The sequence below is a fragment of the Armigeres subalbatus genome, chromosome 1 (genome assembly GCF_024139115.2).
Source record: "Armigeres subalbatus isolate Guangzhou_Male chromosome 1, GZ_Asu_2, whole genome shotgun sequence".
Lineage (NCBI taxonomy): Eukaryota > Metazoa > Arthropoda > Insecta > Diptera > Culicidae > Armigeres > Armigeres subalbatus.
This window is the reverse complement of record NC_085139.1, coordinates 212355332-212499510: the sequence shown is the minus strand read 5'-3', so window position 1 is coordinate 212499510 and position 144179 is coordinate 212355332. Positions and strand designations below refer to the sequence as shown.

Here is a 144179-nt window from a genome sequence, read left to right as displayed (position 1 = left end):
TCATGCGATGTTTGTCAAAATTCGGACTGAAGTAGCTTCATGAAGATGAATATTTTAGGCTCTGTTTAGGATATTTCTTATCTCGCTTTCCTGCTTTTGCTTTAGTATAAAGATAACTTTTATTTGTCTCCATGATGCTGGAATATAGTTGAATTTTAGACTTTCCTTAAAAATCTCAATTGACGGCGGAATCAGCACTGCTTCGCCGTTTTGAAGCATTGCTGGTATTATTCCGTCCGGACCTGCAGATTTATAAAGCTGGAACGATCTCAATGCATTCTCTACTCTGGCTTTCGTAAAGATATCGTTAGCCAAGGCCTATGCCACATTTTTTGATTTTTCAGACATTTTAGTTGTTCTTTCTGACTGGCTTTCAAACGAATCACTTGTTGTTGGGTCTACACACATAACCGATCCAGGAAAATGGATTTCCATAATCAACTTTAATATTTCACCAGAAGTTTTTGTGGAAAGTCCATCCTTATTTTTCAGTTTCCCTAGCTCATTAATATGATCTTTTGCACGTTTGCATTTTCACACGTTTAAACCCAGGATTTTTTTTGGATTTTCTAATTTCGTTATTATACTAAATAAGAGCACTTCCATACTTACTTGATACTTGATGGGCTACTGCTCTTCGATGAACCTACGCCGAGTACCCTTCTCCACTGGACTCGATCCTGGGCCTATCGCTTCCAGTTGCCCTGAACAATGAGCGCCCTCATGTCCTCTCCTCTACAACTGCAAAAAGCCATCGTGTAGCGACTATGTACTTCGTTTTGCTGGTATTGATTGTGAGTCCACACGGAGATTTGAGATTACACGTTTTATGTATGAAAATCACCCACCTTCTGAAGCTATATGGCGCTGTCAAAAAGATGAGTAATTTCAAAATATTCAACATGAGTTAAAAGTACCCACCTTGAAACAGCTTCACGTAGCTTCATTGGTGAGTATTTTTAACTCTTTTATGAATGAAAATTTACTTTGGCAAAATTTGATTTCATTCAACGTTCGGCAGACGTACAAGACTTGTTTCACCGTTTCCGCCTCGCTTTGGTGTTTTATTTCCGGCTTCAAATTCGATTCAAATTTACAAGCATGGACATTCTGAAGGAAAAACTGGACCCTGAATGTTTCCGGAAGCTAGAAGGTAAGCGATTTTACAAATCTGAAAAACATTTTTTTTAAATTGAATATAAAAGGTCTGCAGTGCCCTGTTGATGGATGCCAGGAATTCGTATCTGGTTACTTGATCGAAATGAAAAGGCATGTGAAAGAAGGGCACAAATTGAATACTTCCGCTAAGAACATTCTTCCTATGAGATGTTCCTGCGGTTCTATTCAAAGTACTTTCAAGCATTTTCAACAACATGTAAGTGCAAATCACCCAAGACTTGCTAGCTATTCCGCAGACGGCCAGGAAGAACCTGTGGATCAAGCCATGGATATTGACGAAAGTTTTCCGCAAGCAATCCAAGATGAAACAAGCTCTTTTACAATGAAAAAGCAAGAATTGATAAACAAAGCTGCTTCTTTTGTGACTAAAATCAGGTGTGACATAGGTCTCCCGGAGAACAAAATTCAGGCATTTATCGGAATATGTACCGACCTTCTTCGTGATTATCGCCAGTACGCTTTGGGCATCTTCAATGAGTTTTTGAATTCAGAAGACATTGAATCAGATAAACCGAATGTTGGCAAATTCATTGAGGACTTATCCATTGATAATTTGTTTATTGATGTTGCGACATCAAACGATAATATAAGTTACTTGGCCGCCAAAGTCTCCGTTCAAGTCCCTGAGCCTGTTATGTATGTCCTCGGTTCAAGGCCTGTTAAATCAGTTCAAAAATATCAAGCTGTCCCAGGAAAAAGATGTCGTTTGGTACAGAGGTCTCGAAAAGTCAATGACGTTATGCATTACATTCCGATTCCACAAATACTATCCTTAATTGTACAAGATCCTGCAGCTAGAGAGATGATGTCAAACGAAGTTGAATCAAGAATGGGAATCTTCCAAGGGTACAAAGATGGTACTAATTTCAAAGCAAATGAGTTCCTTCAACGACATCCTTTCGCTATTCGTTTAGCACTTCATGTGGATGATGTCGAATACTGTAATCCGTTATCATCAAGGAAGGGTAAACAAAAACTAACAAATTTTACAATCCGGATTGAAAATTTCGATGAAAAAATTAACTCAACGCTCGATGCAGTTTATGTCGTTTTGATGGTTCATACCAAAAATGTAAAAAAGTACGGGTATTCTAAAATTCTGCAACCTTTGATAGATGATTTGATCAAACTTCAATCAGATTCCGGTGTTGAATTACATTTGAAAAACAACCAAGTTTATAGTTTGCGTGCCATTCTCACACAGGTGTTAGGAGATTCTTTGGCAATACATGACATATTCAATCTGATGCCCCCTCAATCTAATGTTTTTTGTCGAGTGTGTTATATAACAAGAAAAGATTTATTAAATGGTCAATTTGGAGCGACATTTTGTCCACGAACAAAACAAAGTATTGATAACGATCTAATCGCTTTAAAAAATGGAACTACCACCTCCGCTATTTGTGGTATTATTGCTGAACCAGTTCTACACAAGCTGCCAAATTTTCATTTCACTATTAATAATTCACTAGATCCTATGCATGATATCTTGGAGGGAATTGTGAGCTTGACTTTGAAGAAGATTCTCGACTTCGCAATAAATGATTGTAAAAGCATCACTGATATAGAGTTCAATCGAAGGGTCCAGGAATTTGATTATGGGATGGCAGAAAACCGAGATAAGCCCTCAGCTAACTTTAACGCAAGAGCATTAAGACGAAAAGGAAGTGGTCTTAGTCAGTCTGCTTCCCAGATTTGGCTTCTTTTACGATGTACTCCTTTTCTAATTGCAGACGTTCTGAATCAGAATAGAAGTTTTGCAGCTATAATCACTGATTTGTTACATATTACATTCTTTTCATTTTCTAATATCCTTGACGAAGATAAGATTGCTAGATTAAACATTGCTATAGAAAGCTTTCACAACAACTACAAAGTTTGTTTCCCCAAAGCGAGACCAATCAACAAAGTTCATCATGTTGCTCATTACCCCGGCCTAATTAGAAAAAATGGTCCAATTTCTAGAATGAGTTGTTTTCAGTTTGAAGGTAAATTCAAACAAACGAAAGCTGTTACCAAAACATGCGGAAATTTCATAAACCTAACACACACTCTAACAAAACGTCTTAATTTGAAGCAAGTTGATTGTATTATCAAAAGAACTTACACAACAGATGTTATTGTAGTATTAAGTTGCTCCAAGATACTTAAAGTAAATATACAATTCGCATTGCTACTTTACGATCTACCGGATGAACTAACAAATGTAAATCATTTATCAATTAATGGCACTAGTTTCAAACCAGGTCTAGTATCTAAATATCAGTCGTGTGGAGTACAAAGTTATGGAATTATAAAATGTATCGTAGAAACAGGGACCATTTATTACTGCATCATTGAAGTGTTAGAAATCATTGAATTCTGCCATCGCCTAAACTGCATAAAAACCCGAATAACTAGCAACTTGATACGCGTTACTTTAGATAAAGTGTACACAAGAAAAACGTACAGCCTTTGGCGGTTTACGCCGAGTGATGATTTTTTTTATATCAGCCTAAAATATGTGGATTAATTTTTTCGAAATAAGATGAAATATATTATTCAACTGAAAACATATACTGAATTTATTGTATATAGATACTTACTACTCCCTGTAATAAAAAGTCGATCATTGGTGAAGGTATGTAACTTCATTAAAATATCATATTCAGTATCACATAATAGGTTTAATACCAGCCCTGCTCGAAGATGCACACTGTCTATTGCCTTAGCAAAAATGACTAGATTTTTGATACCCGAACCCGAGCACGAACCCATACTTTATAATCATTGTTACAGGTTAATCAGAATAAGTACGTATAAACAATTACAAAACTAAACCAACCACTGTTGCTATTTTCAGCTCACAAAATCGACGACGACACATTAACCTTACTGAAGGAAAAGGATCTTTCGGACATCGGAATAGTTGAATTGGGTCCACGTTTGCTGATTCAATCCGTCATCGGTAAAATCAAACTGGCTGAACTCTATTCCAACCAGCCTGCTGTGGCTCCATCAACTTCGAAGACTGTCAAGGGTGTGGAGGACAACATTGAAGTTAAGAAACCGGTAGATTCAATATATAACTGACTTATCTATCGAAGACTAATACCATTCTTATTTTAAGCTGTACAAATTGCTTGAACAGGATAAAAAATTCCGGAAAGTTTTGTATAGCAAACTGGATAAAGGAATCGTTCCGGAACACAAGGAACTATTGCAGATGGTGCGAATTTTGTGTCGAGAAATGACTGGGGAAATGATGATTTCTCACAAGTAATTTCGTTTATGCTTTAGAATACCTACCTTCATTAAAACTTATTCGTTTAATCCAAATTTGTAGACAACCTAGTTTTGAAGCCAAGCAAGCTCTAGCGATTGAGCTCCTCGATACGTTCGACTTTCTAGAATGTACAAAAGTCTGCGATGAAGCACCATCCTATGTAAGTAGACACTTTTTCTCAATTCAAGCTTGAAGAAAAGAAACACTATTTAAATTTAATTTAGACATTAGCATTTTTAAAGCTACTAAATCTGTGAAGTTACTAATCAAATAATGGAAGTAAGCTGATTAGGCGATTGTCCGAATCAGCTGATTTTAATTTGTCAAACGAAAAGGCTTAATGCACGCTCAGTAGAAAAACTGAATATTTTTACACTTTTTACAAAATGTTACACTTAAGAAAAAAAGGATACACAAAAGGATAAAATAATTATAATTTAATTCATGCATGTATCTATTTATATTTACGTATTTATTTAATTGAATATTAACACTAAATGCACTTTTATTTACAGTCTTTATTCTTTTGGAAAAATGGAGGCAAGAAAAAGTCAGAGCACACTGGTTTAATCCAAAGTCATATTCGCAACTCTGCCAAAAATATTCATCCAGACGACCGGAAGTATAATCGTAACAAACCGACAAATATTGTTGTCAATGTTCCGTCTGAAACAATACGAATGGCGGAAACGATAGCGCAAATAGAGGCCACTGCAGCCAATTTTATGTCTATTGCGAAATGCATGGCAGACGTTAATTGTCTACACCAGATGCTGCTTAATGAAAAGAAGTCTGCTCCAGAAATCGTGGCTGTTCTGCCGCACATTAAATCTTACAATGGGAGGATGGTAATTTATTATATTGACATTGATCTGCGTAGTTATATTATACCTTATCATAATTTTCAGATCCAGCAAGCATATGAGCGATTTAATCAAAAGTACGACAAAGATTGCGACTTGAAAAAAGTTTTTGGGGCAGGTCTTTTAACCGAAAAGAACCTTTTCACACTAGTAGCTGACGGTAAGAGTACATATGATTGTGTGATAAAAGTTCGATTATAAAACCCTTTATATTCTATAGATCATCTTCGTGGATGCCTTCGAATAATGGCGGCTCTGACCAGGAGAGGCTTGAAATTAAATCCATCTACCCAATCAACTGCAATCGAAGAGGAAATGGCTGCTCCTCTCATCAGATGGACTATCTCTCTAGGAGAGCAGGTAGCCCGTTATTCGGCAGAATCTGCTGAGAATGGGACAATCATTCTCCCGCATATCATCTGCTCCGGTGGTCAATATTATTTGTATTTTGGTGGGCATCTCATTGGTTGTGGGGAAATATCGTCACATGCGCTGGATTGTTTTTTTTAAAGCTTTTTCTGTATTAAATACGCCAGTTCCAGGTGCTTTGCAGAAATTAATGGACTTCGTAGAAGTCGTATCTTATAAAACGTTAACACATAGTCGAAGAGCAACTGTTAACAAAGTGGCGAAATTGTTTATTGAGTCATTGGCGGCGTCTGTGTAATGAGAATAAGTTCCGCCAGGGAATGCCTTTTTTCCAATATAATGGATTATAACCGTTAATTTTTACTCGATGTAATAAATCTACCATGAATAATAAAATAACAATAAATACGATATACCAATTACTTCCTTTATTTCTTAGATTTAGATCCCGAATAAATTTGCAAATTATATCAAATTAACTTTGTTTTGATGGGTGATTTTCACCCATTCAATGAAATTTTGGTTTCGAGAAGATGGGTGAAAAGTAAACATCCGTTTTGACGTACAGCCCTTATTCTCATTTATGGGTAAATGCCTTTTACCCATCTTATGGGTTAGTCCACTTATCTCCAAGGTGGGTGAAAAAACACCCACTTTTGAGTACTCCTGTTTCTCCGTGCAATCCTCGCGGTCTCCCTCTTAAAAGGCACAAAAGCCTCTTCCACGGCACGGCGATCAATTCGACAAATCCCAGGAGCATATGCGATCTTGTGAAGTGCAGTCCTATACAGAGTCCAATTTGAGGATCTTTTGCTTTATTAAAAGTTTACGTGAAGTTTTCCTCAGTTTTTCCAGCGTAGAGTTCCACTACGAAACGTGTCCATGTTAGAGGACGACTGTTTGATAAACAACTGTGATGGACAACTGTTATTGAAAGCATTTACAATATTATCATTTTCCCTTTGGGAAAAACATTCCACTTGTTGAACTGAATCAATCTCTCCCCTTTCGATAAATGGGTCAGAATTTAAGTAAATATTGTTCAAATTGGTCCCAGTTTGTTTTTCTAGCATTTCTAAATGAAATTGTGAAGTTGATGATCGTTTTCCCCAACTCCTTTCGAACACTATATGTATATCTATGATCTAACAATGATGTTTCCTTAGAGACATGCCAATTTGCAATTCTTTCATAGATCGCACCGCTGAAAAATGTCAGATCTGAGATCCCTTGTCTAATCACATTAGAAAATGTTGGTTCATTTCCCCTATTGCAAATATCAATATTATTGGATGAGAGATATTCTAGTAAGCATTCATCTCTACCTCTCTACTGTTGATATCCGTACTATCGCACACCATGGGCGTAGCCAGGATTTCGAGAAGGGGGACAACTTTTGGTCTTCTAAATCGTAGTTTTATAGTAGATTTCTAGACCAACATTTGAAAAGGGCGTAACAGCCAAAATTTATTCCTTCTGATTCTTCGTCTACATATATAGCTATATATGTGGACAAATAATCAGAAGGAATAAATTTTGGCTGTTACCCTTTTCAAATGTTGATCTAGATTTAAAAAATACATGATACCAAATCCAAACCAAATCGAAACAATAATGGATTTAAAAATGTGTGATTTATTGCTCATCAGATATTTTTAAATAAAGTGAGAAAAATATTAACGAACTTAGTATTCAGAAAGAATATAAAATCGGCTATAACAATTATTATAGAAATCCTGCATTCTTCCATAAGTTTAAGAAAACTAGAACCATACATCTGAATTTCTAAACAAATCCTCTCTGAAATAATATTTATTTTAAAATAGGCAGACAGAAAAATCAATATGCAAGCTTTCTCCTCCAGGAATGCCTCCAGCAACTTCTTCGGCAGTGTCTTCAGGAATTCCACCGTAAATTTTGCCGGGAAATGATCCGAAAATTCCACCATTATTTACTCCAAGAAAATCTTCACGAACTTCTTTATAAGTTCTGCAGAATTCCCTGCAATAATTTCGTGCTGTTTTCCATAATTTTTAGGAATAAGAATATTCCGTGGAAATTCCGCAGAATTGCCAGTAAACATTCCTGAGAATTTCACGAAAAAATCTTCGAATTTCTTGTGTAAATTCCATAAAATTTTCCGTGAATTGTTTCGAATAAAATCTTGTGAAAATTATAAAGCAAATGTCCAGGAATTCAACAGGAAATTTATACAGAATGTATACCGAAAATGAAATCAACAATGGAATTTCGGAGGAATTCCTAGATTAATTCGCAATGAAATCCTGAAAGAATTCCGGTGGAAACTTAAAGATTTCCACTGAGAGATCCTCCAGTAGTTTCCCCGAACATTCCTCCTGGAATTCTTGCAGGAGTTCCACCGGCATTTCCACCAAGAATTTCTCTAGAATTTCAGTAGAGAATTATTCGGGTAGTTCTATAAGCAGTTCCTCTGAAAATTCTTCCGGGAATTTCGGCAGAATTGGAATTTATTTAGGCTTCTTCAGGAATTTATATAGATTTTCCACCGAGAATTTCTCTGCGAGCTCCTCAGGGAATTCTCCGGGAGTTCCTCTGATTAATATGATGGACAACCCCCAACAAAGGTTTCAGCTAGACGAGATTTGTCTATAAGATGAATTCTCTTGTTTCCGAGAATGCTTCTGGTAGTTTCCCCGGGGTTCCTTTGAAAATTCTTCCGGGAGTTTCTTCAGAAATTCTTCCAGAAAATTCCTTCGAGAGTTCCTCTGGGAATTCCACCAGCAATTCATCCGGGAGTTTCTCCGGAAATTCCTCCGGGAGTTCCACCAGAAGCTATTCCAGGAAATTATTCAGGCTTTTTCAGGAAATCATTTAGGCTTTCTTCAGAAATCAAGCTGGAAATTCCTCCCGAAGTTCTTCCGATAGTTTCTTTGGGAGCTCATCCGGGAGGTCTTCTTCTTCTTCTTTTCTTCTTCTTATTGGCATTACATCCCCACACTGGGACAGAGCCGCCTCGCAGCTTAGTGTTCATTGAGCACTTCCACAGTTATTAACTGCGAGGTTTCTAAGCCAGGTTACCATTTCTGCATTCGTATATCATGAGGCTATAACGATGATACTTTTATGCCCAGGGAAGTCGAGACAACTTCCAAAAATTGTAAATTGTAAAATTGCCTAGACCGGCACCGGGAATCGAACGCAGCCACCCTCAGCATGATCTTGCTTTGTAGCCGCGCGTTTTACCGCACGGCTAAGGAGGGTCCCTAATCCGGGAGGTCCTCTAGGAATTCTTCTAGGAGTTCCTCCTGAAATTTCTTTCGGGAGTTCTTGCGGGAGCTACTCCGGCAATTCCTTGATGAATTCCTCCGGAAGATCCACCAGCAGTCTCTACGAGAATTCCTCCGAGACTTTCACCGGATGTTTCTCCGGGTGTTTCTCTGAAAAGGAACTCCCGGAGGAACTCCCAGAGTAATTTCCGGAGGAACTTCCAGGGATTTTCTATAGGAATTTCCGGAGAAATTATCAGAGGAATTCTTGAAGGATCTGCCGGTGGAACTTCTGGAGGAATTTATTGAAAACTACAGGAAGAATTTCCGGAGGAAATCCTGGATGAACTCCCAAAGGAACTTCCGTAAGAATTCCAGGAGGAACTCCTGGAAGAATTCTTAAAAGGGCCTCCCGGAGGAATTCCCGTAAGAACTCCCAGAGAAATTATCCGAGGAACTTCTGGAGGAATTTGTAAATAAATGCCTAAAGAAATGCTAAATGAATTCCTGGAAGAAAGCCTGATTGAATTCCCTGAAGGAACTACTGGTGGAGCTTCTGAGGAACATCCGGTGGAATACCCTCGGAGGAACTCGGAGGAACTCTCGGAGGAACTCCCACAATCACTTCCGGAAGAATTCCCACAGGGAAGTCCTGAAATAATTCTACTGGTGGAACTTCAGAGGAACATCCGGTGGAATACCCTCGGAGGAACTCGGAAGAACTCCCGGAGGAATTCCCACAAGCACTTCCGGAGGAATTCCCACATGGAAGTCCTGAAATAATTCTTAGAGAAGTTTCTAAAGGAATTTCCGAAAAAATATCTGAAGGAATTCCCAGAAAAATACCAGGAGGAATTAATGCAGAAATTTCCAGATGAAATCCTGAAAGTATTCCCAGATGAATTGCTGAAAAAAATTCCCTGCAGATTGTTCCGAAGAAATTTTGGACGAACTCTTGGCAGATATCCGAGTAAATTCCGAGTGAAATCCGGAAGGAATTCTAGTACACTTCCGCGGAAAATCTCCCGGAGAAATTCCTGAAGAAATTCCTGGAGAAGTACCTGAAGAAACTCCCGAAAAAAAATCTGGGGAAATACTTGGACGTGGAGAAATTCATGAAGATATTTCTAGAGGATTTCTTGAAGGATGTTCTGAAGTAATTGCGAAAAGAATTCCAGATTGGAATGCTAGATGATTTCTCTATTGAATGTTTGGAGGTGTTCCCGGAAAATTTCCTGGAAGTAATCCCGGAGGAATTAATGAAAGAGTTCCGAGAGGAATGCCCGGAGAAGTTCCTAGAAGAATTTCCGAAGGAATTTCTTATAGATTTACAAGTGAAATTATGGAGCTAAATCGTGTGAGACGTCTCACTTCTCACTCCTTATTTCTTACTTCTTACTGTTAAAAGTGTGTAGTGCGTAGTGGGTAGTGAGATGACTCACTACTCACTTCCGCTTCTCACTTTTTACAGTAAGAAGAAAGAAATGAGGAATGAGAAGTGCGACGTCTCTTTCTCACTCTTGATTTCTCACTTTTCAAATGGCCTGTTTGGTCAAATGTCCTATTCGGCCAAATGTCTTATTCGGCCAAATGTCCTATTCGCCCAAATGACCGTTTCAGCCAAATGACCCTTTCGGCCAAACGACCCTTTCGGCCAAATGACCCTTTCGTCCAAATGACTTTCGGCCTAATGGTCTGTTCGGCCAAACAACTTTCGGCCTAGTGGCATTTGTCCAAACGGCATTTGGCCAAACGGCCCTTCCCTCTTTTCGCTTGAAAACCCCGAAAGCTGTCCGGTCCACCTCTTTGTAGTCTGCTTTTCAACTTAGTATTCTATTTGCATTTCCTCAGTTATTAATTAATTAATTTATTTATTTATCCTAGGCCGGATCGAGAATCGAACTCGCCATCTCCTGGCAATCCTACGCCTTTGCTCGCAAGACTACTGGAGACCCCGAATCAGAGTCTTATACAGAGCAAATTTCGATTCCGTCTGCATGTTACGGGACCTAAGCTGGACACGTTATCCGCAGAAGGCCCTGTTCGCAGCAGAAATACTCCTTTTCACTTTACGGGAAACGGCAGACAGCATACTGGGGCCCATGTTGCATAACATTTTTACTTCTGACTTACTTGATTTACCCAAAAATCTTTGTTTGCAGATAAGGCGAAGCTTTCGTGTCATTTGTAGTAGATTGCAAAAAAGTTTGGATATTTTTTCTACTTACTTGCAAAAATGTCAACCTTCTAGCAGACATATTGTCACTATGAATGGGGTTCCAATTAATTGGACTAGCGAAGCTAAATATTTAGTACTTCTGCTATATCAAAAATTAACTTTAAAAAATCACATTGAAGGCATTAAAACCAAATGTAACAAATATATTAGTGTCTATATCCACTTATAAACAGAAAATCAAAACTTTGTACCAGAAAGAAAGCACTTCAGAGGATTCAAAATTAAATTTTGAAATGATTCTGAAGTTGCCTTCGTGGTATAGTACCAATGAACTTCATACAACTTCTATTATTGGGACATTGCATTGCACCTTGTTCTCCCTTGGTAGACAACACAAAGCACCCAGGATACGGCTCACCAGAACCAGACAGGATGATTCAATCCTTTTCGTAGAATTAGTTCTCTTCACCACACTACAAATTTTTATCCGGGTTGTCCATCAGCAACCAGCAAAAAAAATCGTCGCGTGAATAAATCCTTCGAATTATCGACGCGTTCGCGTGAAATTCCTAAAACTGTAATTAAAGAACATCTTCTGATCTCCTGTCCGTATTCGTTATGAATGTTAACACGAGAAAGTGAATTTTCGAACGTTTTTGAAGATTTATTTTTCCTTAGCACGTTGAGGAAAAAAATATGTGTTAGTGTGTGTGTGTAAGTCTGAAGCGTCAACGACGACGGCGTGTATCGCAACCATCGCGACGTCTTGTAGTGTCACTATCACCATCATGAGTGACGACATCTGTTGTTCCTGTCACAACAGCGCACAGTGGTGCGTTTGGCTAAAATCGTGAACTTTTTATTTTACCACTTCAGGGTGTTATTTTTCGACATTGGTGTCTTTGGGAATAAATTTTAGAAAAATATTGCGCATCGAATGACGAAAAGTTGTAGTTCCAATTTTTGCCACAGGTGGCGCTGCAAAATGTAACTTCTTTAATAAACGATTTTTAAATATGGTGTCTTTGGCAAAGTTGTAGTGTAATTTATTATGAATTTTATTGCTGAAGACACCGAGTGTCCATCTATCATCGTTTTTGAAATACGGGCGTTTTTTATGGACAGACCCTAAAAAACAGTATTTAAAGATATTTTCGAAACTAACAGTTTCAGGTCAATACAATGTTCTACCATAGACCACTTTCTGGAAGAAACCGGGGATGTTTTTGCAAACATGACTTGTTATCGGCGATTTAGGGTCGAAAATAGTGATATTTGAAGACTTCATATGCAACAGAGGGGCAAATTGGGGCAAGGAAATCTCCACAGGATTTAAAATATCTGGTCTGTAGTTTCATATGCATATAATTATGTCTGTCTCCACGTGTATCCAAACAAGTATTTCTAAATTTCATAAATCGACATTTTCAACTGATATTTATATAATAATTGAGATTTCACCACACTGCATACCACGCTGTTGAATGTTAATGTAAAAAGAAGTGCAGCGTGAAGCTGGTTTTCTGTTCTCTTAATCCAATCATTTCACAAAATGCAAATCTGACGTCATACGCTCCTAGAGATGTCGTAAAATCCCGAATAATCGATTAGTAACTAATCGATTACTCTTTATTCTTGTCGATTATTGAATCGATCCATCGTTGGGTAGTGATCGATTTAAAATTAATCGATTATCACAACGATGAATCGATTAATCGATTAATTTGCGACTTCTTAGAGATGTCGTTAATTCCCGATAAAGCTATTAGTAACTCATCAATTATTCTCGATTCTTGTCGATAATTGAATCGATTAACCGTTGGGAAGTAGTCGAGTCAAAATAATTCGATTATCTCAACGATTAATCGATTAATTGAAATATATGTATATGATAGCACCTGAATGCTGGCAGTTGGTGGGTAGACAACCAGCTACTGCATGGGATTCAGTGTTAAGTGTATAATGTTAAGGTGTCAACTCATTCATTCTCTCGCTTAGCGTTATAGAGATATCGTAAATTATTCGATTACTTCGATTAATCGATTCATCGTTGTGATAATCGATTAATTTTAAATCGATTATTACCCAGCGATGCATCTAATCGAGTTACTAATCGATTATTCGGGATTTTACGACATCCCTAGTAGCGTATGACGTCAGAATTGCATTGTGTGAAATGATTGGATGAAGAGAACAAAAAAATAGCTTCACGCTGCACTTCTTTTGACATTAACATTCAACAGCGTGGTATGCAGTGTGGTGAAATCTCAATTATTATATAAATATCAGTTGAAAATGTCGATTTATGGAATTTAGAAATACTTGTTTGGATACACGTGGAGAGAGACATAATTATATGCATATGAAACTACAGATCAGATATTTTAAATCCTGTGGGGATTTCCTTGCCCCAATTGCCCTCTGTTGCATATGAAGTCTTCAAATATCACTATTTTCGACCCTAAATCGCCGATAACAAGTCATGTTTGCAAAAACATCCCTGGTTTCTTCCAGAAAGTGGTCTATTTTGATTATATATACATTTTTGTAGAACATTGTATTGGTCTGAAACTGTTAGATTCGAAAATACCTTTAAATACTGTTTTTTTAGGGTCTGTCCATAAAAACGCACGTATTTCAAAAACGATGATAGATGGACACTCGGTGTCTTCGGCAATTAAATTCATAATAAATTACACTACAACTTTGCCAAAGACACCATATTTAAAATCGTTCGTTAAAGAAGTTACATTTTGCAGCTGTGGCAAAATTGGAACTATAACTTTTCGTCACTCGAAACGCCATAATTTTTTAAAATTTATTCCCGAAGACACCGATGCCAAAAATAACACCCTGAAGTAGTAAAATAAAAAGTTCACGATTTTAGCCAAACGCACCACTGTGCAAAGCACCCCCATCCAGGAAACAGAAGGGCAAGAAAAAGAAATCGAATACAATTCTCTGGATTTGTTGTGATATCTGTTTACGGTGGTTTCATTCAGTTTGCATGAGGATTAGTGAAGTGCAAATGAAAGCTGCTGCAGATTATCAGTACCACTGTGATATTTGCTCAATGCGAGGGTGCTTTGTCCTCAAACCACCGTCTAAACAATCCACTCCTTGTGACGATAATGAAGAGCTGAATAAAAATATCAACGAGCTCTCATCGAAATTATCAAGTCTTCAAGCTGAGGTGGAAGCACTCCGTACAACAAGCAAAAAACAACACGATCGTATCCAGAACATGCTTCGCAATGTCGACAGCTCGAGTACGGTCCAAAATCGACTAGCGACCAACCTCAGTGAGAAGCTTGTGAAGATTGAGAAAGGTGCCCATCTTGCTGACACATGTTCCCGAACAGTAAACTCATGTAGGCTTGTAGTGAACAAGATCCCCTCCAGCGAAGGCGAGAACGTCAGCTCATTAATTGAAAACGTGCTACTTCTCCTAGACTGTCAATGCGAGATGTCGAACGTAATTAACTGTTTCCGTCTTCCTGTAAAATTTTCCAAATGGGCTGACCGTACCCTTACGCCAACGATAGTGATAGTATTCAACAGTACAGAATCGAAGCAGAGAGTTCTACGGAGGTATTTTGAGCGACACAAGGACGCAAAGCTTTGTAACCTGAAGAATGGACCTGCTCTCGACTACCGATTCACGATCAACGAAGTGCTGTCGATCTCCACCTTTCGGATTCGAAACTATGCCATACGTCTCAAACAACGTAAAATAGTCAAGTCTGTTTTTGTTAAAAACGACAACATATCCGTGTTACTTCCAGGAAGAGAGCGGTATGTTCCTATCAAAACAGTTGATGAACTTCAAGATCTTGTTGGTAGTAAGCTCGTTGCCGATGATTCTTCGTCCATCTTCTTCGATGCCACGTCAGCGGATTTTTCAGCCTCCTCGCGCTGTTAGGCACGCTGCGTCGCTGGCGCTTCTCCATGACAATATGCCAAGTAACATATCCCATCTACGAATAGGACACCTGAATGTCAGGGGTCTTGAACACCACATCGACGGTGTTAAACTATTGCTTGATTCGACCCAATACCACTTCTTTGCTATAACCGAAACCAAGTTAAAGATCTCCGCCCCAGCAGGACCAGTGCGTATACCTGCCTACAACTTTATTAAGCATTCCCTGCCTTCAGGTCGCGGGCGAGGATCAAAAACATGCGGCGGTGTTGGTATGTATGTTAGAAAAGACTTCAAAGCTACTCCTATCTTCAAATCCAATCACGACAACACTCTCCCAATCGCATCGAGAGTGGAATATTTAGCAATCCAAGTCAAAGTCGGTGAGCTGAATATTGGAGTGGTCGTGCTGTACAATCCTTCGTGTTCAAACCAATTGTTCAGCCAGAACTACGAAAAGGTTCTACTGGAACTTCTTGACTACAACTTCGACAGGATTTATATACTTGGAGACTTCAACATCAATGTCGCTACTAATGTGCCTTCCGCAAACTTGACCTCGTTGAACCAAATCCACTCAACCTTCAATCTAACCGTCCTACCAACAGGCCCCACCCGAATCACAGACACTTCATCGTCTACAATCGATCTTCTGATAACTGATTGTCCACAATACATCAAGAAAACCAAAACCTCATCAGCAAACTCGATCTCAGATCACGAGGTAATCTACCTTCTTGTGGACAATAGGGCAAGAAAGCAAAACAGGAAATCCACACGTGTCAGAAACTTCCGGAACATAGATGCAATGTAACTTCAAGCTAATTTTCAAGCAATTGATTACCAAGTTTTATGATTCTGACGCCATTGAGTAAAAAACTATTTTGATGACCCCCGAGTTGCGAAACTTGCTTGATCTTCACGCCCCTGAAAGAATTATTCCTATTCGCGATGAAAGAACTACGTGGATAACCCGACAAATCAAACAGGCAATCGCTACAAGAGATCTGGCTTTCAAGCTCTACATACGCAATCCAAACAGAAATAGAGATGACAACCAATGGACAGAATATTCGCGTCTTCGCGACCGCGTGAATTCCCTGATCTTCGAAGCAAAAAAACGTTATGCTGATCGCCACTTTGGCACAGATCTGCCAGCCAAAAAGCTATGGTGTAACCTCCGACGAGAAGGAATTCATAATACAGCAAAGCAAGATTCTGGAGCTTGTAACATTGACATCGAGGAACTTAATCGTTTTTTCTCGGATGGCCACCTTCAACTAAGGGTTGAGAACAACAGCAGTCCACCACCACCAGATGAACCAAACCACAGAACAGCGGTGGATCATGGTGAGAATGAATTCAATTTTCGGCACACAAGCGTTGAAGAAATATGTCGGAAAATATTTGATATTCATTCCAACGCAACAGGTTCGGACGAAATTCCAATTTCGTTCATTAAATTACTATGCCCATTCATCCTGCCGCTTCTGTGTCACCTCTTCAATGCCATTATCTCTGCTCAAACTTTCCCTACTATGTGGAAAACAGCCATCATCACACCCATTCCCAAGGTAGCCAGTCCATCTCAACCTAAGGATTTTCGCCCTATAAGTGTTCTCCCCGCGGTTTCCAAAGTCCTAGAAAAAATTTTACTAGATCAGATCTCAGAACATCTAAATAACCCCATAACAGATGTGATGGCCAATCACCAATCAGGCTACAGGAAGGGCTTCGGAACAACCACAGCTCTAGTTAAGGTAACTCATGACATATACAGCAATCTTGATAACAACCGCTGTACTGTCATGGTACTAGTCGACTTCTCGTTAGCATTCAACTGTGTCGATCATGCTAAGCTTAGCACCAAGCTTACCGATGAGTTCAGATTCTCCAGGACCGCAAGTGGGCTAATAGCTTCATTTCTCGAACATCGAAACCAGTCGGTGCGGCAAGGCGACGTGCTTTCCAGCGTACGCAGAATCACAGATGGTACTCCCCAAGGGTCCTGCTTAAGTGCACTTCTGTTCAGCTTATATATTAACAGCCTTCCAACAGCTCTCAAGTGCAATTACCATCTCTACGCGGACGACCTGCAGGTATATATTTCAGGGTCGATTGCCGACGTGGATAGGATGATTAGAAACATCAACAGTGACCTTAGAGCAATCACTCGCTGGGCTAAAGTAAACAACCTGCACCCGAACCCGAAAAAAACCCAAGCCATTATCTTCAATCGATCGGGAACAGTCGTACCGGAAACGAATATTGTTTTCTGTGATGAAGTTGTTCCATTATCTGACCATGTAACTAACCTCGGTCTCCAAATGGACAAAAACATGACCTGGTCATACCAAGTAAACAGCATTGTGCAAAAGGCATACAATACACTAAGGACCTTCCGACGCTTCAAACCGGTACTTTCTGTAACTACTCGTTGTAAACTGGTACAAACCGTCATCATACCTATATTCACATATTGTGATATAGTGTACTATCACGGACTTTCGGCAGCACAAAAAAGTCAACTTCACCGGTGCTTCAAGTCAACGATCCGGTTTGTACATGGTCTTCGTGGTCGTGAGACAACAGCTGAAGTACGTAACACCATTCTGGGACACGACCTGCCAGCACACTACCATCTTCGGACCTGTTGCTTCATGAGACGAGGATACGACGGCAATCTACCGAAGTATATTCAAGAACATATTGTCCATGCACAGCAACAAAGAACGCGGTCACTCATTGTCCCAAGGCACACGACTTCGAGCGGCAAAAGTGTTCTAATCGCAGGAGTTTCATGTTGGAACAACTTGCCACTGGAAGTGAAGCAGAAACCATCAATCTCATCTTTCAAAAGTGCAGCTCAAAGATCAATAGCACTAAATTAGCATTTTAATTTGACATGTTTGTTATTAATTTAGTTAGTGTTCGTGTGTTTTAATTGTTTTCTATTTGTTTAGTTTTATCCTGGATCCATTGTATTATTCAAAATTTCTGCAAACTTATCCTTGACCTGATACAAAGTGTCACACTAACAGGTTTCCGTGTCCAATAAAAATAAACAAATTACAAAATTACAAATTACATTGCAACAAATGTCCAGTAAAGTAATTTCTAATTTTTGGACAAAAATCTATTGCAACGATTAGCTCCTTGTACCCTTAGTATAAATTAGGTTAAGTTTAGTTCAAGGTTATAAAATTGTAATTTCTATATGGTTCACTAACTATTCAGTAGAAGGGGTGACCAGACATTTTTGTCAAAAACATAAGTCCAAAATTGCTGGAATATTTTGATTTCGTTAAAACTCAAAGCACACCTAAAACTAGATAGGTTATGGAAATCTCCCTTTACTTGATTTATGCTCGCTCATTTACATAAGCTTTAGATACATGTTTATGTAGCGCATAAAGCATAAAGACATCTAGCGGAACAAGAAAGCAAACAAACATTCAGCTGCATTCACATTTCGAAAGCTTCTTTCTTCCATATTTTGGACGCTTTTCTGCATTTTCTTGTACTGCGCATTTATCTGTGTTAGGACCAATACTACGGCCTACCACTACTAGTGTTCGTTTTTTGATAATAAATGGAAGTTTCTTTTCAAATTGGAGTAAAACATTGTTTTTAAAATCTTTTGAAACATAACATTTGCTCATAAAATCCTTGAAGTATCTGTTAGCAAATGTTTTGTAGTTTTAGTTTTTGTATTATTTCTATGTTATTTTTTAAAACTCGGATTACAGTCACTGCTGAAACCTGTTGTATACATACAGAGTTTCGTCCATTCGATAAAAACCAATACCGTGGATTAACCTTCGACCACGTGCAAATCCGTCAGTCGCAATCAGTCATCGTCGTCAGCTTGTCTGGTCGCTGCGTCGTCCGTCATTGTTTCCGTGATTGGATTGAACCGGAGGAGAACCATGGCCTGGGACGGTCTGCCGCTGGAGCTCTACGAGCGTATCTTCCGGAGCCTGAACTTTTCCGAGCGGAAACCACTATCGCTGGTCTGCCGCCGGTGGAATCAGGCCGTATTTTCCCGCTCGCTGTGTCGCAGTTTGTGTATCGAACTTAGCCGGGGAGAGTGGGACCCGAGCGAAGGGAAGGAGCGAGTGGTTCTGGTGGATGACGCAGTGATTGAAGCTAGCGAGCGGGACTATCGTGTGGTTTATGTTAAATGGTGTCGGGATTCGAGTGCGGAGGTGTTGACTTCAATTAATCGGTTGCTAGCAGAGCTGGACGCGAAATGTTTGCTGGAAGGACTGATCATTGATGCACCCCTCGGTCCAACATTGTGCGATTTTATTCAAACGCATGGAGAATTGTTTGCGCGTATTCAGAAGCTACAAGTTTCCACCGAAAAGAAAGATAGAGAATCTATTGCTGGTCAACTTACATTGAAGATGGACCAATTAGAGACGCTATACTGGAGAGAAATCGCACCAAACGGACATCAACGCCACAAGGAACCAATTTTCGTGTTAAATGCTCCCAAATTGCACTCTGCGGTGGTAAAATTTGGCGATTCCGATTCCGAACGAAGAATTGCATGGCATAATAGTTTTATGGAACTTGATCAATGTTCAAGCTTGAAAACATTAAAAGTTCATCTTCATCCGCGAATGTGGACTCGTTTCTTCAAGCAGAGATTGGATGCATTGGAAGACATAACACTTTTCATAAGATGGAGGAAGAACTGCCTCGACTGGGATGGAATGTTTGCCAATATGCCAAATCTTAAGTCGATTCAGATGAGAAGAGTCAATGACTTAATTCTTCGTGCGATCAATCGCCATTGTCCTCAGCTACGTATACTCTTATTGGATAATGTAGATCTAACTGGAAGGTTTTTATCCGCGGATAGAACTTTCCCTCAGTTGGAACATTTCCGATTGGAAACCGCTGAAATCCAATCGGACAAGACTCTGTACCTTCCCAACCTGAAGCATCTCGAATGGTTTAATGTCAAAAACCAGAGTGATCAATCGTTAACCCTGGCCGCTCCCATGCTACGCACTCTTCGTCAGTCCAGGGATGAGGCATCCGATTTCATTCTAACCAGTAAATCGCCACTGGAGAAACTTCAGCTCGACCTTCACGAATCGGACATACCAGAGCACTTCTTCCAGCCATTCCCCAATATGCGAGAACTGAGCATACGCGTTAGCTCCGGTCGCCCAGAGTTGAACCGGATGATTCCATATTTTCGGAACATCACCGAGTTTGTGTTGATTGCGTACAATGCTCCACTACAGTGTGATCAGATGCTGACTGGAATGTTCAAAAACTGCAACAATATTTCTGCGATGACCTTGTGTGGATTCAATCCGAACCTAGAGCTGTCTTTCCCGGTCTTTGCTCAAATATTCAGCAGCCGAAATTTGAAGGTACTACGGTCATAGATTCAATCAGGAAGCACGATTGTAGTTTAACAACAAACATCTTTTCGTGTATTTTAGTCTCTAAAATGTACGGGTTGAATGTAACCGGGAACTCGTTTCCGCTGCTGATCCTGCCGGGATTGAAAAACTTTGAGCTACGCCAAGTCAAAGTAATGGATGTTGCATTTGGAGCGTATGTTTTTCCACCCGATGAATCGCATCGAGTAGTTTGTCGTCAAAGTGACGACTGTTGCAGTTACTCCTCCAAGGATTGTGATTGATGAACACGAACGCTTCACCACATGCCGATTTTAAGTCATAAATTCCATATTCGTTTTAAAAGTGAAGAATTTCAATTCTTCTCATTAAGCTTGAGTCATTGTAGAAAGACATTTTTCACAAAAATGCAAGCTTCTTTTTAATTGTTTGCCCCAATTGTGATAACTACCAAAAGTAACATACACAAAGTCATTAAAAATGAGAATAGAAGAAGGATATTTTAAGAACTAATTAGGCATTCATATCATTGTAAAACATTGATTTTTCAAACTTGCAACTTAGACACGTTTTAAAAACAATCTTTTAAAGAAGCGAAGCAGTGTTTTACCAACATACCTAGTTGAATCATTGGTCGTAAAAACATACTCCCCAATAAAAAATTGAACGAGATGCTATCTATAAATATTAAAAGTTTTGACATAAATAGTACAGTGGTATATTGTTTCAGAAATGTGCTACCTCATGTAAATACCACGATCACTGCCTGATCACAGATATTCACAAAACAATAAAATGTGCATTAGCTAGTCTCAGCCTCGAACCAGATCCAATACCTACAATTAAGTGAGAATTGATAGAAGTTTGGTAGTGTTGTCTTTAAGGACAAGTAAATATTTAGAAATATGTAAATTAGTTTAAGCAAGGCTGTGGTCTTCACAATCGATTGAATGTGCATTCAAATCAAGGGAAATAAAAGTCAAACCATAGTAATGTAAATAAAAAGAAGTTTAGTATTTCAACGGTTTAACTCTTATGCGGATCGACACCGTGAGATGAATGTGGGTTCATACAGTACTCAATGTTCCATTTGCAGTGAATCTATGACAAAATTTTATTATTATGGGTCATAGTGGCATCGTTTCGGAGAATTGTTTAATTTGATCCAATTTAGTTGCATATCGTGTGCTTATTTGTATTTTGGAAACAAGTGTTCAACGGGATGGGTACTATGAGAAGTGACTTTCAACACATGATTTTAGGTATTATCCCAGCATGGAAAGATGTGACGCATGAACCGCACCACCTTACATTCAGATAAAGACCATAGTTCAGATGGCTGTAAGATACCCTTATCAAAAAACTTGATTCTTCTGTTGATGAGTGCAGCACAACTGCATAATAAATGCTCAGAGGTCTTATTGAAGAAAGCAAACTGATTGGGTGATAACTAGAAGCCTCAGCTGGATTTTTGTCCGGCTTCAAAATTGGAACAACTTTGGTGTTTTTACATTTATCTGGAAAGTATGCCAATTGAAAATATATTAACCAAAATAAATTAACCAAAAAGGATAAAGTGCTCTCAGGAAGCTTTTTGATAGGTATGTAGAAAATCCTATCATCACCCGGGGCTTTCATATTTTTAAACTTTCAAGTTATAGATCTTACTTCATCCAAATAAGCTCCCAACGAAGGGTCAAAACCATTCTCTTGATTGAGAATGTCTTCGAAGCTCCGTGTAACCTGATCCTCAATTGGACTAATGAGAACTAGACTAAAAATTTGGGCACTCTCGAACTGCTGAGCAAGTTTTTGACCCTTTTCGCCATTTGTTAATAAAATTTTAATTCCCTCGTGTTTGAAAAATTAGAATTAGACGAACTGCTCGTTACCCGGTGAGAGGTAGGAGCAAAATTTGATCGTTGATTGTTTATTTATTTATTATCAGACTAAGGCCGGAGTGGCCTGTGCTGAACATAAAAGTCTTCTCCATTCAGCTCGGTCCATGACTGCACTCCGCCAACCACGCAGTCTGCGGAGGGTCCGCAAATCGTCCTCCACCTGATCGATCCACCTTGCCCGCTGTGCACCTCGCCTTCTTGTTCCCGTCGGATCGTTTTCGAGAACCATTTTCACCGGATTACTGTCCGACATTCTGGCTACGTGCCCGGCCCACCGCAGTCGTCCGATTTTCGCGGTGTGAACGATGGATGGTCCGTAGAGGACTACCGGTCTAATGAGTGTTTTGTAGATTGTCAGTTTGGTACGGCGGCGAATTCTATTCGATCGGAGCGTCTTGCGGAGTCCAAAGTATGTACGATTTCCAGCCACTATGCGTCTCCGAATTTCTCTGCTGGTATCATTTTCGGCAGTCACCAGTGAGCCCAAGTACACAAATTCTTCTACCACCTCGATTTTGTCACCACTGATGCAAAATCGAGGTGGGTGACTTACATTGTCTTCTCTTGAACCTCTTCCTATCATGTACTTCGTCTTCAACGTGTTGATGACTAGTCCAATCCGTTTAGCTTCGCTTTCCAGTCTGATGTAGGCTTCCTCCATCCTCTCAAAGTTACGTGCCATGATATCAATGTCGTCGGCGAAACCAAATAACTGGACGGACTTCATGAAAATCGTACCACTTGTGTCAATCCCTGCCCTTCGTATGACTCCCTCCAAAGCGATGTTGAATAGCAGACACGAAGGACCATCACCTTGCCGTAACCCTCTACGCGTTTCGAAGGGACTCGAAAATGCCCCTGAAACTCGAACTACGCACATCACCCGATCCATCGTCGCCTTGATCAACCGTATCAGTTTATCCGGAAATCCGTTTTCGTTCATTAGCTGCCATAGCTGGTCCCGATCGATTGTATCATATGCGGCTTTGAAGTCGATAAATAGATGATGTGTGGGCACGTTGTATTCGTGGCATTTCTGAAATACCTGACGTATGGCGAACACCTGATCCGTGGTGGAGCTTTCGCCCATAAAACCCGCCTGGTACTGCCCCACGAACTCCCTTGCAGTTGGTGCTAGTCGACGGCATAAAATTTGGGAGAGTACCTTGTAGGCGGCGTTCAGCAATGTGATTGCGCGGTAGTTGCTACAATCCAGCTTATCGCCCTTTTGTAGATAGGACACACGACACCTTCCATCCACTCCTGCGGCAAAACTTCCTCCTCCCAAATCTTGGCAATGACCCAGTGCAGCGCTCTGGCCAGTGCCTCACCACCGTGTTTAAATAGCTCTCCTGGTAGTTGGTCAACCCCAGGGGCTTTGTTGTTCTTTAGCCGGCCAATCTCCTCCTGGATTTCCTGGAGATCCGGAGCCGGTAAAATTATGTCCTGCGCGCGTTCACCCAGGTCCATCACCATACCGCCATCTTCGTCTGCCACATCGCCATTCAGGTGTTCTTCGTAGTGCTGCCGCCACCTTTGGATCACCTCACGCTCGTTCGTAAGAAGGTTCCCGTTTATGTCCTTACACATATCAGGCTGTGGCACGTGGCCCTTACGTGAACGGTTTAACTTCTCATAGAACTTTCGTGTGTTATTAGCGCGGTACAGTTGCTCCGTTTCTTCACAGTCTCGATCTTCCTGCTGGCGCTTTTTCCTCCGGAAAATCGAGTTTTGTCTGTTCCGCGCCTGTTTATATCGTGCCTCGTTCGCCCTCGTGCGGTGTTGCAGCAATCTCGCCCATGCTGCATTCTTCTCTTCCACTAACTGCTCACATTCGCCATCATACCAGTCGTTTCTCTGATCCGATGGCACCGTGCCTAGTGCAGCGGTTGCGGTGCTACCAATGGCGGATCGAATATCTCTCCAGCCATCTTCAAGAGACGCTGCGCCTAGCTGCTCTTCCATTGGAAGTGCCACTTCCAGCTGCTGCGCGTATTCTTGGGCTAGTCTACCGTCTTGTAGCCGCCCAATGTTAAGCCGCGGCGTCCGACTTCGACGCGTGTTGTACACCGTCGAGAGTTTTGAGCGCAGGCATACTGCAACGAGGTAGTGGTCGGATTCAATATTCGCACTGCGGTAAGTGCGGACATTCGTGATGTCGGAGAAGAATTTACCGTCGATTAGAACGTGGTAGATTTGGTTTTCCGTTTCTTGGTTAGGTGATCTCCATGTGGCCTTGTGGATATTTTTGCGGGGAAAGAAGGTGCTTCGGACTACCATTCCGCGGGAGGCTGCGAAGTTTATGCATCGTTGGCCGTTGTCATTCGATACGGTGTGCAGACTATCCGGTCCGATGACCGGTCTATACATTTCCTCCTTTCCTACCTGTGCGTTCATGTCACCGATGACGATTTTAACGTCCCGCAGTGGGCATCCATCGTATGTCTGCTCCAGCTGTGCGTAGAACGCTTCTTTCTCGTCGTCGGGTCTCCCTTCGTGTGGGCAGTGCACGTTGATAATGCTATAGTTGAAGAAACGGCCTTTAATCCTCAGCTTGCACATCCTTGCGTTGATTGGCTGCCACCCAATCACGCGTTGGCGCATCTTACCCAGCACTATGAAGCCGGTTCCCAGCTCGTTGGTGGTGCCACAGCTTTGGTAGAAGGTAGCCGCTCGATGCCCGCTTTTCCACACTTTCTGTCCTGTCCAGCAAATCTCCTGCAGCGCCACGACGTCGAAGTTGCGGGATGTAATTCATCGTAGATCATCCTGTCGCAACCTGCGAAACCTAGCGACTTGCAATTCCATGTTCCAAGCTTCCAATCGTGATCCTGTATTCGTCGCCTTATATGAACATATTTCCAACCAAACATCCAAGGTGGGGTTTGCTAAGAAGTAGTACTTGGGTAGTAACAGCTTGCAATACTTTTTGAGAAATCTAACTACCGTGTTGAAGTACTAAAACAAATGTTCACACTTCCGAATGGATGGAAACTAGCTAAAACATTGGATTGTGCTTTACGTCGCTCTTGAACCATCGTTCTTGCAGTTAAGACGTCACCCATATACGGAGGAACTGGTGGAATATATTTTGGCTGGACAATATTTTTGAACGGGAGTTTAGGACGGCGCTAAGTTTGCAATACCTCCCCCGGAATATTATATAAATGACATGACTTGATGTGGTCATCTAGTTCACGTTATTTTTTTTAGATTGAGAGATTGTGAAGTATTTAATTGATGACAGATAAAAACCATAAAATAATACGCTTGGAAGATTTCGAAGCAAACTAGCAAAATCGCTAGATCAGTTGCCAATTGGGTCGGAATAATCAAATCTATGAAGTGTGGTTACGATCACTTGGTTTCGTAACATTATTTATATTTGGAGATCTATTTTACCCCTCTCTCTCCATCCTAATATTTTGCCAAAAAGTTTCATCTACATATAGAAATAAACCTTGTAAGTGTCAGCCAAATGCTGATACACCGATATAAATGGAGTTGCGTTCTCACAAACTGGCTTGCAAAAAAACAGTGCAGTGTGCAGATTTTTTTTATTTGATTAATTGTTCTTAATTCGGCGCACTGAAATAAGTTTCAATAAGTTTCCAAGTTAGAAAGGAAATAGGGAAGAGGCCCCAAAACGCCCCCCCCCCCGGGGCCAAACGCCCTTTGTGGGTTCCTTCATATTTACCGCCATAAAGATGTCCGTAACAAAACTAGATCTAAAATTATGTAGGATAGGCGAAGAAAGTTTCAAATAGTGCATGGGAAGGTCGGAAAAACCGAAAATTTCCACATTTTGAAGAAACATCTAAAATTTTGGCGAGGCAAAACGCCCTAGTGGCAATAACCTACAAAGTACTTGCGTCTCCACGGACTATCCATACTAGAATGCTGATTCGCCGACGCGTGGTACTTTGTTCCCTAGAGCCGCCAGCTGAAAGGCGTTTTGCCTCAAAAGTTTTCCGGCAACAAAATATCACCACTTTTTGAAATGTGAATATTATCAATATGATTGAGATTTTGACAATTTTGAATGGCATCAACTAGCTATCTTGTTTAACTAATGCATAATGTAAAATACCCATGAATAGCGTTACAAATAAGACAATAGAGCAGTGTTTGCTTAGGTAGGGCATATTGCCCCCCCTTCCCTAACATGCGGATGAGACAATGAATGGTTCAATAGAATAGAAGTGTGAAAGAGAGAGTAATATCAACGATCTGTAGTCCGAGCGGGGGTCGAGTAAAGGAAAATGAGCATTAGAGACTCAGTCTATTGACGATGTTAGATTCCAACAGGTGCTTCTGAACATGGTGCTATCTGAACATGGTTGTTTTAAAAAGTTCCTGCATAGGTTCGGGTTTGCAGATTCTGCGGAGTTCCCGGAATGTGTAGGTAAAGCAGAAACGGCAGAGCATGCGATGTTTGCGTGCCCGCGATTAGATGTTGAACACAATGCCATGCTGCTTGTCATGGATACAACCCCGGACAACGTCATTGAGAAGATGTGTCGGACTCGGGAAGAGGTTATAACTGGAATGCGGTCAACACAGCGTCTCAAAAGATTATGTCGAAGCTACAGCGCTGGTGGCGTATTGAATAAAGTTAAAGGTGTCTGTTTGCAAAAAAACATGAGTTTGGGCTTTGCTGTTGCATTGTTATTATTTGGTCCTTACCTTATAAATTTTCTATTTCTCATAGTGTAATTTATAATTTCGGAGGCCCTAAAACCTGGCCAATCACACATACGGTGCTGGATCCAATTCATTTTCACCGAAACACCTCTCTGGGCTGTGAACCAAACCGAAAGTTGGTGGTGTTTGCATACATTTCCGATGGGGAGATTTTTTATTCATCCGACAACTACCACAGCACACTTTCCCCATAGATATGATAGTTCCTGATATTGAAATAAACAACAACACGTGTATTCCTCATTTTGAAAGTTTAATTGAATGGTATTTTGTACATAGATTTTGCACGTTTCTGTTGATAGAGCTCAATTCCCAAGCATGCGAAGAAGGAAATTACAACTCATTGACTAGAACTGTTTTTACTGTTGTACTGAGCGCGCCCAGCTAACACTATTTACATGATTAGAAGTTTAATATACATTATGATTAAAGTAATTTAAATATTGAAATTAACAAAAAACTAAATGAAAACAATCACACGGACTAGAAATCGGTTGCACTGCACACAAACTCTCTTCTTTGAATTTTTTTTCAAACATTATTTTCCGCTCTGTCCAAACAGTTTTCGGCAACCGTATTGGCAAATCCTGTAGAATCTAAGCTCACAACTTCCGGTGAAACCGCTTCTTCACAGCTCTGTTGCAGAGGCATCGCCAGGTGGACGTTGCTGCTGGTAGAACCGGTGGCACGTCGTCAAGTCATAATGTTGTTGCCGAAGTAGTTGAGATTGAAATCGTCCTCGAACAGGATCTGATCCTCGTCCTGACTGGTGCTCATGTTGATACCCAGCTCGATCGGATCGATCGTGGTGATGTAGTAGTCGGTTGGCGGGGCGGCGTCCGACCGATGAACAGCAGCCGATCGCAGTCCACATTCCTGGACGATCTCCTCCTTCGAAACCGGATTCAGGTAGTCCGCTAGATAGTAGTCTGAAAAATGTTGTGGACAGGGGTTTGATGAGAAGGAAACAACGGTTCGGGTGGAGGATCAAGTACCGGAGTCGAGCAATGCATACGCCTGGAAGTTGTTTGAATTGATCGGATGGACAATCTGAACTTCGACATTTCGTCGAATGCCATTCAGAATTTCACCGGCTGATCGTTTCAGTTCCTCACCTTGAACGACCTCGTATTGGTTAGTCTGGATGTTGGCATACATTGGTTGTTGCTGCTGGGGTTGACCAAGAGCGGACTGCATGTGTTGCCCCGATGAGCCGGGCTGAGCGTGTCGGTAGTCTAAGGCCTGTATTGTATTCAAATTAAATAACGATTTTATGGATGACTCAGCTCATGAATTTACCTCACTGACATGCCCGTGAGCTGGAGAATGTGGCTCATACTGTGCTAAGCTGGCTGTGGCTGCCGCAATTTCTTCCGAAGTGGGTGATCCCGGTGGTGGATCTCTCTGGTTCTTAGCATTGGCTGCTTCCATTTTAAAGAACAATTCTAATCGTTGCCGTTTCTGAAAAACGAGTTTTAATTCATTAGCCACTTATTAATCGTTAACAATTCTTTTAACTCACGTGTTCCCATGCAAGGAAATTTGCCTCTGAATCCCTGCTGGAGATGGTCCATAGATGACCAGCACCTTGTGGAGCCTTGTTTCCTTTCCGAAAGTGTGGGTTGATCGACAGGTTATGACGGACTGAGTTCTTCCACCGGTCATCGTTTGATTTATAGAACGGAAAATGATCTCTGAAAATAAGAAACATATTTGTTACAATATTGGTCTAAGCTTCTTCCAAGCATTTCAAACAGTCGAGATAAATCCAATTCTAGTAGCTTTTTTGCCTATACACGCAACAACTTGGCACAAATGTGCACCCTCGGTAGAGTAATCGATCGACGAGATAATTTACGACTTCAACCTGTCCTGTCTCGCATGCCACATCAGGAGCTCCGGTGCTCCCTAACTGTCCCTTTCCGTGTTCCAGTCGATGACGAAAGTTTCCCGGTATATCGGCAGTGCTATCTATTTCATATGTACGGCAATAAAAATTAAGGAATGATAGCGACTTCACCAGTAGCGGAAATCATAGAGCGAACACGGAAGCCTGGGCCTACTGGTTCCACATGAATAAACATTTACATTTATGGACTGCGGATATTGGTTTCCTCATTCCCCTTCTGTGCCCGGGTGAGCTACGCGCAGGATCTTCGTCCTGTTCCAACTATAGATAAATGCATAAATGGAATCGTGTGGATTTTTTGGTGCATGATTAATGGTTTCAGCGTTAACATTTCGTGGGGTTCTGAACTGTCCCCCGTGGGCGCACAAAGAATGGGCTGAAACACGTGCTGAAGGGTATAAAAAGCACAGAAACATTCAACAAGGCACAGTGCATACCGGCTCGAATAGATACAGGTGTGTAATGGCTACTCGGGGTGCAGTTAAGTGTAGCATTTTCATGGTTCACTGAGCATCGTCCATCGGTCACGAATGGAATAGAAGGAAAGGACATTCAAGGCTCTTTGGAAGGGTAGGGAACGATGACGCTTGATCCGAGGCAAGGTACGTCCTGACGGACAAATTACCGTTGAATTGACGTTGTAGGTTCGAGCGTTATGTTTTCTTTACCAGGGGAGACAGATTCGTTTAAAGGGCATGAGACGACGGCTGACGCTTCGGTTAAGCTCGGTCAGTGAGGCGTGAGAACTTCTGCAATGCGACAGTTTGAAAAAGATCATTCATATGCATATAAAAATATTCTTAGTTTTCATTACAGGGCGATGAAACTTAGTTTTAATACAAATAGTAATGCTTTATATGAAATAATTAAGCTAGTAGAAGCACAGAATATGTTCGGGAAGTAATGTGAAAATCTCGAGATGAGAACTTAGCTGCATCATTCTATAGCTTTGTGGTGTTGATAGGATCTTAAATAATCATTGCTTGAAATGCCTTATTCAATTGAGGTAATTTACTTTACAAAAAAATTAATGGTTTCTAATGAAAAAAAAAAAAAAAGTATTATGGGTAGGATAAAAATTTTCAGATGTAAGTTTTTCATAAAAGAATATTAACATATTATTTTTATAGGTAGACATAAAATCCACTATTTATACTGAAATGGTTTTCAATAATTCCACAAATAAAGAAGCAGATTAATACACACATAGCGTTGATATCACATTTCTTGTGCACTATTGAAAAAATGGGAAAAATACATATTATATTAAATATAGGTCAAGGTGTGTGTGTGTATGTGTGTGCGCAAACTAATCTCACTCATTTTTCGAGCATTTATCCTTAACGGATTTGCTCGCAAGTTGCATTCGACGCGGAATCTTGTCCCATTGTTTCGTATTGAAAATTGGCTCAATCGGACTATTTACAAGAAAAATTCGCATTCACTTCTCAGCTGATTTGCTCGCAACAAGTTGCATTCGGCGCAGAATCGTGTCCCATTGTTTCCTATAGAAAATTGACAGGATCGGACTATGAGCTCAGAAGTTATGGCCAAAAACCTTTTTTTTCATAACCAAAAGTGCGTAGAAATTACTCATTCAAAAGAAACGAGAAAGGCACTATCACCGCTAGGTGGATTAATCTGTTTTTTTTTTAGGGTGAACTCTTGGCAAAAAATCAATCTTTGGCAAAAACTATGGAATGGAATGGCCGATCGGGTCAATATTTAATAGCGAAAAATTAGACCGCTCTTTGCGTCGAATGCAATCTGTTGCGTGCAACGAAGCCCAGAAGAATTTTGTTTCGGTAACCCAGAAGAGTTCCAATCGGAAGCCCAAAATTATTTCATCTATAAGTTCAAAGAATTTTTTTTATCCAATAATCCAAAAGAATTCAAAAGTTCATAGAAACTTCGTAAAGAATTCCGTTCTGCATCCCAAATATTTCCTTTCCTAAACATCAAAGACAGTAGAATTCTGGTCAGAAGAATTTCATACGGATACCCATAAGGATTCAGTTAGGAAGCACAAATAATTCCGTTCAGCGGCCTAAAATAATTCAGTTTAGAGGCCTAAAAGGATTCAGTTAGGTTAGCTGCACAATGGGGTCTTGTTCGACCCTATCCAGGTCGTAGCTGCTGTGGGGCAAGGATGTATTCTATCACCGTAACTTTTCCTCATCGAAATCGACGAAATTCTGCAAGCTGCGATTGACCGTGAACCAAACCGCGGACTGCTATGGCAGTTTATAGCCATAGATCACCTAAACGACTTCGAATTGGCTGGTGACGTTGCACTCCTCGCTCAACGACGCTCTGATATGCAGAGTAAGCTCAACGACCTTGCCGAGCGCTCCTCTGCAGCAGGTTTAGTCATCAACGTCAACAAAACCAAATCGTTGAATGTAAACACTGTGACCCCTTCCAGTTTCACAGTAGCCGGACAATCAGTGGAGATTGTTGAAAGCTTTCAATATCTTGGTAGCCAAATGGCGTTAGACGGCGGTACCAAAATTGACCTAGGCACACGGATCAAGAAAGCAAGGGCCACCTTTGCGATTTTGAAGAATATCTGGAAAAACAGGCAGATAAGTAAACGCACCAAAATACGAATTTTCAACTCTAACGTGAAATATGTGCTGTTATACGCTAGCGAAACATGGTGTGTATCAGTGGAGAATACTCAACGTCTGCCGGTGTTCATCAATAGATGCCTGCGGTATATAATTCGGGACAATTGGATCTCAAACAACGAGCTTCATCGTCATTGTCACCATAGGCCGATAGCGACAGAAATTCGTGATCGGAAGTGTGGCTGGGTAGGCCAAACTCTACGTTGGGGCGGAAATGAAATCTGTAAAAAAGCATTAGACAGAACCCAGCGGAACATCGCAACAGAGGCAGACCTAGAGGCTCATGGCAGCGAAGCCTCAATAAAGAAATAAAACAAGTCGACTGAAATCTAACCTGGCAACAGGTTAAGGCGATAGCTGGAAATCGCTCAGGATGGAGATCTTTCAAGTCGGCCCTTCACACCACCGGAGGTGTACAGGACCCATCAGTGAGTAAGTTAGCTTATCTTACGTTGACGGTGGCACGGCAAATGCTGGGTAAAGCGTACCATTGGTACTTCGCGTATCTGAAGGAATAAAATATACCCCATCTCGTAGTCCTTAGCCTCTTACCCAGCAACTCCATTCCCTACGTCCCCCTGGTGCTGGCCGGGATACGAGCAACCTTAGGGAAGATCGGGTAACCAACCCCGGTGGAAACTATGGTCGTATGCTAACAGGGAAGAAGGTTTTGCTTCTCTCCGGAGGTACAAATCTTACTGAGCGGCTGTTCTCCATGTCAGGATCGGCGCACAACAGCATCTGTTCTTCATGTTAGGGGCGGCTGATCATCGTCCGTGTGCCAGCGAGGGACTCTAAGTGAAACTGTGCACTATGGTCCACTATGGTCCAGGAGGAATGGCCCTCCGGAAATTTAGGAGGTTTGGTTTCAGGCCCTGCAAGCCAGCCTTTAAAAAAACATACACAACGAACAATCAACAAGAGAGTACGGACTAGGGTGGTCGGTATTGGCCATATTTGTCAAATACCGGTATTCGGTATTTGGTGAAGTCAATACCGGTAATACCGGTAAAATACCGGTATTGGTGAAGATTTCAGAAATTAAAAAAAAACTTTTGATTTGAACTTTTGGGCGATAAATAATACTTACTGACAAACTTCAAACGTAAAAAAAACATTGCTTGTTGAGCTGAACAAAATAAAACTTAAAGAGACTTAACATACTGAACAATTGCAAGAATCCTGGCTTCTACATAATTGCCACCGGGAGCGCCAGTGTTTTGCTCGGCTGCAGTTTCTTCACGAATTGTTTTTTTTTACCGATGAACCAGAAAAATCATCCATAGCGGCATCTTTTCCATACCGATCGTCAGGTGTGGTCATTGTATCTACTTCAACGATCGCATCATGAATAATTAGACGCTTTAAGATCTCGTCCGCTTGCTTAATCAAAGTAGCTCTGGATGCCTTGAAGAAAATGCTAAAATCGTGTCTGATCAGTTGCTTTACGGCAGGATAATTCAAAAAGCAAAAAGATCGGCGTATTCTGATCGTCCCTCTTTGATTCGTTTTTGAGAGCATCGAATAAGTTGGCGGCAATTTCTGTAGCCTAATTTGATAATTGCCACGTCGGATTCTTACAGAGTACAGAACTCACGGCAGAGTAGTTCCACAGCAGCTTCAACAGGTTTAAGTGCTTAAATTATTTCACCAACCCAAAAAAAATCAACATCATTGGTGTTGAATTTGAATTCAATCTTTAAATCGTTCAAAGCTTTTTGAACGGCTGTTGAACTTAATCTAGAATTAAAAAAAAAATTTAATAATGTTTAAAAAATCAATCATTTCCTTTTTCGAATTCAGAACAAACATATTCCTGCATACATCATATTTGTGGCTGTTCTGGTAATATTATTATTTATTTAATCAGACTAAGGCCGAAGTGGCCTGTGCGGTATATAAGAGTCTTCTCCATTCGGCTCGGTCCATGGTCGCCAACCACGCAGTCTACGGAGGGTCCGCAAGTCATCTTCCACCTGATCGATCCACCTTGCCCGCTGCGCACCTCGCCTTCTTGTGCCCGTCGGATCGTTGTCGAGAACCATTTTCACCGGGTTACTGTCCGATATTCTGGCTACGTGCCCGGCCCATCGCAGTCGTCCGATTTTCGCGGTGTGAACGATGGATGGTTCTCCCAGCAGCTGATGCAACTCGTGGTTCATTCGCCTGCTCCACGTACCGTCCGCCATCTACACCCCACCATAGATGGTACGCAACACTTTCCTTTCAAAAACTCCCAGTGCGCGTTGGTCCTCCACGAGCATCGTCCAGGTCTCGTGTCCGTAGAGAACTACCGGTCTAATGAGCGTTTTGTAGATAGTCAGTTTACTATGGCGGAGAACTCTATTCGATCGGAGTCTTGCGGAGTCCAAAATACGTACGATTTTCAGCCACTTTGCGTCTCCGAATTTCTCAGCTGCTATCATTTTCGGCAGTCACCAGTGAGCCCAAGTACACAAATTGTTCTACAACCTCGATTTAGTCACCACCGATGCAAACTCGCGGTGGGTGGCTCACATTGTCTTCTCTTGAACCTCTTCCTTTTATGTACTTCGTCTTCGACATGTTGATGACTAGTCCGATCCGCCTCACTTCCCTCCTTAGTCTGATGTAGGCTTCCTCCATCTTCGCAAAGTTACGTGCCATAATATCCATGTCGTCGGCGAAGCCAAATAGCTGGACGGACTTATTGAAAATTGTACCACTCGTGTTAATCCTTGCTCTTCGTATTACCCCTTCCAAAGCGATGTTGAATAGCAGGCACGAAAGACCATTACCTTGCCGTAACCCTCTGCGCGTTTCGAAGGGACTCGAGAATGCCCCTGAAACTCGAACTACGCACATCACCCGATCCATCGTCGCTTTGATCAACCGTGTCAGTTTATCCGGAAATCCGTGTTCGTGCATTAGCTGCCGTAGCTGGTCTCGATCGATTGTATCATATGCGGCTTTGAAGTCGATGAATAGATGATGTGTGGGCACGTTGTATTCGCGACATTTCTGCAGTACTTGGCGAATGGCGAACACCTGGTCTGTAGTGGAGCGTTCGCCCATAAAACCCGCCTGGTACTGCCCCACGAACTCCCTTGCAATTGGTGCTAGTCAACGGCATAAAATTTGGGAGAGTACCTTGTAGGCGGCATTCACCAATGTGATTGCGCGGTAGTTGCTACAATCCAGCTTATCGCCCTTTTTGTAGATGGGATACACGACACCTTCCATCCACTCCTGCAGCAAAACTTCATCCTCTCAAATCTTGGTTATAACCCAGTGCAGCGCTCTAGCCAGTGCCGTGTTTAAATAGCTCTCTTGGTAGTTGATCAACCCCAGGGCTTTGTTGTTCTTCAGCCGGCCAATCTCCTCCTGGATTTCCTGGAGATCCGGAGCCAGTAAAAATATGTCCTGCGCGCAGTGCAGCGGTTCCGGTGCTACCAGACACCAGGACTTGGGCTTGTTCGCTTTGAGCGGCACTCGGTCAACCAGTGGGTAACTCATTAATTTTGATTTATATTTCCACTGCTACGTTGAGGCTAATTACACCACTTTAGCCATTTATCCCATATTCACACTGTCAATAGAACCGTTCAATCCACTCATTACTAATATGTTATCCGGAGGTCTCATTTATATAGATTCCAAAAAGGGAGGTTGGGAATATTTATTTTAATTCATCACGATTTGACAGTAGTAGGGAGACTTGAATAAATTTTAAGTTTTTCCCATACAAATTTCCATATAAACATAAATTGACTTCGCGCCACCCCTAAATGGCCACCGAATTGCCTGAAATTTTGCCAGGACTCCTATATTATCAAAATGATGCTAATAGACATATGGGAGTTGGAATTTTCGAAAAATTTTGAAATTTGAACTGCCCTAGTGTACACGCAGTTTCACCGGCAGACCAGATTGTTTGCCCTGTTTGTTGATGTAATTCCAAACAGATTTCGCCCGCTGCTAGAACTTACGCTCAATTCTGTGCTGGTAACGCAAAAGATCTGGCGACTGACACGCTGGTATTCATGGTTGAGCCTCACGTATTGAGCGCGCAGTGGTATTGTCCGAGACTTGGTAAATTGCCTCAGAGCAGCTCACTTAACTGTCTCCAATTTTGGTAATCCACTTGTCTGTTATTTTTAATGTTATTCAGGGAAATGTTATTCAGAACTCTCTTTGGAACGTGCCTATTGATGACGTACATCTTGACATGTGAGAAGTCTAGAGCAGCTTCATCCACATCATGCGTATTGAGCACATTTCCCCAATCGATACTCGATAATACCTCTGTAATAAGTGGTCGGCTTTCTAAAAATCATAAGACACGGGCGCAGTTCGATGAAGTCGTGCACGTGACTTTATTCGATGCTGACAAGGGTGATGAGCAGCATTTTTCACCAGTGCACAAGGTGCTGGCAAGATGAGCGGTGCATTGTCCTGTCTGCTTACAAAGCATAGGTCCAAAGTGCGACCGTTTTCATTCACAATGCTGTTAATTTGACTAAGAGTGGCTGAGCTGTATAGCTATCCAAAAGGCTGACAGCACCAGCATGCAGGATCGAATGTTCTGGATCAGGGTAAAGGAAACCGCTGTGGAACTGCTTCCAAGAGACACCAGTTAGATTGAAATCTCCCAGGACAAACACTTCGTCAGTCGGAGTGGCCGTTTCTAAGACGGCGAAGACTGACTGGCAATGAGTATCGATAAGTTGTATGTCACGGACCAGATCAGAAGGGATATACAACGAGCACATGAACAGTCTTCGGTCATCCATTTCGATTGACACCCAGACTTATTCGAGACTCCTCCAAGAATGTGTTACGTTTAAGATTGTTTGTAACCTACGAGAATATTAGCAAGTAATCGTGAATCATGAATACATAAAATCGGAAGTTAAAACGGAACGCAAGCACTGCACCTGCACCTGCTTAACCCATCAACCGTCAGTTTGAATGCGAATCAACAGTCCACCCCTGCAAAGACTAAACGACGCTAAGCGGCGCGGCAGTTTGGCATGAGCCAAACGCACACACACCACGAACGACATCAACGCAAATCAAGAAGAACGAAAAACACTGTTATTCGGTATCTCCGTGCGAGAGCATCGCCGTCGCCATCGTTTGGCGAAAAAATTGTGAAAAACCCGTCGAGGGAATTATTGTGCGCGGTTTAGAAGTGATTTTCGGCTTGATTAGCTTCGCGAATGTGTCGGACATAGAATGCAGATTTCACTGCACTAAACGCCACCGTGTTTAAGGATAATTTAGTCCCCACGCGAATCCGACCTTGAGTCGCATGTGCCTACAACGAACGAACAAAAGGTAGGACTCTCTTAGTCGCACGCCACGATGCAGGATTAACCTCAATTCAATCGCAGGCAAAATCTCCGAAACTTCGCAGAAAGGTAGACGGTACGAGGAAGCACGGAACCGATCATCGGTGAATTTTATTCAACAGGCTGACAACCGAATAGTAGAAGGTAATCCTCTTTTTGCATCAAGCAGTACACACGTCTAACCGCACATGATTTACAGCTCACTCAAAAGCCGGAGAAGCGAGCCACAACTTCGTCTGGTGGAAATCGTTCCTGTTTTTTTTGACACCAATTGGGATCCAGACTGAACCAAAGCACCCCATCCATTGGGTAAGTCAAACCACGGAAAAGAGTGAGCAGTCGTTTGATAATTGTCGTTCGTAGGGTGTTTGTGTGGTACCGAAACAGTTGGACGGTTTCAGACGGAAACCTCGTCATCGACAACGAGTACGTCAAGGGCCTCGGAGGGACCCCATCCAGCATCCCGGTCGCGCTGGACGGCCAGAGGGGTCTCCAGCGGAGGAATCAGCCTTGCGGGTCGTGTGGAGAGCGACGACGCGGCGAACAGATGGTGGAAGGCGTGCATATTGCGGCGGTAGACGGCCGGCCGCGACAGGAATCGGCACAATAGGGGGACGCCCCAAGTAGCCGGTACCGTGAGTACGGAGAAGAAACCGTGAGTAAGAAAACTGAGGTGTTTTGTAAAGTAGGAAAATAGAGAAAGAGGAGTGAAAGGGAAAGAAGATAAGATGACTAGGAGGTAGGAAGTAACAGAGGAAAATGGGTGCATTACCCTAAATACATGTATTAAATTGAGATTTGTGGTTATTTGATTTGTGTTGGTGCTTTGGCCCTCCAGTCTAATTGCTTCTTTTGTCCGCTTTGGTAGTTCTGCTCTACCCGCTACCGGAAGCTCGCAATACTGGCGCCCAACTGAAAATCCACAATAATTACTACCGTTTAGCGAAAAATTTTGGTTTGTTTAGTTATATTTTGGTTTTGTGTTTTGATTATCCGGCCTACGATAGTCAAATTTTACTTTAACTCTTACGCATTATTATCGATATGGATTACACGCATTTGACCGACGAAGAGGTGACCTACGAGTTAGCTTTACGCCACGTAGTCAACCTAGGTCCAACCACCCATCGAGGTAAAATCCTCCGTCTCAAGGCGCTCGGGCAAGAGGAGACCTTGAGAGATAGTAAGCCCACTAGCTCAGACCACATAATGAGCTCACAATCAAACATCGAGCATTGTGAAGCTCAAATTCACCAATTGCACATTAGTACAGAATCGGCCATCCGCTCAGCCGATAGTACAGCATTAAATCAAATTCGAACGCGTCTTACACACTATCGCGACCGTTTAAGTTTGATCCGTCCTCCGGTCGAATTGCATGAAACGCACTCTATGCTCATCATGCAAGTCAATTTGTTATTGAGCAAAGTGAACGGAACAAGTGCAGTGAATGGTGTAACAAGAAGTGACAGTGCAGTGAACCAACCACAGTCGACTGGCGCTGTGCGCAGGAGCAACGCAGAAGAAGACGGAGCCTTTGGAGGAGCAGCGTATGCAACCATCCCAGTTGCTGACAACTTTATTCTGGAAGTTCCGCCACCGATGTCGGACCAACCCCCAGAAATGAATTCGTTTTCGTGCGGAAATGAACGAGGACAACTATTTTCAAGTTCGTTCCAAGCACACGACCATGAGAACGGAAGACAAGTGAATACAGGCCGGCGAAGCAGCACACCACCACCTCCCTACCGTTCGAGAGATCGTGCAGCCTGGAACTACCCGGATAGTGAAGCACAAGGACTAGAAGGCAGAATGAGAGAGATGCAGGACAGGGAGAACCGTATTCGAGAGCAGTTCTGCAGAATACGGGATGAACTGGATCGGCTCATCCGTCGAGAACAACCGCGACCGGTGCGAGAAGAAGAAAGAAGGATACAAAAGGCTGTGCACAACTGGCCGGTCAAGTTCCGTGGAGACAAAGACACGACATCGCTCAACGTTTTCCTGGATCGAGTCGAGACGTTTGCAAGGTCGGAAGGCATGAGTGATGCAACGCTGCTGAGTTCTATCAAGCATCTGCTGCAGGAGGACGCAATCGACTGGTATGCACGAGCAACTTCACAACGCTTGCTTCATTCATGGAACGACTTCAAGCGGGAAATCCGAAGAGAATTCTTGCCCAGTGGATATTCGCAGATTCTTCGCCTGGAAGCCAGCTTCAGATTCCAAGGAAGGGAAGAGTCGTTCGCGAAATATTTTCGCGACATTTCGGCGCTTTTTCGCTTTGTGGAACCGCCGATTCCAGAGGAAGAAAAGTTTTTCCTGGTGAAGAAGAACATGAACGAGAACTATGCAGCTATCGTTACGGCAGCAAGACCGCGTTCACTGGAAGAAATGGTAGAAGTTTGCACCGGGTACGACGAAACACGAATGCTCTTGAACAGACAGCGCAGAATTCCAATTCCGCACAGTGCGCTTCTGGAGCCGAACTTTGCGACGCCGGTAACCGTCAACAGGGTGACAACGCTTCCTCAGCAACAACAACCACACCGCTACAACAGAGTTCACGCGGTAGAAGTAGAGGAAAACATTCCGCAATACGAAGCAGAGGAAGAAGAATCACGTGATATTTGGCAGCACAGCATCGATGATCTCATAGAGCAAGTCAACGCGCTGAAGCTGAACCTGGAGAGCAAAACCTGGCGTCCGAGCAACACAACGCGGAACGATCAGCCACCCAGATTTGTGGACAAAGTTCGTCGACACGAAGAAGCACGTCAGCAGTTCGGAAGGGAACAACAATCTAGATTCCAGCCACAACGGCAGCAGTACATGCAGTTTCAGCAACGTCAGCCACAGCAACTGCTAGATAGCATGCCAAGGACGCAGAGCTGGCAATCACGCCGAGAAATTCGAAACTCCGAAGAAGCATTAGCTGACACTTCTCAGAAAAGCCATCGACGGCAGCCGGAGCCAGCCAGATGGGGGGATAATCACCACCAGGATCAGTTGGAATCTCCGCGCAATCAACGACCAGTTTTGGTTTGCTGGAATTGCGACGAGCAAGGCCACAGGTTCATGGATTGCACAAAACCACAAGCAATTCTGTTCTGTTACCGATGCGGACGAAAAGGCTACTCACTCCGTAGCTGCTTCACGTGTCGAGCAGATGCGGGAAACGGTCAAGCGGGGAACCGACAATAGAGGGGAACAGTTCTCCGCAACCCTTCGGACACCCCTCCGAAATTCCAAAATTCCAGAACCTAGACTCAATTATCGTCAATCCCGGAAATGACAATCGTCCACATGCAGTTGTAACAGTGCTAGGTGACGAACTAACGGCGCTGCTAGACAGCGGAGCAAACTGCTCTTTGCTTGGAGGAAAGATGGTCGACCTGGCGAAGAAATACGGTCTGCAGAAAGGAACAGTTATAGGCGGAATAAAAACAGCGGATGGTACGAGGCACGCTATCTCCAATTTCGTACACCTTCCGATCGTGTACAATAACCGCAACGAAGTTTTACCAGTACTGTTAGTACCCTCTATCCCGGACTGTATCATCCTTGGAATGGACTTCTGGGACAGGTATGGCGTTAAAGCGGTATGCTGCAAGGTAGAGACGGATAAAGAGGAACCAAGCGTGGGAGTGCTAAATGAGATGAGGCAACTGTCATCACAACAAAGAATGCGACTGGAGCATGCGATCCAAAAATTCCCCAAAGCGGAAGCAGGCAGGTTGGGACGTACAAGACTGTATGAACACCGCATCGACGTCGGAAATGCGCCACCGCGGAAGCAAAGGCATTACCCTATGTCACCGTACGTTCTGCAGGAGGTGAACAAGGAGATCGACCGAATGATAGCGCTCGATGTTATTGAGGAGGCACAGTTTTCCCCGTGGAACAACCCGTTGGTAGCGGTCAAGAAGAAGACGGGACAGTATCGTGTTTGCCTGGATGCCCGGCATCTCAACTCCATCATGGTAAACGAAGGTTACCCTATTCCGCAGATCGCAGCAATCACCAACAATCTCCGAAGCAGCAAATACATCTCGTCGGTGGACCTGAAGGATGCGTTCTGGCAGTTACCGCTACACCCTGGCTCGAGACAATTGACGGCGTTCACGGTTCCATCCCGCGGACACTTCCAGTTCAAGGTCGTCCCGTTTGGACTGTGTACAGCTAGTCAAGCCTTAGCGCGGCTGATGACGCACCTATTCGCCGATCTGGAACCTCTGGTGTTCCATTATCTAGACGACATCATCATCTGCTCTGAAACCTTTGAGGAACATATCGCGCTGCTGGAAGAGGTAGCCCGCCGATTGCGTCAAGCAAACCTGACAATATCGTCGGAAAAATCAATGTTCTGCAGGAAAAGCATGAAGTACCTCGGTTACGTGATCGACGAGCAAGGCTGGCGAGTAGATGACGAGAAGATCCAAGCTATAGTTCAGTTTCCAACCCCGACGTCAAGGAAGGAAGTGCAGCGGTTCTTAGGAGTATGTAACTGGTACCGACGCTTCATCTTCTCCTTTTCGGAGCTAGCGGCACCACTCACGAACCTGACATCAGCCAAGGTAAAGTTCCGGTGGACTCCCGTAGCAGAAGAAGCGTTTCTCAAACTGAAAGCAGCTCTGGTCTCAGCGCCGGTGCTGGCCATGCCAAACTATTCCAAACCGTTCGCGATAGCGTGCGATGCCAGTGACACTGCCATCGGGGCGGTCCTGACGCAAGATATCAACGGTGAAGAACATCCGATCAGTTATTTTTCGCAGAAGCTGTCAGCGTCGGAGCGGAGATATTCCGTCACGGAGCGAGAGTGTTTAGCGGTGATCCGAGCAATCGAAAAGTTTCGAGCATACGTGGAAGGGATCAAGTTCATCGTGTACTGCGATCATGCAGCCCTCAGCTACCTCAAGTCAATGAAAAATCCTACAGCTTTGATGAGCAGATGGTTACTGCGGCTAAACGCGTTTGACTTCGAAATCCGTTATCGGAAAGGTTCCATCAACGTAGTACCGGATGCACTCTCGAGAATAGTATCCGAAGCCGTTTTCACAGTGGATCAAGTGGTGGATCCGTGGTACAAGAAGCTGGTGGATAGAGTAAATAGTGAAGGAGACAAATTTCCGGATTTTCGTATCGCAAATGACACCCTGTTCAAGAACTGTCGTTGCAAGGATGAAGTCGGAGCAGTATACCACAAATGGAAGCAAGTCGTTCCCAAAGAAGAAAGAATGCTTCTGATCCGGAGATTCCACGACGAGCCAGCGGCTGCGCACCTAGGATTCTACAAAACTTGGCACAAACTGCAAGCCCACTACTACTGGCCGCAGATGCAGCAGGAGATCAGAGACTACGTGCGGAACTGCACAACTTGCAAAGCCTGTAAGGCACCCGGCGTGACGATGATGCCACAAATGGGGAAGCCCAAGCCGGCGAAGATTCCTTGGGAGATGATATCGATCGATTTCGTGGGTCCACTCACGCGCTCTAAGCGAGGGAATACAGTGTTGCTAGTGATAGTGGATTGGGTGAGCAAGTTTGTGATCGTCAAGCCAATGCGCCAAATGGTTTTGCTTTGATTCCGGAACGCACGGCAATAAAGACACCGCCACCAGCAGACTTACTGCTGTTGTATTGATTAGATCGCAACGAAATACTTCGTAATCGTGACCAAACATTTGGCTGGAAAGTGTTCTGGAGTCGAGCCATGTCTCTGTTATTACTATAACGTTAAAGCAGGAACTGGAAAAAGCGAGGCGGTGGGCGTCTGTGCTGGTATTCAGACCACCTACGTTTTTATAGTAGATGGTAATGTATGTTGCTTTCTCATCGCGATGCAGTTGTACACTGGAATTTGAGACACTCGTTGGCGAAGGATTAGTAAGTCGCTGATCACACTTGCCAAACGTTGAAGGTCGGAAGAACGCAGGGCCGGGACGACTGGCAGGAATAGCTCGACTGCGATGAGTGGAATAGGGACTTCCTCACGGCTGGTGTTAAGTATGCGTCCCGGTGGAGAACTGAATGAATAATCACCCGGAGCGGAACGTTGCGTTGCGGTGACAAACTATCAGAGCTTGAGAGTGGATCGTTGATGTTAGGGACGAGAAACGGATCAGAGAGCGGATTGTTCCGTGGTGTTGTGTACTTGCCTGTAGATGGAGTTCGGAAGACATCATCTCCCAATTCAGACGCAGGACCGGGACGGCTGTTGGTTGCTGGCAGGAGGGGCTCGACTGTGTTAAGAGATTGAGGCTTCCTCAGAGCTAGCGGCAAGATTGTGTCCCGATGTTCGACTTGTAATTTCCAAGCCCTGTAGGCTAGACAAACTGCTGAAAGGGGGAGACGGATGAGGGAACGGATCGCCTTGTGATGCCGTATACTAACCTGTGCAAGCAAGGTGGAAGCCCCCTTTTCCACCACCAATCTCAAAACCCAGATGGCTTTGATGATCGGAGGCAGCAGATAGCGGGACTGGATTGGGGCAATCGGGGGCTTCCAACAAGCTATCTACGGCGCGTCGGGGTGTTGCGGAGTCTTTAGGTGATTTAGGTGATTTGGCATCGTACGAAAGGATGTGAAGCGGTTTTGCAGTGGCGATCAACATACCGGGTCTTGTCCAGAAGTGGGAGTCAGAAACTGGTAGGCATCCAGGACGGGAGAGATGACGACAGAAGGCTTTTTCGTGAAGGCATCCATAGGTTTTTTGACTAAGTGCAACTTCCTTTAATTTTACAGCCATTCTGACATTGAACGACATGCAGCTCATTCTGCTAACATCGGCTCCTTTCTTAACTAGCGGAATAACCATAACAGAATCTTCACATTGGACACACTTTTTTATCAGTTTTTCGATGGACTCGCATTGCACACTGGAATTTATTCTTGAAAGGTACAAACAGAACTACTGGATGGGTTCAGGGACAGACATAGCAGACACTCGCACTAGTTCCGCTAACGATAGATTTACTGGTGTATAAGCTTTCATCACAACGTCGTTTTTAAAGGTGGTTGGCGTGTGAAAATTCCCGAACTGGAGCGACTCGGAGTTGAAAAAGCAATACCTTTCGACAATTAAGCGATCTGTTTTTTGCTTAGCTATTTCCGCTTTAAGCTCATCATGGGCGATCTCATGTTTCTCGGTGATCGCCTCGATCGTGTAACCGAACGAAGAAACAGTGCACTTGAATCGTGCACATTTCATTAGTTTCGCACAGCGACATCCTCCAGAACAAATTAGAATATGAGTTGAGAACATTCACGAAGGTCTTCGTTAATTCAATGCTAGAGCATCTCAAACGAATCATTCTGTCGTAGAATGCTATACTCATCGTCGTCTTTGACATGCTTGGCGCAATGATCACAGGCAGATTCCATAATAAGTTAGGTGTTATTCACTTTCATAAACCGGCGGTGGAGATGCTTTAAGTACGGTCGCCGAAAAAGTGAAACAAGCGTACAATGAAACGACAGAAGCAAAAAAGGTGAACGCCACTCCGTGATCGTTTGATCGTTTTCTCAATAGTTTATCATCATCTTCTTCTTCTTCTTATTGGCATTACATCCCCACGCCACCTCGCAGCTTAGTGTTCATTAAGCACTTCCACAGTTATTAACTGCGAGGTTTCTAAGCCAAGTTACCTTTTTTGCATTGGTATATCATAAGGCTAACACGATGATACTTTAATGCCCAGGGAAGTCGAGACAATTTCCAATCCAAAAATTGCCTAGACCGGCACCGGGAATCGAACCCAGCCACCCTCAGCCTGGTCTTGCTTTGTAGCCGCGCATCTTACTGCACGGCTAAGGAGGGCCCGTTGTTTGAAAAGTTGTGATACGGAACGTAAACAAACCCAAATATTTCCTGTCTTAAATTTTTTTTTTAATGATTTATCATCGTGATTTTTCATGTTTACAATAAGTTCATCACGTACCTGTCATAAACATAAAAGAAAGCTCAGTAGAATTCTGTTCAGAAGCCTGACAGAATTTTATACGGAGACCCAAAAGAATTAAGTTAGGAAGCACAAATAATTCTGTTCAGTGGCCTAAAGGAATTTCGTTTAAAAGCCCAAAATAATTCAGTTCACAGGCCCAAAAGGATTCTATTCAGCTTAGCTTAGCTCAGACTGACTGTACATATTAATTGCCACTCCTTGATTTTCAGAGGCCCAAAAGGATTCACTTCGGTTACTCAGGAGAATTTCATGCGGAGATCAAGCACAATGTCATTCGAAAGCCTCAAAGAACTCTTTTTGGATTTTTTGAAGCTCAAGATGATTCCGTCCGATAGTATTCCGAATGAATTCACTCGGAAACTCAAATAAAATATTCGTTTAAAAGTTTAAAGGAGTTTTGTCCCAAAACCCAAAAAAATCGTTCGGAAGTGCAACAATTTTCGTTCTTAAATAAGAAAGGCAGCCCAGAAGGATTCCCTAGTAGCATTAACGGATTCATTAGGGTTTTATAGCACCCTTGAGGAGTAAATCGATGTCTTCAAGTGCCAAGTTATAAACCATAAAAGTTTGTTGGTTTCCGTTCAGAGGCCCAACACAAAATTCCATTTTCCAGCTAAAAAGAATTCTGTTCATGGGACCGAAATGATTACCTTCAGAAGGCCAAAAGAATTTTGGTTTTAGGACCAAAAGGATTGTTACAGGAAGTTAAAAATGATAAGACGGACAGATAGACATGTGCTCATGCTAAAAAGGGGTATTTTGCGCCAACTCGAACAAATGTTGGCAGCACCCTCTTAGATTTTAATGAAACTTTCTGGACATGTAGACTTTGTAACAAAAGCCACTTTGCATACTTAGTTTTACAAAAAATATTCCAGACCATCTTTTGGAAAGAGCAAAACTTTTTTTAGGTTCCACAAAGGGTGCTGAGACCTTGCTACGGCTCTGAATGAGAACTTTTGTTCTGCTTAATTATCCTAATCTGTAACTGATGGAAATAGGTTCTAACTTATGAAGATGAAATAAGGATTCGAAATACGAATGACAACAAAAGATATTTCAACGACGAAAATATGCAAACCCATATCGGAAAATCTATCGTTACGAAACCACAAAATCAATATGTCATTCGCGGGGCACATAAATTGGACACCGCATTTTTCATTTTTCCTCGCCTTGCGCTGAACCTTTTTCTTACAACCACCCGCTGTCATGTCAGGAACGATGTAAATCACCTATCTCCGCTTTTGACGAATGGCTTTCTTCCGTGTGATGCGCGAAACGAATATTATTATTACTGGGTATCTACCGTTGCGCGATTTCCCGCAACATGATTGATTTTCCACCGACGACGACGACGACGACGACGACGACCACCGCCACCCAAATGGAGCTGGAGGTTGCAGAATTTCTCTCTGCGCTAGGATACTGCGTTCGCAGTAGACCCCGTTTCCTTAGCTGTCATACTCGGTGACATGTGATTTATATGAGCGTGTTTCTGCCATTTGTAGTAAACTGTCTTTCGTTTCTTAGTCATTGCCTAACACACAGTAATAGTGCCGTGCAATGATTAAGAACTGCTCCTGTTGAATCCATGTACATAGTTGTACTCGGCAAAAAAAAACGCAAATCTTGACTATGTGTATAACGTTCGTCAGTATTATTCGTTTTACCAAAGAGTGAACTAAAACGATCATCTAAGTTTTAATGAGAAAAAAGCTGAGAACCTCGCGAGCTTTGTCCAAAACGAAGTGTTTGTGGGGTATTACGATATACGTTTGGATATAATAGCTGGACTCCACTTTGCTTTCTTTTCTTATTTGTTCTTGTCTTTTTTCCTCATTATTTTTCTTTTGTCTTGGTCCTCTTTTCTATTTTCATTTTTTCTTCTTCCCTTTCCCTCAGTAGTGTTTTATTTTATGTTAAGTACTTAACACTTTTCATAATCTAGAAAAGAATTGTCTAATAACTTATTTCTCATTTCACACTTCTCGATTCTCACCTTCTTCTAACTTGTTCTCACTCCAAACAATGTGAGACAAGATTTCAACTGTTGGAAAAACAACTCTGAACTAGGTGATCATGCTGCGTTCAATTTTATCTGCATTAAATATGAACACGTAGTTACAATGTTAGATCTTTATTCACTTTCATATTTCTACTGTGTTCTGACATTTTGTAATAACGAATGCATTCTGTGTACAAAATTATAAAATTTTAATCAAAAAATGTTATTAAATTAAAAAAAAATCTCATTGGAAAAATTATAAAGGCAAATTTTAATCTAATTCATGTAAGATAGTAGATGATTTTCTTTCCAGATTAACGCATGTCACGATGCGAGATAGCTTTTACATGTACAAATGATGGCAATCGTTTTGTTATTTCGCACAATGTATGCAGAGAAGAAATTGAGCTTGTTTCTCTGAAACGTTATTAGACATAGCAAAATTCTTTAACCTCTTTTAATGAAATGTCTTCAACTGTCTAAGACGAGTATAGTACTTTCCATTGAATTCCACTACGTTTTATTAGCTTTACAGATACGTATTTCGACCTCAATTGTGAGGCTATCATCAGTGGCTCGTACTTGACTCGACTTAGTCGTCGAGTCAGATACGAGACACTGAACACGGCCTCACAGTTGAGGTCGAAATGCGTATCTGTAAAGATAACAAGAAGGAGTGGAATTAAATGGAAAGTATTAGTCTTAGATAGTTATTAGATCTGAAAATTCGTTGTCGCATTATGTGATTATTAAATTGTGAAACGAAATTAGATTCCGATGAAATCTATATACCTAATTAGTATTAGATTTATTAATGGTTTTTATTCTTTGTTTTGTCCGGTCATAGTCAGAACGAATTATTTGACATTCAATTGAAGGCAGGACCAGTTGTTTGATAGTTTCGGATACGAGAGCTATTATACACAAATCTGGACTCAGTTCACCAATCACCATAATGAAGCGAAAAACAATTCGTGCTCACGTGAACTATAACTTTCCATGTGACAATTTCTCTACCCGCACGATATTTCGAGCTGCTATAATCGTCGTCATCGATCGATTGATGCACCCGAAAAGGTACAAGTTATGCGATGGCGATATCACCCACCATGCAAGCTTTATTATAGAGAGAGCGGCCAATTCTTAGATTTGTGGCCGAGCAAAATTGTTTTGATCTCATCCTTTCTACAGATTGTGTCAAGAATGGAACCTCTGGTGGTGATTCGCCATCGGTACCCTATCCGTGCATGTCTGGAGTCAATTTGGCTATTCAACTACTTATGCTACTAGTTTTACTACAGTTTGAATGCTTTCGTGCAACGCTGACACTGGCACGGTCGGTTGGAAAGGGGCTATCGAAAGGAAAATTCTCCGCCCCAAAAGTTTTTCCCTGTCCATTTTCTAGCCTTCATCGCTATACCGAAAGGAAAGCAAGCCGTCCAATAATGCTGATGTCGTATTCAAAACGAAATACTGGAAGTGGACACGCGCCTGTGCGGCATATTCGTTTTATTTTTTATGGATTATAATGCCACCCCACCCACCGAGGTGTGTGAGTTGAATGTATCTGCTTTTGATAGGTTTTGTGGTCAAATGAGAAAAATTATTTCCAAATTCATCACTTCATTGTAATTTTAAAAATACGTATTTCGACCTCCTACTTGACACTGAAGACGGCCTTACTGTTGGGGTCGAAATACGTATCTGTTGAATTACAATCAAGTGTTTCCAACTCATCTTAAGATCTATTTTTTTTTTTAATGTATAAATCAGACTTATTTTATCCTTCATTAAGGCTTCGGAAACATGATCATCGTACAATTAATTGCATATTATTCGGCAACTCGGCCGTACGAAAACCATTTTTTTGTTAAATATCTTGGCTGTGCATATGCACAGCATATGTTTCGAAATGGACAAATTGATATGAAATTTGCGAAAAAGAATCCACGTGTCTTGGAGGGACACGTGGATTGATCATCGTAGTATTTTTCCTAAACAAAGAAAAATGAGCTCAATATCAGTGAGAGAAGACCTCATTTACCTATCACAATCAGCATAGAAGATTAAAAGAATGGTTAACGGTTCTCTATGAGCTCAAGGCTGGAATACCACAATTGTTGAAGGTGTATCTATTTTTCCTATGGATCGCACGAGCTTCATCCATTTTTCAAAAAGTTATTAGAGGCCAGCTACGAAATGGTAAGTTGACATTTCTTACGCTAGAGTAGGGGGGTCTGCCTAGCATGCGATGAAGATTAACAGTGGGCTCTGTTAAACTTCTTTAAAAAGCGGCATGTATCCGCAAAAGCAGGCCCTGTCAAGCTACCATGTGCCGCTTAAAGCGCACTATCCTAGTCCTGAATTGGGGAACTTTGATCAAGCCTACGGCCCAAAATAGCGTCTGACCCGTAACGGGCGGATGAACATAAAATGCGGTGTCACGTCAGCTATTTCTAAGTTGGCAGCCCAATCACGCAGCCCTGGTGAGGCGGCATACCAGAAAGCCAACAATCTACCATAAAAATGTAATCGAAAATACAGGATTAAATGATCGGCGAAGGACACGGCAATGTTTAACGGAAATATATTTGAAACTCTGTATTTGGACCATAAGGCGTCCTGTTGGAGCCTGCACGAGTTGCCCTGCTTGTTCGAGAGCTGCAAAAGATGAAGATGGAGGTTGCATCACTTCTGGAGGTCCGATAGCGAGAGACAGGAGAACGGGTATTCTACGCAATTGAACCAATTGTATGTACTTCATTTAAGTATCACATATACTACAGTGGTGGCGAGAAGGCGGAGTTGGTTTTGTAGTGCTTGGTAAGCAACAGTGTCGAGCAAGGGCAAGTTCTTCAACTACAGCTTAATCAATGTATACGCACCAACCAACGACGAACTCGATGATGTGAAGGACGAGTTCTATGAGCGTCTAGACAAGACCTACAGTGACCTGCATAATAAAAAGCCCACTTGCCGTTTTCATACAAAATGGTCAACTTTGGAGATCTAGATCTCGATTGCGTGTGAACCAATTTTGCTGAAAATTTGACCAGAGCTCAGATATAACTTGAATTTTACCACACCTAAGTTTCGACCATATTGATTCATAGGGTAAAAAATTATCGCGGTAATACCAAAACGATTTTTTTGGCAAAAATTGATTTTATAATATCTTGAAAACTACAACTCTGAGTGTACAAGTATATTCTACAAACTTTTTTGTATTGCCAAAATACGGTTTGCTGAATAAGTCATCAGTTTAAAACCTATAGAATTCATAATATTTAAAAAAAAAAATTTGCCAAAAACATTATTTTGGTATTACCGCAATAATTTTTAACCCTATGATCAATATGGTCGAAACTCAGGTGTGGTAAAATTCAAGTTATATCTGAGCTCTGGTCAAATTTTCAGCAAAATTGGTTCACTCTAATCGAGATCTAGATCTACAAAGTTGACCATTTTGTATGAAAAACGGCTAGTGGGCTTTTTATTATGCCGGTCACTGTACGGAGAATGCCTAGAACACGACGTGCAATTCATCATCGGTGACGCAAATGCAGAGGTCGGAAGGGAAGAGTTCTTTCGCCCAGTCATTGGAAAGGAGAGCCTCCACGCAACTACCAATGACAACGGCCTGAGGCTAGTCAATTTACCGCAGCCAGAGGAATGGCTCTCTATAGCACCTATTTTGCAAGCAAGAATATTCGAAAGCACATTTGAGGATACTCAAATGGCAATACGTGTTCTAGAATCAAATCCGTCCAAATCTGTTTTGGTGGACGGTCGGCATTTTTTGAATGTCATAGGTATGAAGATCTTCCGAAAGCCAAATATCGACTCTGACCACTATCTGGTGGTATGTTAGAATCGAGCGTACGGCGAAAAAGTACCCTCGGAGGCAGAGGGAAGCTTAGCCAGAAAAGTTGATTCAGAAGTATAAGATTGCTAATGTCGTTCCTGTTCGCGTGACTAACATCTAGGACGATCAACAATGGATCAGATGTTTACTCTGTGACAAATCCTCGAAAATTCTGGGAATACAACTTGCGGATTCATCATCTGTTTGTAGATTTCAAGGCAGTGTACGACTCAGTGAAACGGAACGAACTGGGGCATGAATATAATGCTCGAACATGGCTTTCCGGAAAAGCTAATTAGGCTGAATCATGCGACGCTGGTTGTTGAAGATGTTTTATCAGAAAAGAAAAGAATAACAGCACTTTTAAGTTTTAACCCATGTTCGCCTAAGGCCTATTCTTCAGGGAATTCTATGATGGCCTGAAATAGAACAGCTATTGAAGGCGTATCTAAATGGGTTTAACAGATCCAATAAGCCATGAACCAGTATAAAAAAGACATAACAACCCTTCGGTGGAAGATGCATACTACATTAGGGTGGTTCAAAAATCGATTTTGCTCCACAATGCTCATCTTTTTTTTTTTTTTTTGCTAATTATCTAATACATGCATTCATCTCTTAGACTAGGTGCTCCGTGTTTTCTTAACACTATCATCCTTATTTGCTATGTTACATTTTTAGTTATTATTAATACATTTTAATAGCCTCTGGCAGTTAGGATTTTCCCTCTGGTTTGATTGAACCATGTAGGAATTACAATGTTTTTAACTTTAACTATACCTAACCTAATTTATACTAAGGGTACAAGGAGCTAATCGTTGCAATAGAAGATTGCAACGATTTTTGTCTAAAATTGGAAATTATTTTGTTAGACATTTGTTGCAATGTCTCAATATTAGAAATTCTATGAAGTTCATTGGTACTATACCACGGAGGCAACTTCAGAATCATTTTCAAAATTTTATTTTGAATCCTCTGAAGTTCCTTCTTTCTGGTATTGCAGCAACTAGTCCATATTGGCACAGCATACAACATGGCAGGTCTAAAAATTTGTTTGTAAATCAAAAGTTTGTTCTTAAGACAAAGTTTTGATTTTCTGTTTATAAGTGGATATAGACACTTAATATATTTGTTACATTTGGCTTGAAGGCCTTCAATGTGATTTTTAAAAGTTAATTTTTGATCTAGAAGAAGTCCTAAATATTTAGCTTCGCTAGACCAATTAATTGGAACCCCATTCATAGTGACAATATGTCTGCTAGAAGGTTTCAAATAAGAAGCTCTCGGCTTATGTGGAAAAATAATAAGCTGAGTTTTGGAAGCATTCGGGGAAATTTTCCATTTTTGCAAGTAAGTGGAGAAAATATCCAAACTTTTTTGCAATCTACTACAAATGACACGAAGGCTTCGCCCTTTGGCTGAGAGACCTGTGTCATCTGCAAACAAAGATTTTTGACATCCTGGTGGTAAATCAGGTAAGTCAGAAGTAAAAATGTTATACAATATGGGCCCCAGTATGCTGCCTTGGGGGACACCAGCCCTTACAGGTAATCTATCAGATTTGGAATTCTGATAGTTTACCTGAAGTGAGCGATCTGATAAATAATTTTGGATCAGTTTAATGATGTACAGAGGAAAATTAAAATTCATCAATTTTACAATCAAACCTTCATGCCAAACACTGTCAAATGCTTTCTCTATATCAAGAAGAGCAACTCCAGTCGAATATCCTTCAGATTTGTTGAGCCGAATTAAATTCGTTACTCTTAATAACTGATGGGTGGTTGAATGCCCATGGCGAAAACCAAATTGCTCATCAGCAAAAATAGAATTGTCGTTAATATGAACCATCATTCTATTTAAAATAATCTTTTCAAACAGTTTGCTTATTGAAGAAAGCAAACTGATTGGGCGATAACTAGAAGCCTCAGCTGGATTTTTGTCCGGCTTCAAAATTGGAACAACTTTAGCGTTTTTCCATTTATCTGGGAAGTATGCCAATTGAAAACATTTGTTAAATAAATTAACCAAAAAGGATAAAGAGCTCTCAGGAAGTTTTTTTGATAAGTATGTAGAAAATACCATCATCACCCGGGGCTTTCATATTTTTTAATTTTTAGTTATAGATCTCACTTCATCCAAATTAGTTCCCAACGAAGGGTCAAAAACATTCTATTGATTGAGAATGTCTTCGAAGCTCCGTGTTACCTGATCCTCAATCGGACTAGTTAGACCTAGACTAAAATTATGGGCACTCTCGAACTGCTGAGCAAGTTTTTGAGCCTTTTCTCCATTTGTTAATAAAATTTTATTTCCCTCTTTAAGCGCTGGAATTGGCTTTTGAGGTTTTTTAAGAATTTTTGTTAATTTCCAAAAGGGTTTCGAACTGGGATCCAACTTCGAGACATTATTCTCAAAGTTGGTATTTCTCAGAATAGCAAAACGTTTTTTAATTTCATTTTGCAAATCTCGCCAGTTCCTTGGTATTGCCTTCGCTCCACATTTTTAAGACGGATCAGTAGCTGAAGATCGTCGTCAATAATAATGGAGTTGAATTTAATTTCACATTTGGGTCTCTGGTTTCGACAATTAAATTCGAGAGCATTAGCAAAATCACTTTTGGTATCGAGAGGAATATCAACATCAAAATTCCTATCGATATACGTTTTATATAAATCCCAATCAGCTTTATGATAATTAAAAGTAGAACTGATTGGATTATAAATGGCTTCTTGTGAGATATCAAACGTCACAGGCAGGTGATCAGAGTCAAAGTCAGCATGAGTTACCAATTGGCCACACAGCTGACTTGAATCCGTTAAAACTAAATCAATTGTAGAAGGATTTCGACTGGAAGAAAAACAAGTTGGTCCATTGGGATATTGAATAGTATAATATCCCGCAGAACAATCTTCAAATAAAATTTTACCATTGGAATTGCTTTGAGCATTATTCCATGAACGGTGTTTGGCATTGAAGTCACCAATTACGAAGAATTTTGATTTGTTGCGAATCAGAATTTGAAGATCAGCTTTCAACAAATTCTTTTGCTGCCCATTGCATTGAAAAGGCAAGTAGGCTGCAATGAAGGAAAATTGTCCAAAATTTGTTTCAACAGAAACTCCCAAGGTTTCAAAAACTTTGGTTTCGAACGAAGAAAATAATGTATGTTTGATACGTCTATTGATGACAATGGCAACCCCACCACAGGCGCTATCAAGACGATCATTTCTGTAGATAAAATAATTTGGATCTCTTTTAATGGAGATTCCTGGTTTTAAATAAGTTTCTGTTATAATGGCAATATGCACATTATGAACTGTTAGGAAGTTGAATAATTCATCTTCCTTACCCTTTAGAGAGCGGGCATTCCAATTTAGAACTTTCACACAATTATTTGGATCCATTGAAACGGAGTCCGATAACAATTTTTTGTGTGTACTTTATACCAACCTGAACAGCTTCAGGAATGGTATTTGCTTTGAACATTGCATCAATCATGTGATGCAGTTGTTCAGTTAAAAAATCAAAATCGGAAGCAGTCATGCTACCTGAATCGGCAACATGACCGTTATTTTCCGTTGGGACATGGGTATAAACCTCATTTTTAGAAGAGAAATTTGGTCTACCAGCAGCGATGTTTGCATACGTAGGTACATACGAAAAATTGGAATTTACTGAAGTGCTTGTGGAGAGATATTCAATCCGCCATTGGTAGCACCGCAACCGCTGCACTTGGCACGGTGGCCCCGGATCAGAAAAACGACTGGTATGACGGCGAATGTGAGCAGTTAGTGGAAGAGAAGAATGCAGCATGGGCGAGATTGCTGCAACACCGCACGAGGGCGAACGAGGCACGATATAAACAGGCGCGGAACAGACAAAACTCGATTTTCCGGAGGAAAAAGCGCCAGCAGGAAGATCGAGACCGTGAAGAAACGGAGCAACTGTACCGCGCTAATAACACACGAAAGTTCTATGAGAAGTTAAACCGATCACGTAAGGGCCACGTGCCACAGCCCGATATGTGTAAGGACATAAACGGGAACCTTCTTACGAACGAGCGTGAGGTGATCCAAAGGTGGCGGCAGCACTACGAAGAACACCTGAATGGCGATGTGGCAGACGAAGATGGCGGTATGGTGATGGACCTGGGAGAACGCGCGCAGGACATAATTCTACTGGCTCCGGATCTCCAGGAAATCCAGGAGGAGATTGGCCGGCTCAAGAACAACAAAGCCCCTGGGGTTGACCAACTACCAGGAGAGCTATTTAAACACGGTGGTGAGGCACTGGCTAGAGCGCTGCACTGGGTAATTACCAAGATTTGGGAGGAGGAAGTTTTGCCGCAGGAGTGGATGGAAGGTGTCGTGTGTCCCATCTACAAAAGGGCGATAAGCTGGATTGTAGCAACTACCGCGCAATCACATTGCTGAACGCCGCCTACAAGGTACTCTCCCAAATTTTATGCCGTCGACTAGCACCAACTGCAAGGGAGTTCGTGGGGCAGTACCAGGCGGTTTTTATGGGCGAACGCTCCACCACGGACCAGGTGTTTGCCATTCGCCAAGTACTGCAGAAATGCCGCGAATACAACGTGCCCACACATCATCTATTCATCGACTTCAAAGCCGCATATGATACAATCGATCGGGACCAGCTATGGCAGCTAATGCACGAACACGGTTTTCCGGATAAACTGACACGGTTGATCAAAGCGACGATGGATCGGGTGATGTGCGTAGTTCGAGTTTCAGCGGCATTCTCGAGTCCCTTCGAAACCCGCAGAGGGTTACGGCAAGGTGATGGTCTTTCGTGTTTGCTATTCAACATCGCTTTGGAAGGTGTAATACGAAGAGCAGGGATTAACACGAGTGGTACAATTTTCAATAAGTCCGTCCAGCTATTTGGTTTCGCCGACGACATAGATATTATGGCACGTAACTTTGAGAAGATGGAAGAAGCCTACATCAGACTGAAGAGGGAAGCCAAGCGGATCGGACTAGTCATCAACACGTCGAAGACGAAGTACATGATAGGAAGAGGTTCAAGAGAAGACAATGTGAGCCACCCACCGCGAGTTTGCATCGGTGGTGACGAAATCGAGGTGGTAGAAGAATTTGTGTACTTGGGCTCACTGGTGACTGCCGAAAATGACACCAGTAGAGAAATTCGGAGACGCATAGTGGCTGGAAATCGTACGTACTTTGGACTCCGCAAGACGCTCCGATCGAATAGAGTTCGCCGCCGTACCAAACTGACAATCTACAAAACGCTCATTAGACCGGTAGTCCTCTACGGACACGAGACCTGGACGATGCTCGTGGAGGACCAACGCGCACTTGGAGTTTTCGAAAGGAAAGTGCTGCGTACCATCTATGGTGGGGTGCAGATGGCGGACGGTACGTGGAGGAGGCGAATGAACCACGAATTGCATCAGCTGTTGGGAGAACCATCCATCGTTCACACCGCGAAAATCGGACGACTGCGATGGGCCGGGCACGTAGCCAGAATGTCGGACAGTAACCCGGTGAAAATGGTTCTCGACAACGATCCGACGGGCACAAGAAGGCGAGGTGCGCAGCGGGCAAGGTGGATCGATCAGGTGGAAGATGACTTGCGGACCCTCCGTAGACTGCGTGGTTGGCGACGTGTAGCCATGGACCGAGCCGAATGGAGAAGACTCTTATATACCGCACAGGCCACTTCGGCCTTAGTCTGAATAAATAATAATAATAATGAAGTGCTTGCTACCCGTTGACGAGCGGCAAAATTTGTTTGTGAATTGTGGTGGGTATGAATTGCTCGACCGGTAACCGGTTTCGAAATTTGAGCGTTTGAAAATTTCTACACGTCGAATCTGGGATCCGATTGGAATTTCCCGTCATCAATTTTGCACGGGAATTCAAAACTTTTTGCGTGAAGGGCATTCCCAGAAATTGGATTTATGATTGCCCCACAATTTGCGCACTTAAATTTATTGGAATCTTCTCTCACAGGACATGCGTCCTTGGCGTGAGAGGTTCCACCACAAATCATGCATTTAGCATCCATGTGACAATGTTTGGTTCCATGACCCACTTTTGGCACTTACGGCACTGGGTGGGGTTTGGAAATTTCCCCAGGCCTGCGGAAATGTTCCCATGTAACACGGACATGAGACATAATACAGGCCTTTTCCAAACTTTTCATATTATTTAGTTCACTTTGTTAAAATGAACTAAATAAAATTCTTGAGAAATGCCCCTTTGGGAAGTACCAGAGTGAGATTTCTTTTCATCTTAATTACTTGGACTGGTGAAACTCCAAGTAATTGAGAAATTTCATTTTAATCTCATCCAGTGATTTGTCATCACTGGGGAGACCTTTCAAGACGACTTTGAACAATCGCACAGTTTTGTCGTCGTATGTGAAGAATTTATGGCGCTTCTCATTCAAATACTGAAGCAGACGTTTGCGATCGTCAAAGGATCCCGGCAAAACGCGGCAGTCACCCTTCCTAGCAATCTGAAATGAAACCTTGATCCCCTGAAGGTTACTCAAGATTTCATTCCGAAAGCCAGAAAACTCGGCAACAGATACCACAATTGGCGGAATCCTTTGCTTTTTCGCATGAATCGAATCACCTGGGCTAGAGGTAGGTTCGATTTGCTCAATATCATCATTAATCAAATCGAACTGATTGCTCAGTTCGATAGGAGAAAAATTATTTCCGACATTAGAGTTAGAAGGAATATCTGAATTCTCCAGCTTCCTTCTATTTTTTCCGCGCTTTGGCAGGACGGTCTTGAAACCTTGTTTCTTTGAAGGAAGTGGAGAATTCAGAGACTCCCCCTTCCTCTTGTTTTTGTTAATACTCATTGCTGAGCGTGGAGACGTGACCTTCTAAGAGGTTTTTTCCCAGAACGGTGTCCCTGCAGGATTACCACCGCTTGTCGGAATTTTACTTCCGCAAACGGGTCCAACGTAAAACGAAGGCACGGGTCCTTGCAAAGATCGTAACGGGATCAGTGGGTACAAATAGCGGTAAGAAGCACCGTTGAAATTAAAATAGCTTCGTAGTATTAAAACTTCCTTCCGCAAAGAGAGAAAGAACCGCACAGCACGAAAGCACGATGCGGTCTACAATGCTCATCTGATTCTTTACCATGTTCTGAGTGTCCTCTGAAAATTTGAGCTCATTTGGATTCAAACTGATTTAGCACAAGCCGTTTCAAGTTTGCATGCAAATTAGTATGGGGAAATTTATTTTTTCATTATACTGTTAATGACGCTTTCCCATCAAGCGCATATTAAAAGAAAACCTACATAGCTAAATGGAATACTCAACAGCTTTCACTCAGTGCAAACCGTATCTCAATTAATCGTTCCAATAATTAGTAATTAGTAATTAACTTTTTGGCGTGTCAATGAAATGGGTCTTAAAATATTGTTTGGAAGATTTTTTACTTAAATTTTTTACGGTAGGTAATCTTTCTATTATAACCTAGTCGACCCGGCAGACGTTGTCCTGCAAAGTTGGCGAAAATGCGCGTTCTGAACTGTCTATGCGTTACGATACAATTCTTAATTTTAGGTTTTCAGGATTTACTCAACTTTACTCGTGATTTTCGCATGAGAAAATATCATATAAACCCGTCGGAAACGATAACGGACATATTTGCTGAAGGAATGGAGGAAATCCAACCAGCCGTTTTCGAGTTATGCGGATACGAACACAGACCATTTAATTTTTATATATAAGAGAAGAAGAAGACTGGTCGACCCGGCAGACGTTGTCCTGCATAGTAGGCGAAAATGCGCGTTGTTAACTGCCTAGGCGAAATTCCCATACGAATCTCAACTTTAGTATTTCCCTATTTAATCGACTTTGGTAATGATTTTTGCATGAGGAATTATCATATAAACCCGTCGGAAACGACAACGAACATATCTGCTGAAGGAATGAAGAGAATCCATCCAGCCGTTTCGAGTTAGGCGGATACGAACACAGACCATTTCACCATTCAAAAATCGATATAAGACCTGAAATTTCTTAGAATTTATTAGAACTAATCGGGTAAAATAGAAATGCGTCCTGCGGGGCAAGTTGAGATAACGATTCAAAACGTCGTAAATACAAGTAATATTATATTCCAGACTTCAACATGGTCCGTTAATACATCCGGAAAGCATAGCAACAAATATGCTCAGCTCACCAATAATTGAATACCCTTCTTGGAATTAGAAAACTATTTGCACTATACACAAGCTTTGGAGTATCAATAATTTAAGACCAAGAGCGATGCCGGCAACGTCATCACATTGATTTTAAGATTAGGAGAGGAAAGTTAGTTCAACATTCATTGCTACAAGAGACCAAGGAATCCTCTGCATCTCCTTGAGTGCCACGGGAGAGGGATATCTGGTTAGATGAGAAGATAATTCAAAGGAAGCCGCCTTGGGAAGCGCCAGGATAATTATTTTGTATCAAAGTATACTGCGTTCCCTCCGTAAGTCGATAGTTCCCTACTCGATATTCTCCAAGTCGAACTAATTTCCCACCTCGCCAACTGGATGTTGTCAGAATCAGTTCATATGCATGATATAGTTTGAAGTTAGAAGTGATAAGTGATAAGCAAAAAGTGAGAAGTGAAAAAAGAGAAGTAGGAAATAAAAGGTTATTAGTGAGAAATGAGAAGCAAGGATGTTAACGATCATTCAGTAATTTGCGTTCGATCATTTAGTAGTTTGTCAATAACACATTCCAGAAGCTGAATTTCAAAATGTGTTGTATGGTGGACTTCTAGTGCAAAGGTTTTTCTACAATTCTGCCTAATGGTTCGTTGTTTAAATTCCACTAGTAACGGAGTTATAGCTATAGTTTCAGTAACTTAGACTAAATGATAACAAAATTCCAATTATTTAGTTTGAGTTACTGCAACTAGCGCTCTAACTCTGTTATTAGTTGAATTCTAATAACGAACCATTAGGCAAAGTTGTAGAAAAACCTTCGCACTAGAAGTCCACCATACAACATATTTTGAAATTTAGCTTCTGGAATGAGTTATTGACAAACTACTAAATGATCGAACGCAAATTACTGAATGATTGTTAACATCCTTGATGAGAAGTGAGAAGTGAAAACTTAGAATTGAGAAGTGAGAAATTCGGAGTAAGAAGTGAAAAATGAGAAATGAGAAATGAGGAATGCGAAGTAAGAAGTGAGTTGTGAAAATTAACAAGTTAAAAGTGAGAAGTATGAAGTGAATAATGAAGAGTGAGAAGTGAAAAGTGATAAGAGAGAAATTAGAAGTCAGTGAGATATACGAAGTTATAAATTAAAAAATGAGAAGTGAGAAGTGAGAAATAAAAAGTGAGAAGTGAGAAATAAAAAGTGAGAAGTAAAAAGTTATAAGTAATAAGTGCGAAAATTGAAGTTAAAATTGAGAAATGGGAAGTGCCAAGTAAGAAGTGGGAAGTGAGTAGAAAAGGGTGAGAAATGAAAAGTGAGAAGTTAGAATTGAGAAATTCGTAATGCGAAGTAATAAGGAGAAGTGAAAAGTGAAATGCAAGAAGTTATGAGTTAGAAGTGAGAAATATAAAGTGAAAATGAGAAGTGAGAAGGGTGAAATGTGAAATGAGATGTGCTTAAAGAGAAGTGAGAAATTAATAGTGAGAAAACCAATGTGAAGAGTAAGTAATGAAGAGGGGGGTAAGAAGCGAGATGTGCGAAGAGAGAGTAGTAAGAAGTGAGATATGAGAAGATAATTGTTAGGAGGGAGTAGTAAGGGGCTGCCCATATACCACGTGGACAGATTTTAACCAGTTTTAGATACCCCCTTCCCCGCGTGAGCAATTGCTCATAGGGGAACTGTACCGGTTTTGGCCATGTTCCTAATTTGGCCAGTTTCTCGCATATCTCCGAAAATGTTGGCCAAATTAGGCACTAAGGTGGCCAAAACCGGTACACTTCCCCTATAAGTTTTATAAAATTTGTATGAACCATGGACATTTGCCATACTCCCCCCAAAATTGTTCACGTTACATATACCCATTGCCCCTAAGAGAAATGAGGACCGATAAACGATAGGTTAGAAACGAGATTCTTTCTCTTACTTATTCGTTCTTATGTCTTCCTTCTTGTTTTTGTCTCATGTTTCTCTACTCACTTCTCACTACTCGAAATCACGCTTCTCACTTCACATTTCACCCTTCTTACTTTTCATCACTGATCCTTCTCACTACTCACACCGTACTTTCCACTATTCATTTCTCACCACTCACTTTTCATTTCTCACTATATACTATTCATATGTCATTCCAGGCATCCCACTACTCAATATTCACTTCCATTTCTCATTACTCAGTTCTCACTGCTCTGTACTCATTTCGAACATTTCTCTCTACTCAGTTTTTGTTGTTCTCTATTCACTTTGAACATCTCACTTCCACTCCACTTAATAAGAAAACGAATGTCAACTATTCGATCAAACGGCACTCGGCCAAATATAAATGTGTTCCCTATCACGATACCTCCATAGCACGATGGTTCCTTCAATATCGAGTAAGGTAGAGATCAATGTAAAAACAAAAGCAAACGTATACTCTGGTCCGTCAATACATCCGGAAAACATAAATTTATAAAAAAGGATCACATTTCTGAAAATAAATCTATATGTATAATAAAAATGAGTTGAAATTTGCTTCCTGACGATTTAACTTGCGGACGGATTCGCCAATTTGCAAGTTTTTTTCCTCTATCAATTCGTTTTGGGACCCGCAAAGTTTGTATATACAAAAGTTGGAGAAATGTAAAAAAATCATTAGAATACAATTTTGGGTCAGCTGTTGAGGAAAACAAAACAAACACACGGAAATTGATCTAGAGTGCGGCACTACAAAAAGTTCATTGTGACATTTGCAACACCCGGGCAAAGCTGGGTTTCTTTTGCTAGTTCAATATGTTTCCGTCCCTTTCTTTTGTATTCAATAATGCAACCTTTCTACAATATCCACTTAAGAATAAAATGAAAAGGAATCATGTTTAAACTACATGTTTGGCCAATTTTGAATTTTTGGGACTGTTTTGAAAGATAATACCTCGCGAGTAAGAGTTTTCGTGAGGGATTTTTCATGATTGGTCTACTTGGATCTGAAAATCATACCCATTTTGAACTGCACCTTTTAAAAAAAGTTATTCAGGAAGGCGTGTGCTTTGACATGACGCATTGGCGACAGGGTTTTGTTCGCCGAGTTCAGAAGGGCCTGTAACCCGAGTTGACGAAAATAGCTCATAAATATCAAATGTTGATAAGATAGCATAGGGGAAGAGGCCCCAAAACGCCCCCCCGATGCGATGTTTGTGGTTTCTCTCATGATTACCGTCATTAATATGTCCGTAACAAAACTAGATCTAAAATTATGTAGGATAGGCGAAGAAAGTTTCAAAATAGTGCATGGGAAGGTCGGAAAAACCGAAAATTTCCACATTTTGAAGAAACATCTAACATTTTGGCGAGGCAAAACGCCCTAGTGGCAATAACCTACAAAGTACTTGCGTCTCCACGGACTATCCATACTAGAATGCTGATTCGCCGACGCGTGGTACTTTGTTCCCTAGGAGCCGCCAGCTGAAAGGCGTTTTGCTTCTGGGTTTTTCCGCCCACAAAATATCACCACTTTTTGAAATGTGAATATTATCAATATGATTGAGATTTTTGACAATTTTTGAATGGCATCAACTAGCTATCTTATTTAACTAATGCATAATGTAAAAATACCCATGAATAGCGTTACAAATAAGACAATAGAGCAGTGTTTGCTTAGCTAGGGCATATTGCCCCCCCTTCCCCTAATGAGATATTGACATGATTGATATAAGAGATTTTCGGGCAGCAGGGACTATGTCCAAGGACTTGACGATCCCTCCCCAGGCCATCTGCGAGTTGTGGGGCTTGCCTAGATCGAGACCGTGAAAAGACGGAGGAACTGTACCGCGCTAGTAATACACGAAAGTTCTATGAGAAGTTGAACCGTTCACGTAAGGGTCACGTGCCACAGCCTGATATGTGTAAGAACATAAACGGGAACCTTCTTACGAACGAGCGTGAGGTGATCCAAAGGTGGCGGCAGCACTACGAAGAACACCTGAATAGCGATGTGACAGACGAAGATGGCTGGGGGAACGAAGATGCCTGGGGGAACGCGCGCAGGACATAGTTCTACCGGCTCCGGATCTACAGGAAATCCAGGAGGAGATCGGCCGGCTGAAAAACAACAAAGCCCCTGGAGTTGACCAACTACCAGGAGAGCTGTTTAAACACGGTGGTGAGGCACTGGCTAGAGCGCTGCACTGGGTCATTACCAAGATTTGGGCGGAGGAAGTTTTGCCGCAGTAGTGGATGGAAGGTATCGTGTGTCCCATCTACAAAAAGGGCGATAAGCTGGATTGTAACAACTACCGCACAATCACATTGCTGAACGCCGCCTACAAGGTACTCTCCCAAATTTTATGCCCTCGACTAGCACCAACTGCAAGGGAGTTCGTGGAGCAGTACCAGGCGGGTTTCATGGGCGAACGCTCCACCACGGACCAGGTGTTCGCCATTCGCCAAGTAGTGCAGATATGCCGCAAATACAACGTGCCCACATATCACTATTCATCGACTTTAAAGCCGCATATGATATGATCGGGACCAGTTATGGCAGCTAATGCATGAGCACGAATTTCCAGATAAACTGATACGGTTGGTTAAGGCGACGTTGAATCGAGTGATGAGCGTAGTTTGAGTTTTAGGGGCATTCTCGAGTCCCTTCGAAACCCGCAGAGGGTTACGGCAAGGTGATGGTCTTTCGTGTCTGCTATTCAACATCGCTTTGGAAGGGGTAATACGAAGAGCAGGGATTAACACGAGTGGTACAATTTTCATTAAGTCCGTCCAGCTATTTGGCTTCGCCGACGACATTGATATTATGGCACGTAGCTTTGAGAAGATGGAGGAAGCCTACATTAGACTGAAGAGGGAAGCCAAGCGGATCGGACGCTCCGATCGAATAGAGTTCGCCGCCGTACCAAACTGACAATCTACAAAACGCTCATTAGACCCGTAGTCCTCTACGGACACGAGACTTGGACGATGCTCGTGGAGGACCAACGCGCACTCGGAGTTTTCGAAAGGAAAGTGCTGCGTACCATCTATGGTGGGGTGCAGATGGCGGACGGTACGTGGAGGAGGCGAATGAACCACGAGTTGCATCAGCTGTTGGGAGAACCATCCATCGTTCACACCGCGAAAATCGGACAACTGCGGTGGACCGGGCACGTAGCCAGAATGTCGGACAGTAACCGGACAGTGAAAATGGTTCTCGACAATGATCCGAGGGGCACAGGTGGATTGATCAGGTGGAAGATGATTTGCGGACCCTCCGTAGACTGTGGTTGGCGCCGTACAGCCATGGACCGAGCCGAATGGAGAAGACTCTTATATACCGCACAGGCCACTTCGGCCTTAGTCTGAATAAATATAAATATATAGATAAAGTAGGTCGAGGCTGTTTTCGGATAAATTTAGACTGGTGGTAGACATCTTCCGGAAGAACGAAATTACAAAACGGCAGATTTACTTCCGAGGGAGGTATCACATCCATCATTGACTTATTCCGGCCACATGCCTATTTCTAAAGTTCCATCCACCATTGTTTCAATCCGGGAATGCGCCTTAAGACCGGATCAAATCCATCATTGCCCTAATCCAGGCAAGCGTCCAACTTTAAAAACTCAAACCACACACTTGTCGTAGACGAGTTACTAAAACCAATCAAGTCACATATGAGTTATTGCAAGCACCTACTTATAAAGAAGGAGTCACATCCACCATTGCCATAATCCGGGCAGGGCCTACTTTTAAAGAAGGGATCGCATCCACCATGGCCTTAATCCGGGCATGCGCCTACGTTTAAAGAAGGGATCACATCCACCATTGCCCAATCCGGGCAAGCGCCTTCTTTTAAAGAAGGAATTACGTTCACCATTAGCATAATCCGGACAGGCGCCTACTTTTAAAGAAGGGATCGCATCCTCCATTGCCATAATTTAGCTTTAAAGAGCTGATTACATGCACCACTGCTCTAACCCGGGCATGCGCCTACATTTGCATTGCATTGCAAATGCATTCTTTCCATGAGAGGATAACGTCTATTTAATATTGTTATTGACGGGTGTTATATTTCCTATTCCGGGGTGTTTCCCGCACCACTTAGTCACCATTTAGCGAACGCAAAGAAAATTATGCCAAATGTCCGTTATACCAAAAGACCCTCACTGTTGACGCTGGTCACAATTATCTATGCCAAATGTCCGTTATACCAAATGTCCGTTATGTAAAATGACCGTTATGCCAAATGGCCCTTATGCCAAATGACATTATGCCAAATGGTGTTATGCCAAATAAGCCGCTCCCTCGTGAAACACGACGGCGCTTTATCTGCAAAAGTCGTGCTTACATGGGTTCCAGAAAAAATGCAATCCACTTCCGTCCGCATCAAAACCATCTTGGAAAAAAAGCCCATAATACATGTAATCCTCTACGAACATAATACTTAAACCATGCCCGGGGAGTGGAGTGGATTATTTGTCGTAAATTAATTTTGTATAACGCCATTTGACATAAGGTCATTTGGCATAAAGGCCATTTGGAATATCGGGCATTTGGCATAATTGTAAATAGCGTCAAAAGTGCGGGTCATTTGGTATAACGGACATTTGGCCTATTTTTTTCTGTGTTCACTAAATTAGTTGTTTGGCTTGATTCCATCTTTAAATGTAGTCGTTTGTTCGGAATATGTCAGTTGGTGAAGTGATCCCTTATTTCAAATAGGCTTTTCCCTAATTATGGAAATAGGGGATGTGATCCCTTATTAAGAAGTTGGTAATTGCTCGGACTCAATCAATGGTGGATATGAAGCCTTCTTAAAAAGAGGGCACTTGTCCGAATTATGGAAATAGTGGATGTGATCCCTTCTTTAAAAGGAGGCGCTTGCCCAGTTTTAGACAATGGTGGATGTGATCTCTTCTTTAAAAATTGGTATTTGCGCGGATTAAGGCAATAGTGGATGTGACCCTTCTTTAACAGTATGCATTTGCATTTGGTTATGATCCTTTATTTATAAAGTAGACGTTTGCCCAGAATGAGAACATGATGTCTTTTAGATGTTGGCGTTTGCCTGGAATAAGGTGATGGTGACATAAGTCAATGATAGATGTGATCCCTTTCTCGAAAGCAGTTCTGCCGTTTCGTTCATCCGTCCTTCCAAAAATTATCTACCATCAGTCTAAATTTATCAGAAGATATCTACGATCTACATTATATATGTGAAAAAATACATCAAATAATAACTAAGAATAGTCTACTACAGCTAAAAAATGGCTTATCCAGCTAAAATTGTTTGTTGGGCAGACTCCCCGAGGAGGACTTGTAAGCAATTCGAGTTAATGAATATCTATCCGCCATTGCTAATAAAACCAGTTAGTGATGGTCATGGATCGCGTGTATGACCTAACCCTCCATGTCCAGGGTTGTTAATCGTTAATTTATCGTTATCGCCGATAAAGTTGATTGTGATCAACGTTATCGGTTGCTACGATAACGATGAATCAACTGAATTATTATCGGAGTTCGATAAATTAACGTAAGTTAACTCGATAATTTTGCGATAATGGGGTTACTAGATTACGCGAATGAAGTTGGTGTAAAATTTTGACAGAAGCCGAGAATGAAATTTTTTTTTACAGCTGGTTGATGAGAGTTAATTTTGATTGAAGCGAGGCACTCTAAATATATTGCTTAATGCCTGCTACTCTACGAAACGATGAGAAGTGAGGTGCTCTGCTGGTGGTTTGGAGTTTTTTTTCACTATGCAGCATATATGTTCCAATAAGAAGATCGCAAAAATTTGCAGTACCCAGGCGGACTTAATTCTCTGAGACAGTGACACTTAAATATAAATACGCTTTTAATGAAAGAATCCTTATAGTATAAGCAAGAATATTCACCTGGATTCGGAACCCCCACGGCAATATGTATATTGGGATTCAAGTACTAGAAATTTATTTGATGCAGCGATCTGTTGTGGTGCATTCCAGGCAGCACCAGTACGGACCAGTAAACATTCTCTCAACAGTTTGGTGGACTAGCCTCGTCACCTATTCAATATGATTTAGTTGGACTAAGCAGTTTAGTCTTTGAGTCATAAAATATTCATATAACTGGGTGCTCCAGTTCTTCTAAACAGAAGTTTTGTTAAACATGCTAGATTAAACAAGTATGGGTAGACATTCAAAATGCTCTCAGATTCTCTACTATGAACAACTGTAAGAACTTTAATGATTGAATAAAAATGATTTGGTCAATTCGGTGACCTCCTTGAATCCCAATTTAATTCCAGGATTTAAAGGCGTTTATGAATATTGTAAGGCGATACAATATTTTTTAAATAGATATTGCAAATCCAACTTGTGAATATTTGTACTTTGAACTATAGTACATGTTACAGTTAACTCGATAATTATCGATAAATCAACGAATACTCGATAACGATAACGTTAATTCAACGCTCACTTTATCGCCAACGAAGCATTATCGTAAAAAGCGTTATCGTTATCGAAGTTGGCGTTAACTTAACGATGATAATTTATCGATTAACAACCCTGTCCATGTCGATGAATGATGAGATTAACTTCAATCATTTCTTTCGTAATTCAAATGGGAGACAGTGACATTTTTCACTTAGGTATTTAAAACACCGAATGTCATTCTAGAATATAGGGGAACTGTCCCGATCTCCATCTCACTGTACATATATCCATCTCATCGCTAAACGAAGGAATACGGCACCAAATTCGTCGCTTCTTTTGGTCAACATGCGTACTCACTGCTGAAAAAAATCACAAAAATAATATAAAAACCAAATTCCTCTCCATTGCTTTGTTTTTGATGGGATGGAAATAGGAGCTATGAGATGAAGTGGCGAACCGTTCCCCTACTTAGTGTAGGTGAAACAAATATACACACAAACCCAATAAATCATGAATATAATTTGTATTTGCAATTTCATAATATTATGTCTAGCTATATCTTCCACAAAAGAGCCAACATCGTAAAGTTTGAAATTTGCTTTCGCTTCCACACTCATTTCATATATTTTTATACCAGAAATCCACCAATGCAGTGAATGTCTATTCTCGCTTTAGAGTTTGTTCACAGATAAACGGACATTTTACGATTGGATTCACCTCTACTGAAACGCTTATTAGTTGAACAATTTGAGCCTGGTGGCAGTGTAAAGGGCGAACTCTAAAAATTCTGCTTTGATTACAATAAGAGGTTACTTAACCATCAAACAAATATTTCGAATGACCAGTCAATTTTAATGTGTTGAAATGTGAACGAATGTTCTGTCTGTGTTTGTTCGAATCGATAACTGCTTCATTACTAAAAAGAGCAACGAATCTCTTGTCATGTCTTGGAACAAAAAGCAAATGGACTTGGTCTACCCAACCCATGCTCTCCGAACCACCCACCACATCACAGGCTGGTTTGATTTAGAAACAAATTGCACAATGGTGGACAGCAAACATGGCGACCACCCTCGATCCACCCAACGGTTTCTCCATAGTAGTGGACATGCGCACAAAGCGTTCTCAGCAGTCAGTGAACGGACTCGTCCTTTCCGAAGCGTTAAAATGGGGACGTAGAAAAATGATAAGCATCTTTTGCGGTTGAAGGGGATGTAACAGGGCGCGTACTATTCCCGTTTACGGCCAATGACAACGAAGCATGAGATATTGTACACAAAAGGCAAAATGAGGTTAAATGGATGCCATGTGGATCCATTGCAAACGATTTTATTCGAGGTAGAGGTCGTAAAATGATATGACAGTGATAATGCCTAATGAGGATCGTTTATTATGCGGAATCATAAAACGAGGCGGAAAATGACGCGTGAGCTCTAAGTCAAGGAATATCCGATCCCAATCATAATTAATTTACGTTCGCTACTCCCTTTTGAAAACATTGCTTGCGTGCAGAAATTTGTTTACATTTTCCGCCAATCGAACCACAATCAATCATCCGTTCAGCTGGGGTTCATTTACCCATTTACCCAGATATAGCGAACGATTCCGCCACTGATGGCGAGGATAGTGAATTTTCCTTGACTTTGGCCAAGGCCGTCGCCTAGGAGCGCAAAAACGGCGTGACTCCCAATCCGGAAAACATATATTTAACTCTTTGCCCGGTTCCGACAACTACCCTGCCGTTCAATGGAGTTCAGTGTCGCTAACAACAACGACGTCCTTAAACATATTGTGCCACAATGCCAAGCAACATTACCGGCAATTAGATATGCAATCTGGTTTGCTTCCTGCCCTCTGGAGGATCTGTTACGAGCTGAGTTGCCAAACGTTTTATTCATAAACTGTAGAATGGTGTTCCTAAGCCAAGTAAAAAAAGGTACATATTCCTTTCCCTTCTTGACAGAGAATATTGCTTGTAATAAGACGAGTTTGTTTGTAGTTTTTTTGACCTCAACAGTAAGGTGTAAGGTCGTCTTAAGTGTCTCGTACTTGACTCGACTTGTCAAGGTACAATCAAGTGGTGGAATTGATTGGGAAGGTACAAACTCGTCTTATGACAAGTGAAGACATTCCACTAAAAGGTTCAACATATTTTTCTTAAGAGAATATTGAAAAAGTGTTCAAATAGAAGGTTTTTGATGTATATACTTTTATTATAACTAAGTTAATCAATTCAATATCTGTGGTAACGGATGGAAGTGGCTTTTACGACCTACGAATTTGTGCGAATTGCTCAATGCTAATGCTAACATGAATAGGACACCCCGCAAGGATGAGGCAAATATGCGATCAGTTTAATCCACTGGAAGTTTAGCAATGGTTTTATATTTTATGGCAAGATTCTACAGTGTTTCCCGAATAGAAAATACAATAGAATTACATTAAAATATCATAAAATTACAATACATTTTATTTATGAACATTCAATTCTATTGTTCTTTTATTGTACCAATTAATTTTCCTTATTGTTGTTCCAATAAACGTACAATAAATTCTATTGACAGAAAAATGTTGACAATAGAATTACTATAAATTCTATTGTAATTGCAAAAATTTGTTCGAGAAATAAACGATTTTTTTATTGTTACGGTAACTAACAACCCCTATTTTCTATTGTAAAACTTCCATTTACAATAGGATTTATGGTGGAAAACAATATTCTTAATTGTTATTCTATTGTGAGTAACAATAGAGTTTATTGTAATTACAATTAAATTTGTCGTATTGTTACAATAATTTCTATTGAAATTCTATTGGACTTTTTATTCAGGTTATTAGCTTTTCCAATATTACTCTGGATTACTTTTTCTGTTGATATGTTTGTTATTGGCCAAAGACGGTCTGGTAACGTAGAAATTTGATTTTATCGATATAAGGAGAGTGAATCTTGAAAAAAAAAACTTGATTAGAATCGAGAATCGAGATTAAAAGATATCCAGATAGGGAGGTTAACGAGAAATAGAAAGCATAAATGTTCGTGGATTGAAGGGACCGAGAAAGCTATCGACATATAGGAAGAGATATCGAGATATGGAACATCGAGATGTAGAGAGTCGACTGTATGATATTTTAATGGCTAATGCAATTGGTAGAGTTTTAAAAATCTTTAAGCTATTTCACTGAAGAATTTTAATTACAAAGTATTAAAACTTTTGCAAACAATACCCAAATGTGAGTCCTTACATGATTGAAAAGATATCAATCATTTGGAAATACTGTCTTGTCTTGCATCTCGGGCAACTCTGGCATCTCTGTTTCCAGTTTGCCAACGGTTGAGCTTGTAATGCGCGGAACGGATGGCGCGAGACTTGGCAGGAATTCGGCCAGACATACCCACACTGCGCCGGGATACGCGTGTTTTTTTTTTTCGCACGCCATATGCCACCACTATGACGCGATTTTTGTTTACAAACGCCAAACAGATTACCCACCCATCGTAGCACACAGCTGCTTCAATTACAATTAGGCCAAAGCTATCCGCCGAACATCAGCTGATTCCGGTATCCCGGGATCTGCCGCTTGGAGGAACAGCAGCACCTTGTTTATTGTTTGTAAATATTTGCAGTGGCTTCCTATTTAAAATAATCATTCGCGTCGAGGGCGACGGATGGTGGCGGTTGGAGTTTGTTGATTGGCCTTTTGGCGTTGTTGTGATGATGAGAAGTGCTTTTTATTCTACACGTTGGATGTATAGGATAACGGATAACACCTGAACCGTGTAAACAAATAGCAACATGTGCCTCTTGAAACAAGCGAGTCTCAATGTCAAAAGCCTTTGACCGGAAAAACGAAACCCGGAAGGTCACGTGGTTAAACAATTTTGAAGAAAGGTCTACTTACGAGATCCATTGGTAGATGCCGGAAACAGTGAGTTCGCCCTTGTCCTCCAACGCGTATTCGATGAGTTCGGTGTACGTGAATGGTGGTTTCTTGGTCCTGTTGGGATAGACATAGCAAAGCATATCCAAATTACAATTCCAATATGCAGCGTCATATGCATTTAAAAGTACTAAAACAACGCTACTCACACTTTGGTGGTGGTAGCTGATGCTGCGGCAGCGCTGTTCTCGATGGTTACATTCTCTGCCACATTCATGTCGTCTTCCTCAATGGCCGCGGCTTGATCCAGTGCTGAATCGGATTCCAGATGGCTGCTAAGCGGTCCAGTTATCGTGGAGGTCGCTGATGTGGAAGTGGCCGACGGGCCACCGGATGTCGGTCCAGTGCCATTTTTCGGTGCCTGTTTGCGTTTGGCCTCCGGTGACAGATGTGGCAAATCTTCCAGCTTGAAGTTGAACAACCAGGAGAGGTTCTTGTCTTCGATGTCTTCTGGGATTTCAGGTGTTATAGCTGTAGAAAGTAATAAAATAATGATTATAACTTATTGAAAACCAGTTTAGTTGTTGGGGGACTATTTCATATCCGAGGAGAGGCCGCGTTGGATTCATTATCTTCTGGCATACCAGTTAGTTTAAGTGTGTACTGTACAATAAATGTTGCATGGGTCACATGATTTTCCAGATTTATGTTTTATGCTTTAGTCCGCACCTAACCAGGATCGTAGTGAAATTTATGAAAGTTCTGATTAATTACGAAGTAGCAACTATCCTCAATTTCAATGCTTTGGTTTGCAGCGTTTGGTGGTACAATGAGAGCAAGTCAATCCGATGCCCATAAATAGTAAGGGCAATGAGAGAAAATTCCTTACGGATCACTGAAAAGTGGAGCGCTACAGAGTAGGATTTGGATGAGTTGGAATGGGTTCAGATTTTGAATCGACTCGGTATTAAGACGAAACATTAATTTAAAAAAAATCTTATTTTCAAATAACCGTTCAAAATGCAAAATGGGGCCCTCCTTAGCCGTGCGGTAAGATGCGCGGCTACAAAGCAAGACCATGCTGAGGGTGGCTGGGTTCGATTCCCGGTTTCGGTCTAGGCAATTTTCGGATTGGAAATTGTCTGGACTTCCCTGGGCATAAAAGTATCATCGTGCTAGCCTCATGATATACGAATGCAAAAATGGTAACCTGGCTTAGAAACCTCGCAGTTAATAACTGTGGAAGTGCTTAGTGAACACTAAGCTGCGAGGCGGCTCTGTCCCAGTGTGGGGATGTAATGCCAATAAGAAGAAGAAGAAGAAAAAGTTCAAAATGCAATACACCCGATTCTTTTTTACCCGGGGGTTACGTTCCGTGTTAAAATGGTTTCCAGTTCATTATTCGGCCGTGTAAAACACATCCGTGTAAAAACAGACTCCTGCGTAGACTGTTGACTCGGAAGAACCTTCTTTTGAAGCTCAGAGTTTACACAATGGTCATCGTATGTCGATTTAATGTGTGATTGTTACAGCATAGTTGAGTCTTTCAACGAAAAAACCAAAATTGAGGGGTCAAACGCAAAGGGGTGTGATTGACAAAAGCTTTAGTTTTGAGAAAAATTTATGCAAAGTTTATATCGTTTTCATTTATATTTTCATGAGAAAAATGGGTGCAAAGTTTATCAAAATTTTTTCGCTTCATACAAATTGTATGAAAGTTCAAACAATTTATAATTTTCTATGAATTTTCACATTTTTTACATACATCGTACATACTGTATCAACATATTGCCGGAAAGCACGAATCAAAGCGTGTTTGGCTGTAGTCAACTCAATTTTGACCAAAATGCTACTTACACACCTCTACTTCTAACCCCTTCAATTTTAAATATTTTATCCTCAATGTGGTCCTAGATGTTCTGTAACTGATCTAGCGGACTACAAATTAAGCTCTCCAGATAATAACTTACATTCAAGATAAATCTTGTCTACAATACAGTTATGAAGATACTTTGTTGAGGATATTGTTAGGGACTTTGGGACAGTTCGTCGAATGACATTTGTTCGAATGACATTTAGTCGAAAGGACATTTGGTCGAATGGAAATTTAGTAGAATGGGCATTTAGTAAAAATGAACATTGAGTCGAATTTAGTCGAATAAACATTTGGTCAAATGGACATTTAGTCGAAAGAACATTTAGTCGAATGGAAATTTAATGGAATGTTGAAGGTTAATTTTAGTGGGTTATAGTTGATTAAGTAAAATGGATAATTAGTCAATAGATTTTTTGATAAATTTGGTTAATTATTTCACAAGATACATGGAAAAACTGATTAAAGGAATTCAGTGGACGTGAGGAAGTTCAATAAGCAGTAGAAGAAATGAATGCGAATGCAAATGAAGATTTTTAACCTAAGCAAAAGGAAATTCTGGAGACCCTGACCAGAAACAACAAAACATTATAGGTACTGATGGTAAAATACGCTCTCAAAAAGCATGGCACAAGCTTAACAACTAATGTTTTTTGGATACTCAGCTTGAGCTATTTTTTTACATTACCCAATGAAAGTTTTTTTTTTAAAGAATCGTAGTAGTCATCGCGACCATCAGACGTGTTTTCATGACGCCCGATTTTTTCGCATTCCAAAAATAATTTAAATCCGCCAAATTTTTATTTTTTTTTCATTTTACGCTGAAACAAAATGAGCGAATAAACTGAAAATCAAGCAAAATCTCCAAATTTCAGCGACTTTCAAAAGTTAGATCAAGTTCTGAGAGCAAATATCAAACCTTATCATATTGGAAAACTGGCCAAAGCTTCGCAATGCTATGTTTCGTCTAAGAAACGCTTCAACAATGAACCAATAGTTAATCCTCATGGAACCTTGGAAGAAGATCACGACAAATAAGTGTGAAGAATCTAATTTATTATTTTATCAAAATTCAAATGAAAAAAGCTTCAATAAAATATGAATCGTTGGCTACAAGTCTGCCGATACGTGGATCAAGCAAGAGATCAAGTACTCAAGCTCAAAACGAACGACATATACTTTCGGTCGGCCTCTTTTGTACCACTCCTAAATATAACCCTGGGAAACGATGCTGAAAAGTGTATCCGGAAATTACCTCAAAAAACCCTCAAGAAGTACCTGGATAGTGGCGATAGTGAACAGGATACTGAACATAGAAAATAGGGATGTTGTTTGATAAGTTTCAGGAGTCTATATCGGCCTGGTAGTCTATTTATTGACTATATGTCATTGGAGGTTCACGAAGGCACGCATGCAGAAATAGTGAGGTGAGTTTGAACTGGTAGAACGATAGTAGTTCAGGAAGTTCTGGAAATACAGGTGACTACCCGTATTATCCTCTCATCACAGTCTACGGTCCGATTGGCACGTACACGTTTTTAAGATTATGAGATTCAAACACACAGAATCCTAAAATACTATTTTATTGAACCCATGCACAATACACAGTTACAATACTATTTTGTTGTTTTGTTGATCTGCAAATTTTTGTAGTTGAAATAAACCAAGTTGCGCTTCACAGCAAGTTGTTGGTGCACAATCTTAGCAATTTTGTTTGGCTGAGTCAGCTTAAGCTGTGCATATACTTTTATTCTTATTTAAGAAGGTATTGGTGGTGATTTATTACCCACAAAGGTTAAGGGTGGGGGGAAGATAATGAGATTTTACCTAATCATCAAGCTCCTTTTTGTGATATTCATATTATTATTGTCAAAAATTATCATCCTGGTCCGCAGAACAAAACAAAACATCTCCGAATTGACGATGCTAAGCCTTTTCTTGCAAGAATTTTGGGGAGTCTATGTTAATCTTTTTTGTATTTATCATATTCCTTCCAGTCTTGAATAATAACCCATCTAAATTTTAAATTCAGTAGGACTGTTCGCCTAATTATATAGATTGTGTCGGTATTTACAATGACCATACAATTTTCTCTCTCTACAATTCTATTTCAGAATTTATGCTATTTGTTAAGTATTGTATTTATTTCCGAAAATTGTCGAATAATGTTTCTATCCTCCAATTTTTTTGTGAAAAATCGGTAGTGAATGAAACTTTTGGGTTTTTATTTGAGATTCTCCAAAAGTAAAAATCTGGCTCCAGAGAAAAAGCCAATTATTGTTTCTAATGGGAATTATTGTTTGATTTCTACAAACTGAATCATTACACAATGTTCGGTTGTTTATGATGTACCTGCATTTGAATAGTGCGAACTAACGTTACGTCTCAAAATTTATTGATTTGTATATATTTTAAAATCACTGTTAAGCTTGAATTTTCATTTACTTATAGAGAACGTTATTTCGTATAGTGGAATGTCACCAAAGAGTAAATCAAAAATGCTAGAATCAAGATGAAGATGAACGCACTGGATTTTTTGCTAGGATGGATCAAACATAACTGCGGCAACGATAGCGACAGCCTCAAAATTAACAGCTACCGGTACTTACTCAACTACGAACACCACGAGAATCTCCAAATCAGCAAAGTTGGGAATTGCGGCCAGACTGGATCTATTTTGATAGTGGATAAACTCAACTGGTGAGCACGTTCCAATTCTTTCCTTTCTTTTTTGAATTGCTTTATAAATTTAAAAAAAAAACTTGAAAATGGAACACTAAATATGTACAGGGCATCGTCCCAGGTATTCGGCCAACGCTTTAGTTAGCAACGGTGGCTCTTCTCGACCTTTTATTCCCTGAGTAGTTAAGTGCGAATAAGGGCGTCCTTGTGAAGTTTTGCTGTACCTGTTATGAACAACTAGTACATCCCGTACCCTATACACTTCCTGAAGAAACCTTTTTTGCTTCAGGAGTGAATCCTTTTTTTAGTACTAGTCTTCGTAACAATAAGGGCACCATCACGGAGCATGAGATATGATCAAATTATTCGTAGTACTACTTGACCAACACCCCCAGCTGGGTGAGGGGTAGAGGATGACACACACACACATTACCCAATGAAAGTTTTTTTTAAAGTTGAAGTATGTTCATCACTAAAAGCTAGCTGGACCTAACTGGTAGCTTGAATTATCAAGGCTGGGCCCGAACAGAAGTTTGGCTTCCACTAGGATCAATACTTAGAAGAACTAGTCTATGTTGACCACTTGAGCACTATTATTTTTAGTATTGTGATGGCTGGCAGAGTCTCAAAATTCTTTTTTGTATAAATTTCCCTTTCTTAATTCGCATGGTCATTTTCCTTCAGGGTGTCTGCACAGAAAAAAAAAATCCGTTGTGAAAACAACTATTTTGTAGACTTTTTTAAAACTGCCATGCAATTTCAGTAATTTTTACCATGGTTTCACCACTATTTCAGTTCATGTGACAACATTCCGCATGGGCCACAGTTGATTTTTACTGTGCGCATGGTAAAATCAAACGGGATTGTTATCTGCTGAAAATCGTCGTTGCATATTCTTAAAATAACCCCCGGAATGGTAGTTTCGACTGCAAATTTTTTTGCGTGTGCAAATTATCCGTACACAGAAAAAGATTCAATGGTAACAATTACTATTTTGAAGACAATGCCATGTTTTGAAAACAACCACAAATTTTCAGTTAAATTAACCATGCATTCGGACGAATTCACCACTTATACAGTTCGTGTAACAACATTCCACCAGGATCACAGTTGATTTTTATGGTAAAATCAAACGGGTTTGTTGTCTGCTGAAAATCGTCGGTGCGTATTCTTAAACTAACCCTCGGAATGGTAGTTTTGACAGCAACATTTTTTTGCGTGCACAGATGTCTTACACAGTTGGCAAAAATTCTGCTCTTTTATTTTTCACAATTTTTAACAATCAAATAAAATTCATTCAATGAGTGCAACTAATAGATAGATATTTGAGTTTTCGAAATGTCATATCAGTCTATCAAAATGGTGCACGTCAAATACACGCGGGCGCATGCACAGCAAATACACCGGGGTGTATTACACGCCGGTGTATTTACTGTGCGCGCCCCGCATGACTCCGGCGTGTATTATTTTGACAGATCAAAGTGACATTTCGAAAACTCAAATATCCATCTATTAGTTGCACTCACTGCATGAATTTTATTTGATTGTTAAAAATTGTGAAAAATAAAAGAGCAGTTTTTTTGCCAACTGTGTAGGACATCTCTGAAGTTAGGTTTATAATTATTTCTTGAAACAAATTGGAAGAACCCCTGATTGATCCACCTAGCGGTGTTTGTGCCTTTCTCGTACAATAGATACACTATAAAAAATTGAGTGAGAATTTCTTAGTGTTTTTTAGATTTTTTTTTTGTATATAAATCGTATTTTGGCAATAACTTTTGATCCCGTAGTACGATCTGGCCAATTTTCAATAGGAAACAATGGGACAGGATTCCCCGTCGAAAGCAAATTATTTCATTTTCATTTTCATTTTGCAGCGTTTGGCAGGGCAATGATAGCGCAAGTCAATCCAAGGCCGATAATAGAGAGGGTAATGGCAGAAGATGGGGTGGGGTGGGGTGAAGCGAGGTTTGGATTTGGAATCGACTCAACACTAATGCAAAATGTAATTGAAGCAAACTAGTCAATGATCAAAGGCTAAAATGATAATTTCAAAAATTCTAGTTCAACGATTTACTAGTTTTTAAAAGCAATGATTAAAATGCAATGTCTTCTTCTTTTGCCTTGGAAGCAGCTGATATGGTTTGAAAGGTCACTTAGTCATATAGTCCAATTATAAGTTATTTAATTTTTTAGCTTTATGTGACCACATTGGAAATATTTAAAAAAACCCTGTTTAATCCACCTAGGTGATGGTGCCTTTCCCGTCCATTATAAAAATAGTATTTTGGCCATTACTCTTGAGCCCATAGTCCGATCTGGCCAATTTTCAATAGGAAACAATGGGAGAGTATTCTGCGTCGAATGCAGTAAATGTGTTGCGAGTAAATTGGTTAAGGATAAGTGCCTGAAAAATGAGTGACATTTTTTACCCAATTTTTCTATAAAAATGTGGTGTTTTGGCCATAACTTCCGAGCCCATACTCCGATCTGACCAATTGTCAATAGGAAACAATGGCAGAGTATCCTGCGTCGAATGCAACTTGTTGCGAGTAAATCGGTTAAGGATAAGTACCTGAAAAATGAGTGACATTTTTTTCTGTAAAAAAATGGTATTTTGGCCATAACTTCCGAGCCCATAGTCCGATCTGACCAATTTTCAATAGGAAACAATGGCAGAATGTCCTGCGTCGAATGCAACTTGTTGCGAGTAAATCGGTTAAGGATAAGTACCTGAAAAATGAGTGACATTTTTTTGGGTGGGTGCGCACAGACGCACACACACACACACACACACACACACACACACACACACACACACACACACACACACACACACACACACACACACACACACACACACACACACATACACACAGACATCACCTCAATTCGTCGAGCTGAGTCGATCGGTATATAACACTATGGGTCTCCGGGCCTTCTATAAAAAGTTTGTTTTTGGAGCGATCATATAGCCTTTACGTATACTTAGTATACGAGAAAGGCAAAAATGTTGCGTATTATCTACAATTTCTGAAATAAAAATTATTGTCAAAATGTAAAATATTGTTAATTTTTTTCCTTAGGCGCCGGGATTCCACGCTACGGCTCTGGGTATACAGGTGAACATAATCCGGATATCTTGAGAGTTTTTTTTTCGTTAAATGGAAGAACTCTGACCATATGATCAATGAATTGTTGAAAAGTTTGAGAAAGTTTTCTGTTCAGTTCGAAAAGCATTAACTCTTTCTGCAGAACGTTCACCATGTCATGAACAGCAGTTGGCAAAAATTTGGAATTTGCTCTCGTTTAAGAGTAAAACCTATTTTGCCCATAGGAGCTCCGCTATATACACTCAGTTTTTAATTCTGCAGCTCAGCAGAAATACGCACAGTCGGGTGCTCAGCAAAATAAAAACTGATATTCCGGCAAAAATGACGGCTAATTTTCGGCAAATTATTCGCTGATTTTCAGTAACTTTGACAGACATCTCGGCAAAAAACATGCTTGCTGGGGCTCGACTGTGCGATCCCGGTAAAAAAGTGTTTGCTACATTTCCATAATGTTCGCATTCATCCTTGATATGAAGGAAAATAGGATTTTGAAAGAATTTGATCTATTATTGCCAGAGAGTTTCTAGCATCAATTATTCAGGCTTTGCAGAAATCGCTCTCAATAGATAACGAACAACGATTAAAGAGAGGCAAAAACTGTTCCGAATCATAACAAACCATGATAACAAATTTATCAAACTTGTACACAAGTGCGAAAAAACATAATCGGATAGGACGTCCCCACAGAAAAATGGTGATTCACGCTTTGTTTTCGCTCATTTCGTGTTGGGTACTGCACAGCTGTGTAGAACAAGTTGAAATGCATCATCAGAGCTAGTGCTTCCCACATTTGGAGTTTTGTATAAGAAATTTGTCATGGGGTATAGCCTCCCGAATCAGTTTTCTATCATGACAGCTTGCGGAAAAGTCTCTCGCGACATGCTACATATCGTATATGTATACAGAGATGATAAGTGAAAGACTTGTTTATTCTCTTTAAAATTCAATCCCTGGATTCTGAAACTCAACCATATATATATTTTAATACAAACAATCTTCTGGTCAAGTTTCACTGGAACACCGTTTTGATGAATCTTACAAACACTTGAGCCCATTGCATCTTTAAATTTAAGGTATTTAAAGTAATATTTCAATCTAAAAAATTTAGATAAATTATCACAAAATCGTTGGACCCGTTCGCAGAAGTAGAATTCCGACAAGCGGCGGTTATCCTATTCTGGAAAAAAACCTCTTAGAAAATCACGTCTCTATGCTCAGCAATGAACATTAATAAAAACAAGAGAAAGGGGGAGTCTCTAAGGTTATTCCTTCTAACTCTAACATTGGAAATAATTCTGAGCAATCAGTTCGATTTGATTCATAGCGAAATTGAGCAAATCGAATCTACTTCTAGCCCAGGTCATTCGATCCATGCGAAAAAGCAAATGATTCCGTCAATTGTGGTATCTGTTACCGAGTTTTCTGGCTTTAGGAATAAGATTTTGAGTAACCTTCAGGGGATCAAGGTTTCATTTCAGATTGCCAGGAAGGGTGACTGCCGCGTTTTGCCGGGATCCTTTGACGATCGCAAACGTCTTCTTCAGTATTTAACTGAGAAGCGGCATAAATTCTTCACATACGACGACAAAACTGAGCGATTGTGCAAAGTCCGTCTTGAAAGGTCTCCCCAGTGATGATAAATCACTGGATGAGTTCATTCCAAGTAGTTAAGATGAAAAAGAAATCTCGCTCTGGTACTTCCTAGAGAGGTACTTCTCAAGAATTTTATTTACTTCACTTTAGCAAAAGTGAACTTAATAATATTAAAAGTTTGGAAAAGGCCTGACTTATGTCCCATGTCCAAAACCCCACTCAGTGCCGTAAGTGCCAAAAGTGGAGTCACCGAACTAAACATTGCCACATGGATGCTAAATGCATGATTTGTGATGGAACCTCTCACGCCAAGGACGCCTGTCTTGTGAGAGAAGATTCCGTTAAATTTAAATGTGCCAATTGTGGGGGCAATAATAAATCCAATTTCTGAAAATGCACTTCACGCAAAAGTTTCGAATTCCCTGTAAAATTGATGACGGGAAATTCCAAAAGGATCCCAGCCGGATAAACTTATTTCAAACTCTCAAAATTGAGCAGTTGAGTTGAGCAGTCCAGTTGAGCAATTTATACCCACCACAATCAACGAACAAATTTTGCTCCTACCTCTCACCGGGTAGCGAACAGTTCGATGAATCCAAATGTTCAAACATGCCTACCTATGCAAGCATCGCTGCAGGCAGGCAAAATTTCATTACTGAAAAATTATCGACGATGAATAATTTTCATACCCATTCTTCAACCGAAAATAACGTTCATTCCGACGACTCTGAAGCTGTTCAGGTTGGTATCAAATTTACTCAAAACATTGTTATTGGACTTTGTTTTAATGAATCCAAATAATTCTTTGAACATTTCAAATTAGGGGCAGCAGGGACTATGTCCAAGGGCTTGACGATCCTCCCCAGGCCATCTGCGAGTTGTGGGGCTTGCCTAGGATGTGGTGGGGTTTGACAGTGGGCCCTGTTAAACCTCTATAAAAGCTGCATGTATCCGCAAGTAGGCCCCACCAAAGCGACCGTGTGCCGCTCAAAGCGCACAAGCCCAAGTCCTGGTGTTAGGTGGGACGCTGAACAGCCCTCCGACGAGCAAGGAGGTTTGCGCTGGCCAAATAAGCCGCATAGAAAAACAATCATCACGAACCATATAAGAGATAATGCGACTCGATATAATCGGCAAAGACCTGGGCGACGAATACAGGATCACGATTGGAAGCTTGGAACATGGAATTGCAAGTCGCTAGGTTTCGCAGGTTGCGACAGGATGATCTACGATGAATTACTTCCCGCAACTTCGACGACGTGGCGCTGCAGCAGATTTTCTGGACAGGACAGAAAGTGTGGAAAAGCGGGCATCGGGCGGTTACCTTCTACCAAAGCTGTGGCACCACCAACGAGCTGGGAACCGGCTCCATAGTGCTGGGAAAGATGCGCCAACGCGTGATTGGGTGGCAGCCAATCAACGCAAGGATGTGCAAGCTGAGGATAAAAGGCCGTTTCTTCAACTATAGCATCATCAAAGTGCACTGCCAACACGAAGGGAGACCCGACGACGAGAAAGAAGCGTTCTACGCACAGCTGGAGCAGACATACGATGGATGCCCACTGCGGGACGTCAAAATAGTCATCGGTAAAATGAATGCACAGGTAGGAAGGGAGAAAATTTATAGACTGGTCATCGAACCGGATAGTCTGCACACCGTATCGAATGACAACGGCCTCCCGTGGAATGGTAGTCCGAAGCACATTCTTTCCCCGCAAAAATACCCACAAGGCCACATGGAGATCACCTAACCAAGAAACGGAAAACCAAATCGACCACGTTCTAATCGACGGTAAATTCTTCTCCGACATCACGAACGTCCGCACTTACCGCAGTGCGAATATTGAATCCGACCACTACCTCGTTGCAGTATGCCTGCGCTCAAAACTCTCGACGGTGTACAACACGCGTCGAAGTCGGACGCCGCGGCTTAACATTGGGCGGCTACAAGATGGTAGACTAGCCCAAGAATACGCGCAGCAGCTGGAAGTGGCACTTCCAACGGAAGAGCAGCTAGGCGCAGCGTCTCTTGAAGATGGCTGGAGAGATATTCGATCCACCATTGGTAGCACCGCAACCACTGCACTTAGCGACGGCGAATGTGAGCAGTTAGTGGAAGAGAAGAATGCAGCATGGGCGAGATTGCTGCAACATCGCACGAGGGCGAACGAGGCACGATATAAACAGGCGCGGAACAGACAAAACTCGATTTTCCGGAGGAAAAAGCGCCAGCAGGAAGATCGAGACCGTGAAGAAACGGAGCAACTGTACCGCGCTAATAACACACGAAAGTTCTATGAGAAGTTAAACCGTTCACGTAAGGGCCACGTGCCACAGCCTGATATGTGTAAGGACATAAACGGGAACCTTCTTACGAACGAGCGTGAGGTGATCCAAAGGTGGCGGCAGCACTACGAAGAGCACCTGAATGGCGATGTGGCAGACGAAGATGGCGGTATGGTGATGGACCTGGGAGAACGCGCGCAGGACATAATTCTACCGGCTCCGGATCTCCAGGAAATCCAGGAGGAGATTGGCCGGCTGAAGAACAACAAAGCCCCTGGGGTTGACCAACTACCAGGAGAGCTATTTAAACACGGTGGTGAGGCACTGGCTAGAGCGCTGCACTGGGTCATTACCAAGATTTGGGAGGAGGAAGTTTTGCCGCAGGAGTGGATGGAAGGTGTCGTGTGTCCCATCTACAAAAAGGGCGATAAGCTGGATTGTAGTAACTACCGCGCAATCACATTGCTGAACGCCGCCTACAAGGTACTCTCCCAAATTTTATGCCGTCGACTAGCACCAACTGCAAGGGAGTTCGTGGGGCAGTACCAGGCGGGTTTTATGGGCGAACGCTCCACCACGGACCAGGTGTTCGCCATTCGCCAAGTACTGCAGAAATGCCGCGAATACAACGTGCCCGCACATCATCTATTCATCGACTTCAAAGCCGCATATGATACAATCGATCGGGACCAGCTATGGCAGCTAATGCACGAACACGGTTTTCCGGATAAACTGACACGGTTGATCAAAGCGACGATGGATCGGGTGATGTGCGTAGTTCGAGTTTCAGGGTCATTCTCGAGTCCCTTCGAAACCCGCAGAGGGTTACGGCAAGGTGATGGTCTTTCGTGTTTGCTATTCGACATCGCTTTGGAAGGGGTTATACGAAGAGCAGGGATTAACACGAGTGGTACAATTTTCAATAAGTCCGTCCAGCTATTTAGCTTCGCCGACGACATAGATATTATGGCACGTCATTTTGAGAAGATGGAGGAAGCCTACATTAGACTGAAGAGGGAAGCTAAGCGGATTGGACTAGTCATCAGCACGTCGAAGACGAAGTACACGATAGGAAGAGGTTCAAGAAAAGACAATGTGATGAGTCAGCCACCGCGAGTTTGCATCGGTGGTGACGAAATCGAGGTGGTAGAAGAATTAGTGTACTTGGGCTCACTGGTGGCTGCCGAAAATGATACCAGCAGAGAAATTCGGAGACGCATAGTGGCTGGAAATCGTACGTACTTTGGACTCCGCAAAACGCTCCGATCGAATAGAGTTCGCCGCTGTACCAAACTGATTAGCTACAAAACGCTTATTAGGCCGGTAATTCTCTACGGACACGAGACCTGGACGATGCTCGTGGAGGACCAACGCGCACTGGTTTTCGAAAGGAAAGTGCTGCATACCATCTATGGTGGGGTGCATACGGCGGACGGTACGTGGAGGAGGCGAATGAACCACGAATTGCATCAGCTGATGGGAGAACCATCCATCGTTCACACCGCGAAAATCGGACGACTGCGATGGGCCGGGCACGTAGCCAGAATGTCGGACAGTAACCCGGTGAAAATGGTTCTCGACAACGATCCGACGGGCACAAGAAGGCGAGGTGCGCAGCGGGCAAGGTGGATCGATCAGGTGGAAGATGACTTGCGGACCCTCCGTAGACTGCGTGGTTGGCGACGTGTAGCCATGGACCGAGCCGAATGGAGAAGACTCTTATATACCGCACAGGCCATTTCGGCCTTAGTCTGTTTAAATAATAATAACATTTCAAATTAGAATGCCCGCTCATTAAAGGGTAAGGAAGATAAATTATTCAACTTCCTATCAGTTCATAATGTGCACATTGCCAATAGGCCGATACAAATATTTAAAAACTATTTTGTCTCCCCCCTTCGGATTTTTTGCCAAAAAATAATATTTTGAGGGGGCAACAAAATAAAATTCGGATAATTTTGAGGATTTTCTAAACATTCTTTAACAGGAGTTTTCGATTTTTTTATATTTTTTTATTATCCCACCCTTGACCTTTCTGAGATCAGTAGGACAAAATATTAATTAAATATTTGTAACGGCCTTATAACTAAAACGGTCTCAGGCCATTAGGTCGAAGGCCATTTGGCCGAAGGTCATTAGGCCGAATGGCCATTAAGCCAAATTAGCAAAAAGAAGCAAAAAGTGAAAAATTAGAAGTTTTTTCTTCGCCCCTTCTTCCTTCTTCTTTCTTTTTTCTTCTTCCTTCTTCATTCTTTCTTCTTCCTTCTTCTCCTTCCTTCTTCTTTCTTCCTTCTTCCTAATTCCTTCTTCCTTCATTCTTCCATATTCCATATTTTCTTCTAGCTTCTCCCTTTTGCTTCTTCCTTATTCCATATTTTCTTCTACCTTCTTCTTTTTCCTTCTTCCTTCTTCCTTTTTTCTTTTACAGGGTGTTCAATAAGTTCGAATACAAATGTTTGATCATTGTGTTTGTAAGCCCAATGTACATATTCTGTATTAGTATTGGTGTCAGTGTTAGCGGTATTTATACGCTATAGGATGTGTGTGGTGTTGACATTCTGTCACTTGTTGTTTGTTTATTACGTGCGTTGAAAATGGATTGGGCATCATAAATAGCCATTTTTGAATTTCAAAATCATTGCGGCGTACTACAAAACTGAGGTTTTGGGGACGATTGATGCCCCCTGTGGCCCGGTGCTTAGACGGAGATGAGCCCTACGTGTTCCAATAGGACGATAACCCTTTATACACGGAAATTGATATTTTAGCCTAATATGGGGACAATTTAATCGACTTTTTGTACAAAACTTTGCGACCTCACAGTTTCCTGGATTTGAACCCTCTTAACTTTTTTGTGTGGTCCTTTATTATGTTAAAGCTGTACGAATACAAGGTCAGTAACTTAGACCAGTTCAAGACGTAATTCTCAAAATCCGAAACGAAATGCCCATGCAGACCGTGCGTGCCGCTTGCAATGGGATTTCGAAACGTTTGAAGCCCGTGAAGAAGTACAAAATAGAGGTCATTCCAAAAGAAATGTTACAAACGTTCCTTATACACAATACTTTCAGTGAAATGCAACCGGGAAAAGAAATAATTTAATTTCAATTTTTAAACATTTTTTGAAAGTGTATTCGAACTTATTGAACACCCTGTACCTTCTTCCTTTCTCCTTCTTTCTTCTTCCTTTTTCCTTCTTCATTCTTCTTTCTTCCTTCATCCATCTTTTCTTCTTCCTTTCTCCTTCTTCCTTCTTCCTTTTTCCATTTTTCTTCTTCCCTGTTCCTTTTAACTTCTTTTTTCTTCTTCTTCATTATTCCTTCTTCCTTGTTCTATCTTTTCTTCTTCCTTCTTCATTTTTTTCTTTTTCTTTCTTCCTTCTTCCTTCTTTTCTTCTTCCTTCTTCCTTTTTTTCTTTTCCTTCTTCCTTTCTCCTTCCTCCTTTCTCCTTCTTCCTTCTTGCTTCTTCCTTCTTTCTTCTTCCTTCTTTCTTCTTCCTTTTTCCTTCTTCCTTCTTTCTTTTTCCTTCATCTTTCTTCCTTCTTCCATCTTTTCTTCTTCCTTTCTCCCTATTCCTTCTTTCTTCTTCCTTCTTTCTTTTTCATTCTTCTTTCTTCTTTCCTGTTCCTTTTAACTTCTTCTTTCCTCCTTCTTTCTTCTTCTTTCTTCCTTCTTCCTTCTTCATTATTCCTTCTTCCATATTTTCTTCTACAATTGATTTAGTTTTAACGGATTCGAGTCAGCTGTATGGTCAATTGGTAACTCATGCTGACTTTGATTCTGATCACCTTCCTGTGACGTTTGAAATCTCACAAGAAGCCATTAATAATCCAATCAGCTCTACTTTTAATTATCATAGAGCTGATTGGGATTTACATAAAACGTATATCGATAGAAATTTTGATGTTAATATTCCTCTCGATACCAAAAGTGATATTTATAATGCTCTCGTATCTTTGACAAATTTAATTGTGAAAGCCAGAGGCATTGCAATTCCTAAATGTGAAATTGAATTCAACTCCATTATTTTTGACGACGATCTTCAACTATTGATCCGTCTTTAAAATGTGAGGCGCAGGCAATACCAAAGAACTCGCGATCCCGCGTTGAAAGTTATTTGGCGAAATTTGCAAAATGAAATTAACCCTTTTGTTACCGACAGGGTACCCGGGTACCTTTTTCGTTTTCAAGTAAAATTTCTTTGGGGTTCTAAACATCGCAGGAAATTGAAACTCCGTGCCATCTTCAAACTCGGCAAAATTAAGGTTTGGGTGGTACCAGGGCCGGATTTATGGGGGGCCGGGGGGGCCGTGGCCCCGGGCCCCCACAAATCTTATGTACCAAAACCAACCTTTTTTGTACATTTTGGGGCCTCCACATACCGTCGGCCCCGGGGCCCCCTTCCGGCTAAATCCGCTCCTGGGTGGTACGAACATGAAAATCCAGTAAGGGGGGGCTTGGGGAGCGGCTTCCGAATTTTTTTACCCCGTAACGTACCCGGGTACCCTACGTTTTGGTACGACCATAACTTCGTCAGTTTTCAACCGATTTGGACGATTCCGTTTGCTATGGATTAAGAAATTCATCCTCTATCCGTTCCATGTCACATAGGACCAATCCGGATTACCTGGTTACCGGAGTTCCGGATTTGCTAGACCATGTCTCAAAAGTGGAGAAGTTGATCTTATAGAATCCAAATGATGATTTCTTGTATCCTGAGTTACCAGTTCGCAGAAAATTCGAGGATTATGATTTCCCAAAGTATTAGGACCACGTGATCATATGGACTCGGAACGGACATCCCGGAATAGGTTCCCGTGTGCCCTATAGTGGCCCAATTCATTCCTGGCAATATGCGTATCAACATTCTTGGGATTGTTCCGGAAACATGTTTTCCATGTAGTTGAGACCATAGGATGGATATAAACCGGAATGGTCATTCTGGAACAGCTTCCCGGAGGGCCTAAAGTGACCATAAATTCATTTGGGAGAATCCCTGGCAATATGGGTATCAAAATTCTTGGAATTGGAAATATGTTTTTCATGTAGTTGAGGCCATAGAATGGATATCAACCGGAACGGTCATTCTAGGACAACTTCTCGGAAGACCAGTAGTGGCAAAAACTAATTTAGAATAAACCCTGGCAATATTAGTATCAAAATTCTTGGAATTGGAAATATGTTTTTCATGTAGTTGAGGCCATAGAATGGATATCAACCGGAACGGTCATTCTGGAACAAGTTCCCGGAAGGCCAGTAGGGGCCAAAAACTCATTTAGAATAAACCCTGGCAGTATGGGTATCAAAATTCTTGGAATTGCTCCGGAAACATGTTATTCATGTAGTTGAGACCATAGGATGAATATCAACCGGAATGGTCATTCTGGAACAGTTTCTCGGAGGCCTAAAGTGACCATAAATTCATTCAGAATAAACCCTGGCCCCTGGCAATATAATAACGTGACAAAAGCGGGACGTGATAAAATCGGGTCGAAAATGTGATAAAGTCGGAGGTAGATAAAATCGGGGAGTGACAAAATCGGGTCAACACTGTGTAACTTTTCACTTCTCTCTTCTCTCTTCTCATTTCTCTCATTTCACTTTTCACTTTTTACTTTCCACTTCTCACTGCTCACTTCTCACTATTCACTCCTCACTTCTAATTCGACCCAAGAACCATTCGGCCTAACAGCCATTCAGCCTGATGACCCAAGATCGGTCCCATCTTCTTGGAAAAACATGTTTCCGAAAATATTCCAAGAATTTTGATGCCAGGGTGTCTTCTAAATGAGTTTGTGGCCACTTTAGGCCCCACGGGAACCTGTTCCAGGATGACCGGTCCGTTGTCAAACCTTCCAATGGTCCAATTACTTATCAGATCATGCTTCCGAAACAATTTAATGAATTTTGATACCCATATTGCCAGGGTTTCTTCAGAATGAGTTTGTGGCCACTTTAGGCCCCTCGGGAATCTGTTCCAGGATGACCGGTCCATTGTCAAACCATCCAATGGTCCATTTACTTATCAGATCATGCTTCCGAAACAATTTCATGAATTTTGATACCCATATTGCCAGGGTTTCTTCAGAATAAGTTTGTGGTCACTTTAGGCCCGACGGGAACCTGTTTCCGGAATAACCGTTCCGGGATTAATTCATACGATGGTCCTGTAACGTAGTTAATTTATATTCTTTAAATTTCCAACGAAGTTTATTAGTCATAACACAAGAAATCTTCATTTGGTTGAATATATATCTTCAATTTACACATATTTTGGGACTTGGCCCACTTAATCCGGAATTCCGGTTAACAGGTAATCCGAATCGGTTCTCTTCCTGCATCCGTAGCAATCAAAATCGTCAAAATCGGTGAAAAACTGACAATGTTATGATCATTTTAATTCCGTGGGTACCCGGGTACCCTGTCGGTAACGTAAGGGTGTTTTTTTTGTCGGTAAGAAAAGGGTTAAAGGAAAAAGTTTCGCTATTCTGAGAAATTCCAATTCCAGCGCCTAAAGAGGGAAATAAAATTTCATTAAAAATGGCGAAAAGGCTCAAAACTTGCTCAGCAGTTCGAGAGTGCCCATAATTTTCCCACATAAGCCGAGATCTTCTTATTTGAAACCTTCTAGCAGACATGTTATCACTATGAACGGGGCCCAATTAATTGGTCTATCGAAGCAAAATGTTTAAGACTTCTGTTAGATCAAAAATTAACTTTTAAAAATCACATTGAAGGCATTCAAGCCAAATATAACAAATAACACAAATTTTGTAACGCTGTTCGAGCGGATCAGGTCAAGAGGTTGGTTTGTTAATGACGGGAAATATTAATGGATTAATAGTGGAGCTGTCGATCAAATTCTGTCAATAAAATATTATCGGAAATACGTACACTCATATACATGTATATACAATCATCGTACTAATGTCTATTTCACGCTTCGATGATTTAATTATTGTCTCTGTTTTGATCCTCACGTCCACCGTCCACCGTTTATTGCCCCATAATTTTCACCCGTAACGATAAATTTCACTGATCATGTCAACACACGTGTCCAGTCGGCGTCGCGTGAAACCATATCCACCCAATATGCAGCAACAAAACGTCGGGCGCGCACATGGGAGACAGGAAATTACGATTTAAATACCGGTTAAAAACTTACCTCGCCGAATGTTCCCTGCTGCAATGCCGGTGCCGATGGGACCTGACAAAACGGCAGTCGTCGGTGTCCTGCCGCCGCCGCCGCCACCTCCGCCACAGCTGGACGTAACGATCGTCAGCTCTTGCGTTTTCGTGTGATTGTTGCCGTACTGAGAAGAGGGGTGTAGCGATTGATGAGCGTGGAATTCACTCTGCTGCTGCTGATGATGATGGTGTTGGTGATGTTGGTGATTATGGTGATTGAGATGATCCTGATGGATCTGCTGCGGCTGTTGGTGGTGATGCTGATGGTGTTCTGAGCTCACTATTGGAAATGCATTGTGACTATCGGTTTGTATGGTGAGGGTTGGCTTCCGGTCAAGATCCAGCAGTTCTTGAGTACTAGTCCAGGTAGACGAGCTGATATCAGTTAGAACGATGCCATTACTAGAGGCAGGAATATCTTGAGCAATCATTTGTGCCTCGGGAACCGGAATGACTGGTACACCACTACCTCCCCCGGCAACTTCGTAAATATAACCCATTTGCTGTTGCTCTTGGTGGATATGGTTTTGATTATTGTTGCCATCGCTAGCGGCGATGACCTGAAATTCGGTTGTCGGACCATGGAATGCCTGTCCAAACCCGTGGAAATGATCCACGTCTTGCAACTGTAGATGATTATCCTTGCGAACTTTGTGAATCGAATGGCCCTGCTCTTGATAGTGGTACGGCAGAAATCGTTCCTCACTGTGTTTCCGTTTGAGCTGTCGCATTGCGGAGATCTGGTCAGTTTGTTCCGCTCCGTACTGTTCAATGGGAACCACTACCGAAGAACCACTTACACTGGCACTTGCCACCATTGCAAAAGGTGGCGAAGAACGACGCATTTTGACTCCTAATACAATTGCACTGTTATTCACTATTTAGAACTTTGACATCTCAAACAAATTGGTCCTCACAGCCTTCTTGGATATTGTGGAACAACCTTCAAACTATCATCCCACCGCTCTCTTCGATTGCACAATAAAACACATTTCCAAATCCATCCTCCATGTTTGATTTCCCTTTCTACGCCTTGCAAACCAGGCTAGATGCAGAGCGATAAGAAATTTTCCACCGTCTTGGCCCAAATTCAAAATGGCCGACGAAGTTATTCGAGGGCACAAGAAAAAAACTACTGAAGACGAACTACTTATCGATTTCAGTTAACTACTTAAAATATATCTACCGCGGTTTTTCTCTATGGCACTTATCTTAGTCTTATTCTTTCCACTAGATTTCACCTCGATTCACTAAAAAAAGTTTGACATATTCTTCATTGAGGACCTAACCCAAGGACCTCAAGATTTCCAGTCACTCTGAACCGCAACTGGCAAGTGTCCGTACGAGACTGAATTGGCTCTCGCTGCCAGTCGGCGTGGTGTCCTGAATCCGCGAGCGCGAACCGAACCTCTGTACCTATGTAAATATGTATCCTTTTTTTTCGGGGGGATTCTTGATGCTTATTTGTGTTGGGTGTATGGGCATAAAACTACCACGACCGACCGAACGGTGAGAACTAGTGAGGTGGAAAAACTATAACCGTTTCCGGTTGAGTGAGCTTCAGCGCGGGCGAGCGAACTCTGGATGTTCGCTCGCCCTCAAAGAAACAGCAGCCTTAGCAAGGGAAGGTGGATAAGGGGTTGATCGATAATTTTATTGCATTGAATAATTTTGTGTTATTAGTTATTATTATGTGCTTTTTAAAGATCAAATCAAAAACATTACTTGAACCCAAAAGTTTTAATTCAATGTATCCAATTATTTCGTAAAACTGAAGGATCAATATGGCTTGATTCTCTTCTTATAAGCATTTTGTCCTCCACTGTAACATTGCCACATCGCAGTTTTTTAGTGTTCATTCAGCACATCCACAGTTAATAACTGCGAGGTTTCTAAGCCAAGCTACTTTACTTGTATTCGTGTATCATCAGGATAATACGATGATATTGTTATGCCCAGGGAAGTCGAGAAAACTTTCAACCAGAAAATTTCCTAGACCGGACCGGGAATCGAACCCAGCCACCTTTAGGATGGTCTTGTTTTGTAGTCGCGCATCTCGCCGCACGGCTGAGGAAAGCCCCGAACTGTAGCTTGATTAGAATATCAGAATAATTAATAAAACAAAAATGATAAAATTTATCGCCATGTGTACTTTAGATATCCATACTGCAATATATTATATACATAAAAATGAATTTCCCGGCAACTCGGAAACTACTGAACAGATCGGCGTGAAAATTTGTATGCAGAGGTTCTTGGATCCGGGGAAGGTTCTTAAGATGGTTCGAGATCCGAAACGAAGGCGAAACGAAGTTCGTTTGGGCTACTATTTCAAAATAGGTGTAGGAAGAGACTGTAGAAACACACCAAAAACGATCATTTGATGAACAGCTCCGGACTAGCCTTCTAGTAACTATTAATCGACCCAGCTCAATAAACTGAGGCTACATCTGGACGTGTTCGGGATTTGTTGAGATGTTTTCGGATCGTCTTTGAAGTATGCCTTTTTGGTGTAACGAGCTAGAAGCTAAAATAATTTTATTATGATTAATTTTATATACATAATTCACTTTATAATCCATTTGGTCTTCTTGCTGTTAACTCTGTCTCTTATATGTGTAGCACAAGGATAATATTTATCAAATATTGAAAATTATGCAACATCGCCTATCCCTCGGTAACTAAGGATAATTGAATAAAGACATGTCCTAGGTTTCGAGTATTTCAGGTAAATGTCATTCAGTTGGTGCACAGGATTGCCAAATGCAGTTGATCATTTGTGTAGATCAAGGATGTTATCGATCATTTAGTATTTCTCATAGTATATCTCTCAATAACTCATTCCAAAAGCTGCATTTCGAAATGTGTTGTATAATGGACTTCTAGTGCGAAGGTTTTTCTACAACTCGACCTAATGGTTCGGTGTTAGAATTCAACTAACAACGGAGTTATAGCGTTAGTTGCAGTAGCTTAAACTAAATGATTGGAATTTTGTAATCATTTAGTCTAAGTTACTGAAACTAGAGCTATAACTCCGTTACTAGTGGTATTCAAACAACGAACCATTAGGCTGAGTTGTAGAAAAACCTTGGTACTATACAACACATTTCGAAATTCAGCTTTTGGAATGAGTTATTGACAATCTACTAAATGATCGAACGCGAATTACTAAATGATCGATAACATCCTTGGTGTAGATTGTCTACAACAGGACTAGTTTGAGCTCCCGATGCCATACGTCTATTCAAATGATTCAGATGTCCTATTAGAATGTTATAGAAGGGCGCTTTTTCGTAGTACGGCTAACAACAAACCTTCAAAGTAGCATGTTTTCCGGACCCTATTTTTGGAAAACACATGTTATTTGTATAGAATTGAACTACGAACGAGTCGGTTACCGGAAGTGTGTTATCGCCAAAAAGAATTCGCGCCAAGATAAACCATATCGTATGATGTCCTGAATTGCTAGAGCTTAGCCTAGAATCTGCAGTACTCAGGATGAAAACCAAGATCGATTGAACAGAGTTGTATTAACCATAGCTGAGAAGGTCGAACCTGTGATACTCTCATTTTGGGGAAGCACTCATTGATGGTTGGTTGTATACCCAGAGTTGTGGAGTGTTAACGACGTTAACAATACTGCCGCTAACCGCATGTCAGACTTATCTCTATATGGCGCCCATATACAGATAAGTTTGACTTGCGGTTAGCGGCAGAACAGCTGCCAACAAAGCAAAAATTGCTTATACTACACCTCCGGAAATAATTTTAATACCTTTGCTGATTTTCGTACAAACATGTCATTGTTTTTTACTGTTTTTTACAAGTATCAAGTAAGTATGTCATTGTTTTTAGCAACTTTTTTAGAAATTCCTTTAAACTTTCCGAGATTTATTTTGGAATATTTTCGGACTTTCATTTAAACATTCCTTCGGGAATCTCTCAAAAAATCTTTCAGAAATTCTATTAGGAATCCTTCAGAAATTTCATTTATATATTCTTTGGGAATTCCATTGACAATCCTTTTAAATTTCCGTTAGAAACTCTTACGAAAACTCCTGTAGAATTTCCTACTTCATTCTTCGATAATTTTCCAGAAGAATTCATTCAACAAAATTTCCGGAATAATTCCTGCAGGAATTTTAAAAGCAAAATATTAGATTGTTTTACTGACGGAATTTCTAGAGTTATTTATAACGGCTTTTGGGAAGTTATATGGATGAATCCCTAGAAGAATATTCAAATGAATTGCTGGGAGAACTTTATAAATTATTTCTATAAGAGTTCCTGAGAGAATTTATGGGGATTTTCTGGAGAAAAGAATTACTTGCAGGAATTTTCAAATGTATTTCAGGAGGAATTTTGGAATAAAATCCTGAATGAATTTCCGAAGAACAACCTGAATAGATTTTCAAACATTAATTAAGGAATTTCCTAAAGAACTATTAAAGGAAAGAATTTCCAATGGAATTTTCAAAAATACCTACTGGAATTTTCGTATCAAGTTCTACATTTCTATATTCATACGGACATTACTTCAGAAACTCTCGCAAGAATTCCGTCATGGACATCTAAAGGATTTCCTTCGGAAAATCCTGCGGAAATCCAGATAGTAATTAAACAAAACCCTGTTTTAAATCTGGAACTAAGATATCAAACCAAAAATGTAAACCCAAAATGTCGGGATTGCTGTCCATCCATCATCATACTTCTTTGGATGTTCTCAAGAATTCATTGGGAATTTACTTCAGGAGATGCTTCGGAAATTTCTCCAGAGAAAAAGAATATTTATCCAAGTGATATTCATGAATTTATCCAAAAGTTCGTTCGGAATAAAATACCCCTAGGAAATAATTTGATTTGTCGATTATGTAGTTGCTTGAACTTCTCCAAGAATTTATTCGGAATTTCCTCCAGGGATTCTTCCAGCCAATTCTCAGGAAATTACTTCGAAAATAGATACCTGAATTCATTTAGAAAGCATAAAGATATCCCTTAAAAATTCAAAGAAGTAATTCCTACAGAATTATCCTAAGAATTTTTTTTTCAAAAATTGATGTGGGAAAAGCTGTGGAAAATCTTAAAGAACACTTAAAGGGGTGTAAGAGCACCTCCACGGGAGTCCCTTCTACACCGGTAGCATCCAAACGGGAATGTAAAATGAGAACACAACTCAAAATCCGACGTGAGTTTACATATTTAGCGCCCCATACTGGGTTACTAAATTTCTATACAGAGTTGCTATTCTGTGAAACGTCACTTTAGTATCAATAAAAATTCCAGGAAATCTGTTTTTCTTTTTCAAAACAATTTCGGCGTATGTAATTAAACAGTAAGGGAAGTAGAAGTAATTATAATAAAAGATCAGCTACAATGAGGAGCGATACACACCGGCGCCCGCCAGAGCCCACAATATTTATGGATTATTCGTGAAAGAAAATCCAACTGATTTTTTGCAAGTTATTCGAGTAGGAGGTCTTCCAGGAATCCCTCAGAAGCGAGAACATAGTTTTTTTTTTGTAATTGTTCAGAATGTTCTCCAAGGAGTTCCTCCAGAAAATATCCTGTTAGTTTCTTTTTTCTGTCGTTCATCATATGGGAACTGTTCTGATCTTCATCTCACTGAACACATATTCATCTCATCGTGAAACAAAGAAACACGGCACCAATTTCTTTTTGTAAACATGCTTGCTCCCTCCCCAAAAAAATCACAAATATCAGAAATAAATCAAATGCCTTTCCATTGCTTTGTTTTTGATGGGATGAACATCGGAGCCATGAGATGAAATCCAGAAGCAGTTCTCCTATATGATTTGCTTTGGAAATTCATCTAGGATCCCTGGAAGATTTCTCCGGGAGTTCCCCAGCAATAATTTCCTTCAAGAATCTTTAGTAGTTTCCCCAGAATAGTTTTAGGGTTTATTCCAGAATCTTTTGGAATTGTCCTACAATCTCTTTTGTGGTTTCAAAAAAACTTTGCAAGACAATTCGCCGGATTCTTTCGGAAGATGTTTTGAGGTAAATTTCAGGAGGAGGGAAATCTAGAAGGAATAACTGTAAAAAATTAAAAAAAAACAACTTGTACTATGACGGGGCTTAAGTTAGCTTTGCGAGCAAAAGCGTAGGATTAATGCCAGTTGGCGTCCGGAGATGGCGGATTCTAGTTCCAATTCGGTCAAGGGTGTTTTTGAATGGGCTCCCTGGGCATAGTGTATCCATTGTGCTTGTTACACAAAATACATACTCATGCAAATACGGGCATAAAAAACTTTCAATTAACAACTGTAAAGGGATGTAAAGGTGTAAGTGGCAAAACCTTAGTTTCGAGAAAAATTGTGTGACGCTATTCAATATTTTTTCGTTCCGTACAAATCGTATGAGAGTTTAAAAAATAACTAGATTTCTGTGAATTTTCACATTGTTTACAAATAACGTACAAACTTTATCAGCATTTTGCCACAAAGCTCTAAAACCAAAGCTCTTTTTGCTGTAGTCTACTCAAATTTGACCAAAATTTCGATTCTAACCCTCCCACTTCGGAAATTTATCAAGAAATTTCCCCAAAATTTTCTTAATTTCTTTTTAAAAGATTTTCTTCGAGACACCTTTGGAAATTTGGTCGGAATTCCTATTGTTCGGAAGTATCTACGGAAATTGTATTAAAGAAACCTACCGAAATTCTCTTAGGAGATTTCCTTAGGATTTTTTTTCAATTATGTAGAGGAAGTGTTCCATTTTCCATCTCACTGAACATATATTCATCTCATCGCAAATCAAATTTCCAAAAGAATTTCCTAAGGGAAGTAAATAATAACTATTTGGAGAAATTTCTGATGAAGTTATTGAAATCAAATAAATGCCTAGGGGAATGTCCAAAGGAGTCTCCAAAGAAATTCGTGGAAGACGTTAGGATGGAACCTATGGATAAATTTCCTTGGTAATTCTAGTAGGTATTTCCTAAGGAGAGTCTCAAGGAATTTCGAAAACTTTTTCGAAACGATTTCTTACAGAGTTTTGATGCAGTTCCCAAAGTAACTCCATGAGCAATTTCTGAAAGAGTTCTTAAAGGAATTTCCGAGGCAATTCCTGGGGGAAGATCATTAGCAACCGAAGAAGGAATGCTTGATAAATTTCATAAGGAATTCCAAAATGGATTTTTGAAATAATTTTTAAAAGATTTCCTGGGAGAGTTTCTAAAAGATATTTTAGAGAAATTTAGAAAGTAACTCCTTGAGGAACTGCTGAAAGAATTCCTAGAGGAATTTTTCTGGTAATTTCTGGTGGAAAAATTTAGAACCATATGGAGATATTTCTAATGAGGTTATTGAAGTAATTTCCGAATAAAGGCCAGGAATATTGTCCGAAAGAGTAAATTCCTCGAATACTTCAGGAAGGAATCATTCAATGAGTTTCCTAAGAAATTTCAGGAGGTATTTCTCTAGCAATTTCTTATGGAATTTCCGAAAGAATTTATTGAAGAATATTCAAAGAAATTTCCTAAATAATTCCTTGAGCGAAGGCATTTCTGGAGGAATTTCCAAGGCACTTCTTGAGAGAAATTCATAACCAACGTTTGGAAGAACTTCCGAATAAATTCCTGTAAGAAAAGGTGCAGCCAAATCGGGTTGTACGCAAAAGTGACGTAGGACTACGTAGCTATGCGAAATGGATGGTATTTGTCATCATAGTTTGTGTCTCTTTATCAACATTGATATTTCACTCTTGCGAAAATCTCAGTATAAGCTCTTTCTTCGTTATCAAAGATTGGTGGTGTTTGTTCAAGTTTTCGATGGGGAACTGTGAATTCTGGTTAGTTTAAGTGGATGCTGAAGTCCATTTTCCATGTTTCGGTAAACATTTTATAGATGCGCTTATGTAAAGAAATAAAGAAACAAGGTTAAATGATTCTCTAATAATTTCCATTTCTGCTATAGATTAACACCACTAAAACTAATAAGAAATTTTCTGCATTCTATGAATGCTCTGTAAACGTAAATAAGAAAACTGAATCAGTCAATTATTTTGGGACTTTGTGCTACATTTTTGTCAACGCGTGTCATTAATATGAGGTATCAGATTCAATAAATGATGACAAAATGATACAAGAACAAGCGGGATAATGCTTATTGGTGTGTTCTGTAATGAGAAAAGTTGAAATGAAACAATTATAGATTTAGTGAGTTTTCACATTTAGCCATAATCACCTGAAGATCGGGAACTTCCACTAGATCCCGACGAGTGAAACCGGAAGAAAACCAGAGCCGTTAAATTCGGTCGGTGATGTCAGAACGAGACAAAGCTGAACCGGAGGAGAGCCGAAGCGCTCAACGGGCAAAGATGACCCGACTGCGGAAAGAAGATTTTGTGTAGTGATGCGTTGGTTGCTGCTATTGGCTGCTATTGGAACGAGAAGGAGTTCAACCTGAGACATGCTGAATCCTCCAAGTAACAAGAAAGCATGTACGAAGATCATCGTCACCAAGAAGCTAAAGCCATTAATATAAATGGTTGCAGCAACTTGATTGTGAGTAAATTTGGTCCCATATGAGTTGCAGTAACCTACCGTGGTACATGTGTGCTGCTAGGGCATTGGTGTTTTCTGTAATCAGAATAACTATTCGGCCTTACCGTCTAAGACGTAGACGAGTTTAGTACTTTCCAAAATGTTAAATGCATTTCATTTAAAAATGGGCTAAAATAAAAAAGGATAAAATATTTCTTCTGATATTCGGCTTAAGTTTTCGAATTTTCTCCGATTCCTTATTTTCAATCATGCGCCTTTTCGAACACTAACAGCAGATAACGATATGTTCCACTAAGGTGGCGGCTTCATCGGTTTGGCTGGCAAGCGCGCGTTGAAGGAAGATTATGCAATAAGTTCGAATGGCTGTTCGAATGGCAGATTCTGGAAATATTCTGATTTTCTACTGTTAGGGATTTAAAAGTCGCATTATTGAAAATATATCGGTTCCTTGCTGCATCATTATTTTACACAAGGGAAGGTACATACGAGAATTTTCTTCTAAATGCAAAATTTATCATTTGGCGACGACAGAAAGTTGCTCTTTGGAAGCAGAATTGCAAGCACGTGTCGGAGGGAGATTATGCAATAAATTAAATGAATAACTAACTGCATCCAAACGCATCCAAACTTTGAGTTGAAATTGTCCGACTGCCACTCGATGATTAGCTAAGCCTCCACCATTTGAATACATTTTCAGCACTGCGACTGCTATCCACGCCTCCGTGCTGCTGTGTCACTAAAAGTTGTTGCGTCCATTTTCCGACGTTTCGGTGTATATTTCACCTTCCTCAGGGATTTAGAAGCTACGTTTTGTTGTGTATGTGTGTGTCCTGTATGACATGACGTTGTCAATTAGGAATGGCGTTTATCTTCGGTTTATTTATTTATTACCAGACTAAGGTTGGAGTGGCCTGTGCAATACATAAAAGTCTTCTCCATTCAGCTCGGTCCATGGCTGCACTTCGCCAACCACGCAGTCTGCGGAGGGTCCGCAAATCGTCCTCCACCTGATCGATCCATCCTGCCCGCTGTGCACCTCGCCTTCTTGTTCCAGTCGAACCGTTGTCGAGTACCATTTTCACCGGATTACTGTTCGACATTTTGGCTACGTGCCCGGCTCACCGCAGTCTTCCGATTTTCGCGGTGTGAATTATGGATGGTACTCCCAACAGCTGATGCAACTTGTGGTTCATTCGCCCCCTCCACGTACCGTCCGCCATCTGCACCACACCATATATGGTACGCAACAGTTTCATTTCGAAAACTTCCAGTGCGCGTTGGTCCTCCACGAGCATCGTGCAAGTCTCGTGTCCGTAGAGAACTACCGGTTTATCGCCCGCGCACTAGTGATGGTGTATCTATCTGTTTAATTGACAACGTTATGTCATACAGGACAAACACTTATACAACAAAACGTAGCCTCTAAATCCCTGAAGAAGGTGAAATATACACTGAAACAAATGAATTTACGAAGAAATGTTTAATGGATTTTCCGAACAAATAGCTTTAAATAGTGTTTAAACAGAAGTTCCTATATTTTTCCAGGATTTTCTTCAAAAGTTCGGACAGCAGTAAAACAAACTCAGTTTTGACTCTAGAATTAAGACAAATGCCAAGAAAAATTCCCAAAATATCGAGATTGAGGATATTCGGATATTCTCAGGAATTCCTCGGGAATTTACTGCACGAGTTCCTTCGAAAATTTCCACAGATTTTTTTTCCATAAATACCTTAAATAATTCCCAAGGAAATATATTAAGGAAATAATTCGGTGAGCCATCAAGAAATGATGGATAACTACATACATGCATACATACTTTTAAAAATCCTACAAAATTCCTTCCGAAATTATTTTAACTATTCCACTGGAATTTTCCAGGTATTCCATTCCTCGGAAATTCATCTAGTAAGTCCTTCGAAATTTTCTCCGCCATTTCCTTCAAAATTGTAGGACGAATTTTCAGATATTTCCGTACGAATTCCTAGAGCAATTTTAAAAGGACCTCCTAAAGCGATTACCAACATTCTTAAATTCCTAAAGAATTTATTTTGACATTCCTCTAAGAATTCTATCAGAATTTTCTCCATTTTTTCGCTTACTGGGTATTTTAATCACTGCGACCATTTGTTAAATCTATTGTGATATATACCCTTGTTCGATCACACATCGCTCATCGCAGCGTGGCAAGCGATCAGAGGACCGCAGGTCGCCGTTCAATTGTGTGATCTTTTTGTTCACTTGCTTCGCGCCAATTGCTTGCGTTATATACGTTGCATTTGGCGCGCTGCAAATCTAATTAGATTTAAAATTTGAATGTTGTGCACACGTCCCCAAATAAATGTAATATTGTTTCCGTACTAAGAGTCGCTTATAAAAGGCGACTCTCAACCATGCTTGTTGTACAGTGTTCATAGTAACCTCCGAGCAGGCACGCTGCCTCTCGGAGGCAATAAATCAACCGTTCAGTTCAAAGCAGAAGTATTTCTTTATTCGTCGCCCGGAGAATCACCATTAAAATTACACAACGTAGGGTCGTCCCACCCTGGACGAAACAATCCTATTTTATGTAGCTATGTTTAGTTAACGCATGATAAGTGAGTGATAAAAGTGATAAACATGTTTGGTGTGATTAAACATTTAGCCTGCCTTGCAATCAAGGTGTTTTTCCAGATGTCTTCTATTGTAGAATGTTCCCAAGGAATGAGTTTCATTCTAAGAGAACACGCAGATACGCCATAAAATTGTTCGAGATCTATGAATGGTCGAGGAGAGACAAGTTTTGTCAGCATATCAGCTTGATCATTGCCTCCTTTACCCAACACAGGTTTACTTTATTACGTCTACTCAAGGTTTGGAGTGACTGACCACAATCCAAAACGAGTTTAGATGTGCACGTTGCTGATTTCAGAGCATCCAATGCGGCTTGACTGTCAGATATTAAGCAATAGTTTGAATGCTTGAATTTGCACCTTGGGGACAGATCTCGGTGAGTTTTACCAAACTACCAAAAATTAGGAATATCAGTTGAAAAATAAAAAGGTAGCCTTTTCAAGTGGCCTGGGGTCATATTGACCCCAGAGCACTGACAAAAGGTTAATGTGGACTGAAGTCATTCAGTGACCCCGATTTGTAACCATACATGATTTTTTTTGTTGATAGTGTTCTTTTACACTAGGGGAGCAGGTTTTATTGTGGGCAACCCTACATATCTTTTGACAGATAATAGATGCTCTCATTCTGACAACTGTCATTTGTTTGCTATAGTAACATGATGTTTTATACTCAATATCAAACCAGAAGACATCTCTACTTTGAACTAAGACAAATCTTAGTTTTACAAGAAAAACAACACAATTTTGTGTGTGCTTTTTTGAAAGAATCATAAAGTGAAGTAATTTAATCTTTTTTAAGGTTCAATGACAATTGCTATAAACAAATTTTGTTGTGGGCACTTTCATTGGATCGTGGATTCCCGTGTGGAGATGTAATGCCAATAAGAAGAAGAAGAAGAACAGACCAAGATCAAAACAAGATCAAAGCCTGACTGAATATGCTAAATATTTGACGTTCTGACAAAGTATACAAAGTACTTATATATTATTCATCGATAATTTTATTGTCTAATTTCTATAGCACTGGTGACGAATCGTAGTGATCCCAATCCTGTAGCTCATTGTACAATGCTTTTCCTGGACTAGCAGTGGCCGAAATCTGTCTCGCACCATACAACTGATAGTTCTTGTCCAGCTCACCCATGTTCACTCCACACTGGAGCAATTTGTGAACGGCACGCAAAGCTTTCGCCGAAGGAAGATCCTTCGTAAAGTCACCAATAAACGCAATTCCTATGGACTTGACGTTGTACCCACGGGTGTGGGCTCCAACACGATGCCACCCGATTCCTTCGTACGCATTGCCTCCGTTAGCAATCAGAAAACTGCAAATAAATTTGTTTGTTTAGCAGTTCATCCAACTCAACATTTCATCGTCAGTGCCGACTTGTAACCAATATCACTCCACTGGTTGTTCTTCTGATGCTGGTCCTGAATCGATTTGACTATCTCCTTACAAACCGGCATTTCGTTGCAACTCTGGGTAGCCGTGTGGTGAATCACCACATACTGCACGGGCTTGATCTGGTAGGTAACGTTCGTAGATTTGGAAGCGCTCCAGCCAGCCCGTTTGATAATGTTGGGACACCCATTGGAATCCTGCGATAGAACAGTCCATGCGTGCAAGCTAATCACAAAAACGAAGATTCTGCCGAATGTAGGCATCTTATCGCACCGGTTGGTTGGCTGAGACTGAGCGGAGCAGATAAACCAGTTTCAAGTGATTTGAGCAGCTACAATAAAAAACAAAAATAAAGGTACTCTAGAATGAAGCAACATAAAGGGGAATCTTTAGGGGATTCACCATGTGCTGCTCAGATAGAATACTTATTGTTTGCTGTCTCACTCTGAATGTAGGGAATACTTGGGAGATTTCATCTCAATTACTCATGTTCAATATAATTCAGTAAAAAATGATAATTTAATAAGCTTATTTCAAGGGCTTATGAGAAACATATAATTACAGTTTGAAGTTTTGACGTAGAACTCACGTCTTTTTTTTACTATATCGACGCGTAGGACACGTTTTATGAATGTCTTGATAATGGAGAGTGCTCAAAGCATGACGTGAAAATTAGTATCGGAGACGCTAACACTCAACGACAACGGCCTACGGCTAATAAATGTCGCTGCCGCCACATCAGTAGCACCTACTTTGCACGAAAGAATATCCGAAAGCACACCTGGAGACACCCAAATGGTAAAACTTGCAACCAGATAGACAATGTTCTGGTGGGTGGGCGCCATTTCTCGGGTGTTATCGATTTGCTGACATTCAGAGGTCCGAGCATTGACTCTGATAACTACCTCGTGGTCAGTGAAATTCGATCACGGTTGTCAACTGTATCGAACGAAAGATCACAGCGAACGATGCGTTACAATATCCAGCAATTGTCGGCTGAGTTCCGACAGAAGCTCGACGAACGGATAAGTGCAACCAACGTTAGCGACAATATCAACGATCTATGGGAGTCGATTAGGGTGGTCGGTATTGGCCATTTTTGTCAAATACCGGTATTCGGTATTTGATGGAGTCAATACCGGTAATACCGGTAGAATACCGGTTTTTGTGAAAATTTCGAGTTGTGAAAGAAAAACTTTTGATTTGAAGTTTTGGATGAAAAACAATATTTGTTGACAATCTTCAAATGTTAAAATCATTGCTTGTTGAGCTGCGCAAAGCGAAACTTAAGTAGACATTACATACTGAGCGACTCATCTCCCAATCCGCATTGGATTTTGTTGGCAATGTTGCCAACTACTGAGAATGCCCTCTCTGGTTCCACCGAAGTAGGACGAATGGGTCCAAGATCGTCGAAAATCAGTGTCAAATAAATACTTGCCCTTAATCCCTTCCGATTCATAGTAGGAGAATTCTTCACGGATTGTATGCAAGGATCCTGGCGTCAACGTATTTGCCACCAGCAACGCTACAGTCTCTTCACAAGTTTTTCTTTAACCGATAAACCAGAAAAATATCAATAGAGGCATCTTCTTCGTACCGATCGTCAGGTAGATCCCATACGCTTGCTTAATAAAAGTAGCTCTGGATGCCTTGAAGAAAATGGCAAAATCGTTTCTGATTAATTGCTTCATGGCAGAATTATTCAAAAAAGCAAAAAGATCGGCGTATTTGGATCGACTCTTTTGGATTCATTCCTTAAAAGCATTGAAATAGTGGCGGAAATTTCTGTGGCTTGATTTGATAATAGTTCCAACGTAAATTGGAACGCCACGTCGGTTTCATATAGATTGCAGAACTCACAGAGCAGTACTTCCACAACAGCTTGATCAGGTTCGAGGGCTTGAATTATTTCAGCGTGCCTTGGCATCAGCCACTAATTCAAATTCTTTTCAGTATTCAGAATGGACATATTTTTGCAGAAAATCGTTTTTCACAGATGATCTCCGGAAAAGCACTACTACGGCTCGTACCTTTTTCACAATTTCATACATTGCGGGAAAATTTAACAATGTTCATTGAAGAAAAAGTCATTCGCAGTTTGACAGAGGGCTAACAGAATGAAGCAACAGGTATGATTAATGACGATGTTGTTCGATTTTTGTTGTAGCGTAAAAGTCGTCAATGATCTTTACTTGGGCAAAGTTACTCATGTGCACATTTAATTGTTGTATTGTTTGCTCGATGAGTCTTTATCGCTTGTAACCGAATATTTGCCCCATCTATGCTGGATTTCCTATTTATATGGGACTGATATGCGATTACAGGCTGTTGAACTGATATAAGTAGGTTAAATTTATTCGAGATTTTTGATACTGACAGCAAAATTTGAAATACCGAAAATATCGATATTTTCCGTCTCTAATACCGGTATTTTCGGTACCCAAAATTGACCGATAATACCGGTTTCGGTACTACCGGTATTACCGGTTTCAGTACTACCGGTTAGACCACCCTAGAGTCGATCCATGGAGCGGTGAGCACAACAGCGAGAGAAGTGGTAGGCACTGCATAGAGGCGACCCAGGACGGGTTGATTCGATGCGGAGTGACAGACGAGAATAACGTTGCCAGAAGTCGGATGTTGGTGTCGGGTACCCGATAGAATAGAGATCTGTACAAAGAAGCAAGAGCAGCAGTGATGATGCTATTCTCGTGCATCACTTAATATAATAAATAAGATCTTTGGGGGAATTCAATAATTTTGCATGTTTTTATAACGATTAAAATGTATTGCCACCATTTTCGAAAAAAATTGTTCGGTTTTGAATTTTGTTTTTTCCAAGGAAAAAACAATGATTTTTAATAATTCCGAAATGTAATGTCCGATCGGGCTAAATTTCAATAGAAAACAATGTGACCGTATTCCCGTCGAATGCAACTTGTTGCGAGTAAATCGGTACAACTTTGTTGTACGAGAAAGGCAAAAAGAGTATGAAGAACAAGTGATTAGTAAGGCGCAGGACCATTGTAATTCCTACATGGTTCAATTCAACCAGAGGAAAAATCCTAACTGCTAGAGGCAATTGAAATGTATTAATAATAATTAGAAATGTAACATATCAAATAAGGATGATAGTGTTAAGAAAACACGGAACACCTAGTCTAAGAGATGGATGCACGTATTAGGTAATTAGCAAATAAAATTAATAAAAAAAAGAAATAAAAAAAGAGTCTTCGTTGTTTTTCAGGCGGCCATTTCCTCCTCCAAAGGTTAAAATATATAGCAAACTAAATTTAAATTCTTCTATTTCTACTTTTAGTACGGACCCTTTACCTCCCTAGTAGCGTTTTGGTTTTATACTGGTTTTATAAAACTCGTGTAGAGAAAATTATGATCTTGAAGTTATAAAACTTAAAATGTTACTTGGGCTGAAACCTAACGTTGGTCCTAGAAGAACCTAATTCGGCCGTTGAAAGGTTCTCATGCATCTACAAAATTTTGGTTGCATGATCACACTTATTGCAAGGACGACAGAAATGGCCCGTTTACATATGCGCTAGTTCTAGCAGACAATGCAATATCCGACAATACTAGCGCGATATTAGCAGATTGTAAACAGGAATTGTCATCGCTAATAAGCGTTTACATTCACAGTTAAAAATTACACGCCATGGAAATATATTACCGCTTATTTTTGTGTTCAATAGCCTCTAATTTTACATCCCACTTTTTCTTGTATGCAATACTGAATACAAGCTCCATAGTAACGACGACCTGTAATTTTAAAAAGTGATGGAAAAATGAGTGGAATCGAACGGAGCCTTTTTGTTACATCATATATGCTGTAACATTTTTATACTGTAAGGGTGAGTCTAAATAATAAATATTTCCAACGCGTGTAACTTTCAGAACTTTTAACTGTGCTGTCTTAGGGCCGATGGCCACGTAGCGGTTAGCCAGAGTTGATGCGACGAGCAATGCGACGCGACGCGACTCACTTAAAAGAATAACAATCATTATCAATTACATTGTCGCGTCGGACCGCTCGTCGCGTTCACTCTGGCAGGAGTGGTTCAAAAAATGCTTGTCGATTGTTTTCTGATTTGGATAAAAACTGACTGCCCGTTTCAAGTTTGCATAGAAATGAGTATGGGGGAATTAAATTTTCCGTAGTAGGTACGTATTAGAACTTTTCTGCATTGAAAGCAAGTGAAACATAAACCCACATAGCTAAAAGCAACACTGTACTGCTGCATGCTTTAGTGATGTCCTCAGATAAGTTTAATGATCATGACTTAAGATTCTCGACCTGTAGTAAAATCGATTACTTATTATTGGAACGATTATTAAAGATGCGATTTTCGTTGATCGTTGAGTATTCGGGTTTCATTCTCGCCTAAGCGCAATGGGCAAACGCCATAATCAGTATAATTGAAAATTTAATTCTTCCGGCTAATTTCCATAACTTGAAACGGTTTGTCTCTTTTTATCCAAATCAGCTCAACTGCCTATGATCGCATATTAGTAGCAATCGACAAAAGTGGGCGTGGGAGAAATGAAACGATAAAGTTTGTTATATTCATTGGTATTAAAATCTAAGTTCAGGAGCTCGAATTAATTGCATCAGCATTTGTGAAGGCTGAGGTAGGGTACCCCACGATACCCCACAATCGTTTATTGGTGCAATAAATACACAATGTTCTATAATCAGAATATGTAGTTACCTTTGGTGGTTCTAGTTATACATATATAATCTGCTGAAAGAACTGCGGAAGTCGGATGTCGGAATATTTAGTTACAGTGATTTTCTGAACAAATGAACACTAGTATGTTAAATTAGTTTATTTGAACTTATTTTCAGGTACCTACCAAAATTCTTACCAAAAATGCTGTTTCATCTATGAATCCTGTCACGCTTCTACAAAGAACCGAAAAGCAAAGGATTGCTCAGAATTCATATGCCCGGAAATGTCAAGGTATCCGGAAAAGTAAAGCAGCACCTGTTGAAAACAGTTTCAATGATGCGGATCCTGAGGTTGAAATGCATGTTGGTGGATCCAGTGCAACTGACGGCGAGTGCCCTTTTTTTGATGATGCAGCACCTGAGAAAAAGCAAAACGATGAATCGTCGAAGAATCATCATTTAAAACACGATAAAGCACCGATTGAAACTGCTTTCCGAGAACTGCGTAAGACAGAGACCATGATACTGAGCGATCTTTTAATAACCGACAAAGACATAAATGTCGGGACAGGTATCCCGACTCTTGAACTCCTCGCTGCTATTGCACTGGCAGTAAAGCATCTAGGGGAGCACAAGATGCACACTACAGATCGTGTAATCCTTACGATGGCAAAATTGAAGCAAAACATATCGTTCGTCGCACTATCCACTCTGTTTCGAATCGCTCCGACGCACAGAAGGACAAATCTTCACTAAGTCGGTCAAAAACCATTTTTTCAAAATGATCAAAATTGATAACTTGAGTCATGGGTTGTTAGTAGAATACTTGACGATGATGTAAACATAGTTTTGAGTAATTTTATTCGGGTGGATCTTACCTTTACAGTCAATACAAGTTGAGCATGTTGTCGATTTTTAATTCTGTTAAATCTTGTAACATTTGTCTTACTGCTTCATTATGTTGGCCACGACGTATACATCGCCCAAACCTATTATATTTGGCAGCATGACAAAGTGTAGCCCTAAAACTAATGAAGCCACGCTTAAACGTTCGAAAATTATTTTTGATCGCGAAGAAAGTACTCGGTCTTTATTGTGTATAAAATTATTATTGTATTATCTTTCAGCTGTATTCATTGTAAAATTCAAAAGGGTACCCATCGGTACCCATCAATAAAATCCACACTGAAGCTTAATTTTTTTGTCAGGAATCCAATCCTGAAGAAATTAGGTTCCGCCACCCTCCGCCCGCTCAGTTATTTCGGTTTTACTGACGGTGGTCCTTTCGGTCTTGCAAATCAATTTTGATAAGTGCAGCAACGCACAATTTGTATTCACGCCTCTCTCTACTTCTCATTTGTCCCAATGCAATGGTGTGACATCAGCTTAAAATTGTCGACCCCTAGTACAGCTATTACGTGAGCATTTTTTTCTGGGGTTTTCGACTCCCCCTCCCTCATGTAAGATTTCTTTCATACAAATGTTTTTTTTATTTACTTGGTGCGTAAAAAAACGATATAAGTCACCCCCCTTCCCCCATAAGTGCTTACGTAATATGTGTACGCACCCCCTAACATCATTTGTTGTTGGCTCACGCATACTTTTGTTAGAGAAATCCCACGTGATCATTAGTTCTTACAGGCTCCTGCGCTCTGACATTTTGAAAATATTTCTAATTGATGAAAGTAGGATAAACTAACAAGTCATGTTATGTCTAGTCGCAATGGATAATTTCGGAAAAGGATTTTATTTTATCCATTACTTTTAATTTTCCAAACTTAATCTGTAAAAATATCATGAGTTTTTCACATGAATCGTAATATCAAGTAACAACTTACGCCTCTACAGCTTTACTTAGTTTAGGGACGAAACAAAACCTATTCCATATGTTTACTATTTCTAACAATAGAATAAATTTTTCGTTAGCACTGCGGTGATTCGGCTGAAATCGGTAATTAAATACCTGTGTAAATGCTCATATAAAGAGAACTCAACATTGGCGGCGCCAGCCATTGATATTTGAAGGGGCACCACTTGGTGCAAGCACGTTGTCTTAGAGAACTATAGCGTGCTTGCGACGACTAGTGCCCCACCTCTCGCTCCGAAAGTTGTACTTTAGCTTACGGGTCATTGAGGGAAGAGAAGATGAACCATCCAAGCAACCAAAAGTTCGAGTAAGAGGGGATGTTTTGGTTTAATCAGCTCGCATTTTAAATAGTTTTTTGTATGGTGGGAGCGCAAAAGTGAACTTTAAAGTTCCGTTAAGTTGCTTGGTTTGGTTAGGAACAAATTTAAGTAAAATATAAACTTTTGGTTGCTTGGGCATTCAATGAAAAATCACAATATGTGGCCTGCTAGACCATTTTATTCACTTCTAACATTTATGACCGTCTTTTTTGGAATTGGTCCCACAGTGCGTCGTCAGTATCTGAATATTTTTCGCATACCGTCTTCGTATTATCTGAAGTGCTAGGCAGAATTATTTACTGGCCATCGATGGGAGAAATTTCTCGCAATATTCCCTTCTGCTTTCAAGAAAGTACGAACGTACTGCCAATTTTTTGCTTGGTGTTACGCCGGCAGGTTTGATAAGCTTCTGTTCGCGAACATTCTGACAAACCTAGACTGACCTAGAAGAAAATTTTATCGCCAAGCTGGACAAACACAAATATGAGATTATGGTGGACAAGGGCTTTGCCATTGAATCTGAATCTGAATTGAATCGGAATTCGGATACACATTCCCCCTAAGATGATACACGATAGGCTTACAGAAGCGGACGCACTACTGAATGAGAAGATAGCGAAGGCTCGTATCCATGCTATCTCTCGGATCAAAATTTTCGGCGTTCTGCTGCAACACTTGGACGCTACCATGCTCAAACATGTGGACGAAATACTATCAATTATTTGCGGATTAGTTAATCTCTCAGCACCCATATTACGAGACGATAAATTTTAAAAACCTTGCAATATATCTAGGATATTTTGAAAAGTTTATATGGATATTTATCTTTTAACAAAATTGAAAGAAATCGTCTATTGATAGAACAAATGCACTGTAGGTCATCATGTTTTGAATAAAATATAAAAATGTTTTAAAACGTATAGTTTATTTTTCGATCATACAATCAACAAGCGGTAAGATTTCCCGACCAGTTGGTCATAACACAACTAAATCAATATGTGTTACAAATAACAAAACTTGCAATAATTTTGTGATAAATTCTCTATCAAACATGGAGGAAAGAAAATTTCATGATCGTCATAACATAATTGTAACATAATGTGTTATGTTTATTTTTACCGAAAAAAAGTTGTCTACATTTTTGGTAGATAGGAATTGGAAAAACGAAGGTACCACCTTCAGTATAACTTGAATCTACATTCAAAGTTGAACCAGCTGGACAAAGATAATTGCCTACATTATGGATAATCATAATCTTTTCAATAACATAATTTTTTATAGTATAAGCTATTTTCATCACTTTTTATGTAACACATCGAGTTATATTTTTGTTCAAGTAATAACATATTTAGTAATATTTTTGTTAAAACTAGAAGGGATTTTGTTACAATTTTTGTTATTTTAACTACTAATGGTACATGTTTTATAACAACCGCTGTTATTAAAAACTGCTGTAACAGAATAACAAGTTCTGTTATCTGATACTATCTACTGGTCGAGTTAGGTAGTTTTTATTCCATTATTCCACTCGTCTGAATAAGTTTTCGTAGTATTTTTGTTAAATATATTCCTTTCAGAGAAGGGATCAAGTCATCTAAAAACGCATTGTCATACGGTACTTCAATAACCAAAAAGTTATCTTCTTTCAAGGAGTAAACAATAAAGTCTGTTCGTGGGCAATTAAGAACATACATATTGACCTGTACTTGGGCATAATAAAAATATAAATAATTTCTTCTCCTCATTAGTACTTGTCACTTTCACGTAACGCAGCGTAGCTTTGCACCTAGTCGTTAAGTATTCTAATCCATGTTCTTGTCCATGGGTTGGGCATTTTATTTCCAATACAACTCTTGATATCGGATCAACACCATCAGGACTACCTCCTATCCATGATTCATTCTGATGAATGATAAATCCTGTTTTCTTCACATTCCGGATTCCGCTTCTTCAAATAACATAGGAACGCAATATCTTCTGTTTCCTTGCCAAAGCGAGTACTTTTATTCTCGAAGCTGACCGGGTTCAAATATCGTGTGATTTTCGTGTCCCAATTAGCTTTTGGGTTCTTAGAGTACGTATAAAGCCCATAACACGAACTGAAAGTTATTCTCTTCGCACGTTGAATTTTCCAGATTTTTGTATCCTGTGATGACGTTTCCAATCCAATTTCAAGCACTTGATCGATCGTAGTTTTGACCGTTTCATCATAGAACAACTTGTGCTCTGGCGCTAGAAAAACGTTATCATGTGAAAGCGCAGGTTGTGTGGTAGTATCACAATGTGATATAAGCAAACGTAGCTCTTTTTTTGTGCAGATATTGATGTTAGGACCAGTTGGTCTAGCGCTTATTCCAGAATGGAACTCGATCCTGTTAATGTTTCTACCTCTGACGTGCTTTGCAAGCGCCGATTGCGGAACGACTAAAATATATAACAGTAATAAGATTTTGTCAGTTCGTTTATTCGTTTCTTAATGACTTAGAGGTATATCACTGAAACACTGATATTTTATTTACTAAGCTACACCGGCTGTCCTATAGTTAATATTATTTCTTAGTAGATATTTCAAAAACAAAATACTTGGCCGATTGTTAGTTAAATAACACGAATTGTTATGCAAGTATAATATTGCTCACTTGTCATAAGCTAGTACTATTCCATTTAATTTCACCACTTGATTGTAATTTTACAGATGAGTATTTCGACATCAACAGTAAAACCGTCTTCAGTGTCCCGTACTTAACTAGCAGAAGCATAAGTACTAGAACGCTAGTGGCGCTGTAGTAATTTAAATTAGTTTGCCAAATAATGCTTCAACAACCTTACTGTTAAGGTCGAAATACATATTTGTAATGTTACCGATGACGTGGTGGAATTGAATAGAACAAAACTCATCTTATGACAAGTGAAGGCATTGCTCCAGCATTCCAATAAAAAGTTTTAAATAATTTTCTTATGCTATATTACTATTACAATTTCTATGTTTTTTGTCGTTTACTTCCTATTAGTGCTTGGTATCTAGGTATTTGCTCTCGATCGGGTCGTTATAACTCAAGTTATAACTGGTTGATCGAATGCTTTATTTTGGCTATGTATTGTTTTAAATTAAGTTAAATCAGTTTTACTCCAAAATATTTTGTTTTAAAAATGAACTCGTGTACACTACCTGACAGAATTTTCGAAAATGATTCAGACAGAATCTGCTCTCGTTTTTCTCGTTCATCAGTGCACTTCAATGTCTTAACCCGTCGAATACAGCACAAATCTTGGATAGGTTTTGCGCCCCATTGTAAGGTTTTTTTCGGCTCTACAGTATCCCCAAGCTTGTTTTGCATCAGCGCAAGTTAACATTTCCAGAGTTTTTGAAAACTGTTTCATAAATTATGTTAATGCAACACTTACTGGGTAATCTGTAACAAACAAGCGACAATGTGCTTGCATCGTCGTGTCCCGGCTTTACAAGAACAGCTTAATTCCCACATCTTGTTGTCCGAGCACAGCTTGAGATGCACTTCGTGGGGCGTATCTGCCGGATGCGAACTCTGCAGAACATAGCCTCTACAATAGAGAAACAACGCATCCTGTTTTGTATAGCCCAGGCATACGATGTGGTCCGCACTCTGTACAGCTAGACCTTCTCGTATGGGACGGACGGAATCTCCCACATAGTCCAGAATGTCAGCTAATTCCAGCGCGATATGCTGCACCGGAACTAAAAAATCCAAAACGTTACGGTCAGAATTAAAGAAGCGTATTTCTATTTATAATTATAATATTACTGACCTGTATGCAATCTTCATTCGCCGATTTTAAATATACGCTTACGATCATTCGGCTTTTTGAATTTTCACCAAGATTTTTACCGATATATCAGCTGTTGATGTCTTCGGCTGTTGTTGTGCTTCGGCGAAACAATTCAAGTGTGAAGGTACTGCGCATTGATTACACTTGATGTAAAAAGTGCGTTTAATAACGCTAGCTGGGCAGCTATTGCTGATTCTCTGCACCGATTGAGAGTTCCAGATTATCCGTCGTATCCGTATCCGTATCCGTATTATAAGTCGATCGAGTGTCAGCGGGTGTTCCTCGGACCGGTTCTGTGGAATATTGCATTCGTTCGAAAATATCGTAAACAAGAACATGGGTGGTTGTTATCAAATAAAAGACTTATTCATATTTTGGTTACTTTTTTATTAAAAAAAACTTTAAAAAAAGAGAAAAAATAACAAATGTAATATCATTCTTTCAACGATCTGATTTTCATATGTAAAGTGACATAACATTTAGTAAGGGAAAAACCTGATTTAAATCTGTATCAGATGGCTTATATTCCTTTAAAAACCATTTCCTACATACGGATCCCAATATCGAGATTGCGATGAAGCAAGATACAGATAAAGTGTAAACAGCTATTGCATTATGTGAATCCATCTGCCGGTCGTAACCAGTACTATGTTTGAATGAAAGCTTTGAAATGACTCACACACACTCTTTGTTGGTACATTTCGCTTTTGTATTGGTTCACACATTTTGTAGCGATAAATGTTTGTATACATAAAAGAGATTTATAAATATTATGATTAAGAAATAACAGCCTGTTGTTGAATACACGACAATTCAGCCTTCGTGGCAATCAATCACAATCCTTAGACGAGTAGCTGCAACAATTTTCACTCTTGATACAAATGACCCGATGTGGTTCGTCCGGAGAAAACACGTATGCCCCGAATGCAACGTCCATCACCTTGACGTGGCGCAGCTCGAAAGTTTCCAGCTCTGGTGGTAGCTGTAGCGGGAACGACTTCCCCGTTATGGTCAATCCGAACATTTTCAGTGACTGAAATGATCACAGAGTTATTGCTTGGTTACATAATCTACTACTAAAGTGAAATACCTTCAAATTTCGATTACGAAAGATCTGTGCAAACACCGGGAAGGACAGTTCCAGGTTTGGGTTGAAGCCACACAATGTCATTGCTTTGACATCATTGCAGTTTTTGAAGATCTCATTTAGCATTTGATCGCATTGTAGTGGGGCATTGTATGCTATGAGCGTAAACTCTTTAATGCTGCGGAAGTAGGGAATCATTCGATCCAAGTCAGGCCTAGCGGAGCTAACGCGAATGCTGAGTTCTTGCATGTTCGGGAATGGTTGGAAAAAGTGTCCCGGGATATCCGATGCGTAAAGATCAAGTTGAAGCTTTTCTAATGGTGGTTTACAGCTCAGTGTAAAATCAGAAGCGCCGTTTCTCGACTGTCGAATAGTTCGTAGCATTGGTGCGGCCAAAGTCAATGTCTGGTTATTCTGATTCACAACATTAAACCACTCGAGATGCTTCAGGATGGGTAGTTGGAGAGTCTTATTGGATTGAATTTTGGCTGTTTCCAATCGGAGGTGCTCGAGTAAAGGAAATTGTCTGTCTTCTAATAGGAATCCTATTATGTCTGCATTCTCTAGTAAAAGTACGCGTAGCTTTCGACAATGTAGATTTATTGCCTCCAAAATAGCATCATTAGCTTCCCACATTTGAATTGACTTCAAATTTGGCATATTGCGAAACATAGCGCTCCAGTCTCGAGATCCAAGATCCTGCGTCTTATGAGCAATCGTCAGATGCTCCAAGGTTTCCAACTTCTGTTCGAAAAAACGATTCCACATTCTTTGATGGAGGTGAACTTTCAGGGCTTTCAAACATGCACTATCACGCAGTTCCATAACGCTGCTGTGCCAAACGGCCCCTCTTCCTGAATCAGAGTCACCGAATTTCACGACCGCAGAATGTAGTTTGGGTGCTTCTATTACTATCAACGGACTTTCGTTCTGCAGAAAATCGTGCGATGAAACCTCCCTCCAGAATAGCGTTTCTAATTGACCCATTTTCAATACACATCGTTCCATCAAAAGTCTGTTATCTATCGTTTCAGTTGAGACTTGAAGTTTTCGAATGCGCGTTAGCAGCTCTCCATGCGTATGCAAAAAATCGGACATCATTTGCCCGAGGGGTGCATCGATAATAAGTCCCTCCAGTAAGCATTTTCCTTCAAGTTTTCTCAGTAACCGACTTATTGAACGCAACACTTCCGGTCCCGAATCCGTACACCACTTCACATATGCCACACGATAGTCACGGTCACTCTCTTTTACCACCGCCTCATCTACCAGGACCACCTGTTCCTTGCCTCCACTGGGTCCCCAGTCGCCGCGACTTAATTCGATGCACAGTTGGCGACATAGCGAGCGTGAAAAGACGACCTGATTCCACCGACGACACACCAACGACAATGGTTTTCGGTCCCAAAAGCTAAGATTTTTGAAGATATGTTCGTACAGCTCCAACGGTAGACTTTCCCAGGACATAGCGCTCAACTGGTTCAACTCCAAACAATCCAATCACGAACGAATACCGACAGGGATCAGACAAAGTGACGACAACTCAGCATGGACAGTTTTGCACTCAATCGAAGCGTACTGACGACTGGTAGTCGGTTGCGATACTAAACTGCGTTTGCGGTGGGAGTGAATGTGTATCGCACTATCGCGAAGAAAATGTCGAGTAGCTTCTAGAAGAATCGGTGAAAGCTTTTCGAGACGGGATTGAGACTCTTTGTTTGCTACCAGATGGCTTTGGATGCTTCGCATCTACAGAGCTGCAAGGAAAAGATATTTGGATGGGTTTTAATTAGTTTTAGATTGGATTAGAAATTCTATTATTTAGATAGGATTCGGTTTGGATTTGGAATGGAATGGAAAAGATTTTGATTGGATTTGGAATAACTCTGGTTTGGGATTTGAAATCGATTTGAATTTGGGTTGCATTTGAAATGGATTGGATTTGGATTAAATTTGTATAGGATTTGGATTGGATTGGATTTGGTTTGGATTTTGATTGGATTTGGATTGGATTTCGATTGGATTTCGATTGGATTTGGATTGGATTTGGATTGGATTTGGATTGGATTTGGATTGATTTGACTGATTTGACTGGATTTGGACTGGAAACAAACTTAGACTGGATCTGAACCTGGACTGGATCTGGACTGACCTGACTGATCTGGACTGGATTTGGACCGAATTTGTACTGGATCTGGATTGACCTGGATGGATCTGACTGGACCTGGACTGGATCTGGCATTGACTCTGGACTGACCTGACCTGGACTGGATCTGGACTGATCTGGACTGACCTTGACTGGACCTGGACTGGATCTTGACTGATCTGGACTGATCTGGACTGATCTGGACTGGACCTGGACTGGATCTGACCGACCTGGACTGACTTGGACTGGATCTGGACTGGATCTGGACTGATCTGGACTGGATCTGGACTGATCTGGACTGGATCTGGACTGACTTGACTGGATCTGGACTGGACTCAAACTCGACCTGGACTGATCTGGACAGGATCTGACTGGATCTGTACCGCATCTGGACTGGATCTGGATCACATCTGGACTATATCTGACTGGATCTTAACTGAACCTGGGGCCGATCTGACTAGACCTGGACTGACATGACTGGACCTGACTGACCTGGGGCCGACCTGATCTGAACTGATCTGACTGAATCTGGACATGATTTAGATGGACTGAACCTGGACCTGGTTCTGGATCTGTTCCTGATCTGGACTGGATCTAAACTGATCTGAACCTGATCTGTACAACGATCCGACTGGATCTGGATCTGGCCTGATCTGGAAACGGATCTGAACTGACCTGGACCTGATCTGGACTGGATCTGGACTGATCTTGGACTGGCTTTGAACTGGTCTGGAAACTGGACCTGAACTGGATCTTGACCTGACCTGACCTGACTTGGACTGGACCTGGACTGGATCTGGACTGACTTGGACTGGACTGGACTGGATCTGAACTGACCTGGACTGGCTTTGATCTGAACTGGACTGGATCTGGACTGAACCTGACTGGATCGACCTGGACTGATCGGACTGGACTTGGACTGGATCTGACCTGACTGGATCTGGACTGGATCTGACTGGATCTGGACTGGATGGACTGATCTGGACTGGATCTGGACTGACTTTGGACTGGATCTGGACTGGATCTGACTGGATCTGACTGACTGGACTGGACCTGGATCTGACCGGATCTGACTGACCTGACTCGATCTGGATCTGGACCTGGACTGACCTGGACTGGATCTGACTGGATCTGGACTGATCTGACTGGACCTGACTGACTTAAACCGACCTGGACTGGATCTGGACAGGATCTGGACTGGACTTGGCACCGCATCTGGACTGGACCTGGATCACATCTGGACTATATCTGGAAACGGATCTGGACTAGATCTTGGACTCATCTGACTGGATCTAACCGAACCTGGGCCGATCTGGATCAGACCTGGACTGGACATGGACTGGACCTGGACTGGACCTGGGGCTGGATCTGGACTGACCTGGACTGGACTCGACTTAAACCTGAGCCGGACTAGACTCTGGACTGGATCTTGACCTGACTCATACCTCTGACTGGACTTGCAATCGGATCCGACCTGGACCTGGACTGACTTGTATCTGAACTGACCTGACTGAATCTGGACCTGGTCTTTAGATCGACTTAGACTGGATCTGAACTAGACCTTGAACTGATCTGGAATGGACTGGACTATACCCTTGACTGGATCTGGACTGAACCTGACCGAACCTGGATCAGGCCTGACTGGATCTGGAACGGATCTGACCTGGAACCGATCTGGACTGAACCTGGACATGACTCTAGACGGACTGAACCTGGATCTGTTTCTGGATCTGTCCCTTGATCTGACTGACTTAAACCGGATCTGGAACCTGATCTGGACAATGATCCGGACTGACCTGACCTGGCCTGACCTGGAAACGGACCTGAACTGACCTGGACCTGATCTGGACTGACCTGGACCGACCTGGACTGGTCTGAAACTGGCCCTGAACCGATCGAACTGGATCTGGATCTGATCTGGATCTGACTGGACTGGATCTGGACTGACTCCTGGACTGGACCTGGACTGGACCTGGACTGACTTGAAACTGGATCTGGACTGGCCATTTCTGGATCTGAACCTGACTGAACCTGGACTGACCTGACTGGATCTGGACTGGACCTGGACTGGATCTGACTGGACCTGGACTGACTCGACTGGACTGACTGATCTGGACTGGATCTGGACTGACTGGACTGGATCTGGACTGGACTCTGGACTGATCTGGACTGGACCTGGACTGACCTGGACTGATCTGGACTGATCTGGACTGATCTGACCGATCGACTGGATCTGGACTGACCTGACTGGATCTGGACTGGATCTGACTGGATCTAAACCGATCTGGACTGGATCTGGACAGGACTTGGACTGATCTGCACCGCACCTGGACTGGACCTGGATCACACCTGGACTATACTCTGGAAACGGATCTGGACTAGATCTGGACCTTATCTGACTGGATTTTAACTGAACTCCAATGGATCTGACTAGATCTGGACTGGACATGGACTGACCTGGACAGGACCTGGGGTCGACCTGACCTGGATCTGGACTGACTCGACTTAAACCTGAGCCGGACTAGATCTGGACTGGATCTTGACCTGACTCTATATCTGGACTGGATCTGGTAACTGGATCTCGATCTGGACTCTGACTGACTTGTATCTGAACCGACTCTGGACTGAACCTGGACCTGGTTTTAGACTGGATCTTGACTGACCTTGAACTAGATCTGAACCGGGATCTGGAAACGGATCTGGACTATATCTTTGACTGGATCTGGACTGAATCTGGACTGAACCTGGACTAGGCCTGGACTGGATCTGGAAACGGATCTGGACTTGAACCTGATCTGGACTGAACTGGACATGACTTCAGATGGACTGAACCTGGATCTGGCTGGATCTGTCTCTGATCTGGATCGACTTAAACTGGATCTGAACCTGATCTGGACAATGATCCGGACTGGATCGATCTGGCCTGACTGGAAACGATCTGAACTGGATCTGACCTGATCTGGACTGGACCTGGACTGACCTGGACCGGTTCTTGAACTGGTCTTGAACCTGGATCTGGAACTGACCTGGATCTGACTTGACCTGATCTGACCTGACTTGACTGATCTGGACTGACCTGGACTGATCTGGACTGACTTGACTGGATCTGAACCTGACTGGACTGAACTTGACCTGATCTGGACTGAACTGATCTGAACCGGACTGACCGAACCTGACCTGGACCGACCTTGGACTGACCTGGACTGGATCGAACCTGGACCTGAACTGACTGGATCTTGAACTGGACTGACTGGACCTGGACTGGATCTGACCGATCTGGACTGACCTGGACTGGACTGGATCTGGACTGGACTTAGACTGGATCGGACTGGATCTGGACTGGACCTGACTGGCCTGACTGGCCTGACTGATCTGGACTGACCTGGACTGGACTGATCTGGACTGAACCTGGATCGATCTGGACTCTGACTGACCTGGACTGACTGGACCTGGACTGGCCTTGGATCTGGACTGGCCTGGACTGACCTGGACTGGATCTGACTGATCTAAACTGACATGGACTGGATCTGGACTGGATCTGACTGACTGATCTGGACTGACCTGACTGACGACCGACTTGGACTGGATCTGACCTGATCTGGACTGGATCTGGACTGACCTCCAACTGGACTGATCTGACTGGATCTGGACTGGATCTGGACTGATCTGGACTGGATCTGACCTGACTTGGACTGGATCTGGACTGACCTGACTGGATCTTGGACTGATCTGGACTGATCTGACTGACCTGACTGACCTGGACTGAACCTGACTGATCTGGACTGGATCTGGACTGGATCTGATTTGACTTGGACTGGATCTTGACTGATCTGACTGACCTGGACTGACCTTGGACTGGACCTGACTGGATCTGGACTGGATCTGGACTGATCTGGACTGGATCTGGATCGACCTGACCGACTGGACCTGACCTGATCTGATCTGGACTGACCTGGACTGGACCTGACCGGATCTGGACTGGACCTGGACTGACCGACCTGACTGGATCTGGACTGACCTGGACTGACTTGGACCTGGATCTGGACTGGACCTGGACCGGACTGGACCTGGACTGACCTGGACTGGATCTGGACTGACCTGACCGATCTGGACTGGATCTGAACCGACTCAGCTGGATCTTGAGCCGGATCCTGACCAGGACCTGAACTTGACCTTGACTGACTCCTCGACTAGAGCCTGATCTAGACCTGACTGGACTTGGACCTGATCTGGTACTGAATTTGGACCTGACTCCAGCGGACCTGGACTGACCTGGACTAGATCTGGACCGAACCTGGACCGTACCTGACTGGACCTGAACTGACCTGGACTGACCTGAACTGACTCCAGCTGGACCTGAGCCGGATCTGGATCAGGACCTGAACTGGACTCCTGACTGACTCGACTAGAACCTGGAGCTGACCTGGACTGGATCTGGATCAGATCTGTACTGAACCTGGACTGGATCTGAAGCGGACCTGGACTGGCTTTGGACTGACCTGACCTGAACCTGACTGTACCTGGACTGGATCTGAACTGACCTGGAAACGGACTGACTTCATCTGGACTACATACCTGGACTGGATACTATCTTCATCTGGACTGGATCTGGGCCTGATCTGGACTAGATCTGGACTGGACCTGAACTGACTCTAGCTGGATCTGGAGCCGGATCTGGACTAGGATCTGAACCTGGACTCCTTGACTGGACTTCGATCAGAACCTGGAGCTGGATCTGGACCGATCTGGGCCTGATCTTGGTACCTGATCTGGACTGGATCTTGAAGCAGATCTGGACCTGATCTGGACCTGACCGAATCTGGACTGTATCTGACTGTACCTGGACTGACCTGAACTGACCTGAACGCACCTGGACTGGATCTGACCGGATCTGGACTGGATCTGAACCGACCTGGACCTGATCGGGACAGGATCTGACCTGACTGATCTGGAACTGACCTGACTGTACTGACTGACTGGACTGACTGATCTGACCGACTTTGACTGGATCTTGACTGAACCGGACTGACTGGATCTGGACTGAACCTGACCTGATCTTGACCTGATCTGGACTGACCTGGACCTGACTGGATCTGACCTGGACTGGACTGATCTGGACTGGATCTGACTGACCTGGACTGGATCTGACTGGATCTGACTGACTGACTGATCTGGACTGGATCTGACCGACTTGGACTGATCTGGACTGGACCTGACTGGATCTGGACTGGATCTGGACTGACCTGACTGGATCTGACCGATCTGGACTGACCGATCTGGACTGACCTGGACTGGATCTGGACTGACCTGGACTGGATCTGGACTGGATCCTGACTGACCTGACTGATCTGACTGGATCTGACTGATCTGGACTGACCTGGATCTGGACTGACCTGACTGGATCTGACTGGATCTGGACTGGATCTGGACTGACCTGACCGATCTGGACTGACTTGGACTGATCTGACTGGATCTGGACTGACCTGACTGATCTTGGACCGATCTGGACTGGACCTGGACTGGATCTGACCGGATCTGACTGACCTGGACTGACCTGGACTGGATCTGGACTGGACTGGACTGATCTGACCGACCTGGACTGACCTGACCGACCTGGACTGGATCTGGACTGAACTGGACTGACCTGACCGACCTGACTGGATCTTGGACTGATCTGGACTGGACCTGACTGGATCTGGACTGGATCTGACTGACCTGGACTGGACTTGGACTGGACCTGACCGATCTGGACTGGACCTGACTGATCTGGACCGATCTGGACTGGATCTGACTGGACTGGACTGACTGGACCGATCTGGACTGATCTGGACTGGACCTGGACTGGACTTGGACTGATCTGGACTGGATCTGGAACCAGATCTGGACTCGATCTGAAACCGAACCTGACTCTGACTGGACTGACTGACTCTGGACCTGTCCCGCATCTGTACCTGATCTTGACTGACCTTGACCGCACCTTGACTGGATCTGGAACTGACCTGGACAACGATCCGACTGGACTCGACTGACCTGAACCGGACCTGACTGGACCTGAACCTGATCTGAACCAGATCTGGACTGGATCTGGACTGGGCTCTGACTGATCTGGACTGGATCTGGACTGGATCTGGACTGACCTGACTGACCTGACTGGATCTGAACCTGATCTTGACTGGATCTGACTGGACTGGAAACGGATCCGGACTGACCTGGCCTGGACCTGACTGACCTGGATCTGGACTGACTAGGATCTGGACTTCAGGACTGGACCTGACTCGGATCTGGACTGGACTGACTGACTGACTGACCTGGACTGATCTGACTGGATCTGACTGACCTGGACTGACCTGACTGGATCTGACCTGATCTGGACCGACCTGGACGATCTGGACTGACCTGGATCTGGACTTGACTGGATCTGGACTGGATCTGGACTGACCTGACTGATCTGACTGACCTGGGCTGACCTGGACTGGATCTGGACTGGATCTGGACCTGATCTGGACCTGATCTGGACTGGATCTTGACTGCTGATCTGGATCTGGACTGACTCTAGACTGGATCTGGACTGGATCTGGACCGGATCTGAACCTCATCTGACTGGATCTGGACTGGACCTGACTGACTTTATTCTATCTGGACTGGATCTGGGGCTGATCTGACTAGACTCTGACCTGACCTGGACTGTACCTGACTGACTCGACTAGACTCTGGAGCTGACTCATCTGACTGGATCCTGACCTGACTTATACTGACTGACTCATACTCTGGACTGGACCTGACTGGACTCAGATCTGGACTGGATCTGGACTGACTGGACTGACTGGACTGGACTGGACTGACTGACCTGGACTGGACCTGGACTGGATCCGGACTGGGCCTGACTGACTGATCTGGACTGACTCCAGATCAGATCTGACCGACTCTGACTGGATCTGGAACTGGAACCGACCTGGATCTGGACCTGGACTGACCTGGACCTATTCCTTTAGACCGATCTGGACTGGATCTTGACTAGACTCCGACTGAATCTGACCGACTCTGACTCAGACCTGAACTGACCTGGACTGGATCTGGGGCCGGACTTTGCCTAGACCTGGACTGGACCTGAACATGACCTGGACTATACCTGGACTGGATCTGACTGGACTTTCATTTCATGTGACTAGACTGGACCTGGACTTGGACTGCACTCTGACTGGACTCGACTAGGATCTGGAGCCGACTTCACCTGACTGGATCCTGACATGACTATACCTGGACTGACTCATACCTGACTGATCTGGACTAGATCTGGACTGGAACTGACTGACTTGGACTGGATCTGGACTGATCTGGACTGGAACTGGACTGACCTGACCTGGACTGGATCCGACTGGGCCTGGACTGGATCTGACTGGATCTAGACAAGATCTGGACTGGATCTGGACTGGACTTGAACTGGAACTGGACTGGACCTGGACCTGACTGGATCTGGACCTGTCCTTAGACTGGATCTGGACTGACTTGACTAGATCTGACTGGATCTGGACTGGACCTGATCAAGACCTGAACTGATCTTGGGCCGGACTCTGCCTCAGACTTGACTGGATCTGGACTGACTGACTCGACCTGACTGGACCTGATCTGATTTGGACTGGACTTGACCTGACTCCATATCTGGACTGACTCTGTATCTGGACTGGACCTGGACTGACTAGGACTGAACCTGACTGACATGGCCTGAATCTGGACTGACTCTAGACTGGATCTTACTGAACCTGGACTGGCCTGACTGGACTGGATGCACCTGGACTGGTATCACACCTGGACTATACCTGGACTGACTTTCATTCATTTGGACCGACCTGACTGACCTGGACTGACTTGACTGACCTGACCGATCTACTGACTTTAGCCGACCTGTGCCTGACTTGACAGGATCTGAACTGGACTTGACTGACTTCGACTAGGAACCTGAGCCGGATCTGGACTGGATCTGGACTTGATCTGGACTGGATCTTGGACTGAACTGAAGCGGATCTGGATCAGATCTGGACTGGATCTGGACTGATCTGACTGGTATCTGGACTGTACTCTGACTGGACTGGACTGACCTGGAAACGCATCTGGACTGGATCTGGAACCGACCTGACTGGATCTGGACTGACTGACTGAACGGACTGATCTGGACTGGACCTGGACTGACTTGAACTGACCTGGACTGATCTGGACTGACCTGACTGGATCTGGACTGACCTGATCTGGACTTCGACTGACCTGGACTGGATCTTTACTGGATCTGGACTGACCTGACTGACCTGGATCTGACTGGACTGACCTGGACTGGACTGAACCTGATCTGGATCTGGACTGATCTGGACCTGGACTGGACTTGACTGACCTGACTGATCTGGACTGACATGACCTGGACTGGATCTTTGACTGACCTGGACTGATCTGGACGGATCTTGACCTGGACTCGACCGACTGGATCTGACTGGACCTGGACTGATCTGGACTCTGACTGACTTGGACTGGATCTGGACCGATCGACTGATCTTGGACTGGACTGGACTGGATCTGGACTGGATCTGGACTGGATCTGACCGGATCTGACCGACCTGGACTGAACCTGGACTGACTTGGACTGGATCTGACTTGGACTGACTGGAACTGGATCTGAACTGAACCTGAATCTGACTTAGACTGACTGAACTTCACACTGTTCCGGCATCTGACCTGATCATGACTGGACTTGGACTGCACCTGGACTGGACCTGAACTGATCTGACACGATCCGGACTGGATCTTGAACTGACTCAGTCTGGATCTGAACTGATCTGACTGGATCTGGGACTGGATCTGGACTGATCTGGACTGGTCTTTGACTGGATCTGGATCAGGACCTGGACTGACCTGGACTGGATCTGGACTGATCCGACTGGATCTGGAACGATCCTCGACTGACTTGGACTGACCTTGACTGGATCCGGACTGACTCTGGAACGGATCCGGACTGACTCTGGACTGGACTAGACTGGATCTTGGACTGGACCTGGACTGGACCTGACCTGATCTGGACTGGATCTGGACTGGATCTGGACTGATCTGGACTGGATCTGGACTGGATCTGGACTGACTTGGACTGATCTGACTCCTGATCTGACTGGACTGGGGCTGGACTCTGGGGCTGACCTGGACTGACCTGGACTGATCTGGACTGACCTGGCCTGACCTGGGGCCGGATCTGGACTGACTTGGACTCTGATCTTGACTGACTTAGACTGGACTGGTACTGGATCTGGACCGATCTGAAACTCCACCTGACTGGATCTGACTGACCTGGACTGGATCTGGACCGACTGGAACCTGATCTGGACTATACCTGACTGATCTGGACTGGACTCATTCTTATCTGGACTGGATCGGCCGGATCTGGACTATATCTGGACTGGATCTGGACTAGATCCGGATCTGGATCTGGACCGACTTGACTGGACTTCGATCAGGACCTGGAGCCGAACTCCATCTGGACTGGATCCTGACCGGCCTATACTCTGGACTGGAACCATATCTTGGACTGGACTGGATCAGACCTTGACTGGACCTGGACTGACTTGACTCTGGATCGACTGGACTTGGACTGACTCCTGACTGACCTGGACCTGGACTGGACTCTGGACTGGATCTTGACTGATCGATCTGGATCGGATCTGGACTGACCTTGAACTGAAACCGACTGGATCTGGACTTGACTGACTTTGGACCTATTCTTAGACTGGATCTGGACTGACCTTGACTAGATCTGGACTGGATCTGGACTCGACTCTGACTTAGACTTGAACTGGATCTGGACTGGATCTGGGCCGATCTTGCTTAGATCTGGACTGATCTGGATCGACTCTCATCTGACTGGACTCTGACTTGATCTGGACTGGATCCTGACCTGATCTATATTTGACTGGATCTGTACTGGACTGGATTAGGACTGAACCTGGATTGGATATGGTTTGAATTTGGATTGGATATAGATTGGATTGGATTGGATATGGATTGGATTTGGATTTGGTTTTGGATTTGAATTGGATTTGGATTGGATTTAGATTGGATTTTGATTTGATTCAGATTCGATTTTGATTTGTTATTAATAAATATAAATTAATGTTGATAATTCAAAATAAAAAGATTTAGATTGAATTTGGATTTGAATCGGATTGGATTTGGATTGAATTTGTGTTTGTATTGCAATTGGATTGTATTTGAATTGGGTTTAGATTTGTATTGGTTGAATTTGGGGTTAGATCGAATTTGGAATAAATTTTGAATAAATTTGGGAGTTTTACTTGGATTTTGTCTGCATTAGCTTTGGTTGTAGGGGAACTGTTCCGATCTTCATCTCACTGTACATATATTCATCTCATCGCTGAACAAAGAAATACGACACCAAATTCGTCGCTTCTTTTTGTCAACATGCGTGCTCACTGCTGAAAAAAATCACAAAAATTATATACAAACCAAATTCCTTTCCATTGCTTTGTTTTTGATGGGATTGAAATAGGTGCTATGAGATGAAGTGGCGAGCCGTTCCCCTATTTGGATTTGATTGGATTGGACTCGGAACGGATTCCCAACAAACAATTTAAGCTGAATAAGATAGTTTTACAGTTGTTCGAGACTTTTTTTGGTTGAATAAGCACTCAATCAGCTTTCTGCGTTGGACTTGTGTTGCATTGAATTAGTTTTAGATTGGGATTGGATTTTTTTGTGTGGTAGACATGACTGCCCTGGCACCTTAGAGGGATGTCAGTTTTCGATGGTTAAGATATTTAAAGACATCAGCTGTTTTAGGTTTCTATCTTCAACCGAATTTTGTCTGCGTAGCACCAAATTAGAATTCGGAAGTCGGGACTTCCGAACCAAGCCCCAAATTTTATCTATTCGTGAAGTCGAAGCAAATTCTGCTCTTCCCTCCTATGAGAAATCCCATTGCTATCTGTCAGAGTTTGAGTGAAACATGGCCGCCATCTCCTTCTCTCTGTTGCTCTACTGTAAAAACCCATAAAGAACTGTCATTGTTTGTGTGAAGAATTTTGCTTCGACTTCGCGAATCAAACTAGGTTAAATTGATGCCACGCAAGAAATTTTTATCATTAAATGTATGTGCAGATACGCATACTTTGAGAAAATTACCAAACTCATGAAATCCATTGAATTCATATACCTATAGGTATACTAAGATAGCATTCATATTTTGTATTTCCGAAATCCATGAACATCATATTTCACGACGTATCGAATGTATGTGCCATGTTTATGCATTGTTTGCAGAGTGAAAAAATGGCGTCGACCACCGAGTCGACCACAAGTTTCCACGCCGAGAGTTTTAAGAGAGTTAAAAGAAACTTCGTTCGTTCTTTAAACGCGTTTTCTTTCATTTAATGTTATTCGTTCGAGCATTTGATTATTCGATTGCGCAAATACAGGTTCCTCCAGTTATAGCAGTGAGATTTTCATGATTGTCCGTATTTTGAGGTAGTGGAAAAATAATATCATCGTTAGCAAAAATTGGGTTATTGTCCTCATTGGTATGTATGTTTTGCTTATTTACCGAAGTGCTAGTGCTAATACATATAATAAAATAATCGACACAGGTACAGCAAGCGGAAACAAGAAAAGTTCTGCGGATAAATCGGACTACCACAACAGAATCCACAGGCCATCGTATTCATTCTCCGATTCCCGAAATCTCGATGCCAAAAACGCAACAGCCACACACTACTTCTGCTTCCAGGAAATGCCGCTTCCCGATTCAGAGCTCATGAACCGTCGTTAGTCATATGTAGCTTTGAGATATCGCGCCGTGGTTTTGGAGAATCGCGACAAATCGAATCATGGCATGCGCATCATGACTTACAGTCCATTCGTTATTGACTAAGTAGTTCCAGTAGTATATTTAACGATCTCCGTGATTTCATATCTATTAACATTAATAAATGTGTTTCTAACCTTGCATATTTCATGATGTTTTATTTTGGACGAAAAAAAAATCAAGAATAAGCATAAAATCCAAAAATATAAATTATTGCCCGTACGCATATGTTCCATTGAATTATCTAATCAAAAGTATGGGTGAACTTTATGGATTCTATTTGAACCAAGCATGTACTTTATGCAAATAAACATTGGGGGAAATTTATTGATTTCACACATACCATTCATTGGGCAAACCCCATTGCAAAAATCCATGTGGGTTGGCACATGAATCAAAGGGGATTTTTTATTTGAGTGTGCGATGTTTAGCGCATTGTTAGGCGAATACAGCGCACTACTTCCGAAGTTGAGTAAGTTGCCTGTATCTATAGAAAAATCCAACTTCGTTACAAAAAGCTTCCTAACTTTGTTCCGGATAGACAATATATTTACAAACATAAAGCCTAATTTAACTACCTGCAAGTACGATTTCTCACCCTCAAATTGGTACATTGCTTTTTAGTTGGGTCTTGGGCCAAAAATGAAAATCCCAACCAGCGAATCACGACTATAGCAACGGTCCTGACATTTTTTTTTGTTTCTAGGCTGGCTGGTCTCCAGAGATCCTGACAATGTTTATGACAACTAAATGTATAATAATCCTCTTGAAAAAAAACATGGAAATAATCTATCTATAAGGAGACATGTGGTGATGCTCAATCCTTCCAGCTCACCAGATCAGATTTGAATTGAACTTTTGTTTGATTTGATTTTGATTCGGGTCCGGCATGGTACATATACCTATTTTGTATTTTCTGCTGCACCTTTCTGTTCAATCTGAGCTTGAAGCTTTTACGGCTTATGCTTTGCACGTAGTCCCTCTCGTGTCCAATGCCACAACTAACAACGAACGAAGCTTAACCATCATCAGCTTCACCATCTCGCCATCATCGTCCGGATAAACAATCATTGTACAAACAGCTGCTGTCACTTCCGAGGATTCCGAGCGAAGAAAACAACAGATCCAACAACACAAAAACCACAAAAACGATTCAATCGAAATACAAAACAGTGAAAAACCATCATAATAGAAATAAAATTTAGTTAAATCGACGAAAAATCCTTCATTCGCAGTGGTGATTGCTATTCTGTAGGAGGAGAACCATCAGACTGGTGATATGTGAGTTGGGATATTCAATTGGTTTGTGCTTCTGTCCATAAAGATTTGGTCCCATCTTTGGATGAATTACAGTTCCCAGTGTGATGGCCCGCAGTGAATGTTACCGATGGCTACCATTGGTAGTACTGGTCCTAGCTCTGCTCCGAACATCTGCTGCACTTGCCACATCGTCGACGACGACAGCCACTTCCGATCCAGCAATCCTACTCGTAGTGTCCTATGACGCATTCCGGACCGAGTACCTGAGGCGCAATAGCACTTCCTTCATGAACGAACTGCGTCGAAATGGCACAACGACGGAATATCTGCGGAATGTGTTCCCCACGAAGACGTTCCCCAACCATCACAGCATCGCCACGGGAGTGTACCCGAATCAGCACGGGGTGATGGCAAACGAAATGTACGACCACGGTCGAGGGAAGCTCGAGTATTCGTACGAAATGTTTCACTACGATGACGACATCGTGCCAATCTGGGTTAGTATCAAGTGCTATCAAGCTTATCAGCGGCAGTGACGTAAGCTGAACGATGCGATTGAAACAAATTGATTATTTGCTTCTCCATTTACAGACACTTAACGAACTGAATGGCGGTCATTCCGGTTGTATGATGTGGCCGGGGTCAAACTTGCCGTACACCAAAGCCAGCGTGAATTGTACGTTCGTAAAAGCGTATAATTTATCGCTCCCGTGGAATGATCGGGTGGACACTGTTTTCCAATGGATTCGGGATCCTCAGCAACCAGCTAACCTGGTTATGATGTACATAGAGGAACCGGACTACTACGGTCACATCTATAGTCCGGATTCGGATCGGGTGGCACAGTTACTGGTCAAATTGAACGATCTAACCCGATATATTTACGAAAAGGTACGCGAGTTCAATCTGCTGGATCGGATGAATGTGGTGCATTTGAGTGACCACGGAATGGACTCGTTGATGCTGAAGAACTTTATCAACCTGACCAACTTCGTGCCGACCGATATCAAGTACGATCGGTATGGAAATACGCCGGTTTTGCAAATTGTGCCCAAGGTGAAGCAACAAACGGCCGATCTGTATCGAGCGTTGAAAAACGCTTCCGAAAAGAATGGAAACTTCGATGTGTACACGTTGGAGAATCTACCAAGCAGATGGCATTTCAACAATTCGCAACGAACAGGACCCATTACGGCGGTGGCCCGACTGGGATATGGGTTTGAGGATATGTGGGAGACGGTGGAGTACTACCGGAAGACGTACAATGTGTCAGGTGAGTTGCGTAGGGTGTGAATGGCATCCTTGTTGGACAAGAATAAGCTTCGAAAGTTTTCTACACAATTGTAAGGATATTCCGTGAAAATTCGTAATTTGTATTTCACAGCGAAGCTTCAAGAGGTTGGTTCATTTCAACCAAATTAAACTGATCTGAATATCATGGATAGTTTGGAAAAGACCTTTATTATGCTGGGGCAAATTTCCTGAACCTCTCGAAGTGCCATTAGGGCCAAAATTGGGGTTATGGAACCAAACTGTGCAACATGGATGCTAATGCATGATTTGACGGTGGATCCTCTGAAATCTTGTGAGAGAAGAGAAAATTCAAATGTATTGAAATTTTGTGAGGACCGTCGTAAGTCCATTTTTGGAAATGTCTTTCACACATAAATGTTTTGAATTATCGTTCCAAGTAAATTACGGGAAACATGTCTATAGTAGATAAGATAAATATATAATGTCTAAATCTATTTTATTGGCAAACGAACGTGGATTTTGTAGCAGGCCTATACATGTAGGCTGTGCCTTCAATAAAAGATTTATGATTTGTCATTAGTTGGCCGGTCGACTTGACCAAGTCAGGTGAAATATGTAAACAGTTTTGTCCAGTGAAGCTTGTTACATTTCCTTGGTTACGGCTACAACATATTTGACGACGAGGAAAAGTTTGAAAACCCTCAAGAAAAAATCTAGATAATGCCCGACGCGGCTCTCAAAAACGCTATCCTTCAACTTACAAACATCGCGAGGCCACAGCAGCAGCTTGAAGCGCAGCAGCAACAGATTGAAAACCTGGGAAACCAAGGCAATCCAGCAGCCGGCAGTGAGAAGATTATCGAGTCTTTGGCAAGCGGAATCCAAGATTTTCAATATGATCCGGATGGAGGAATTTTCTTCGATGCTTGGTACGCAAGATACGAGGACGTCATTACACAGGATGGACAAAACCTAGACGACGCCGCCCGTGTGAGGTTACTTCTTCGCAAGCTAAGCACGCCTTTGCACGACAAGTATGTGAACACCATTCTACCAAAGCATCCCCGGGACTACACCCTGGACGAGACCGTTTCAAGGTTGAAGAAACTGTTCGGGCGACAAAAGTCGGTCTTTCATTCCCGGTACCAGTGACTCCAGTACACGAAAAGCGATGCAGACGATTTTACTTCATATGCTGCCATGGTTAACAAGCATTGTGAAGCGTTTCAACTTTCGAAGCTCAACCTTGATCAATTCAAAGCGCTCGTTTGTGGACTCCAATCGCCACGGGATACATTAGAACACGATTGATCTCGAAGCTGAAAGCCGACCAAACCGCAGTCAACGAACTAGGAGTGTCACCGCGAGGCCAATCTCAAACAGAATACATTGATGGTGGAAAACAAAGAGACACGCAACGTCAATCTTGTTTTTCGTAACCAGAAGTATTTTACAGTCAAACCTCCATGAGTCGATATTGAAGGGACCACCTACTCTTTGAAATATGCTATAATTTGCTGCCATGAGTCAATATAGAGTCATAGAACATCGACTCATGGAGGTTTGACTGTAGGAAGAATTCCAAAGCTCCAAATAGGTCATGTTGGAAGTGTGGAAGCACTACGTTCGTGAGTGTCCGTTCGTTTCACATACCTGTTCCAGATGTAGGCAACAAGGACACAAAGAAGGATATTGTTCCAACAAAAAGCTAATACCATCAGAATCAATCGAGTCAACGAAACCCAAAAAGAATGTGAAGACTAGGGGTATCCATATGGTCCAAAACGTCGGAACCAAGCGGAAGTTCATACCGGTTAAGCTCAACGGAATAGCAATGAAGCTCTAGCTCGATTCAGCATCTGACATCACCATTGTCTCTAACGATATGTGGATCTGCATTGGGCAGCCGCCCACACAACCGGCGGAGGAATCTGCGGTCACTGCTTTTGGTGGCAACCTCAACCATAGACTTGGCTGATGCATACTTGCAGACAAGGATGATATGCGACCTGACCATGCAAAAACGGAAGCCATTTCCAAGATGCAGCCTACAAAAGATGTCAAGCAGCTCTGGTCCTATCTAGGCGCAGTCAACTATTATGATCGATTCGTCTAGCAGATGAAGCAATTGAGGGCTCCTCTAGATAACCTGCTCCAAAAGGACACCACATGGGACTAGACCCCTGAATGTCAAAAGTCTTTTGAGCAATTCAAGACCATTCTACCCTCTGACCTACCGCTTACCCACTACGACCCGTCCAAAGAGATCATAACAGTAGCGGACGCATCAACGTACGGTCTAGGTGCTGTAATTGTGGATCGATTTCCAACTGGTGAGGTGAGAGCAATCGCTCATGCCTCTCGCTCACTCACACCAGCTGAAATGAACTACGGCCAATTAGAAAAAGAAGCATTAGCGCTTATTTTTGCGGTTACCCGTTTCCATAAGATGCTGTACAAACGCCACTTTCTCCTGCAGACCGATCATCAGCCACTTCTCAAAGTTTCAATGATTGTGGCTGAAACAGGAAAAGAACCCAGTTCTCCATCAAGTGGTAAATTTCATCAACGAAGGTTGGCCAGCACATGCAAATCGACGTTCCTGGCATAAGAGGATATTTAGCTAGAAGAGAAGGACTTCGAGTCGTCGCGAATGTGTTATGTTCGGCGATCAGATCGTTATACCCTTCAAGTTCCACAAGTGTATTGTTCGTCAACTTCATCGTGCACACTTAGTTTTTATTTCTGCAGCTCGGCAAAAATCCGCACAGCCGTGCGACAGCAAAATAAAAAACTTATATTCCGGCAAAAATGATGTTTGTTAGCTGATTTTCGGCCAAATATTTGCTGGTTTTCAGTAAAAGTTGACTATTTCGCTGAGATCCCGGTAAAAAAATTAAGTGTGTGGACACCCAGGAATTGAGCGGATGAAAACTCTGGCCCGCAGTTACATCTAAATACTGGCCGCATATCGAAGACGATATATGTAGCTTGATTTGTTTGCCAGTGCACAGCATGTGCTGAAGCAGCAAAGTCTCCGAAGAAAACAACATTGGAATCGTGGCCTATCGCATCGCAATCAAGACATGGCAACGTGTCCACATTGATTTTGCTGGCTCAATCGATGGATACTACTTTTTCTCCATAGTTGATGCTTACTCCAAACGACCTGAAATTTTCTGCACTCGATCCATCACAACATCTACATCTTTGGATATACTACGTGAGACATTTTCCCTTTTCGGTAATACTGATATTTTGGTTTCGGATAATGGCACGCATTTCACCAGCGATCAGTTTCAAACGTTCTGCTGTGAAAATGGTATCACCCATATCCGTACTGCTCCTTGCAGTCCAAGGGCCAAGCAGAACGTTTAGTCGATTCCTTCTGGCGTAGCCTCAAAAAGCTACACTGAGAAAATTATTCATATCGATTGTATGTTTCGCACACATATTTTTTTGCAATTTGTGTTTACATATGTTGATTATGTGTGACACATATACCTATTTTTCTCTCTGTGTTTATTATAACTATTTGTGCCCACACATAAATTTTATACTGAATCAAAAATAAATTTTATTTATCAAGTAATATTTTGCATTTGTGAAATCAAATCAGTATATGAAATTGATTTTTAATTCCAATATGGGGTATTTCGATATGCTTTTATTCCATAAATGAGATCTTTATCTTATTAAAATCAAAACGATTTGTATTATCAATATTTATTTATTTATAAGCTTAATAAGATCTCCACAATGCTCCCTGGGAGTGAGTTGAACTTGTTTACACCGTTTTTCTGCCGATTGCACGTTTGATGGAGCTTCTGGAAACCACACACATAATTCGGATGACATTGACGGATATTGATCAGGGTAAGGGAATAATCTTTTACCTGAATTTTCCACCAACGAACAACTCGCGTCCCCCTCCTCCGTATCGAAGAGATTCTGTGGATTCTCTTGCTCAGGATCTTGTGTGTTATCCGAGTGTTTTTCGACGATATTTACTTCAGCAAACCCAAATATTTCGTAACAGATATATAACAGATACATACAAACCCGTAATATTTCGTAGCAGATGGAATATTAAACTTACATCTGATTCTCGTCACGATGTTAAGCGTCGGAAAATTTCTTCCACATTCCACTCACATATTATTTCGGAATCGGATTCTGCTACTTCCGATAACGCAAGTGACAGCTCATCTTTCGTGATCGAAATCAACGTCGTGATGTCAAATTTTTTTTCTAGAATGAATAAATAAATTGTAGCTCAACTTCATTTTTAACTAAATTAAATTTACCTTCAAAAATAAATAGGATATCCGCTGGCAAATCCAAATCTTTAAGCACGATTTTTTCAAACTGCGCTTGGGACGCCATTTTTTTATTCACGTTCGCTCTCAACTGTTGTACACGAGGTTGTACATTAGTTCTATGTGTACACAATAATAAATTTTGACTATTTGTTTTCACACATAGTAAATATTTGCGGTGTGAATACATAGCATGATTAACACAAATGCTGTTCATGTTCCACATGATTAGAATTTATTTGTCGATTATTTATATAATCCAAGTATATAATCAGATAAAACAAATCATTGCAGTTTTTGCAGTGTAGGTAAGGAGAAAGGCTCGACTAGATTAGAGCATTTGCACACTTTTTTTTCAGTGTATCGCTCCACTCCAAATAGAAATACAACGAAATCGACGTCTCCAGCAAAAGCGTTTCTCGGAAGACACGTGCGCACCACGTATGATCTTTTAAGAAAACCCGCTCCTGCTGCTACTCCAGCTGAATCGAACCACAAGCAAAATGAACAGTTCAATCGTCGGCATGGAGCAGTTAAAAGAAACTTTAAATAAGACGATCTGGTACATATGTCCAACAGAATTCCCGGAACACCAAGTCCTGGATGCCCGGTCAAGTCATCAAGCGAAATGGTTCTGTACACTATATCATATCCCGGGAAATGAATGGAAGACAGAAGCTGGTAAGAGCGCATGTCAACCAAATGCGTCCTCGCTACTTTTCTGACATTCCAGAGCAGAAGATACAGCAGCTGCCTTGGGAAATCCTGCTCGAAGAAATGCATTTTCCAATCGTAACAGAATCAGTTTTGCCGGATAATAATGAAGTTCATGTTCCCGCCAGAATTCATATATCAGACCTTTTTCAAGCTTCTGATCCGGTACAAGAAACATCATCTTTCTACAAACCCGTCTCCGCTGATTGAAGAAGTAACTGAAGAAGTTCAGCCTGAACCACCTCCCGTATCAGAAACTCAATTACTAATCCAACTTCAAAGACTAAATTACCTACTAATCAAACTTCGGAATCGACGCCGGCGCCAGTAGAAGCGATCCAGTGGCCCTCAACTGAAGCAAATAGTTGCATCATTCTGGATCCATATCCGCAATGAATGCGCAGATGGCCGCTTCAACAAATTTGAAACGCATAACAGTCAATCAGGTAGTGATTGGGACATCAGTGCATTGGTCCGTTGATCATATCAACCAGTCCTTACCTGCTAACGATAACAACGACCTGAAGAAATAGTTAAAATCGTTCACAACCTCAAAGGAAAGCAAAAGCCCCTGGTCATAATGGCATCCAAAATTGACCATTGAATCATCTTCCTAGGAAAGGCTGTGCGGTACTATCAGAAAATGTCTGCGTGTTTCATACTGTGCAGCTTTCCTACTAATTGCAAACACGCATTAGTTAGTTTTTGCCATACCAGAAGCAAACAAGGATGCATCTTGTCCTTCAAACTTCAGACCCGTAAGCCTTTTATCAACTCGGAAGCCTCCTTTCAAGAGGCTCGGAAGCCTCCTTTCAAGAGGCTCAGGCCTCCTTTCAAAAGGCCTCAAGCCTCCTTTCAAAGGCTCAGAAGCCTCCTTTCAAGAGGCTCAAGCCTCCTTTCAAGAAGGCTCAGAGCCTCCTTTCAAGAGGCTCGAAGCCTCCCTTTCAAGAGGCTCAGAAGCCTCCTTTCAAGAGGCTCAGGAAGCCTCCTTTCAAGAGGCTCAGAAGCCTCCTTTCAAGAGGCTCAAGCCTCCTTTCAAGAGGCTCAGAAGCCTCCTTTCCAAGAGGCTCAGAGCCTCCTTTCAAGAGGCTCAGAAGCCTCCCTTTCAAGAGGCCCAGAAGCCTCCTTTCAAGAGCTCAAGCCTCCTTTCAAGAGGCTCAGAAGCCTCCTTTCAAGAGGCTCAGAAGCCTCCTTTCAAGAGGCTCAGAGCCTCCTTTCAAGAGGCCTCAAGCCTCCTTTCAAGAGCTCAGAAGCCTCCTTTCAAGAGGCTCAGAAGCCTCCTTTCAAGAGGCTCAGAGCCTCCTTTCAAGAGGCTCAGGAAGCCTCCTTTCAAGAGGCTCAGAGCCTCCTTTCAAGAGGCTCAGAGCCTCCTTTCAAGAGGCTCAGAGCCTCCTTTCAAGAGGCTCAGAAGCCTCCTTTCAAGAGGCTCAGAAGCCTCCTTTCAAGAGGCTCAGGCCTCCTTTCAAGAGGCTCAGAAGCCTCCTTTCCAAGAGCTCAGAGCCTCCTTTCAAGAGACTCAGAAGCCTCCTTTCAAGAGGCTCCAGGCCTCTCCTTTCAAGAGGCTCAGGAAGCCTCCTTTCAAGAGGCTCAGAAGCCTCCTTTCAAGAGGCTCAGGCCTCCTTTCAAGAGGCTCAGAAGCCTCCTTTCAAGAGGCTCAGGAAGCCTCCTTTCAAGAGGCTCAGAAGCCTCCTTTCAAGAGGCTCAGCCCTCCTTTCAAGAGGCTCAGAAGCCTCCTTTCAAGAGGCTCAGAGCCTCCTTTCAAGAGGCTCAGGCCTCCTTCAAGAGGCTCAGGAAGCCTCCTTTCAAGAGGCTCGAGCCTCCTTTCAAGAGGCTCAGAAGCCTCCTTTCAAGAGGCTCAGAGCCTCCTTTCAAGGCTCAGAGCCTCCTCCTTTCAAAGAGGCCTCGGAAGCCTCCTTTAAGAGGCTCAGAAGCCTCCTTTCAAGAGGCTCAGAGCCTCCTTTCAAGAGGCTCAGAAGCCTCCTTTCAAGAGGCTCCAGAAGCCTCCTTTCAAGAGGCTCAGGAAGCCTCCTTTCAAGAGGCTCAGAAGCCTCCTTTCAAGAGGCTCAGAAGCCTCCTTTCAAGAGGCTCAGAGCCTCCTTTCAAGAGGCCTGGGCCTCCTCAAGAGGCCCCAGCCTCCTTTCAAGAGGCCTGGAAGCCTCCTTTCAAGAGGCTCGGAAGCCTCCTTTCAAGAGGCTCAGCCTCCTTTCAAGAGGCTCAGAAGCCTCCTTTCAAGAGCTCAGAGCCTCCTTTCAAGAGGCTCAGGCCTCCTTTCAAGAGGCTCAGAAGCCTCCTTTCAAGAGGCCCAGCTCAGAGCCTCCTTTCAAGAGGCTCAAGCCTCCTTTCAAGAGGCTCAGAAGCCTCCTTTCAAGAGGCTCAGAAGCCTCCCTTTCAAGAGGCTCAGAAGCCTCCTTTCAAGAGGCTCAGAAGCCTCCTTTCAAGAGGCTCAGGCCTCCTTTCAAGAGGCTCAGGCCTCCTTTCAAGAGGCTCGGAAGCCTCCTTTCAAGAGGCTCAGGAAGCCTCCTTTCAAGAGGCTCAGGCCTCCTTTCAAGAGGCTCAGAAGCCTCCTTTCAAGAGGCTCAGAAGCCTCCTTTCAAGAGGCCTCAGAAGCCTCCTTCAAGAGGCTCGAAGCCTCCTTTCAAGAGGCTCAGAGCCTCCTTTCAAGAGGCTCAGCCTCCTTTCAAGAGGCCTCAGAAGCCTCCTTTCAAGAGGCTCAGAAGCCTCCTTTCCAAGAGGCTCAGAAGCCTCCTTTCAAGAGCTCAGGCCTCCTTTCAAGAGGCTCAGAGCCTCCTTTCAAGAGGCTCAGAGCCTCCCTTTCAAGAGGCTCAGAAGCCTCCTTTCAAGAGGCTCAAGCCTCCTTTCAAGAGGCTCAGAAGCCTCCCTTTCAAGAGGCTCAGAGCCTCCTTTCAAGAGGCTCAAGCCTCCTTTCAAGAGCTCAAGCCTCCTTTCAGAGAGCTCAGAGCCTCCTTTCAAGAGGCCTCAAAGCCTCCTTCAAAGAAGGCTCAGAAGCCTCCTTTCAAGAGGCTCAGAAGCCTCCTTTCAAGAGGCTCAAGCCTCCTTTCAAGAGGCTCAAGCCTCCTTTCAAGAGGCCTCGAGCCTCCTTTCAAGAGGCTCAGAGCCTCCTTTCAAGAGGCTCAAGCCTCCTTTCAAGAGGCTCAGAGCCTCCTTTCAAGAGGCTCAGAAGCCTCCTTTCAAGAGGCTCAGGCCTCCTTCAAGAGGCTCAGAAGCCTCCTTTCCAAGAGGCTCGGAAGCCTCCCTTCAAGAGGCTCAGATGCCTCCTTTCAAGAGGCCTCAGATGCCTCCTTTCAAGAGGCTCGGAAGCCTCCTTTCAAGAGGCTCAGAAGCCTCCTTTCAAGAGGCCTCAGATGCCTCCTTTCAAGAGGCCTCAGATGCCTCCCTTTCAAGAGGCTCAGATGCCTCCTTTCAAGAGGCTCAGATGCCTCCTTTCAAAGGCTCGGAAGCCTCTTCAGAGAGGCTCAAGCCTCCCTTTCAAGAGAGCTCAGGAAGCCTCCTTTCAAGAGGCTCAGAAGCCTCCTTTCAAGAGGCTCCAGAAGCCTCCCTTTCAAGAGGCTCGGAAGCCTCCTTTCAAGAGGCTCAGCCTCCTTTCAAGAGGCTCAGAGCCTCCTTTCAAGAGGCTCAGGAAGCCTCCTTTCAAGAGGCTCAGAAGCCTCCTTTCAAGAGGCTCAGAGCCTCCTTTCAAGAGGCTCAGAGCCTCCTTTCAAGAGGCTCAGAGCCTCCTTTCAAGAGGCTCAAGCCTCCTTTCAAGAGGCTCAGGCCTCCTTTCAAGAGGCTCAGGCCTCCTTTCAAGAGAGGCTCAAAGCCTCCCTTTCCAAAAGAGAGCTCAGAGCCTCCTTTCAAGAGCTCAAGCCTCCTTTCAAGAGGCTCAGAAGCCTCCTTTCAAGAGGCTCGGAAGCCTCCCCTTTCAAGAGGCCTCAGAGCCTCCTTTCAAGAGGCTCAAGCCTCCTTTCAAGAGGCTCAGAAGCCTCCTTTCAAGAGGCTCAGGAAGCCTCCTTTCAAGAGGCTCAGAGGCCTCCCTTTCAAGAGGCTCAGAAGCCTCCTTTCAAGAGGCTCAGAAGCCTCCTTTCAAGAGGCTCAGAAGCCTCCTTTCAAGAGGCTCAGAGCCTCCTTTCAAGAGGCTCGAAGCCTCCTTTCAAGAGGCTCAGAAGCCTCCTTTCAAGAGGCTCAAGCCTCCTTTCAAGAGGCTCGGAAGCCTCCTTTCAAGAGGCTCGGAAGCCTCCTTTCAAGAGGCTCGGATGCCTCCTTTCAAGAGGCTCGGATGCCTCCTTTCAAGAGGCTCGGAAGCCTTCTTTCAAGAGGCTCGGAAGCCTTCTTTCAAGAGGCTCGGAAGTCTTCTTTCGAGAGGCTCGGAAGCCTTCTTTCAAGAGGCTCGAAAGCCTCCGTTCAAGTAGCAAAGTTCCTCCTAGGCTGTTCGTCCTCTATAAATCTATACTTACAAGAGATGGTCGAAAAGCGATATTAGAATTTAGTTTTTTTTTTCCTTTTTTCTCTAATTAATTTCGAAGGTTTTTTTAATTGTTAACTTTTTCATCTATGGTGTTCAGTAAAATGTTGATAGTTATTACTGAAATATACATCACATAAAAATTGAGAAGAAAAGTGAAAGATGTAGTCGAATCTATCACTTTCCAGGATTCTTTCACGAACTGGCCGTGACTAGGCTAATATTTATAACTGAAATATGCTGAAACATGCTAAAAAGACGCCGAAAAGAGAACCTCATCACGATGTCAGATAGCTGCAAAACAAATTATGTTAGATAATTCAAAAGTTAAATAAATTAAATGAAATGAAAAAAAAAATAACAATGAGCAACTTATACTTTACAGTAACCCCGGAGTCCAGATACGGCGTCCATGGCTACGACAACGACCTCCCGGTTATGCATCCGATCTTTTTCGGTTACGGCCCTCGGATACGGGAACGCACCACGGTGGATCCGTTCGACACGGTCGATCTCTACTATCTGTTCTGCGAGATTCTGAAGCTCAATGCCCCGTCCTACTTGGCCGGTCAACGGCAGCATATTGCGGGCGTACTGCGCAATGACTCCCGTGACGACGATGGAAACGATGACGGGTCCACGCGGGCCTCCACCCTCGTCGGTAAGAGTAAACATAAGACTTCATCGGGTTAAATCGTGGTTGCTAACCGGGGTGAGATCTTTCCATTTTTCCCATACTGTTTACAGTCATTTTCGCCGGTAGCTTAGTGGGGTCATTTGCACTGGTGAGCCTGTTGGCAGGCTTTGTCCTGTGGCAGCGCCGCCGCCGGGAAAACATGGTACCGCACTATCTGTACGACGAAACGGAATCGTTTTTGGATGAGGGTAACAAGTTGCTACCAGCGGCCGCCCATCAGCAGCAGCAGTCCCAGTACCAACACCCTCCCAGCAATCATCGCAGCCATCATCATCACCATCAGCTGCGGTCCAGTTCGTCCATCAACGGGGATGTAGTTTCGATAGACGTTTGAGCACGGGACAGACCGCGGGATGGTATCGTTGTTCATTCCTAGTGTTTTCTGTTGTGTTGTTTTCCTTTTAACATGTATGTGCGTCTCACGAAGTTTCCATATTCGCGCCCTGGTAGTTTTTTTTTTTCGAGCGCAAAGGTGGCTTGAAGAAGGAGATGGTCTTATGACCAAACGGTAAGTGTCACTAATCGTACTTCCCATATAGGCACAATCCTATCTTACTCTACGTACCGATACATATCAGCTGTAGCAAAAGCGTAGATTTTAGTTCCCTCGTTCCTTTATCATTACCTGTTACCACAATTGTTAAGAGAATATTTTAGCATCCAGAACCTATGAGAATTCCGACAATACTTGGCTCGGGGAGCGATCCTGCAGGCACGTGAATTGAATTTTGTTTATTGGAAATTGTCTGAGAGGAAGCTCCCCGGCCTACCAATCCTACCCTAGTGTTGTACAGTGTTTAGAATATTCCTTTCTGTCAATTAGTAGCTCCTGTTTCAACTGACTAACAGCGAGAGTATCTTTGTCCGAGGATTAATATTGAAGATTAGAAAGTATCATTTTGAAACGATCATAATAACAATACATACAATTCTTACATCGAAATATGCCAAGAACACTTGGACCATAGCTTAAGACATACATAAGCGGGAGTGGGTCAAGGGAAGACTGAACTGAATAGATGGATTTTTGAAAAACAGTATTCCATATCAAACCAAGCTGATTTTACGTTGAGACTTTTAGAAGAAATCTGGATTATTATCAAAAACTAAGCACAAACAGATATAATGTCCGAGAATTTATGAACGTACATAGAACACAAATCGTTAACGTTTTGATAGTAGATATGCAGTTGGTATCAATGATTCGATTTGATGATAAAGTCACAGCAAATAATTTTGAAAATTCAACGACGTGTAAAATTGCCGCTAGTCCCAACAAACTAATAAACACTTGATGTTCAATTAAATTTGATTGAATTTTACAAGCAAGCACGGTTTAAGTTCATTTCGATTTGAAAGAAAGGTAAGATCGATTGAATGTTACGTTTATTTACATGCTCCAAATATGTGCATGAAAATACATTTAAAATCACAACATATTTTTATCTGATTATGATTATCAACATAATCATGATTGATTAGGATGTCATCTTCATTGTCAGTCATTTTGTTCTGGTTTCATCTCTCCTTAATTGCATATTCAGATTTCTCCAAAAAGTTTCAAAAACAGTGTAGGGACCCGAAAATCAGTTTTATCAGCAATTAAAGAAGCAGATTGATTCTGTTTAGATAACTATGGAAACGAGACGTAGAGAATTGAACAAAAGGAAAAATGAACTTCAGATCAGCCATAATAACAGTAAATATTTAATAATTTAACCATTGTATATTTTAATATTAGTCGATTATCAAATAGTTGGTATGTAAATAACGTAAAAAAATAGATGAAATATGGAACTCTATACAGATATCTTTATATTGTCGAACCTAACATGCGAAACATTGTCGCAAGCCAGAACAAACTATTCATTCGTATGTTAATTGATTTTCTACAAAAAGACAAATACAAAACGAACAAGATAAAGAATCAATTTATCGAAATGGTTTGTGAACTTGGAATAGATGACTTGGAAGCAGACGGCAAAGGTGTAGTAGGAACGTAAAGAATAAACTTCTTGTGATATTTTTATACCGATAACAGAATATAAATCGTACTTCTTAAAGTTGTAGCAACACACCCAAACACACCTTCTAAGCTATTGTATTGAATGGGATTGGCTAGGTGGAACAAAGAAGAGGATGAGACTATATGTTCTAAATAAGTGATCAAAAACTCTACAACCCCTACTGGAACCTGACTTAAATGATTGATTATCTGATAATTATTATTCGCAGTGATTTATCCCTATGAATTAGCTTACCTTGTTCTGCAACTCGCTACTGTCAGGAGCACATCAACGTATGAATACCCTACGAAGAGTTTATTCATGGAAATTAGCATAGAAGTAACCAGTATCAGCACGTGGCATGTGGAATAAAACAGAGATTTTATATTTTTTGGTTTCTAAATAGATTTGCTCGTGGTTACTCTGGCGAAACATTAGCTGCTGATGCAACGTACCATTGCGCATAGAATTGATTTGGATGATAAAATGTTGAGGTGTTACATACATGACCATTATAGTGGTGCCACTGTGGCAGTATTAAATATTCACAAGGAGTATTCCGTCCTTCATAAATAGATACGAATGAACTGAGTAAATTTGATTAATTTCATTCCTTCCAGTTACATAATCGAATGCTAATAGGTGAAAAGTTATTGATTTTGGTCATTTACTTTTTAAACATTGATTTAAAATTAGTTTTTGTTAACTATAAAAAATAAAAATGATAAAAAAATTTTAGCCTTTTTTGTCATACCATACCATTATACAGAAAAAGCAAAACAAAAATTAAAAATTGTTTATCTTCTCTATATGCAAAATGAGTTCACATTTCCTCCAAGACAATATAAATCTCGAACGGATGGACCGATTTGTAAGATTTCCTCACTGATTGACTAGTGTTTGTACATGTTAAAAGTTGATCAATTTGACGAGGAAAGTAGGAAAATTGTCAAAATTAAACATTAAATCGTTGCTGAAGAAAGCCATCAAGCTCGATCCAGAGTGCGACGTTGCAATAAACTAGTAATTAGTAATCGAATTTAATCTATACCATAGTTTTCTGGAGCTAATTGCATAATTCCTCAACAGGCAACATTGCTGTTCGTGGCGCGAAAGATAGCACACACAAATTCAGGCTACTATGTTGCACTGCACATTTCAGTGATGCCCTCAAAGAAGTTTAACGATCATGACTAAAGATTCGCAACCTGTATTAAAATCGATTGCTAATTACTGGGGCTCAATCAACATGCGGTTTTTCGTTGGGTGAAAGC

At 41.9% G+C, this 144179-nt stretch overlaps 6 protein-coding genes and 1 long non-coding RNA gene across 8 annotated transcripts; 4 read left to right on the top strand and 3 right to left on the bottom strand.

Annotated features, from left to right (window-relative positions):
- The first annotated feature begins 1101 nt into the window (after positions 1-1101).
- LOC134206975 (uncharacterized) lies at positions 1102-6013 on the top strand. The gene is made up of 7 exons (XM_062682716.1): positions 1102-1153; positions 4022-4230; positions 4289-4437; positions 4505-4604; positions 4960-5292; positions 5353-5467; positions 5528-6013. The coding sequence occupies exons 1-7, from the start codon at positions 1102-1104 to the stop codon at positions 5815-5817; spliced, it is 1248 nt and encodes a 415-aa protein (XP_062538700.1). The 3' UTR covers positions 5818-6013.
- A 12782-nt stretch (positions 6014-18795) lies between these two features.
- LOC134210654 (uncharacterized) lies at positions 18796-21393 on the top strand. The gene is made up of 2 exons (XM_062686831.1): positions 18796-20423; positions 20495-21393. Exons 1-2 carry the CDS (start codon positions 18955-18957, stop codon positions 20691-20693), a joined length of 1668 nt encoding a protein of 555 aa, XP_062542815.1. The 5' UTR covers positions 18796-18954; the 3' UTR covers positions 20694-21393.
- Positions 21394-26910: 5517 nt separating this feature from the next.
- Positions 26911-91083, bottom strand: LOC134210645 (uncharacterized). 2 transcript variants are annotated; one of them, XM_062686807.1, is made up of 7 exons: positions 89870-91083; positions 71367-71688; positions 71179-71274; positions 28537-28708; positions 28314-28475; positions 28010-28256; positions 26911-27943 (listed from the first exon to the last, which is right to left on the bottom strand). In XM_062686807.1, exons 1-7 carry the CDS (start codon positions 90735-90737, stop codon positions 27708-27710), a joined length of 2103 nt encoding a protein of 700 aa, XP_062542791.1. In that variant the 5' UTR covers positions 90738-91083; the 3' UTR covers positions 26911-27707. The 2 variants fall into 2 exon arrangements, with proteins under 2 accessions (XP_062542791.1, XP_062542801.1); XM_062686817.1 differs by having other exon boundaries at positions 28130-28256.
- On the top strand, positions 36629-37694 carry LOC134210641 (uncharacterized). The gene is made up of 4 exons (XR_009978844.1): positions 36629-36872; positions 36929-37030; positions 37086-37195; positions 37250-37694. It is a non-coding gene; the product is annotated as an uncharacterized LOC134210641 (long non-coding RNA).
- A 10926-nt stretch (positions 91084-102009) lies between the features above and the next one.
- Positions 102010-102746, bottom strand: LOC134210634 (peptidoglycan-recognition protein 2-like). The gene is made up of 2 exons (XM_062686786.1): positions 102417-102746; positions 102010-102354 (listed from the first exon to the last, which is right to left on the bottom strand). Exons 1-2 carry the CDS (start codon positions 102692-102694, stop codon positions 102045-102047), a joined length of 588 nt encoding a protein of 195 aa, XP_062542770.1. The 5' UTR covers positions 102695-102746; the 3' UTR covers positions 102010-102044.
- Positions 102747-113551: 10805 nt separating this feature from the next.
- On the bottom strand, positions 113552-115892 carry LOC134210626 (uncharacterized). The gene is made up of 2 exons (XM_062686773.1): positions 114203-115892; positions 113552-114145 (listed from the first exon to the last, which is right to left on the bottom strand). Exons 1-2 carry the CDS (start codon positions 115664-115666, stop codon positions 113942-113944), a joined length of 1668 nt encoding a protein of 555 aa, XP_062542757.1. The 5' UTR covers positions 115667-115892; the 3' UTR covers positions 113552-113941.
- A 13366-nt stretch (positions 115893-129258) lies between these two features.
- On the top strand, positions 129259-142877 carry LOC134205743 (bis(5'-adenosyl)-triphosphatase enpp4-like). Its single transcript, XM_062681309.1, has 5 exons — positions 129259-129477; positions 129550-129953; positions 130048-130729; positions 140588-140863; positions 140950-142877. Exons 2-5 carry the CDS (start codon positions 129561-129563, stop codon positions 141231-141233), a joined length of 1635 nt encoding a protein of 544 aa, XP_062537293.1. The 5' UTR covers positions 129259-129477; positions 129550-129560; the 3' UTR covers positions 141234-142877.
- Positions 142878-144179: the final 1302 nt, after the last annotated feature.

Coding starts and splice junctions, on each gene's coding strand:
- LOC134210645 (XM_062686807.1), bottom strand. CDS start 90,737: ATGCGTCGTTCTTCGCCACCTTTTGCAATGGTGGCAAGTGCCAGTGTA. Junction 71,689..89,869: donor AGCAGGGAACATTCGGCGAG/GTAAGTTTTTAA, acceptor TACTTTCTACAG/CTATAACACCTGAAATCCCA. Junction 28,709..71,178: donor GGCATCTACCAATGGATCTC/GTAAGTAGACCT, acceptor TCTTATTTTCAG/AGATCATTTTCCGTTCTATA.
- LOC134210654 (XM_062686831.1), top strand. CDS start 18,955: ATGGCCTGGGACGGTCTGCCGCTGGAGCTCTACGAGCGTATCTTCCGG. Junction 20,424..20,494: donor AGCCGAAATTTGAAGGTACT/ACGGTCATAGAT, acceptor TATTTTAGTCTC/TAAAATGTACGGGTTGAATG.
- LOC134210634 (XM_062686786.1), bottom strand. CDS start 102,694: ATGCCTACATTCGGCAGAATCTTCGTTTTTGTGATTAGCTTGCACGCA. Junction 102,355..102,416: donor TGGAGTGATATTGGTTACAA/GTCGGCACTGAC, acceptor ATTTATTTGCAG/TTTTCTGATTGCTAACGGAG.
- LOC134205743 (XM_062681309.1), top strand. CDS start 129,561: ATGGCCCGCAGTGAATGTTACCGATGGCTACCATTGGTAGTACTGGTC. Junction 129,954..130,047: donor ACGACATCGTGCCAATCTGG/GTTAGTATCAAG, acceptor CTCCATTTACAG/ACACTTAACGAACTGAATGG. Junction 140,864..140,949: donor GCGGGCCTCCACCCTCGTCG/GTAAGAGTAAAC, acceptor TACTGTTTACAG/TCATTTTCGCCGGTAGCTTA.
- LOC134206975 (XM_062682716.1), top strand. CDS start 1,102: ATGGACATTCTGAAGGAAAAACTGGACCCTGAATGTTTCCGGAAGCTA. Junction 4,231..4,288: donor ACATTGAAGTTAAGAAACCG/GTAGATTCAATA, acceptor TCTTATTTTAAG/CTGTACAAATTGCTTGAACA. Junction 4,605..4,959: donor GCGATGAAGCACCATCCTAT/GTAAGTAGACAC, acceptor TTTTATTTACAG/TCTTTATTCTTTTGGAAAAA.
- LOC134210626 (XM_062686773.1), bottom strand. CDS start 115,666: ATGTCCTGGGAAAGTCTACCGTTGGAGCTGTACGAACATATCTTCAAA. Junction 114,146..114,202: donor TTCGTAATCGAAATTTGAAG/GTATTTCACTTT, acceptor TGATCATTTCAG/TCACTGAAAATGTTCGGATT.